This window comes from Vigna unguiculata, chromosome 5, assembly GCF_004118075.2.
Source record: "Vigna unguiculata cultivar IT97K-499-35 chromosome 5, ASM411807v1, whole genome shotgun sequence".
NCBI classification, from domain to species: domain Eukaryota; kingdom Viridiplantae; phylum Streptophyta; class Magnoliopsida; order Fabales; family Fabaceae; genus Vigna; species Vigna unguiculata.
In genome coordinates, this window is record NC_040283.1 from 6,347,630 (window position 1) to 6,484,713 (window position 137,084).

Here is a 137,084-nt window from a genome sequence, read left to right on the forward strand (position 1 = left end):
ATCCGAAACTCGATACCCGAAACCTGAAATTCCAAACCCAAAATACGAAACTCAGAACTCGAAACCAAAAAGCCGTAACCCGAAACTCGAAACCCGTAACCCGAAATGCCCAACCCGAAACACAAAACCTCAAACCCGAAACCCAAAACTCGAAACCCGAAACCCGAATCCCAAAACCCGAAACCGGAAACATGTGACTCGACACCCTAATCCGGAAACCCATAAACCGTAACCCGAAATCCGTAACCCGAAACCCAAAACCGAAAACATGTAACTCGAAACCCTAAATCGAAAACCCGTTACCCGAAATCCCCAACCCGAAACACCAAACCTGAAACCCCAAACCCTACACCCGAAACCCAAAACTCGTAACCCAAAATCTGAAACACGAATCTCGAAACCCGAAACCTGAAACACGAAACCCCAAACCACAAACCTGTAAAAAGAAACCCGTATCCGGAACCCGAAACTCAAAACGCGATACCCCAAAATTGAAAACCTGAAACCCGAAACCCCAAATCTGAAACTCCAAACGCCAAACCTGAAACTCGTAATCTGAAATCCGAAACCCGAAACACAAATCTCGAAACTCGAAACCCGTAAGCTGAAAACCCCAACCCGAAACCCGAAACCCGAAACACAAAATCCCAAACCCCAAACCCGTTACCCTAAACCGTCACCCGAAACTCGAAACGCCAAACCCTAAATTCCAAACCCCAAAATCGGAAACCCGAAACCCAAAATCCGAAACTCGAAACCTGAAACTGAAAACCTGAAACATGAATCGCGAAACTCAAAACCGTAAACCGGAAACCCGTAACCCAAAACCCGCAACCCGAAACACCAAACCTCAAACCCCAAACCGCAAACCTCAAACTCGAAACCTGAAACTCGAATCCCGAAACCCGAAATTCAAAACATGAAACCCGAAACCTGAATCTCGAAACTTGAACCTCGAAACCCGTAACCCGAATTCCCCAACCCGAAACTTCAAACCTCAAACCCAAAACCCGAAACAAGAAATCCGCTACCTGTAACCCGAAATTCCGAAATTCTGAACCCAGAACCCGAAACTCAAAACTCAAAATCGGAAACCCGTATCCCGAAACTCGAAACCCGTAACCTGAAATCCCAAACCCGAAACCCCAAACCTCAAACCCGAAACCCGAAATTCCAAACCTCAAACCTGAAACCCGAAGCCCAAAACTTGAAACCCGAATCCCAAAACCCGAAACCGGAAACATGTAACTCGAAACCCTAATCCGGAAACCCGTAAACCGTAACCCAAAATCCATAACCTGAAACATGAATCCCGAAACCGAAACCCGAAACTTGAAACCGGAAATCCAAAACTCGAAACCCGAAACCAGAAACTCGAAACCCGAATCCCAAAACCCAAAACTGGAAACATGTAACTTGAAACCCTAATCCGGAAACCCATAAATCGTAACCCAAAATCCATAACCTAAAACATGAATCCTGAAGCCCGAAACATGTAACTCGAAACCCTAAACCGAAAACCCGTAACCCGTAATCCCCAACCCGGAACACCAAACCTGAAACCCCAAACCCTACACCCGAAACACAAAACTCGTGACACGAAATCCGAAACACGAATCTCGAAACCCGAAACCTGAAACACGAAACCCCAAACCACAAACCCGTAACCAGAAACCCGTAACCGTAACCCAAAACTCGAAACGCGAAACCCTCAAATTGAAAACCCGAAACCCGAAACCAGAAACCCCAAATCCGAAACTCCAAACTCCAAACCTGAAACTCATAATCCGAAATCTGAAACCCAAAACCCGAATCCTGGAACACGAATCCCGAAAACCGAAACCGGAAACATGTAACTCGAAACCCTAAATCGGAAACCCGTAACCTGAAATCCGTAACCTGAAATCTGAAACTCGAAACCCAAAATAGGAAACTTGAAACATGAATCTCGAAACCCAAAACCAAAAACATATAACTCAAAACCTTAAACTGTAAACTCGTAACCCGAAACCCGTACCCCGAAATCACCAACTCGAAACACCAAACCTGAAACCCCAAACCCTAAACCTGAAACCCAAAACCCGTAACCCAAAATCCGAAACTCCAAACCTCAAACCCGAAAACCGAAATGCGTAACTCGAAACCCGTAACACGAAAACCTGAAACTCGAAACCTTTAACCCGTAACCCAAAACTCGAAACGCGTAACGCGACACTCGAAACCCGTAACCTGTAACACGAAGCCCCAAACTCGAAACCCGAAACCCGAAACCCGAAACCCGTAACCCGAAACCTGAAAGACGAAACCTGAAACCCCAAACCCTAAACACAAAACCCAAAACGCGTAACCCGAAATCCGAAACTCCAACCTCAAACTTGAAACCCGAAATGCGTAACTCTAAACCTGTAACTCGAAACTCCAAACCCCAAACCTCAAACCCGAAATCCGAAACTCGAAACCCGAAACACGAATCCCGAAACCCGAAACTGGAAACATGTAACTCGAAAACCAAAACTGGAAACCCGTAACCCGAAATCCGAAACTCGAAACCCAAAACCGGAAACCTGAAACATAACTCTCGAAACCCGAAATCAGAAACATGTAACTTGAAACCCTAAACTGTAAACCCGTAACCTGAAACCCGTACCCCAAAATCCCTAACCCGAAACACCAAACCTGAAACCCCAAACCCTAAACCTGAAACCCCAAACCCGTAACCCAAAATCCGAAACTCCAAACCTAAAACCCGAAACCCGAAACGCGAAACTCGAAACCCGTAACCCGAAAACCTGAAAACCGAAACCTCAAACCCGAAACCCGAAATCTGAAACTCGATACCCGAAACCCGTAATTCCAAACCCACAATCCGAAACTCAAAACTCGAAATGAAAAAGCCGTAACACGAAACTCGAAACCCGTAACCCGAAATGCCCAACCCGAAACACAAAACCTCAAACCCGAAATCCCAAACCTCAAACCCGAAACTCGAAACCCGAAACTCGACACCCGAAACCCGAATCCCAAAACCCGAAACTGGAAACATGTAACTCAAAACCCTAATCCGGAAACACATAAACCGTAACCCAAAATCCATTACCTGAAACATGAATCCCGAAACCCGAAACCCGAAACATGTAACTCGAAACCCTAAACCGAAATCCCTAACCCGAAACACCAAATCTGAAACCCCAAACCCTACACCCGAAACCCAAAACTCGTGACCCGAAATCCGAAACACGAATCTCGCAACCCGAAACCCGAAACACTAAACCCCAAACCCCAAACCCGTAACCAGAAACTCGTAACCGTAACCCAAAACTCGAAACGCGAAACCCCCAAATTGAAAACCCGAAACTCGAAACCCTAAATCCGAAACTCCAAACGCCAAACCTGAAACTCGTAATCCGAAATCTGAAACCCGAATCTCGAAACTCAAAACCCGTAAGCTGAAATCCCCAACCCAAAACTCGAAACCTAAAACCCGAAACCCGAAACACGAAACCCCAAACCCCAAACCCGTAACCCTAAACCGTAACCTGAAACTCGAAACACCAAACCCTAAATTCCAAACCCCAAAATCAGAAACCCGAAACCCAAAATCCGAAACCCAAAACCCAAAACTCGTAACCCGAAACCTGAAACCTGAAACCCCAAACCCTAAACCCAAAACCCAAAACGCGTAACCCGAAATCCGAAACTCCAATCTCAAACTTGAAACCTGTAACGCGTTACTCGAAACCCGTAACTCAAAACTTGAAACCCCAAACCTCAAACCCGAAAATCGATCGAAACTCGAAACCCGGAACACAAATCCCGAAACCTGAAACCAGAAACATGTAACTCGAAACCAAAAACCGGAAATCCGTAACCTAAAACTCGAAACTTGAAACTCGAAACCGGAAACCTGAAACATGAATCTCGAAATCGAAACCAGAAACATGTAACTCGAAACCCTAAACTGTAAACCCGTAACCCGAAACCCGTACCTCAAAATCCCCAACTCGAAACACTAAACCTGAAACCCCAAACCCTTAACCTGAAACCCAAAACTCGTAACCCGAAATCCGAAACTCCCAACCTCAAACCCGAAACGCGTAACTTGAAACCCGTAACCCGAAACCTGAAAACTGAAACCTCAAACCCGAAACCTGAAATCCGAAACTCGATACCCAAAACCTGAAATTCCAAACCCAAAATACGAAACTCAGAACTCGAAACTAAAAAGCCGTAACCCGAAACTCGAAACCCGTAATCCGAAATGCCAACCCGCAACACAAAACCTCAAACCCGAAACCCAAAACTCGAAACCCGAATCCCAAAACCCGAAACCGGAAACATGTGACTCGACACCCTAATCCGGAAACCCATAAACCGTAACCCGAAACCCAAAACCGGAAACATGTAACTCGAAACACTAAATCGAAAACCCGTTACCCGAAATCCCCAACCCGAAACACCAAACCTGAAACCCCAAACCCTACACCCGAAACCCTAAACTCGTAACCCAAAATCTGAAACACGAATCTCGAAACTCGAAACCTGAAACACGAAACCCCAAACCACAAACCTGTAACCAGAAACCCGTATCCGGAACCCGAAACTCAAAACGCGATACCCCAAAATTAAAAACCTGAAACCCGAAACCCCAAATCTGAAACTCCAAACGCCAAACCTGAAACTCGTAATTTGAAATCCGAAACCCGAAACACAAATCTCGAAACTCGAAACCCGTAAGCTGAAAACCCCAACCCGAAACCCGAAACCCGAAACACAAAATCCCAAACCCCAAACCCGTTACCCTAAACCGTCACCCGAAACTCGAAACGCCAAACCCTAAATTCCAAACCCCAAAATCGGAAACCCGAAACCCAAAATCCGAAACTCGAAACCTGAAACTGAAAACCTGAAACATGAATCGCGAAACTCAAAACCGTAAACCGGAAACCCGTAACCCAAAACCCGCAACCCGAAATCCCCAACCCGAAACACCAAACCTCAAACCCCAAACCGCAAACCTCAAACTCGAAACCTGAAACTCGAATCCCGAAACCCGAAATTCAAAACATGAAACCCGAAACCTGAATCTCGAAACTTGAACCTTGAAACCCGTAACCCAAATTCCCCAACCCGAAACTTCAAACCTCAAACCCAAAACCTGAAACAAGAAACCCGCTACCTGTAACCCGAAATTCCGAAATTCCGAACCCAGAACCCGAAACTCAAAACTCAAAATCGGAAACCCGTAACCCGAAACTCAAAACTCGTAACCCGAAATCCCAAACCCGAAACCCCAAACCTCAAACCTGAAACCCGAAATTCCAAACCTCAAACCTCAAACCTGAAGCCCGAAACTCGAAACCCGAAACTCGAAGCAAAAACCGGAATCCCAAAACCCGAAACCGGAAACATGTAACTCGAAACCCTAATCCGGAAACCCGTAAACCGTAACCCAAAATCCATAACCTGAAACATGAATCCCGAAACCCGAAACTCGAAACCCAAAACCCCAAACCCCAAAATCAGAAACCCGAAACCCAAAACCTGAAACCCCAAACCCGAAACTCGAAACCCAAAGTTGGAAAACCGTAACCCAAACCCCGTAACACGAAGCCCCAAACTCAAAACTCGAAGCCTCAAACCTGAAACCTGAAACTCGAAATCTGAAACCCGAAACCCGAAACACGAAACACCAAACCACAAACCCGAAACCCGTAACCCGTAACCTGAAACCCGTAATCCGAAACCCGAAACCCCAAACCCTAAACCCGAAACCCAAAACGCGTAACCCAAAATTCGAAACTCCAACCTCAAACTAGAAACCCGGAACACGTAACTCGAAACCCGGAACCCGAAACCCCAAACCTCAAACCCGAAATCCAAAACCTGAAACCCGAAACCCAGAACACGAATCCCGAAACCCGAAACCGGAAACATGTAACTCGAAACACTAAACCGGAAACTCGTAACCTGAAATCCGTAACCCGAAACTCGAAACCCGAAACTCGAAACCCGAAACCCGAATCCCAAAACCCGAAACCGGAAACATGTAACTCGAAACCCTAATCCAAAAACCCGTAACCCGAAATCTTTATCCCGAAACCCGAAATCTGAAACTCAAAACACGAAACCCGAAACCCGAAACCCAGAACACGAATCCCGAAACTGAAAACATGTAACTCGAAACCTTAAACCAGAAACCCGTAACCTGAAATCTGTAACCCGAAACTCAAAATCTAAAACTTGAAACCCGAAACCCGAATCCCAAAACTCGTAACCCAAAATCCAAAACTCGAAACTCGAAACTGGAAACCTGAAACATGAATCCCGAAACCCAAAACCGGAAACATGTAACTCGAAACCCTAAACCGGAAACCCGTAACCCGAAATCCCCAACCCGAAACACCAAACCTAAAACCCCAAACCCTAAACCCGAAACCGAAAACCCGTAACCCGAAATCCGAAACTCCAAACCTCAAACCCGAAACCCGAAACGCGCAACTCGATACCCGTAACCTCAAACCCGAAACCCGAAATTCCAAACCCACAACTCGAAACTCAAAACTCGAAACCAGAACCCGTAACCCAAAACTCGAAACCCGTAACCCGAAATCCCCAACCCGAAACACCAAACCTCAAACCCAAAACCAACTCCAACCTCAAACTTGAAACCCGAAATGCGTAACTCGAAACCCGTAACCCTAAACCCCAAACCCGAAGTCCGAAATCCGAAACTCGAAACCTGAAACCCAAAACCCAAAACCCATAACACGAATCCCGAAACCCGAAACCGGAAACATGTAACTCGAAACACTAAATCGGAAACTCGTAACCTGAAATCCGTAACCCGAAACTCGAAACCCGAAACCTGAATCCCAAAACTCGAAATCGGAAACATGTAACTCGAAACCCTAATCCGGAAACCCGTAACCCGAAATCCGTAACCCGAAACCCGAAACTCGAAACCAGAAACTGGAAACCTGAAACATGAATCCTGAAATCGAAACCAGAAACATGTAACTCGAAACCCTAAACCAGAAACCCGTAACACGAAACACCAAACCTGAAACCCAAAATTCTAAACCAAAACCCAAAACTCGTAACCCAAAATCCGAAACTCCAAACTTCAAACTCAAAACCCAAAACGCTTAACTTGAAAAGGTGAAAAAATACGGTGATGGGTTTGAAAGGTTAGAAACTGAAAAAGAAAATACGGCTATGAACATTCATGGTCGACTTCTAATTTGAAATGTTTTCTAAATGTAACTCAAGTTGCATAATGTAAGTGAGAACAAGAATTTAGTGAAGGGGCATGTAAGTAATTATCAACTATCGAATGCACTTGGGAATCTTCTCCTTATGTTCTTTTCTTTACAACGACGCATATTCAACTGATAGCTCGCTAGTTTGGGATACGTGTTAGTATGTTGGTATATACTAACATAACATTTCAGTTTTTTTTTTTCTCTAATTTTGAATTGTACTACTTTAACTACTATAAGCGTTAGTTAAGTTATTATTTTTTCTTTAATAAAACATTATCAAAAATACAAAAAATGGGCGTAATTTGATTTTTCAAATTTTTTCGCTCAAAAATTCAAAACTTATAATTTTAGTTTATATAAAATAACTAGGAGAGTGCATTTATGGTTTCACTTATTTATTGTCAAATCAGTAATCTGTAAATAGGAGAGTGCTTTATCACTTTTGGATAACTTTTTTTCAAATAGTTATCAGACATTAATTAATTTGTCATTTGTATATAATCTTAAAAATGATATAACATTTATGCTTATTGAAAATCTATTATTTGTAGATTAAAGTTAGAACAAACCCTACACTACTGGTTATTAGGTTGTAGTTCGGCAGTAAACATGGAACAGTGGAAAGATTAACATGGCATAGTTATTTGATATTAGATTATCATGAATGTAAGTGAGTTAGGACCATTCTCCGTACCCAAATTCAATTAAGTCATTTCTTTTTCCATACATATTAGGCTTAACAGTTTATTTGTATTGATAATCAACTCAAAGATGACAAACATGAAAACAATGTGAGAAGTGCAAGTGATCCTCCACAATTCCACTCAACACATCATGCAAGAGTAAAACATGATAAAGAAAAAGAGTAGAACATATGAGCAAGAGGCACTTTGTGCCATTGCATTTCATTATTGCAGCTGCATGAATGCAAAGCTTTTGAAATCATTTAAAAGTTGGACAATTCTTGCCTAACATAGAAAAGGCCAGAAGGGGAACCATCAGGCAAAAGTGCCAATCTCACAACACTAGCAGCACCTTCATCAACTGATAAGATGCCAGAGTTTTTGTTGATGTCTGTTTTCACAAAACCAGGGCACAGACTGTTAATAATCATGTTTTGATGCTCCTTTGCTAGAATCCTTGTGTATGAATTCATGGCTGCTTTTGAGACCATATAGGCAGACAAGAAGGTTGGCCAGCCTTTAGTTTTTAAGGAATCTTCTTTGAAGTCTTTTATAAACTCTTTGAGCACCTCATCTATTTTCTCTTCTGTAAGATTTTCAGCATCATTAAGCACTCCTTTAGCCCATTCATTTGCTATGAGCTGAAACATCACCATAACAAAATTTTGCCAACGTTTAGAAGGGAAAGTAAACATCTTTCAAATGAATTGTTTTGGCATTCTTATACCTTTAACAATCCTCCTTGGGAGGAAACATTCACAATCCTAGGAGAGTTGGATAATTGCAGAAGGGGAAGAAATGCCTCAGTTACTTTCTTTGCACCATAGTAGTTTGTTGTTAGGCACTCTTCAACCATAGCATAAGTTTGAGTGAGTTCCTCCCAGCTAAATTTTGATCCCTCCTCCTGAATTCATGTTGAAGAAACTCAAAAAAACATTAACAGAGGCTCCACAGAGACAATAATCATATATATATACACACACACACATTCTCACCACTTCATCCAGATTGACTCCACTTATTCCTGCATTGTTCACCTGCACAAGAATTTGTTATTCTTAAATGGTTAAAAATTGATTTGTTCATAGTAAGCTAAAGAATAAAAAGTTCTTAAGTACATTCTACAAATGCAACATTCCATCATATTTCCAAATTGCAATTCATTAATTTGCTGCTTTTACTGATAACAGCAACAAGAAATGAGAAATTGGATCTTCTTACCAAAATATCAAGTTTTCCAAACTGTGTCTTAACATACTCTGCTAGAGAATCAATACTAGCAGAGTGAGTGACATCAAGCTGGTGAAAAGTCACCAAATCAGAGAGACCATAGTCTTTCAATTTCCCAATGGCTTCTTGGCCTCTGTTCTCATCTCTGGCTGTGAGCACCACCTTGACTCCATTTGAGGCCAACTGTTTAACTGTCTCAAACCCTATTCCTTTATTTGCTCCAGTAACAACAGCGTATCTTTCAGAAAAAACCACACACATATATAAGTACAATACTTTTTCTCTCCTGGTTTTGTAGATTGGTCTTTAATTCAAATTATAAAGTAAACAATCATGATAATTCTAGAAATTGAAAGAAGCTATTGCATTAGTTTCTGAAATGAAAAGAGTTTCAAACAAGTTCGTACACTTAGGTTTCCAAGTCACATTTTTAAACTTTTGAACTAATACCTCTGTAAATTTGTATTTTCAGGAAACCCTTTGACAGATGTTAGTTTCTATCAGTAAAAGATTCAAACTTCTTACCTATCCCTCCTTTTCATCAACTTTTACTGTCAAGTGAAGCTATTTTCAGGAACTTAGAGACTAATTTAACACTAACTTCAAATAAATTGGTGTTTATTCCAAGTTATAAGTGTGGTAAGTTGGAATAGTGTGGCCATGTCTAATGAAGAAAGCATGGCCTAAAGTGGTGCAATACTAACCTTAGTTTTGGCTCTGCCATAGAAATGCTGAAACTCAACGGATGTGTTAATAATGTTTGTGGTTTTCTCCAAAACCAAGTGCCAAATATAATGAAGTGTATGAGCTTGTTTTATAGCTGATGTTTTTTTTTTTTTTGCATAGCTTCATTGATTTGGACACGAACAATTTTTGTAGTGGTGGTGGAACATTGGCGCAAGTGGCGACGTGGGTGCATCAACAACGTACAATTTTTTTCATCATTATTCAGATATTTTTCAGATATATTATGATTTGTGTTGGAAACAAAATAAGATATATGAAAGTGAGTGGTTAATACACATGCATATATATGGATTGAAAATAACTAAAGCTTATATATTTAAGAATATTTCATCATTAAACATTATATTATAAATAATTAATATATCAACATTCAATTCATAGAATCGCTTTTCATATATCTCTTACAATTTTAAATTGTAACTGTAAAATTCTCTCACAATTTAATCATTGACAACAAAATAAAAATTCTCTTCAAAATTCCATTTCAAAATTAAAAAAATTGAACACATAAATATAAGAACTAAGAAAAAATGTTAAACCATCAATATAAAGATAAAAGATGACATTAATTTATTATTCATAATCAATAGAAGATAATAGACTTAATTTAAAAATTGTGACAACATGATAATTTTTATACCAATAAAAATTATTAAATTAAAATATCCATCACTAAATTATGTTTAGGCTTAAATACCTTTTTTGTCATCATTTTCGTAGTGTTTATTGCGGATGGTCCTTATTTTCACAGAATGTTTAGAATGGTCCTCATTTTCGCAATTCGTGTTTTATTTGATCTTTTTCTATAACGTCGTTTAAATCATTAACGGAACATTATACAGGTGGCACGATTTGTATTAGGGTGTGTTACATGTACTGTACAAGTGGCTAATTAACGTTAATTTTTCAATTTAGGGGAAATTTTGCAAATAGGGAAATTTCTTCATTTTCGTCTTTCTTGAGCTCAGATTTGCAGAGGAAGCAACTAATGCTTTTCATTTCATCATTGGATTGCAGTTGCACTCTTCATTTCAATTTTCCAATTAATCATCATCAACGAGGTAAATGAGTTTAGGGTTTTCTGGGTTGTGTTTGCTCGTGGGTTAGGGTTTTCGTAATTCTATTTTTGGGTTTGTTTGTCTTTCGATTGTTGTGATGTTCTGCATGGTTTCTAAATTACTTCCATGATTTTGTGTAGTTTGTGTCTGTAGGTGGGGTTCAGTGGGGTATTATTTTAGTTGGTTTGGTTGTTGGTTGTCGATGTTGGTGTAATGGTCCCCATTATTTTATTTGTAATTGATTGTAGCAGTGGTCCCCCATTGCGTTAAAGTAGGCTTAATAATACATCTTTTTTATCTGTTTAATTTACTTTAGGGCAATGAGTGATGATAGGTTCGATGTTATTGTCCACCACGGTGGTGAAGTAGAAGCCCATGAAGAGGCTGCTGAAGTAGAGATTGGGGATGCCAGTGGTCTGAATAGTGATGTTGAAGTGGGAGGTGAAATTGAAGTGGAAACTATGCCTGAAAGTGATGATTTTAGCAGAGGTAAATTTGAAAATAGAGCACGTCATTATCTGATGATGAATGGCATTCAGAAGAATCACTTAGTGGGCCAGATAGCGAGAGTGAAACAGCTAGGGATGAAGAAAACAATGATGAAAGGACAGGATGTGGTCCATTCCAGACATTTGTAATGCCAAAAAGTATGGCGGATTACAAATGGGAAGTAGGAACTGTTTTTCTAGACAACAACCACTTCAAGGATGCCATTAGGGCTTCTATTCATGCAGGGAGAAATCTGAAATTCTTGAAAAATGATAATAAGCGAGTTAGGGTTGGTTGTTTGGGTGCACAAAATAAATGTCAATGGTCCGCATATTGTTCCTATGTTCGTAGCCGTAAGATTTGGCAATTAAGGAAACTATTTGATGTTCATTCTTGTAGCAGAGAGTTCAAGATTAATATCATTAAAGCAAAGTGGCTTAGTGAAACCTTGGACCAAACTCTAATAGAGAATCCAAATCTAAAGATAAATGATGTAAGACAAAGGACTTTAAGAAAATGGAATACACATGTGTCAATATCAACAGCTCGTAAAGCAAGGGCAATAGCTGCAGATATAGTAGATGGGTCATTTAAAGAGCAATATAAAAGAATCTACGACTATGCACATGAATTACTAAAATGTAATCCTGGATCAACTATAAAAATCAAAGTGGAAAATGATAATGATGAAGCAATTTTTCAGAGGTTTTACTCCTGTTTAAAAGCATGTAAAGATTCCTTTGTCTTCTGTAGACCCATCATAGGTTTGGATGGTTGTTTTTTAAAAGGAAAATACGGAGGTGAGTTGTTGAGTGTTGTGGGTAGAGATGCTAATGATCAGTTACTGCCCTTAGCGTATGCTGTTGTGGAAGTTGAAAATAAAGAAACTTGGACATGGTTCTTGGAATTGCTTATTGGTGATCTTGGAGGTATTGACGTGTGTGGGACAATGACCTTTATGTCTGACCAACAAAAAGTATGTTTAATATATGTTAAATTTATTAATTTTTGTTTAATGTTGTAAGTACTAATAATCTTATCATTGCACAGGGATTAGTGTCTGCCATTCAGGACCTATTACCGACTGTTGAGCATAGGTTTTGCATGAGACATTTGTATGCAAATTTCAGAAAAAGATTCTCTGGCCAAAAATTAAAGATACTCATGTGGAAGGCTGCTAGGAGCACACACCCAGCAGTTTGGGAAAGAGTGATGTTAACAATTAAAGAGTTAAATATTGATGCTTACAGATATCTTATTGTCATACCTCCAAGGTATCTCTACTGTACAAATACCTGATTTCTATACAAATACCTGATTTCTGTACAAATACCTGGATTTTGTACAAATACCTTATTTCTGTACAAATACCTGATATCAATACTGACATTATTATTTATGCAGGTTCTGGTCCAAGTCTAGATTTAGTGGTCGAGCCATATGCAACACAATTGTCAACAATATGAGTGAAGCTTTTAATAGTGTCATAGTGGATGCAAGAGGCAAACCCATAATCACCATGCTTGAGGAAATCAGAGTTTATTTAATGGAAAGGTGGGTCACCAAGAGAAAAAAAGTTACAACTTTTGAAGGAAACATTTGCCCCAAGGTCCTTGACAGACTACATAAAGAAAAGGAGTTAACCAAATATTGGATCCCAAGGTTAGATTTTTGTCTTTTTTTTAACACAATCAACTTATTTGTGTACTGATATGTGTAATGATATTTGCAGCTGGTCGGGAGAAAAGCTATTTGAAGTGAGGCACATATCCATGATTGGAGATAAGTACACGGTGGATGTGGATGCTCAACATTGCAGCTGTAGGAAATGGCTTCTGACTGCTATCCCTTGCTGCCATGCTATTGCAGCAATGAATTTCATCAATGTCAATGCTGAGGACTCCATACCAATCTGTTTCAGGAGATCCACCAATGAAGAAATATATCAATCCATCATCTTTCCAGTCAATGGTGAAGTCTTATGGGAAAGAACTCCCTACCCTGACGTCCATCCACCACATAAGAGGATCTTACCAGGAAGACCCAAGAAAAAAGAAGGTTGGAAGAGTGGGAGTTGAGAAAGGATAACACACAAATCAGCAAAGGAGGTCATAGAAAAAAAATGTAGCATATGCCGTCAGATTGGACATAACAGGAACAATTGCCCAGATAAGCCTATGGATGAGCAGACTACAACACCTGCTGAGATTGCACCAGATGCCCAACCTGTTGAGAATGCACCAACTGCTGAGAATGTACCAACTGCTGAAATTGTTGAGAATGCACCAACTGTTGAAACTCAAATAACTCAACCACCAAGGAATGAAGTGGAGAGTCAAGCAACCCCACTACCAACACCAGAAGAACCATCTCAGCAGTTTATGATGAAATTACAGATTAGGAGGAGGCCATGATAGCAACTACAAACGTCTTAGTTATTTTTTAGAATTTCTGATGTAGAATTCATTATTGATGTACTGTATTTTGACTTTCCTTAAACTTCGTTCAGTTTCACTTTTGCCAAACATTGATGTAGTGCATTTTGATGAGGATGAATTAATGTTATGAATTTAACTTCTTCCACACTTATATCAATTTAATTTTTCCCAAACTTAAATCAATATCACTTACTTCAATCTCAAATTAAGATGTCATTTTGAACATGTTGAGACTAATATCAACATAATCAAACTAATTCATTTCTTCATTTAACAATAGTACAAAACAGATTGGACTTTAAAAGATTACACACAATAACAGTACGAATAATACAATAACAACACAAGTGAACCATATTATTAATTGCAGCCTCTTCTCGGCAACCTTCAATGACTTCTCCAAATCATTAATCTGTCTCATTTGTGTCATGATGATGACATCCTTTTCATCAATACCACCATTTGAAAAAGTTGCAGCCCACATTATTGGAATCACCACTCTGTAAATCAATAAACCAAAAATTAAAACCAATTTATTATTAACACAAAAATAAAAACAGATTGTACCCAAAATTTTCTACCAATATTCTTTGGAGTTCTTCCATCCTCAAAGCTGCCATCTCTCTGCAACTACAAATCAGGATTAATTTGTTTCTCGTTGAACCACCAATAGTGCACGAAGTGATACAACACGGTTGCCTCCAACGATTACAACCAGAGGTAAAGGAAGAAGATTGAAATCGTAACATACCTATATAATGGGATTGCAGGAAGAAGAAGATTGCAGCAGCACCAATGAGGACCATTCTAAACATTCGGTAAAAATGAGGACCATTTTAAACATTCTGTGAAAATGAGGATCATCCGCAACAAACACTACGAAAATGAGGACCAAAAAGGTATTTAAGCCATTATGTTTAATATGTTGATTCTTAATATGTATATAGGCTCCAATGTAAGTTTTACAAATTGTCATGGGCTTAAGCTATCATCTCTATTTGTCTTTTCATCCTCTTGCCCACTACTTAAATATTTTTGTTTTCTTTTTTCTTCTTCTGTGTAAAGGATGTAAAAATTAAAATTTATTATCATTATAAAAAAATTATTAAATAATAATCAAATTTAAAAAAAATAGTCATTATATTAAATAAGTTAAACATCATTTTATAAATTAAAAATTATTGACATATAAATAATTTCTATTATTAATAAAAAAAATTATACTTAATTAATTTATAAATTAGAATCTAAACTAGTTTCTAACATTATTATCAAGGTTTTAATTGATTTTAGTTTCTTTTAAGTGATTTTCTATAACACAAATCAAAAGTTATGAACAACAAATAGTTAATCTATAGGTTCCTAAAAACATCAAGTGTTTCGAACATGTCAAACAAGAAATATTAGATGGAAACAAAATAGAAAAGAAAACATGAAGGAAACTAAATTGTAAAGTATTATACACAGAAAATATGTATTACTCAGCATTTTAAAAAGATTAACATAACTGTGTATATAGAACTAAGTCAATTCATAAAATAATTAAGAAAACATCTTCTAGGAATTCTTCATCTTAACACAGCTAAATATAAACTGGTTGACGATTTTCTGCTATCTTATTAAGTCAATTATAATTCAGAATCAAAACATCATAAGGACTTTTGATCATGCTAAGTGATCAATGTGAGAATCAAAGTCTAGAACTGGCATGTATTCTTCAGCAATTATGAATCTATCATGGAAAAGAAAGAAATTAATTATTGAACATAAAATATCCTCTTCTGGATTTCTCCTCTAGCTCTTACTAATAATCTCTTCCTTCTTTTATTCCTAATTCCTAACAGTGACACAGATATAAGGGTAAGAACAATATCATCAACAGGAACATTCTCTAGTGTTTGTTCTTGAATCTGCACCATCTATAAGCTTTTTTAATGATTCAAAAATTTGACATTTCTTGCCTACTATAGAAGAAGCCAGAAGGGGAACCATTGGGAAGCAATGCTAATCTCACAACACTAGCAGCACCTTGATCAACAGATAAGAAACCAGTGTTTCTGTTTATGTCTGTTTTTACAAAACCAGGACACACACAATTGATGCAGAAGTTTGGATACTTCTTTGCTAGAATCCTTGTGTATGAATTCATGGCTGCTTTTGAGACCATATAGGCAGATAAGAAGGTTGGCCAACCTTTGTTTCTGAATGAACCTTCTTCAAAGTCTTTCATAAACTCTTTCAGTACCTCATCTATTCTATCTTCTGTAAGATTTTCAGCATCATCAAACACCCCTTTTGCCATTTTGTTTGCAATCCCCTGAAACATCACCACATCACAGTTTTTCCAATGTTAAGAGTTTTGAGAACTGATAAAATCATGTTATGGCACTCTTGTACCTTTAACAACCCTGCTTGGGAAGAAACATTAACAATCCTAGGTGAGTTGGATAGTTTCAAAAGGGGAAGAAATGCCTCAGTTGTTTCCTTTGCACCATAGTAGTTTGTTCTTACACACTTTTCTGCCATTTCATAAGTTTGAGTAAGTTCCCTCCAGTTAATTGTTGATCCTTGCTGCATACATGTAGAAGAAACTCAGCTTCAATAAAGTTTTTACATATACCATAAATCTCTTACATTAACAAAAAAATGCACACTGACCATTTCATATGGATTGACACCACTGATTCCTGCATTGTTCACCTGTACAAGAATTTGGGATTTTTCAAGGGTTAAAATGATGCATTCATATAAAGTTAGAGGGATACAAAGAAGATGACTTATAATTTAGACATTCTTATAAGCATGAAGAAAAACTTTTTTAAGTACTTTTTTTGTGGTTTTGTGTGTAGTCATAAGAAGTTATGAATGTTGATAAACCATATTGAAATTACTAGGAACAGATATAGAATTGAGTACTTAGAATACACTTTTTATAGCTATAGGAAAAAAACCTTAGCTATCTTTACTAATGGATCGATAGTCCAAATTTTATTTCTTTTTATATGATTTAAAGGATCGAGGATAGAACAACCCTAGCACAATAAAAAAAATGCTCTTATTAGACATGCAAGGGTGTACTACTAGACAACAAACTATAGTAAAAAAAAAAAAACTTATAATATTTCAAGGTTTTAAAAGAGTATATTGCTTAGGAATTAGGATTAAAAATAATTTAAATACATATTTTTCTTTCTATCTTCCAAGACATCTTTTTCGAAAACAAAATTCTGATGAGAGTTTCAGATTTTAAGAGGATAATATCTTAAATGTAACCCTATCAATACTATCTCAAGGTACTTGAAGTGAGGTAAAAGGAAGAATCAACCTATATTGATCACTATAATTTTTCACATAATGCACAAAACTAAGTGGGTGCACTTGCACAATTTATGCATAAGGTTTTAGTTTCAATTTTCTCTTGTTTCTCTTTTCTGGAATGGATTTGCTAGTTCTAGCAATTTTTTCATACCCTTTGTGTTAACCTTGCATTATTTTGTGTTAATGGTAATATTTTACTTACTTTTTGATGGTTCAGACTATCAACTTTTTCATTTGATTTTCTATATATAGTTTTCTATTTGATCCTCGATTTACTAGAGCCAGGTATAAGAAAATGTTTTAGATAGACTGGACTGCAACTATTTTAAAAATGGGAGAAAAAAACTCAGACCAAAAGTCATGCTTAAGTCAAGTCACAAATTAAAAAATTTAACTTTGTATATGAAGAAGGAAAGAATAAGAAAAAAGTTATAAAACAGTTTAAGATTTTCATGTGTCTACATTAAGGACATAGAATGGTTCCTAATCATATAATAATTTCTAAAACATAAGAGATTGAAAATGAAGCATCCACTGTTATATGAATATTCAGCATGTCTTCTTCTTACCAAGATATCAAGTCTCCCAAACTGTGTCTTGACAAAGTCCACTAGTGAATAAATACTAGCAGAGTGAGTGACATCAAGCTGATGAAAAAGCACCAACTCAGAGAGACCACATTCTTTCAAAATCTCAATGGCTTCATAGCCTCTTCTCTCATCTCTGGCAGTGAGCACCACCTTCACTCCATTTGAGGCCAACTGGTTAACACTCTCTAACCCTATCCCTTTGTTTGCCCCAGTAACAACAGCATACCTGAAATCACAAACAACAACCACATCATAACATACAAAAACAACATGCAAAATGAATCGTTGAATGTCAACAATGTTGTTTCACTTGAGTAACCAGCCAACAAACCTAGGTTTTGGCTCTGTCATAGATGCTGAAACTTGATGAACTGCTTAAGGAGAGAGATGAATATGTATAAGAAAAAGGTAGAGGTGTAGCTTTCTCAAAACAAAAAGAAAGAAATGGCGGCTAGTCAAATGGGTTAGTTGTGTTGTTACTTGTTACTGCACTTGTTGTTGTTGTAGTTTATTCCACAGCATCATTGTTCTAGATATGAAAAAATTTGTTAGTGTTTGTTGCACAGTGTGGTGCATGATGAAATGAGAGTGGTCACAACATGTGAAGAAAGAGACAATGCAAAAATCCAAAGAATGCTTCACCTAATCAGGTATGGACATTCTCATGTGGTCCATATAAAGTAAAATATAAGTTTTCATGGTATAACTCTTAAGTTGATTTGTAAATTTAAATTGAATAGCCAAATTTGGGATTTAGGGTTAGGTATCCTAATCCAAACTAAAGTTTTTAAATTTTTTCTACCCATTTAGAACTTGAGTTTTTTTTTTACAACCTGGATTCCAACCATCTTTTTTAAGAAAAGTTGTCTTTTAAAAAATTATATAAACTATAATATTTTAAAATATTCTAAACAAATCAATGAATTAATTCATAGCTTAAATCAATTAAGAAAATAATGAATTGGTAAACTAATAACCAATAATTTAGTAAAATTATTTATTTATTAAGTAATAAAATAATAATTAAATGAATTGATGAAGTAACAATTTATAATTAACGAGTTAATGAATTTAAATTAGTAAGTTGTTGAAATGATAAGGAATTAATAGTGAAGCAATATAAAAATATGTACAATGTCCAAAGACAGAAAGGAAAACAATAATTTAAAGAGACAACAATTAAAATAGCTTAGAAATAGAAATTTTGTACTTTGGTCTCTGAAGTCAATACTTAAGATGTTGCTTTCAATTATTCTGTAAAAACAATTGTGTGAGAGAGTAAGAGAAAATTCAGTATACAATGTATTTATTTAATTAGAAAAATTAATGTAAACAGAAAAAAAAAAAACACAAACCTCGGCAATATTATTCATGATGACGTTCAAAATTAACATAATTAAAAACAATAAATATGAATTTTAAACATGTTTTGACATTTTTGTTTACGTAACAAGTATTCATCAACTTTGTTGTTGATTTTTTGTTCGTCAAATTTACTGAAATCTCTCTTCTCTGCCAAATATGTTTCATCCAAAACTTGATCTCCAACTATATTATCTTGTTAGTGCCTAGTGTAATGACGTGAAAATGAAATAAATATAAATAATAAATTTAAAGTGTTCAATACAGTAAAACCTTTAACTATAAAAAGAGAAACCAACGTAATGTTAGAAAAACATAAACTTTTTATATAATTCTACGAAATTTTATGGTGATATATTTTTAACAGTCTAGTTTGACCGGTTTATTTATTATTATTAAAGCGTAAATAAGGTTGAATAAAATATCTCCATCAAGTTTAATTTTAATCTTCCAACCTTCTTTCATTATTACAATCTTCTAGAACGACTACCACACACACGTCCTACATTAATTGTCTCAATTCACCAAAAAATTCTCTTCTGAAATTTTTTTATGCTCAAACTGCAACTTGGAGCTGTTGTTTGTTGATCAATGGTAAGTGGAATCACTTAACTATTGTTGGTCAAAATGAGGCAACTTCATACACATCAAAGATTGAGATCATTCTCAATATAGTATATTATGTGTCACTTGTTCTTTAGAGTTTAATTTTTCTCTTCTTCTTTTTTTTAACAAGAGACGTGCAGTCTAGGAAACAAACTACTCTCATATCAATCTTATTTGTTCGCAACTCAATGTCTCATCAATGATTATGCAAATCTAAAACTCAAACTTAGGCTTATTTGACTCAATCACCAAAAACATTCCACATAGTGTATTTGACTTGGATTATCTTAATTGGGTTATCTAATGAACTCCTATTATAAAATAGTATATGGTTGAATACAAGAAGAGCATTAGGTTGTGACACTAGAACAAGTGAAACAATAAAAAATGGGTAAATAAAAGGAGAGTTACGTGAGATGAATAAACCATTTTTCTCTTGCCTTGGTCATTATAGTGTGTTCTTTCCTTGGTTAATTGAGATTGAACTCATAGGAAAAGTCCTAGTTGTTCCGTGTAACTCTTTCTGATTTAAAAATTAATCACTTGTTAATTTTAATTAGATAGATTATCTTTAAATTACTTTTCACCAAAAGTTAAAATCAATATATCTTAATGGAGAAATTAGAGTCATCCAATAGTTCAAAAATTTTAACATTTAGAAATTAAAATTGTTGTGTTAGAATAAATATAATTATATAGTTATTTTATTTTCAGATATTATAAATATTATATATAATTAGCTATTTAATTTCAAGATATTATAAATATTATATATGATTAGTTATTATACTTATAGAGTCATACAATAAAAAAATACAAATTTTCTTTACAAATGCTTCAGAAGTCGAGAAGCCAACATTTAGATACATGTGAGAGCTCCCTCAAAGTCTTCAACATATATGACATGTTAAGAACTCTCTCAAAGTTCCTTTACATTTAAAGACATGAATTTTTTGAAAGTTTTAAGAAGACTTTGCAGAGTATACTTCAATCTTGCAAGAACAATTATTTCTTTTATTTCAATTATAGATATTATTTTAGCATATTAGATAGTAAAATATTAAAGATTATCGTAACCTTATACAATTTACATATTTTATTACATGAGAAAACTTTTTTTCAAAATCATATATTTCCTAATAGAATATTATCAATCACTAACAACACAAGCGAAATGGTTGAAGTTAAAATTTAGAAAATTTTATTTAAGATTTACAATGTACAGCAGATATTAAATATATTGACTTTATTTTTAACTGAAACAAATGTTAAGAGACATAGTTTTCAATCATTTAAAATATAAGTTGTGTATACCAAAACAACTTCAAAAAAGAAGTAAACTTAGAACAAAGTATAATCATTTAATAAAATAGTTATTATTACTATTTTATACAAAAGATATAATTTAGTAAAAGTCTCTCAACTCACATCTCATTAACCTAAAATCAGGGCGGAGCTGCTTTATACTTTAGGGGAGCTATGACCCTCTCAAAATAATTTTAATACAAAAAAATATATATAAATAAAAAATTCTTTTAAATTTTATTAAATGTTATATACTTGACTTCTTCAAATTCATTAATATTAATAAAAGAAAATTTTGACACCCCAAATATTTGTTCTCCGTACCTAAAATATACATGAGATAATTCAAATCTTAATATTCTTCCGTCTATCATTATAAATTTAAAAGAATGCATTAGGTCTTACATTTAGCGTGAAAAAAGAAAGAAAAGTCGAACTGCACTGCGTTTTTGTTGGTCTAACCTTCATAAAAATATATAATGTTTAAGTGTCAATTGGTCTATCATAGCACTTTTTAAAATTAGGGTCGATCAACATGAAATTAATTGGGTTTAACCTAGATGTATGTTTAATAGTTTATTTTGTTATAAAATCTTTAAAAGACTGATTAACTTATTATATTCTTAACCTAAAGTCTATTAATAATTATAACTTTTATATTATGATATATATATATATATATATATATATATATATATATATATATATATATATATATATATATATAACATATAATATAATATAAGATATAAAAAATTACGTAAAAAAAAACAGTTTTTCACAAGACCTTAATCAAAAATATAAATTTAACTTTTATAATTTTAAATTTGTGTAAATCAACATGGTTAATAGATAATGAATTATATTACAACAAATATAGTAAAAAAAATAAAAAATATTAACATTTTATAAATAAGTTATAATCTATTACACATAAAAGGTTTTTTTTTACCTTTTTAAACAAGCAAGTTACTATGAAAGTTTAGATTTGATTTAATTCTTAAAGAGCGAAGTCTAGCTAGGCCTAATAATGTAAGTTAAATGATAGGTTCACTTTTCTGATCCAAAACATTACAAGTAAACTCTATTCTTAAAAACAAATTATGAAATCATTGTCCATGAACTCTAGGTATCTTTCAAACGAATTTTTAAAACTATTTATTAACGTGAATCAGATTGTAAGAATGCATGATTTTCACAGTTGTAAATGTGAATAAGCAAATGAAGCAGTGTAAGGCAGTTGTCTATAATACTAGTGAAGCTTCACAATGAAAGGGACTAAAACAGAATTCACTGCCTACGCAGCCTTTTCCCCTTCTCACCCACCACTTCAACAATCAAAACCTTGCTAGTCATCAATAGCTAAGATCAAAAATGAAAAATAGTAAACGGCTTAGTTGAGGAACTGAACTGAGCTACGATTACCAAAAGGACTTCCTTCAAACAATTTCATTTTTCATGAACAAGGGGGCAATACTCAGGTAACCACATATTGCTTCTCACATACTCCACAGTATCCTCCTGCAACCAAACCAACAAGCATGAGTTAGCAGCAGCAGAATTATACATCAGACCAAGGTAGCATCCACATGCTCAGAACTAAGGCACAAAATATGGGGACTAGTCAATTTGCAATATTTAGACGCAAACTGCAACTGTATTAAACTTCAGAACTTCACCCTCTCCTCAGAACATGCAAATTTAACAGTACAGTCAACCAGATTATGAATATATAATGTATTATTAGTGAGAAATTTGAAATTCCCATACTTTTGACATGTTTGCTAGTTCTCTCAACCCTACTTCACCATGTCCTTCAGCCTGATTTTCTGCAACCGCAGCACCAATAACAGCAGCTCCAACCTCAGCTGTAACATTCCGAATACTGCCCAACAAAGTACCGTTTGATTACAGAAGGCCACAATGAACATCTTTGTTAAGGGATGAGTAAACCAAAACTATATTGTTAGATTTAGTACCGTACATGGCATCCATATCCAATATACGTTCCAAGAATCAGTTTTAGTGTTTATACAGATTAAGTTTTAATTATCATAGTGGTTCAAAAAGGATCCATGGAAAAGGAGAGGAGAGCCCTGACAAAATGAAAAACAAGTCGTAACAAGGAAAAAAGGGAACGTTACCAGTCAATAGATGGAAACAAGATTCCTTTTTGGACCTCCTCATCTGTCATATATGAAGCAAGGCTGAGAGGATAAAACAGCAAGTTAGTAATGTATTTAAAACGGCCCAAAGAGGCATCTCATCAGAGCGGAAGTTATTTATTAATGAGCGGCAATGTACACCCAGAAAACTTATTAAGCTTTTCAACGAAAGTAGGTAAAGAACAGATAAAATGACTTACACAACACAACAAAGAATACAAGGTCAGACTGCTCAATTGAGAGCAGCCCTACATACATCAAGAAAATAATTCATACATTTCCATTGAAATCGAGTCTAATAGCTTTTGGTTGAACAAAAGAACTGTACAAATTAAATATACCATTCAGCTGCTGCTCGCAACATTTCGTCTGTTATATGACGAGCACCCGATAGAAGTGTACCCAAACCAACCCTGAATGAAATGTTGCAATATAATTACGTCAATGTTTCCACTGAGTGGCATGATTTGTGAAAAAAAAAAATACAGGGCCACAAAGGCACGCCTACCCTGGGAACAGATACATATTGTTGGCTTGATTGACATGGCCAACTTCATTTCCTGTACAAAAATTCATTTGGAGGCTATGGTAAAACATAATATTGAAATGAACGTCGAAAATGTAAAGAAACAAGAATCTTCCTACAACAAAGCCTCCGCGGCTGAAGAATTTTGAACTTGACAGCATACTTCAAAAACCAATGAATCATATTACAGAGTGATAATTACCGAGATCTACATTGTCAAAAGGGCTTCCACTCGCAAAAACTATATTCTTTCCAGCATGACTGAAAGCTTCAATAGCAGTGCACTCAGCTGTCCCAGTGATAACGAAACAGGTGTCAAAATGAAAACGTTGGACATAATTAAGCAATTGCCCGTACTGAATAAGCCTTGTAGAAACAAACCATTCACGGTGGGATTAGACATTGCAAAGATAGCAGGCTTTGTTGAAGCAGATTCTCTCATTGCCTTAAGCACCTGAGTTGAATCTCAACCATTAAATTGAAGAAACCCAATTGCAATAAAATGAAGGAAGCAGAACTCAAAGATATAAAAACAAGACATTTTTTCAATGCAAATGTATTTCACTTAATCAAATATACTTCACTGAGGAATAAACATAAGGTAATTACCTCCGTGTCGAAAACACCACCAACTCCAGACAATCCAAGTAGCACGTGTGGCTTAACCTTCTTAACCTAAGGACCATTAAACAATTAAAGTATGGCTTAGAATGCATAATTTTTATTCTTCATAAGCATTATTTAATTTACTCTTACACAAAAATAATTGTTCATTATGATATAAATGTAAAATAAATAACATATGAAAGTGAATAAAGTTTTTCTCCAACAAATTCCGTAGCATTTACCACTTCAATTATACTAGCACCCTCTGTAAGTCCTTCAAGATCTCTTGGATTTTTGGCAAATGGAACAGCAGCTGGATCTAGATTGCTCCTTTCCGTGGTGACAAGACCCTACATTCAACAATCACATCATTATTAAAAACGTGATGTATCATAATAAAAATAGAAAAAAAGAAGCATGCACAGAAATAACAGAATCCAAAAGAGGATACAAAAAAATATGTATGACGATGTTACTCATAAATGAAGAGAATTTAAGACAGAATTTGAAAATAAAAAATGAAGATATTTGAATAACAAAGTTGAGCCAAAATCACGAGGGATCCAGATAATATATTATTACGAATACAATTTTTATTTTTGAGAGTTGTAACTTAATGCACACTGAAAGCAAAGAACATGAAAGCATACATCTTTATCAATTAAAAAAAACGGGCTGTTAGCAGTGGTAGCCGTTCCACTGCCCCCTGACATTCTTGAAACAGCCTGGGCAGCCATCTTAAGAACACCAAGCCCTGCACTGCCCACCAGGCAAAAAAGTATCACGTAAAACAGAATTTTGGCAGCAAGATTAAAGCAGAAAATACCAATATAAGGAGCATGATAGAACAACAAAACAAACAGATACATCAAAATTAGTTTTGCAAGTACCTCCCAGCTCCAACAACAACTATCTTTTGTTTCAAAAAATCAGACAATGGTCGACCTTGGGATCTTATAGCTCCCAATAGCCCAGCAAGTGCAACCCCGGCGGTGCCCTATTAAACAATGGAAATGATGAAAAAATTGACGTTTTTAGAAGTCACTTAAGAAAATAACGCATTGCTTAGCACCTTGAACATTTTAAATGTAACAAAATATAATATCACTTTCTTACCTGTATATCATCATTAAACATGCAAAACCTTTGTCTATATCGATTCAGGGTTTCAAAAGCCCACTTCATTTGGAAATCCTCAAACTGAAAAAATAAGTTAATCATCCGGTTACTAGATGATTAAATTCTAAACTGAACACTGAGAGAACCATGTTTTAAAAGAAAAGCAAACCTGAACAATAGCCTTAGGCCATCGAGCGTGTACAGCTTCCATGAATTCATCAACAATCGATAGGTACTCTTCACCTTCCAACCTAGGCTGTCGAACTCCTAAATCTGACAAACGAGAATCATGTCAGAATATAGTAACTTTTATGATGTCAAATACGTGGAATTACCATATTATCTTTTTGCATGCTCAAGAGATCAACAATGCCAAAGTGATTCAAAAATCCCATTCGAACTCATCATTGGAGCACAATATAATCAGATAAACTTTGCTAAATAAAGCAGAAAAGCCATTGCTTAATAGGTTATATTACTCAACCACAAAATCTAGGATACTGGAAAACATGAAATCTTCCTCATCTTACAAAGCAAACATGTCCATGGTAAATGAAAAAGTGAGACAAACAACAACCATAGAAATTAGGAGCAGAATTGAGTTCTACTCACAAAGGGGATCTTTGAGTAGCTTTTCATTGTTTGTACCAACATCTAACATAACTGGAAGTATCTGAAACAATTGGAAAAACAGCACACTATACAAGTTAAATCAGAGTTACTAAAATTACCAAGTAGCAGTTAAAAAGTAAAGAAAATCAAAATTAAAACATTATTCAAAATCAACAATTATAAGTTTATAACAAAAGATCAATTGGACAAACTTCTCCATAAACACTCTTAAGAGAGAAAAATAGGTCGAAAAATTGAAATTAGTTTCCCCCCATAATTTAATTTGTAGAAGTTTTTCATAGAACTTCTCTAAAAATTTCACTTGTAGATAAATTAATTTTAGTTTATAGAGAAGTCCGTTTCATTTTTTTTTTCTCCTAAAAGTACTTATGAAGAAACTCATCTAAACAGACCCAAAGTCAAGATTTATGAACTCGTTTCCATTTCATTTGTTGATTACGTGTAATTGTACACAAGATAAACGTACAAATATAAAACATAAACAAAATTAGATTTATTCAGCATCATAAAACAGTTAACAACCCAACCCACCCTACAAAAATTCATCTATCCATTTCACTAAAGAAAATAACCTCTCAGCTGGCCTGGGCCACCAGTAACACATGATGTGCCCAAGTTATGATGAAATTCAAGATATAAAGAGAAAGGAAGGGGAAAGACATACTTTTCGTGGGTTGATACCAGCAGCAGCAACATACATATCAAGTTTTCCGATAGGTATTCCTATGCCCTGAACGCCAAGGTCACCCAAGCCAAGAATACGACTGCCGTCTGTCAGGACAATCATGTCTACCTGAACCGAGGAAACAAGATGATTACAATATATAACCAATAACATATCAAGCCAGGGAGCAATTTTGCTATCCACGGAACAGAAAATTTCAAAAATTTTCGCAAAGCATGTAAATAGTTGAACCGTACCCAGTTACCAGAACATTTATCATTGAAGTCAGGTAAAGTGAGAAAACACGAAGTAACCACAATCACAACTAAATAGCAAAATCACGAGAAAAATTCAGTATAAAACTAAAACAATTATCAATTTCATGCAAGGCAGATAATATGACAGCATAGAATAATGTCACTTAACAACAACGAAACAAATATAATATACTCACCCTCATGAGCTACCTATTTAGGAGGGAGAATCGACTCAAGATCTCATACTTACTTCATATGAGAGTTAGGCACCCCATGGTACCAAAGTTCTTATAAACCTTCTACATTATTCTATTTTTTTGAACTACCTCCCCTCTGTTTTATAAACCTAATACCTACATAGTCCTCCCTCTAACGGAGAGTAAATTTAAAAAAAAAAATAACGAGAAAATACACTAATATTCATGTCCAAGAAAAGTCATCTTTGATACCAAAAAATGGATCCTCATAAGATGAAACTTCTTCGGGTCCCTGACAAATCTGTCAATTTCTTAGAATTTTTTTTCTACAAAAGAAACAGCAATATCCCAGATTATCCCTCAGGGAGTACAGATAAATATAATAAACTCTGCCAAAGAATTCACCAAGTTTCAATAGTTTTAACCCTTGCAAGTCAAAATCTTAAGAAAGCTGTATGGATTACAGGGGAAGAATGAAAAGTAAAATTCCCTTCCATTTTCTATCATGAATGAAAAGAAAGGAAGGCATAATTTTACCAAGACGAGTTCAATACCTCGTCAGATGGCCAGTTATAGATCATTGACATCATCTCTCCTTTATCTTTGGCACTAAAATACATTCCACGCGGGCGTCTAAATAACCCTGAATAATTTTCACACACTAATCCAACGGTAGGAGTATAGATTATTGGAGCAAACTCTTTGATGTTACGGATAAGAACCTGAGATAGAAAAAGGTAAGCAAGATAAAAATCCCATAATAATACGAATAACCGTTGTAATATATTCTCATATCCGCAAGCCAACTTCATCATCAAACTCACTCGGTAATACAGAGTCTCATTCCTGTCATGCAATCTATTTAAGATCCTCCATTTGGATAAGGAAACAAATTTATCTGATTGGCACCGTGTATTCTTCTCCAAAGATCTATATGAATCCACTGAAAAATAATAATATTACGGCTGTCAAATATAATCGAAGAAGGAGCAAACACGAAGCCAAACACACAAGTGGGGTCTAAAGATGAGCAAGCAATAATTCCTGAGACTGACGAACAGATACATATAGCATGAAACGGATAGGTTTAAAACTTACTAAACCGATCATATTGATTCTCAAATGAAATGACACGAGGAGGAAGAAGGCCCCGAAGCCCCAATCGATCCCTTTCAGTTATGGGAAAACCAGTATCCTACATATAAAAAATTAATTAAGTAAATAAAGTACTAGAATCCCAAACAGTGATCAAGCACAGCCATGAGTAGCTTGAATTTTTTATGTCAGAGATAGTAAACATAATATATTTATCTCAATGAAAAACATCTTTTAATGAATCCATATTAGTCATTTACCCAAACTAACTCAAAACAGATACCGCGTAAATATAATAACAAATTTTGTCCACTTTAGATTGTACATTTCATGCATGTCTGTGGGTTCAACTCCCCACTACCGGGAGTTATAAGTTGATTTGATGGATTTAAATATGTTGTGAGTTCAATTTTTCCCACTAACAAACTACCAACTAACATTTATCCACCAAAACAGAAAAAACCTTTCATGCATGCACTGAGGGTCCCGATTACACACTTTCTACATAAATAAAACAAATCACAGAGCTACAAATTTATACAAAAAATTCATTTGGAATGTTACTAAAATTACGTTTGATACAATCTATCTGAATTAATTTAGCGTCAACTAGAACGGTAACAGTAAAATAATTAAATATTCACTTTCAACCTTTCTAAGAAAAGGCATGTATGGGGAAAAAATTACCAGATGCTCTGGTTCATTATGTTTATGGTCTGGTCCATTCTTAACGTGACACTTTTCAAATTATAGGAAAAAATTAACGACACCAAATTATAAGTGATGATCCTGAACCGCTTAACAATAACTTCCTCTTGTAACGTATAATGCTATTAGCAAAAAATACTCTCCTTTGCACCTATAAACTCAAGGTTTTAACTCAAAATCACTCGTTAAATTGAACAACTCCACACAAGTTGATGCAGAGGTCTTCTTAAAATAATTATATTGTATGAAAAGATAATAATCAATCGCTTCCATCTCTTTTCAGGTTATAGCTAGTTTCCTTTCAACCGAATAAACTAAACTAGCAAACAAACAAACAAACAAATTCACCAACATAAAAAACACGATTAAATAAATAAATAAAAAACAAAGTTAGCAAAGTGAAAAACAGTGTCGATCGAAAACAGGGCGAACCTTGTTGAACCAAGGATCATGGAGGATATCAGTGCCGCGCTTGTGGACCTTGCACGGCCCGGGAATCGCCGTGGAGAATCGCCGTGATCTGGACGCCGCGAATCGCACAACCTTCCACATTCTTGGAAATCGAAATTAAAATCAAATGCAGCACCAACAACACCACCTACAACACTACGATAAACCGAAGCTAAAAGAAATTTAGATTTGGTTCGGTCTTTGTGAGCTGCGAGGCATCTTCAACGAAGGAGAGAACTATGTAGTTTGTGAGGTAATGATTGAGGGAGGTGGTAACGAACGCCAGGGTATTTATAGCGTCAGGAACTTTCTCTCTCTAGCTTTCTCTCTCCTCAGTTTGTTTCCGAGAGTTGAAACAGTTTGAAGCAGTTAGTGTTGCAGGTGCTACCCGATGAATTCGGGCAGTCTGAGATAGACAATTACAGAAGTAAAATCTGCCCGGGAGAGATTCGGGTAGGGATGCCCAAAGATAGCGACTATCATAACTCGCGTGAATAAAACACATGCACTATTTTCTTTATTACCAAAAAAAAGTGTTTTATTTATTTATATATAAGAAAAAGAAAAAAAAAAGAGGTTGGTGGCGATGGGGATGGCAAACGCTAGTTAGTTTTGTCTATGTCGTACTTTGTCTTCTTTTTTTCATAAAATTATTTAGATTTTTTTAAACTATGTTTTAGATTCTAATTTTTTTTGGTTAATGAAATAATTACGCATTAACCAATAATTAGTGGTTAAAGGATTACAAGTTAAGTATTACAAATAATAAAAATTCAATTTTTATTTGAATAAATATGACAATTTTTCACAAAATATTTGCAGATGTATTTAATTTTTAACGAAGGTCTTTATGATAATCTTTAACCCAGAACATGATGAAATATTAATCTAATGAAAAAAAAAAAACAGTAAAATTTTTAATTCGGTCCTTCACATATCATTATAGTATTTTTTTTTTTAAATTGAGACTAAATTAATTTCCCAAAGATTTGTATGGTCGTTTTATTAGTCTACCAAATTTTATATCAACCAATGATTTGTTGATATTTGTTCCTTAAAAGTATAAATGTTTCAATATTGATCCATACGAAAGACTAAAATGGCAAAACAGAGAGAATATTTGAGAAATTAAATATTTAAGGTAAAAGATTCAAATTTTCAGAAAATTGATCCTTGTGGATAACTAAATTGATAATAAAAAAGAATATAATTTAATTCACTAATTTAGTAAGAAATTAAATATTTAAAAAAAAAAATATTTTTCGAGCAAAATTTGTAGTGATAATATTGTTTAAGAGATTAATACGATGACACATAACTTTGAAAATTCAAAATGAGAATTAAAGTAAATAATATCATGTCACCGACCAATAAGTTAGCTTCTTAAAAGTAATGTCAAATACATGAAAAAACATTAATTTTTATAATTGTTTCCATCAATCTCTCTGTCGAAAACAATTGGAAGAAAAAATATATATGACACGCCACCATACAACACAAATTGATTTAATAAAACAAATTAAAAACGAATAACGAATAATGTAAATGATTAATTAATTTTTATAAAAGAAGATTATTGGATAAAAAGAATGACACATCGCCACGAGAAAAGTTGACTAAATAAAACAATTAACAAATACATAAGAAAATATTAACTTTTATAATTGTCCAAATGTCTCTTCCACAATATCATTATTTAGGGTTATGCGAACCCAACATTTATTTTAAAGTTGAATACAATTGATATTTAAATAGTTAATCTATACAACAACTTGTACAGTATAAAGTGAGAAAAGAGAGGAAAAAGAAAAGTATGCGGTGCAATTAATATATGATCAAAAGATATAGAAAAATATATATATAGATGAAGTAAGGTTTATTTGTTTAAAAATAGTGTTCGTCAAAAACTAATTTACTTTTAAGTGATTCTTATATAAGTTTAAAATGATGTGTGAATGTTTAAGGTAAAATAAAATTTATCTATTTTTTTATCCCATCCGTTTTTTATATACGCACGGGCCTTTTCATTTTTCGGTTTTTTTTCAATTTCTTTTAAAATAATAATACAATTGTTATGATATTTATCTCAATAAATTTTAATAAAATTATTTAACCATTAAAAATATTAATAAATAATATTAATATAAATATAAAGTATAATATTTTAATAATATTAAAAATATATTTATTAAAAGTATTTAGTTTTATAATTAAAAAAAACACTTACAATAATAATACCACTATCAATAATAATAATAAAAATAATAACAATAAGAAACTAATAATAATAATAATAATGTTTATCCTATAAATATTAATGCAATGTTAATACTAATGTTAATCTTAACAAAAATAATTTATAATTATATATAAAGATATACATTTACTATAAAATAAATTTAAAAAAATCAAGTAATTGAAATATTATTATATAATAATAAAAATAAAATATGTGTCTAATTATAATAATAATACAACTATATAATATCTTGTATGGATAAAAATAAAAATAATAAAAATTATAGTTAATAATTATTATTATTATTATAATTATAATTAATAATAGTAATAATAGTTGTATTATTTATAATAATAATAATTATTATTATTATTATTATTATTATAGTTGTTAATAATTTAATATTTTGAGAATGACAATTTTTGTAAATTAGGTACTATAGTACATTTATAATAATATAATCAAAATTATAGTTCTTAATAATAATAGTCAAAAAATAATATAACAATAAAAAATAGCTATATCTGATAAAAATAATTATAATTTATAATTACAATAATAATAAATATAATTCTTACTAATAACAATACTTATAATAATAATATTTAATAATAATAATAATAATAATAATTTTTATAATAATTATAATTGGTAATAATTTAATTACAATTATAATTGCAGTTGAAAATAAAATAATAATTATTATAATAATTATAGTTTTTATTAATAATAATTATTGTTATGATTACTTATAATAATAATATAATAATCAGAACATCTATAGTTGATATAGTAATGAATAATACTTATACTCAAATAATAATAATAATTATAATTATAATTGATAATAATAATAATAATAATAATTATTATTATTATTATTATTATTATTATGATTTATAATAATAATTATTATTATCATTATAATAGTTGATAATAATATAATAATTATAATTATAGTTGATAATAATATAATAATAATTATAATTAATAATAACAAAATAAAAATTATTGATAATAAAAATAATAGTAATTATAGTTATTAATTTAATATTTTGATAATCATAATTTTGTAAATTAAGTATGATAGTAGTTATAATAATAATATAATAATTAAAATTATTGTTATAAGTTTTAATAATAATAATTATTATTATTACTAGTAAACATACATGTTTTGTCGTGCTTGTGTGTTTTTATTTTTTAATTTTTAAAAAATTTAGGTTAAGATCAATAATAAATATATAAATAATTTTTAAAATAGTTTTTTAATGTAAAATTAAAAAAAATAAGATATGTATAAAAAAATTATTAAAATAATGATTTGAGACAAAAGAGATTTTTAAAATAATAGTTAAAAATAAATTATTTATAAAATAATTAATTTTTTAAATAATTAAAAGTAAACTGGTATTATGAAATATGGATACAAAAGAAAAAATCTCTTTATATATTATTATAGATTGTTAATATTATTATTACAGTTATAATAATAATAATGTAATATAAAAATAATTATAATTAATAATAAAAATTACAGTTGGTAACAATTATTATTAGTAAAATAGTCATAGAATAATAATGTACTAATAATAGTAGTCTATAACAATAATTATTATTGTTAATAATATAATTATAATATTATTTACAGTTGATAAGAAAGTAATTATTATAATAATAATTATAGTTCTTTATAGTTAATAATAATAATTATAAATGAAAATAATAATAATAATAATAATAATAACTATTATAATAATTATAACTCTTAATAATAATAAGTATTATTATTATTATTATTATAGTTTTAATAATAAAATTTAATAATAAAATAGTTATAATAGATAATAATATATCAATAATTATAATTAATAATAATAATTATTGTTACAATTACAATTATTAATAATAGAATTATAGTTCTAATTACAATTAGAATTGATAACAACAATAATTATTATTATAATGGTGATAGTTCCTAATATTAATAATAATTATTATTATTATTACAATAATTATAATTCTTAATATTAATAACAATAATAATAATAATATAATAGTAAAAATAATTATAATTAATATGAAAGAATGATAATAATTAATAATAACAATAATAATTGATAACATTAATAATAATATAAATAATATTTATAGTTATAGTTGATTATAAATAATAATACTATTATAGTTATAGTCAATAATAGTAATAATAATAATAATAATAATTATTATTATTATTATTATTATTATTATTATTATTATAGTTACAATAATGATAATATATTATTAAAAATAATTATAGTTGATAATATTAAAGATAACAATAACAATAATAGTTGTAGTTAATAATAATAATTGTTAATAATAATAATTATTATTATTATAATCGTTAAAAATTTAATAGTTTGGAATAATAATTTTTTAAATTAGGTATAATAGTAGAGGTATTTCATAAGTGACAATTTTGTAGATTAATAAAGTTGGTAAGGATACTTTTGTCCATTGAATAGTAGTCGGAGACAAAATGACAGCAAATCTAATGAAATTGACACGTGTCGAAGTGTATAAGATGGATATTTTGAAAATTTTACTGGGATATTGTTTTCTTATATTATAGTTGATAAGTGGCAGCTTTGTAGATTAATAAAGTTGATAAGGATATTTTTGTCCATTGAATAGTAGTTGGAGGTAAAATGACAGAAAAATTAATGGAAATGATACGTGTCAAATGAATAAGATGGACATTTTGAAAATTCTAATGAGATATGGTTTTCTTATATTGTAGTTGAATAAACTTCTAGTTACTTCTTAAAAAATAGATTTTTCTTTTATTTTATTAAATAAGTTTGCTCAAACTTATTTAAAGTTATAATAAATAGTTATTTTATTAAAAAAAACCATTTTTTAAAAAATTAAGTAGTGAAATTAATTATTTTTATTAACATTGAATTCAGATTCTATAATTAATCCCACCACAAGGAAGTGAAGCAAGCGTCTTAAGTTTAAGTTTAAGTTTTTATTTCTAGCAAATGTAACTATTTTTAACTTTTGAAGGGAAGTTTTTGCCACACTTTATGATACTAACAAATTCAGTACGAAATAGTTAAATGTTGTAATACAAAAACATCATTTTATTTTTTAATGTCAACTTCTTCATTTGATTGAATGATGATAGAGCATTTAAATGTTGTAACATATATTTTAAATTTTATTTTATTTTTCATTTGTGTGGAACAGAGCATCATTGATTTACAATTACATAGCAGTGTCCTGTTTCAATGTATGTCTTTTTGACAGGCTAAAACTGGACATGTGAGTCTAAGTTTTAGGAAGTGGTGTTAAGAATATGCCATGTCCACATTAGATGGCCAACAATAGCAACACTACCTTCTACTCAGACTGGTCCCCCATAGACACATGCTCACCAAACTAAACCACTGCTCTCTCAAAACAACACAGACAACAGTAAGATTTGTTGTCAGAATACATTCCTCATGTTCCTTTTCAAGTGGTTAAAATTTCACTCAATAGAATAAAACCCATTTTTCTCTTTCCATATTACCAAGAGAATATGGTTCAACCTGGTGAGAGTCTGTGAATGGGAAAAATTAATGCTAAAGAGGATCTTATCTACTTAGACTAAGTTTAATAAGAGCAGGTAAAAAATACTAAGAAAATGAAAAAAAAGAAAAAAGAATTTGATTCCATTTAACTAGCTTCAATGGATGGATATAGCTTGACCCTTCTAAACCTTGGAACCAAATCTTTTCATTCTATTATTTTGCGACTTTCAGCTCATTCGTTCAGTTGGCAACTGGGCATTCATTATTTGGCCATAGCATCGTAGAAGAATCAAAATTGTTCACGACTTCACTTGCCACATTACACGTAGTTATGCAAATACCTTTCCCACATATAATGTAAGGAAAATAACAATAGCATCAGATTGTTCTTCATAATACATACTTGGGTATTTCTAAATTTGAAAAACCTATAACATCACAAAAGTTATGCTTAGCAAGGCTATTTCTGTGCAAGCTTACCTCCTAAACATCAAAATCATAAGGTCATGCACCTAAACATAAAATTGTGAATTTAGAGAAATCGATATATTTTTAAATATTCGATCGTGCAGGTTGGAATAACTTCAACTTTTTCATTCATTAAAAACACTAAAATTCTACTTTCTTTTTTTCTACATGGCATTTAAAAGGGGAAAGAACTAATGCGAGAAGGTATAGGCAAAGTTATAAAAGCACAGTTACAATTATTACAGTAACGAGTAATATCGGTTCCAACAGGCTCTCGAATCAAAACTTCAGAAAATAGCACTTATTTAATTTCATCATTTCTAAAATGGATGTCCATCAAATATAGCCAAAAAATAAAGTATGTCACTACTTGATCCTAGATCAAAGTCTTGGATAACATCAACAACAGCAACTCTTTAAGGCTGTTCATATTCTTAGAGCATTTAACAAATAATGTTTGCTTGACATGATATGGACCCCCACACCAGTGATGCAATTGATATTCCGATTATTCATAGTCTTTAGTTCCAAAGTTCTTGCACCAGAGTTGGGAAGGGATGGGGCGAACAGGATGATGTGGTCGTTGCTGAAAGATAAAAAAATAATTCTTAGCCAATCCATACAGTCATAGTTACGAGCAAACATAAAACAACAAATTACCAAAAATGAATAAAGTAGAAAAAAAAAATGAGTACACCATATAGCATCATCCCAGCAAGGTCACAAGGCAGCAACTTGAGAAAATAATTAATCTGAGCCAAGACTCACCCTACCCTCACATTTACAGAAATAAAGAACAGCAACTAAAAAAGGTTGAACCAGATTCTTCCACTACTTATATAATAGAAATTCAAATCAATCATCTATTCAGGCATATCAAACTAAACCATAGGAAATTAATCAGGTTGCTGCTAACCCAAAATATGAATTTTATATGCACATAAATCTAGAACCAGAGAGCATAAGATCTAAATAATGGACAAAATATGCTCCATAGTATGTAACTATCAAACAGGTTTATATGCTCAATAATTTCAAAGTATTTGATGCCCAAAAAGCATCGAAATGAAAGAGGTCAAGACAAAAAGTACACATCCAATTGTCTGTCAATCTTAACCCCACGTTTTAGTATGGGTATACACAGATCAGTTTGATTCAATCTTAATTTCAGTGCCGTCTTTGAAGAAACTAAAGACAGTTTTAGTTCATAACTATTTGTACCTAGTAATGAACTTAAAGCTTCAGCCTAAGGGTAAGTGTAAGAATTATAGTAGTAAAATTGTCATTCAGATATTAGCCCAACACCAAGGAAGTTTACGGAATCCTACAGGCTGTTGTTCTCTGATCAGGAACACAGAATACCTGCTCAGGACACTACTTTATAGTTAGTTTCTTATAGGCTTTGTCTCTGACCAGGTAAAGTTTGAGTGTTGCTTCTGATTGGTAGCTTATGCTGTTTGCTGTTGGAAAATGTCATCGAGAATGCTAGTGCTCCTTCAGATTGGTTCTAGTGCACCTGCAGTACTAGTACCCCTACTTTTGCTGGTGCTCCTACTGTTTTGAAAGTTTAAAGTTTTAACAAAAAAGGATATTTTATAGTTCCATTATTCGAGCACATGAAATAATTGACACCGTATGTGACACCATGTATGATTATCTCCATCCCTCACTTTTATACTTATCTTGTGCACACATCTCAAATATTCCCCAAAATAAAAGGAGACCAAAACAGTTTCCCAAGAAAGTTGTGCGAAAGCATTTGGATATTACTCATGATTGTCATCGTCTAACTATTTTCTTATTTGCCTTATTTTATGTGTATATATTCTTAAATATAATTTTACATCTTGTCTTAAATTATGATCTCAAATTCTAAATTTCTACCCCTGTTGTCTAATCCAAGGAAGGGTCTACAATTTTGACAACCATGGTTGGAATGTTTACAAAATGTTACACAATGTCTTGATAGTATCTAGAGAAAAAAAAATTAGACCATCTTAAATTATCTCCCTTGATGGTTCTCATATTTCTTTTTATTTCTTATTTTGTTTCACTATCTGATTTATGAGTCTGAATTCCTATAGAAACTAGTTTTTCATATTTTGTATCATATCATTATCATAATGCATTTACCATACAATATCTTGTATTCAGAGTCTATATCCATTACATAAAACCAGCAATTTCTACAACTAATAACAAGTTTAGCAACATATATTAAATAGTTATCGCTAACAAGTTTAACATTATACTTTAAGTGATGTTACCAGTCTCAGGCTAATAACCCTAGCACAGCCTTGTAGAAAAGAATATAGTAACATTGTCTTTTAGAAAATTAAAATAACATAATTAAAGCTAGCAGTAGAATCACCAAAAGAAACAAGAAATGTGCTCCATCTTGAAAATAAAAATGTGAGGGAGATGATTGTTGTCATTTTCACATCAAAGTGAAACTCAACTGCCCATCTTCTCCAAATTTGTTTTTTCTGGGAACTCCTCCAGAGTAAAGCAAAATATTACAGCACAACACTGTTATACACAATCCCCACCAAAACAACAGGGCCTTACTCCACCCCAGTCTATCAACCTACACCTTTTGGAATTGACTTAAACAACACATTCTTGCATACCACACAGAAAAAGTAGTCTAACTCGTCTTCTTTAAAAAAAAAGAAGAAAAAGCTAAGGTAATAAGGATACTTGACATTTGGTTGCATACCATGAAATAATGTCCGACTTAGACCAACCATTTGAAAAGGAATATAGCTATGTATATCTCAAAAAATTAAAATAAAGATAGTAGAATCACCAACTAAGGATACAAAAAAAAAACTCGCTGACAAAACAAAAATTATTTGACAATTGTTTCCCCTTATGGAAAATAAAATGTAAAGGAGATGATTGTTGTTATTTTCAACAGCAAACTGAAACACAACTGCCCATCTTCCCCAAATTCATTTTGCAGGGAACACTTTCGGAATAATGCAATGATTGTAGCATAACACCGATACACACAACCCCTGCCCAAAACAAAGTCCTACTTCACCATTTGGAATTGATTTAAACTCTGCATCCTTGTATACCACACAGGAAAATGAGTCTAAATAATTTCCGTTTTAATTAAAGAAAAGGTTAAGAGGAATACTGGATAGATGACATTTGCTGACATAAACTATAAACGAAAAATCCAACTAAGGACAAAATTGTGAAATGTGAAAAAACATTGTATTTCTAAAAAATAAAATATAAGCTAGAAAAATCAGCAACAGAAAAAGTTTGTAATTTGTTCCCTCTTTCAGAAAAAAAAAATGTAGTGGAGATGATTGTTGTTATTTTCAACAGCAAACTGAAACACAACTGCCCATCTTCCCCAAATTTGTTTTGCAGGGAACTCTTTCGGAATAATGCAATGATTGTAGCACAACACCGATAAACACAATCCCTGCCCAATACAAAGTCCTACTTCATTATTTGGAATTGCTTTAAACTCTGTATCTTTGTATACCACACGAAAATGAATCTAAATGATCTCCTTTTCATTAAATAAAGGTTTTAGAGGAATACTGGATAGATGACACTTGCTGACATAAACTATAACATCCAACTAAGCACAACCTTGTGAAAAGGGAAAAAACATTGTATTTTAAAAAAAAATAAAATATAAGCTAGAAAAATCACCAACAGAAAAAGAAAAAGTTTGTAATTTGTTTCCTCTTCAGAAAAAAAAAATGTAGTGGCAATGATTGTTGTTATTTTCAACAGCAAACTGAGACACAACTGCCCATCTTCCCCAAATTTGTTTTGCAGGGAACTCTTTCGGAATAATGCAATGATTGTAGCACAACACCGATACACACAATCCCTGCCCAAAACAAAGTCCTACTTCATTATTTGGAATTGCTTTAAACTCTGTATCTTTGTATACTACACACGAAAATGAATCTAAATGATCTCCTTTTAATTAAATAAAGGTTTTAGAGGAATACTGGATAGATGACACTTGCTGACATAAACTATAAAATCCAACTAAGCACAACCTTGTGAAAAGGGAAAAAACATTGTATTTTAAAAAATAAAATAAAATATAAGCTAGAAAAATCACCAACAGAAAAAGAAAAGGTTTGTAATTTGTTTCCTCTTCAGAAAAAAAAAAAATGTAGTGGCGATGATTGTTGTTATTTTCAACAGCAAACTGAAACACAACTGCCCATCTTCCCCAAATTTGTTTTGCAGGGAACTCTTTCGGAATAATGCAATGATTGTAGCACAACACCGATACACACAATCCCTGCCCAAAACAAAGTCCTACTTCATTATTTGGAATTGCTTTAAACTCTGTATCTTTGTATACCACACACGAAAATGAGTCTAAATGATCTCCTTTTAATTAAATAAAGGTTTTAGAGGAATACTGGATAGATGACACTTGTTGACATAAACTATAAAATCCAACTAAGTACAACCTTGTGAAATGGGAAAAAGCATTGTATTTCTTTTAAAAAAAAAAAAACTAGTAAAATTACCAACAGAAAAAGAAAATGTTTGTAATTTGTTTCCTCTTTTGGAAAAAAAAAATGTAGTGGCGATGATTGTTGTTATTCTCAACAGCAAACTGAAATACAACTGTCCATTTTCCCCAAATTTGTTTTGCAGGGAACTCTTTTGGAACAATGCAACAATTGTAGCACAACACAGATACACACAATCCCTGCCATAACAAGGCCTTTCACTAGCGTTTTTCAGTCCACACTGATCGGAATTGATTTAAACTCTGCATCTTTTTGTAACCCAGAGAAATAATAGTATACCTTATTTACTTTTAGGAAAAAAGAAGTTAAGGAGATTACAGGATAGATGAAATTTACAGACATATATGAAATGATATCCTTTTAAGTTTGAGATATCCATTTTGGTGAAAGAAAAAAATATATGGCCAATCTAGGCAACTATATTAGGCTAAAAACGGGCACTTTATTCAAGGATGCGGTCTTCCCGAAACTAAAAAAAGGTGGACTCCTTAAACCCCATTATGAATAAAAAGGTGGGTAATTAACCGATAAGTATTAAGTGTCTAGCAAGAAAATAAATGAGCTTGGCCAGCTAAGTGATTGGTGAGGCAAAATTGGGGTGAATTTGAGCAGAGGAATTGCAAGCTATCAGAACCTAGACAGAAAATGAAGTAGTCAAAGTGCTGATAGGAAATATTTGCATACGGTGGATACTCAGCCGCAATTTCACCACCATTCCCACACCACTAAACACAACCTCGGCACGATGGTAGCATTATTTGCCGCCATTGATAACTAAAATCGAGACACTGCGGGCTTGCGGCAACATAATCAAGAATCAATAAAAGCAAAAAAAAAAAACATCGGAGAAAAAGTCCACAACACCATTTGAAAAAATCAATTGAAATAAAGCCACCATTGTGACAACATAATATTGCCTCATTGAACCTTATAGTTTGCAAATATATACATTTTCATCCATACAATCAAACAATCAATCATCAACCTATAACAGAAAAATAAAATAAAAATTCGTTTACTAAATCGAATCGAGGAAACGGATCGGTGTGCGTGTGTGTGTTTGTGTGAGAGAGAGAGAGAGAGGGACCTCAAGTTCAGCGGATTTCATGGCGATGGGGATGCAGACGAGGACAACGCCGAACATGGCAATGGCAGTGTTTCGCTTCCAGTGCTTGGGACGACAGTAAGGGCCACCGGTCATACTCCACACCTTGGTCCTGAAATCGCCGTTTCCATGGCCGTGATCGCCGCCGCCACCGCCCATTTCTTCCGATTCCGATTTGGTATGATTGAAAATTTGAAACCCTACTCACTCGCTCACTCTCTCTTTGGGATAGACGCACGAACGAAGGAATGAGGACAGAGAGAGAGGAACTAAGGTTTCGTTTCGTTCAGGCTGGGATCCCCTAAGGGAGTGTCTAACTGCCTTATGCTGCTCTCGCTCTCTCTTCACCAATCAGGACTCGGTCAGTATAATCGTCGATCGATAACAACGCATCTAACTCTTCCCAATCTACAATACGGAAAATGTTTCAAAATTCAATATTAATTAAGATTATAATCCTTTAAAAGAGTATGAGACCTAAAATTACAAAAAAAAAAAGTACATAAAGACCAAAATTGAGATTCTGAAATTAAAATGGAAAAAATGCAATTTAAATTTTTATTTTTTTAATTGATTTTGATATTTATATAAATCACAATCTTTTATTTGTATAATAGCAGAACTACTCTAACAATAGAAAATAATGTGGGTGGGCTTTTGTTAGCCCGGTTATATTTAATGCAATGAAAAACAAATGAAGGAAAATAAATGGATGCGTGTTTTTTCCTTCAATCCTTAAAAAAAAATTATAACCTCAAATGCATTTATCGCATCATTATCATATATATCATTGTACACGTGTTTCACCAATTTAACATAGCTTTGTTATTTTCATATTTGATTGACCAGCCTTATCCCCTTGAATAAAAAAAAAACTTTCAGCATCTACAACTTCGTACATACATACATATATATATATATATATATATATATATATATATATATATATATATATATATATATATATATATATATATATATATTAATAATTTCACCGTAAAAGTATATGCATAGCATAATTATCATAGTATTTGTGTTGAAAAAAAAAAAAAACCTTCCTCACTTGCATTCTTTACATCGCATAAGTTATGTTAATTGTAGATGAGAGAAATTTAAGATGGTTTATCTCTTACTTGAACTCTATCTCTCTTGTTAGGTAACTAATTATTTTTCCCTTGACGATCATCATCCTTTCTTATTGTTCAAACACCATATCAACACTTTAGTGAAAAACTTATTGTATAATTCAACAAGTTTTAATGGCTTTGTGCACTATCATTATATTTCAACATTTGAACTAACCATTTCTTCACTTAAACAAGTCTCAAGTTCTAGCTTTAGCATCCATAATAATGCTTAAGGGACATTGAGCTATGTATGCATTGCTTAAGTAACATTTTAACACTTAAGTGACATATATCTAGATTATAAGCTCACATGTAGTAGTACATTGAAATTACCATTTTACCAATTATAATATGTTTTTACTTATCCAAAATACCAACATTTACATTTCACTGTCATTATAAATGACCTAAAGTCAAAAGTTATATTCAACTTAGTATGAGTTAAGTCTATAAATATGATGTTTTCCAAACAAGTATCACATAAATAAAACTCCACTTGAACCCAAACAACAATACATTTCACACATCTAATTCAACATTACATTGAATAAATATAACTTAATTAACTCATTTTATCTAAAGGTAACATGTCTCATGTTGGAGTCAATTATGAGTTAGAAGTCCTATATTGGACAAAGATAAGCAACATCTAAGAAGTAAGACTTGTAAATTTATTGTTTAAATGTCTTTAAAATTAAAATTGGCGTCATGATATCTTATATGAACGTTCTAACAATCAGTTAGGTCAAAATTTTTAATGTGTTTGTTTAAAATGAAAGTAATGCTTCACTGGTTTAATTTAGTTGAGAATGTTAACTTATTCAAATTAATATTATGATTGACCTATTTTACATATTATTTATCATCTCTTTAGTGGTATTTTTTATTAATAAAATATTATAACCTATTTATAAACTTATTATTGTTTATTATTATTTTTTTCACTATATCTATTAGGTAAATAACTGTTATTAAATTAAACGAGTGTTATCATATCCCATTACTTATAAGCAAGGGTTGATTTTTTTATTATTTATATTGTTATTAAGTTGTAGTAAAAATAAATATAATTATTTTTTAATTTATTGATTGAAGTCCATTTTAACTTTTTGAATTGTTTTAAAATTTGTTTTACAGGACTTTTTTTATTTTGAAGAAGGATTTTTTATTGAATAGAGAAATTCATTACTTATGGGGAGGAACTTCTTCTCTAATCCTAAAGACAAATGTACTAAACATCAAGTTTGAAGAGTCATTGATTTATTATCAGAAATTTCGTGGTTTTCATCAAATATTGAACTTTTATAATTTGAAGAAAATATATTATGCATGTACCGTGTTCTGTGGTAGGAATTTTAACCTATAAATTTTTAGTATGGATTGGCGTGAAATTGAGTATCCCGTTCCAACGATTTCTATTTTGCCCATGGAGCCTTTTTGTTCATCAAGTTTTTTTACATCTTTCGTAGTCTATTTATGCTCATTGAAGGTATGCTTATTTATTATTGTTGGTTTACAATTTATACGTATCAGTTGTTTAATTTATTTGACTTTGATCTTTTTGAATAGTGGTACATAATGTTGAACACGTCTTTAACTAGTTTTGGGAGCACAATCTTGTGTTTGCTCATTGATTCATTTTCAAAGAATTTTGAGCTAACTATGGACATAACAATTGATGATAGAATTTTAGCTATAGTTCTTATAAGAACCCGCTTTTTTCTATTTGCATATATGAATTGTTTGCTTATAAGGTCGATATCTCAAATTCCATTTAACATCAAATTGTTTAATGATATTTTTAAGTATTATTACTAAATTTAAGTCTTCTTTTAAAAATGCACTCTAAAATAAGTTCAACCTAACTAAAGTTTTATTTGATGTTATAAAGCATCAACTTTGATGGCTAAACTTTGATGACTAATCTTGTACTAATTATTTTTTTTTTCCATATATTGGACAAAAATTGGATGTAAAATATAATAATCGATAAACATACACAAAAGGTAAAAATACATAAAAAGTAATATAAGACAATAGAGAATCTAAATAAAATTATTATCACTCAAAAATCTAACTGTAAAAAGACTAAAAGACCAACACTATTATTTTATTGTTTCTACCACTAACCAAGCAACATTTAAAATTGAAGTTTTTATAAGAAAACTAATTAATGGCTCATTAACAATCAAAGGAAAATATATATTAATAATTAAATTTGAATGAACTTTTCTTACGATCTAAATAATATCTTTTCAATAATTTTCTATTTTTCTAATTTTTTATTCTCTATATTTTAAAATTATTTAAAATATATTAATTAAAATTGTAAAATAAATTGTTAAAATATCATTACCTACACTCGAAATGCTATATAAAATATGCAGTCATACATGTATAGTTATTGTATTTTAAGTAAGGCTAGACATAATTTACCAAATTGTACTGAATTGCAGATTATTCATATTATTTTATACTAAAAAAATTAAATTACTTTTAACAAAAACTAAACTGGACTATTATGTAATTCAATTAAAAAAAAAAAACTAAACTTGTTGTGTTTGGAGTTCCTACTTGAACTGCCTTTTTCATGTTTTCCTTTCGGACTTATTGCCGTAACATACGTTTTGTAGTCTAATAAAATAGTGGCTAGGAAGCAAGATGAGTAAGTAAATTTTTTCAATGTTATTTATCCATTATATTTGACAATCATGTGTTTACAGTTTTTACTTTAATACGATATGTTACCAATTTAAATTTTTTTATATTATCAAATAATTAAAAATTATATTATAATATAATTTAAAAATAATTATTATAAAATCAAATAAGTTTATTATTTAAGTTCACAAAATAATGATGTTTAAATATATTATAATAGCTTATATATATATATATATATATATATATATATATATATGAGCAAGGATTTAGAAAATAAGTAAGAATAAATTTTTTATAACTAAAGTTTAAATATTTTATTATTAAAGTATTAAACATATAAATAAAGAAAAATATTCCCATTATCTTATTATATATTTGCTTTTCCTAATCAAACCACGTTCATTTTAATTTTTTTTTCTTCTTCCAACTATTGTATCTCCTAAAAGAAGAAAATTAGAACCGAGAATGAAAAAAAAAAAAAACTCTGCATTAATCCCAATTCTAATTAAAATTATATATGCCTCAAACCATCAAAATTTTATAAATTAAAACAAAAAACGTGAAAATTCATTAAGTCATGATTGTATCAATGGAGTTGTTAAGTATATTTCAGTTTAGTTTAAAAATAATACAGTTCAGTTTAAAATTAGTGTAATTTGGTTTAAAAATAGTATAATTTAGTTTTAAAATAGTGCAATGAGTTCAAAATCAGTACAATTCGATTCAAAAAATAGTTCAAAAAAAGTACAAACTTCAAAAGTAGTGTAGTTAAATTCAAAAATAGTACAATTTAGTTAAAAAATAATGCATTTTAGTTCAGAAGTAATGCAGTTTGTAAAATATTTCAGTTTATAACAAATTAGTTAAGTGCATATAATAGTGCAGTACAATTCAGTGCAGTTCAATTTTTTAGAAAAAAAAAATAGTTTAGTTCAGTTTGTCTGAACTGTTTTTCAGTTTAGTGCAGTTCAGACAAACTATTATTCTGTTCAGTGCAGTTTTTAATAGTGCAGTACAGTTCAGTATGATTTGCCCGTCCCTAATTTTAAGCAACTAACTAGAGATGTAGCCAGTTTTAGATTATTAAAAGTTGATCAAGTTATAATTTGGATTCAAGCAGGTTCAACACAAACTTGTTTTATTCCAGAGACACACACAGGATAAAGTGGATAACCCTTATCTTGAGCTATCCTATAAAACAGAGAAAAGAAACATGGGACCTTTTTTCACATTTGTGGTGAACAGAATAAGGACAATTTTAACTTTGGACTATGTCATTACACTTAGATTCTACACCAGAACAGCATATGTCATGAAGAAGGTACATTCTTTTTCTGTGGCTATGAACCAGAGATATTTTGTTATAGTTTCGAGATAGAAAATTTAAATATTTCCATTCACATTAGCTATTATCAATAAATTATGATTGAAACAGAACATCATGGTTGATACTGTCACCAAAGTAATGATTAATAATTCTAGAATAAATTCTATCCTCTTCTTGGAAAGATTCTGAAGTAATAATTCATTAAGAGAGAAACAATCACATTTTTTCTTCTTGAATGACACTTCTTGAACATCAGAATTGGTATCCAAAAGCTAACGAGTAAAAAGAAGAACAATTTGATTATATGTTTTGCTGATATATTGACCAAAATGAATGTTCTTCTGAGGAAAAAAATAGAGAATCTACTTAAAACTTCACTCTATGGTAAGGAAGAAGAAAAAGCTCCTATGATGAACAACCATAACATCACTGAAAAACAAAACAACCACAATAAAGAGAAAAATTTGAACTTGGATGCACTAAATTTTCAACTCTGCTGAATTGAAAAGTGAACAGTTTAAACTGAGTACAAAAATCCGAGTTTCTTAACTCATCTTAAGAAGATTATAGAAGAAGAAAAGATGGCAAACCTATGAAATGTCAAAAGAATTCATCAAATGTAAGTGGACATTTCTTTTGATTCGTCTCAGAATGAGATGGTGAAAACATTATCTGGTTTTGGAGGAGAGTTCTTTCTCAATGAATTTTTTCAACCCTTTCTCACCTCCAGGGAACCCCCCAGTAAGTCCCATCATTTCTTTCTCAAAACCATCTTCTGGAACCTCACCACCTTCATCACCATTTTCATCATCATCTTCTTCTTCTTCTTTTCCACTTGATGCTGATGGTGGAGGCTGGTCAACAACAATAGGTTGTCTTTTGAGCTCTTGCTGAATACCCTTTTCTCCATTGCACAGTCCTCTCCCTCCCATCATTTCAAATATGTTGAACTTGGCTTGTGGCTTTAGCATCTCATGAGTTGGTGGAGCTTTTGGTGGTGGTCTGAGAGGGTGTTCTTGGCCTAGGAATTGAGATCGAGGAAAAGGGTTGTGCAAGCCGTGGAGAGTAGCAAAAGTAGCCATTCTTAGATGTTTGATAAACAAGACACAAACATCAAGATTATGAACACAGTTTATGTATTGGATATATAATAGTTAGTCTCTATCTTTTCTTGTAAGAAAATTTAATGAACAGTTTCCTTGTATGATTGTAACCACATGTTAATGTCGTACGATTTTGACATATACAATTGGTGCCACTGCAATATTTCTGACTCATTGTTATCCTAATAAAAATTAAAACAAAAATCATAAATTCAACATTAGATCTTTGTGATAATAGTTAAAACTACTTAATTTTTTTTCCAGTTATTTAATTTTTGTATGTATCATAATTTTCCATTTTTCTTTTAATAATGATGTAAAAAAATTATTTACTTAATTATTTTCACTTAATATTTGAATTTTAATATTGTGTACCAAACTTTACTAGTTACTATTATGTTTCATCTAATTTTATTTTATTATAATTATTTAACATTTTTTTAATTAATTTAGTTCTATTATGTTATCTGATATCATTTTCCTCAAAAATGAAATATATAAAAGAGTACACGATGTACAAAATTGTGATGTGAAGATCATATTCGACTTATATTATTATGTTTAAAATATTTTCTTACCATAGTTTTCTTTTTATTTTTTATAATATAATACATAAATATGAACTCTCTTTCTCTGTATATAATAAAATATAATAAATATTGTATCTAAATTAATCCATAGATACAGTATCTTTTTATTATAACTTACTGTACAATTAAAATTAAGTTTATTTATAACATTATATATGAAATCAAAATGTGAACACATAAGTATCAAAATTGCTTTTATGAAATAAAGTAATATCTTTCAAATCCACATTTTCCTAAATGTTTTACCGAATAATTTTAAAAAAATTAAAATACTTTGTTTGTAATTAATATATTTTCATGTGTATTAATTATCTATAAAAATATTTAAATTTAATTTAATTTTTTAAAATTACTGTCCGAAATTAATTTCAAACAGATAATTATATATTTTTTATTGTTTAGTAACAATTATTCAAGATTCTATTTTACAAAATTAAATTTTAGACAACATATATTAAAATTAATATACATATATTAAAATTAAATCTATATAACAAAGATATCACAATTTATTTATAAAAACAGAAAAATTATTGTACTGTACTATTTTAATTAATATAACAAAATTAAATAAATAATCTTATTCAAAGCATTATTATTCAAAGCGCTTAATAGGGAGATACAAGATTTAGCAACACAGACAAATCATATTTATTGTTTCCTTATTTTTCAACTTTTGGTCACTCTAGATATACAACATAGTGTAAATAACATAATATTATACAGAGAACGAATTAAACAATATGCACAACATTTTAAGGCTTGAAGGCTAGTTCATATGGCCATGGCCATTGATGTTGAAGGTATGAAATGTTTGAGACTTGTTTAACTTCTACATATCTCAGCTCAGGAAACAATGCTTTCAAATAGTCTATGTCCACCTTCAATTGCTTAAGGTACTTCAGACGTACTATTTCCACAGTCCCCCGTTCAACATTTACTTCCATACTTTCTAGTTTTCCTCCAGTTATCTTTAGCTCCGTCGATATGAACCTGAACCTATGAATGATTGGCAGAACCCATCCTTCCAAAGACTTTCCAGGAAAACATTCAAGATGTAACTTTCTCAAACTTGATGGCAAAATAACACCAATATAAGCGTACTTTGGATCAGACACACTCCAAGATATCTTCAGCTTCTCAAGTGCTAAAAAATCTTCCAAACCTTTAAACTCCCCATCCCTGATCTCGGCCTCACTTCCAATACGTATGCTGAGTTGCCTTAGTTTTCCCAAATTTACCAGATCTGATATTTTGCAAGGAGTCTTTTCAGGAGTGCTTATTAATAATCCCTTGAGTACTTCCAGATTAGTGAGCTTCTCAATCCCCTTTGGCATGCCCTCCAGTAAGCAACAATCAGACATAATAAGGTGTGTCAGACTTTTCATTGATGAAATATCATCAGGTAGTCTTTCCAAATTATGGCATGCTTTCACATCAAGAATCAGTAGCTTCTCAAGTTCTGCAATGGAGGATGGAACCTCGAATATTCTCGACATCCCACGCAGACTCAGATACTTCAACTCTTTCAGATATCTCAGATCTTTCAAGAATTCTTGACTCCCAACTTCAATGTGATGCAAAGCTGAATCTTGCCAACGCCCAAGTTGAAGCACCTCTAAATTCCTCAATTCAGTGGTCCATTGCGGTCTGAAATTCAGATAACTTGCACCAATATTAAAAATATTACGTAAAGTCACATTTTTTGTATGAACCCCACCTACCGTAACCTTTTTACTATCAAGCTGTAACGGCGATGATCTGATATAATCGAAATCTCTAATTAAATTCGACACACCATGAAGGTCTCCTGGAAGAATTCGAAATCTATTGGCAAAGGGATCATTTCCATTGCCACAGCGTACAATCACACCACATTTCAAAAGATCATCAATCACATCCTCGCCCTCTTCCTCTGCTGTTTCCTTCTTATTATTTGTAATCAAACCCTCTCCAATCCACAAATTAATTGCATTTCTTTTCTTTATCACAGCGTTCTCAGGAAAAATGAAGAGAGATAACAAGCAATTTCTTGATGGAAGGCTTAGTTGGTCATAATCTTCCATAGTCCAACTATCTTGATGGGGCTGCACCAAGTCTTTTGATGAGTGAAATATTTTGTCATCCTCCTCCTTAGATGAGTCATCAAAAACAAGCGTTGGGAGCAAGTTGTGAGCAGAATCTCTGATTCTCTGGCAAATGCCATTCATGTCTTCATCCAGTTTCACGCGTTCTAACTTGCGAAGATGGTCATACACCTGTGCTAATGTGTCAAGCAATTCTTCTTCCTTCTTCTTCACTTCCACAAACACATCTTTTATCTTGTTCAGATCCAACCTCAACTTCTCCAACTTCCCATCAAATGATTCATCTCTTCCCCTCTCATGGAATTTCCTCCTTGTTGTCGTCAACTGCTTCAGCAACACAGCTACTGCTTTCATCTTGTTTGTTCGAATCGACATTTTACTGCAAACAAACAAATACTCACAAAGCTAAATAGGTTTTTATATCAAATTCATGATACAATCATATATACAGATTCATTAATCTTTCAATTTTTCTTTTAAATCTCTAAAATAAAAACATTATTGATAGGAGTTGTAACCAATACCTTTCGTATGTTATCCAAGTATTCTATCTAGATAAGCTATATAATTTGTCTAGATATTTTATTCATTCTAAAATTATAATTTAAACTTAACAAATTATTTTCATTATTCTCCTAAGTCAACATAGATTGTACACTCAAGATTATTTAATTCGAAGATATGAAATACAGTAGAAAGTTTGAACTCTAAAAGGATTTGGCTATAGATGATATACAGAGTTTCATTATCAATGATGATATAACAATATTTAGAAGCATTATATAAATATTATTTTTAATTAAGTTAAATGACAAAAATAGAGTTGAAGCTTTGAAATAATTGGAAGCAAAGAAAAGGTTGGTGTAGGAATGTATTCACTCTGTTTGTTACAACCTGCTACTGAAAAACAAAAATCTGGCTATAAATAATCAATCATACAAACACACCTCTCTCTGTCTATATTTATATATATATATTATGAAAACGAAAGAGAACTTGAGTTACATCTCACCAAACACCTGCAGGAATTTGAAGAGAAGGATCCAATTTTGTCACAGAAATTTGGGAAAAACATTCAAATATTGCAGTAAAGGTAATGCTTAGGAAGAAGCTCAAATAGTTAATATATATGCTTTGAAATATTGAAATATAACCTTAAATAATTAGAAATGGTTTTGAAGGAAAGTATACTTGATACATAGGGAAGAAGCTATAATCATTGCATCAATTTTCAGTTTGAGTATGATTCGAAGGAAGGAATTGCACCACAAAAGTTTGACGTCATTCTTTGAGTACCTACGACTTCAGTGATCCCAAAATCAAAGTTTGATTCCTCATGCTTCCTTTGTTTCCTTGAAAGAGAGAATCTATATCTATATACAAATGTGAACTAACAAATGGCAAAATTTTTAATATTTTAATATTTCTAAAACAGTTGAATTCAAATTTTTCTTCTTATAATAGGAAAATATGTTTACGTGTCATCTTCTCAGAATTTTAAAGATTAAAAAATAAATCAAAAACAATCATTTTCATCTCTCCGTATCCCACACACTATTATCTCTTTCAAACTTCTCTCTCTTTCTCAAACCCCTTCATCTTTTTCTCTCTTTTCCTCAAACCTTTTCATCGTCTTCTCTCTCTTTCTCACGCCTCCCAGCTTCTTTATCTGTCTCTAGATCACCCACACACCACATCATGACGAACACCAAATCTTTAGCTTCATCTCTCTCTTTCTCACTCACACAGAACACCACACCATGGCGAGACTTCATCTCTGTCTTTTCTGACTCAAACATTCAGATCTACTCAAAAAATAATCTTTTTGGTTCTTTTCTGTTGGATCTCGAGTTTTGATCTCGATTTTGCTCTTAGATCTACTTTGTATTTGTTTTACGAGACTTCATCTCTTTCTAACCCAAACAATCAGATCTACTCAAAAAATAATCTTTTTTGTTCTTTTCTGCTGGATCTTGAGTTTTGATCTAGATTTTGCTCTTAGATCTACTTTGTATTTGTTTTATTTTTGTGTTGCATTGATGTTTTGCTCTCAGAATCATGAACAACGTGAAGAACACAAAAAAGGTAACAACTTTTCTGCGATTTTTCGTTCTTCTACCATATTTAACTAATCTTCTTTGTTGTATCAAGGTTTTTGTCTCATATATACTGGTGGATGAATTTGTTCTTCTCAGATCTACTTTTCTTTTGGTTCATTTTTTCCTCTTATATTCCTGAGCACCTTCACGAGACTTAGAAAAAAGGTAACCACTTCTCATTTTTGTTGTTCTTCTACCTTCTTGTGTTTCTTTCTATTTTTGTTTTGTTTGATGCATATTTTTCTCTAATATCTACTTATTTTTGTTTTATTTTTTTGGTGGATCAATGTTTTTTTTTCTTTCAGATCTACTTTTCTTTTGTTACGAGATTTGTTGGATTTAGTTTTTTCTTTGAGATCTATTTCTCTTTTGAATGGTTTATTTGCTTTCCGATTTCTTTTTCCATGTATATTGTTCGATGAATTTTTTTTCTTCTCAGATCTACCTTTCTTTTGGTTGATGTTTTGCTCTGAGAGCATTGAGCAACTTGACGAATACAAAAAAGGTAACAAGAATTTTTTTTCGTTCTTCTACCATCTTCTCATATCTACTTTATTTTCTATTATTTTTGTTTTTCGTGGATATTTTTCTGTAAGATTTACTTATTTTTGTTCGGTGAATTTTTTCAGATTTTCTTTTCTTTGTTGACAAAATGTGTTAGGTCGAGATTTTTTTCTCAAATCTACTGTTTGATGGATTTTTCTTCTCATATATGTTTTGTTGATGTTTTCTTCTGAGATTTTTGAGAACCTTCACCGTACTGAAAATAAGGTAACAACTTCTAATTTTTGTTTTCTCAGATCTACTACCATCTTTTTAGATCTACTTTGTTTTCTATTATTTTTGTTTTTCATGAATATTTTTCGGTAAGATCTACTTATTTTTTGTTCGGTGGATTTTTTCAGATTTTTACTTTTCTTTGTTGACAAAATGTGTCGAGTTTTTTTTCTCAGATCTACTGTTGGAAGAATTTGTTCTTCTCAGATATACTTTTTTTTGTTAATGTTTTCCTCTGAGATTTTTGAGGACCTTCACCGTACTAAAAACAAGGTAACAACTTCTAATTTTTGTTATTCTACTACCATCTTCTCAGATCTTATTTTTTTCTATTATTTTTCTTTTTTATGGATATTTTTGTCTGAGATCTACTTATTTTGTTCTATTTTTTTGTTGGATAAATGTTTTGTTTTCATATCTACTTTACTTTGTTGCATTTATCTGTTTGATTGGTGTTTTTTTCTCATATTTACTTTGTTGTTCGTATTTTTGTTCTTCTACATATGTAACTACTTGTTTTGGTTATATTTCTCTTTAGGAAGGTTAATCTTGCTCTCAGATTTTCTTTTTGTTGTATATTGTTCGATTGATTTCTTTAGGTCAATTGATTGTATATTGTTTGATCAATTGATTGTATACTGTTTTGTTTTTTTACTTTCTTCTACCATCTTCTTATATCTTTTTTTGTATTATTTTTGTGTTTGATTGTTTTCTTTCTCTCAGATTTTCTTTATTGAAATTCTCTGTTGTGTCGATGTCAGAAAGGTAACTACTCTTCTTTTGTTATATTTATATGTTGGATGATATTTTGCTCTCATATTAATCAGAAGAAGTACTCATATAATATTAAATGAAAATATTGATTTTCCAATGACATGCATTAACTTTGAACCATCATGAGAAATAGTTTTGACGTTTGGAATACCTATCTTTATCGTTTTGTCTTGATATTATATATACTCCTAATGTTTATCAATTTCTTACATCCTCATTATCAAATTTCTTCTGTCTGCTTACTCTTCTACTCTGTTAACAATCTTCTTTTATTACAAATCTTCTTCTCTAACCAATATTCTATTACCAAACATTTTGCAACCATGGAATCAATGCAAACTCCTGTTGACAAAAAGAAGAAGATGAACATCTTCCTCCAATAAGGAGTTTTGATGATGATGATGACTTATGAAGAAGTATGGAAGACTTGATGATGATGCATGGAAAAATGTTGAAGACTTAAAAAAATGCTTCGATTCAAGAGATACATTGAAGACTTATGGGTTTAGTTATTTAGGTTTTTTAATATGTGTATGTTATTTGAAATAGTTAAATTAGTATGTCAAGAGTCAAAAGGCAAAACCCATGTAGTAGAGCACTAAGAGAATTTTATTTATTTGCAAAACTCACTGGAATAATCGATTATTCTTAGTGATAATCGATTATCTCAACTAAAATTGATTTTTGAGAAAAGCCTCTAGAATAATCGGTTATCACTGTTGATAATCGATTATCACCTGCTGATAATAGATTATCCTGACTGATAATAGATTATCACAGCGAGAAAAATATTTTCATAAAAGTTTCTGTGATAATCGATTATCACTTATGATAATCGATTATCTATGGCAGTTGTGACTTAACTTTTCATATTCTTAACCTAATTCCTAAATAGGCTTCTATAAATAGAGTGGTAGGCTTTCATTATAAAATAGAAAAGTTAGAGAAGTCTGAGTACTTGAGAACTCTCTGTGGGAAGGCTTTGAAAAACCTAGTGTGGGTAGAGCGATAACTTTCATCAAGTGGGATCTTGAGGGATTGAGTGCTGCTGCTGTTGCTAGGAGAAGCCGATCATCCTTTGTGTGATTCAAAGGAGGTGTTCATTCCTTGTGTGATTCAAGGAAGGTGTTTTCATCCCTTGTGGATTTCAAGGGAGGTGTCTTCATCTCTTGTGTGATTCAAGAGAGGTGTTTTCTAAACCCTAATCTTTCTTATCATTGATTGTAAGTTTGGTTTATTTTAGTGATTTAGTTAATCTCGTTTTTTGAAAGATTAACAACTAGACGTAGGGTCTTTTGATCCGAACCAGTATAAATACTTTGTGCAATTTTCTCTTCTCTACTCTCTTTATTTTATTGTGTTTATTAGAAAATAAAGGAAAGAAATTTAATTGATCTTTGATATTAAAAGGGAAAATATTAAAAGCACAATTTTTATTAAGAACCCAATTCACCCTCCTCTTGGTTTTTGTCCACACGCCCAAACATTCCGCTGCGCGATACCAACAACTCCACAATCCATACGTTCTGCTGAAGTTATTGCAGGATTCATTACGATGTTCATCGATAGCCAGGTTCATATCTTTTTTTATTTACATTATCATGTGGTTTTTATCTTCTTAATGTTGTTTGGTATTTGATTTCAATCTTTTTCTTTTACAAGGCATTTGGACACATTGATCGAATGTTCCTAATACGAATTCAGAATGAGATCGGTTCATAGTGGACTATTGTTGATGATGACCTTAATATTTACCAGGTTACATACAACATCTATTCTCATAATCCAATGATTACCCAAGGCTGGGAATATTTAAAATCTTTCCATGGTAGTAAGTCAGAAAAGATCTTTGTTTTATACTATGTTGGAAATTGTTGTTTTAAAATTCTCTTATCTAGATGTTCTGTTGACCCCCAAATCCAATCCAACTTCCTGAATAATATTGCCCTCCATCGTCCTTTGACTACGTCAAACATTATTCACTTTAAAGTTAATCTGACCCAATCTTATTATCAAGCCAACCACTTGGTAATATCTTTTGTTGTTTAATATTTTTATCCATTTTTTGTAGTTCACTTTAATTAATAATAATAATATGTTTGTTTTTGTTTATGCAGTATTTGAAGAAAGACTTTGCCAATTATTATCGCAATAGTGGACTCTCAAGTCTTGTGCTCCATGGACCGTTAGGAGAAATCGAATGTAGGTTAATCATAACAACAACATCTGTCAAGATAGGAGTTGGCTGGAAGACTTTTTGTTCGCTTCATCGTCTATCAGTGGAGTTCTTATTTGATTTATTCTTCGAAGTTCAAAGTGAACGACCTAGCAGTCATGTGAAAGTCCTATATAATTTAAATTTGTTTTGATATTTGTACTTTTGAAAGCCATCTTCTAATGTATGTAGTATATTAGAATTTTTATTAAAAGTGTTTTTATTTTGTTTGTAATGTCCCATTTAATAAATAACTTAATTAAATGAAACATCACGATGAATAATATAAAGAGAAAAGTCTTGGAGTATAAATGTCACTCCTTACAGTTATCCAGAATAAACTAGGAAAGAAACCAAGGTACATCATGATGCCATTAACAATCTGAAAAAGAAGTTTAATAGGAGCCAAAATATATGCTCCAAGAGCAAGGCAATACAGGGGCTACAACCTTAAGAGAGAACTCAGAAATAAGAGGATCCGACCCTAGGCAGGTTACGCAACAGAATCTCCATCACCCTGATGACCACGAAGAGTCCTCACATCTGCTCACATCAATAAATTGATGATCATCGCAAAAGGAGAAAACCACACATCAAACAGACAATCAAACAGAAAGGGTAAGCTAAAGTAAAAAAGGTTTTCATCATGCAATTGAACATACAATATAAAAGTCATGAGTACATAAATCAACCAAGCATCTAATGACCGACAAGCAAAACACTGAGACTCAAAGACACGATTATCCGGATACATATAATCAGTCAGATTCATTGGATGCTTGCACTTATGGTGGCCTCAACTGCTCTACAGAGCCATTCCCAATGGGTTTCACCCTACCACGCACAAGGTTAGCCTTCAAACATCTAAGACAATTATCCTGCCAAAGACTAAGGTCTCCTACTACTCTCACCACTTGAGTCAGTACGTTTTACGTGGGACTAACTGACTCTTAAGAGTGTTAGGATGTAATCCTTACTTGAATCCTTACTAAATTATATAATGAAGCACCACCATGAAACCTCCGTGGAATTACGTCCTGACCATGAGGCACCACCATGAGCTCCCACTAACAGGGGTCATGGAATTACGTCTTGACCATGAGGCACCACCATGAAACCATCATGGAATTACGTCATGACCATGAGGCACCACCATGAGATCTCACCTAGAGATTCATGGAATTATGTCCTAACTCATACCAAAAATCATGTCTTACCAACCAGAATAAAGTTATCATGCATATCAATCTCATGCCAATATATATAACCAACCATCCAACAAATATCATACTTTCCCTTCCAACATAGCAACATCTCATCCCCATTTAATCTCATACAATATTCATGGCATCATAAATCATACATTTCATGCATATTCACATACTTCATACTTTAAATAGGGTACTCCAACCAACCATACAACCAACAACCAAAAACATGAAAAAGAACACAATTTCAAGTACCAGCCTCGTTCAAGCTATGAATCCTCGTTTTCAGGCGAAAGAGGTCTTTCGCTCAAGCTACAAGCCCTCACTTAGGCGAAACTGCCAACAGAACACACAACAGGGTTCGCGAGTTCTCGCTTGGGCGAGACCTCTTCGCCTGAGCGAGACTGCCCTTCGCCCAAAGGTGAGGTCTCTTGCCTGAGCTACAACTGCAGCGAAACACATCAGGCTCCCGTTAGTTCTCGCTTAGGCGAGCCCCTCTCGCCTGAGCGAGATGACACCTCGCTCAAAATGAAAGCTCTCCGCCTGATCGAGAGCTCGAGCAGGAACTTGGGCTAGCCTCTACTATTCTCGCCTAGGCGAGACGAGCTCGCTTGTGCGAGAATATCAGTTCTTGCCACTGTTCGTACCTGCATCAACCATACTTACAAACCCAAGCCACAAAACAAAGCATTCCATATAACCACGGTAGCATACAAGTCATACAAACTCAAAGCAAGCCAAAAATAGACAAACATTCAGAAAATACGAGGAACCCTAGCTTCCCATACCTTTTCAAGAGCTATTGCGAGGGGGTTTAAGCAAGCAGAATGGTACCACAGCTCCAAGAACTGATTCGTAAGCTGGAAGCACGAACATAGGAGCAGGAATGAGTCTATAAGGATGAGTCAAGACAAAACAGTGCAATTGGCAAGGGAAAAGAGAAGAGGAGAGTGAAGTCTAACTTACATGAGCGAAATGCACAACAACCTTGGAGAAAAAAAAGGACTCACTCAAATCCTAACAGAGTACTGTTGAGAGAAAATGAACGTGAGCAAAGTATTGTTTTGCAAAGTGAGCTGAAAATGAGAAGTTAAATTGACTTAGGGGTTTTGGTCACCCTATGGACCAGCCTTAGGTCCAATTAATTAGAATAAGTCCTTAAGATTAAGACAGAAATTAAAGTGGACCTTATTCATGTTATATAATCTGTAGATTGCATTTATTAAATTTATAGGTTATTTAATGAGTTTAATTAAAATGAGACGTAATTGATATGTATAACAAAAATCAAGATAACTTTCAAATATTTTATAATAATAATTTAACAATCTGGTTTAAGATGTTATCGTATTTATATAAAAAAAATGACGGTTTTCGCTTCCCAACACTGACTGCCTAATTTATCTACAATGATACTTTCCATACTGAAATATGTTTTAGTCGTTAAATTTTGGAATCAAGTCGGAATTCATTTCTCTTTCAATTTTTCTTTTTTATAGAGTGGTCTCTAAATTTAAAAAAAAAATAGATATAACTTTTTAAATTCAATTATATTACATTACTTTTACATGTCGATCAATATTTCAAACTAACAATCAAATTATTTATACCGATGATATGTTCTAATTCAAATTCTAATTTAAAATATCTTAAAATTAATATCATTAAATTAAGAATACTATATTATTTGATTTTTAAAATATAGAAATAAAAATATATTAAAATTTGAAACACATAAAAATTTCAATTTTAACTTCGGTAAACATATTTAACCCTACCTCATTCTACCTTCCTTACAATGGAGGAAAAGACTATTTTAGCTTAGACTAAGACTAAATATACTTCACATCTATAGAAAGTTATAGTAGTTTCAATCATGTGTTAAAGGAGATAAGCATAGGTTCACATTCCAACTCTACCGTAGAAAAATTGTAGTAGGTAAGAGAGATTTTACTTAACAGTTAATAAGGTTTTCTGATAGATATTTATTACTAATAAAATTAGTGAGTATTTTGTATTGATAAAACACTGTTTTAATTTTAAAAACGAGTATACATTTTGAAATTGCAAAGACTGGAGCTAAGCATGTTTGGGTTACAAATTCAGGGGAATTTCATGTAATTTTATTCAATTTAACTTAAAAAATAAACAGTGAATATAACATGTTTCGGGCAAGAGTTTTTTTTTTTTTTTTTTGGCCTTCAATATATTACTTCGGTCCATATTTTTTCCTACCAAAATCCCTTAAACTATCATTTTATGTTCATATATATTGGGTTTAAATGATGGGATTTGAATATAAATTAGTTTTAAAAGAATAAATCGGAAATCATGTAAAAAAATTAATAAAATTTGATAGATTTCACAAAATGACATATTAAGGTTTGAAGAAGAAAAATTTCGATATTTGTTTGGATGAAGTTTGATGTTTGGCCCATAAGTGAAGTAAAAGACATTTTAATTTATTCAATTTTATAAATGTTTCAAGGAACAAGAGAATGTAAATATTTTACACAGAAGAAAAATTACAAGAGACCAAGTATTGAGGGAATTTAGTTATTATATGAAGGGAAAAACCAAAAGAGGCTTTTGGTATATATCAATAGGGCTATATACAATTAAAAATCTAGAGTGGAAGAAAATAGTAAAGATAATAATGCAATCAAAATTTGAGGTTCTAAAATCTACAATCCTCAGCCGGAATTTTCTATAGTCAATCATTGATAACAGTGACTGAGTTGCACTAACATAATGAAATCATTATTTACTATTTCCATAGTTAAATAAGGATCTAGTCATTTGGAAACTCCTTTCAATTCAATTTAATTCTTGCAGTGCTAAACTATGGTGCCTTCATCTGATGGAGGGAGAAGCATGCGACTTCTCAATAAGCAGCTCAAGTCTCTGCTCAAAACAAATACAGAGAATAAAAACAAGTCAGTAAAAGATGAATGCAAATAATCTAAAACAGAATTGAACAATGCAGTTTCTAGACCTGATCAAACAATCACTCATGCCAGTGGGGTGATTTTTGAGGGAGGGGAAGAACAGAAATTCATTAAATAAGACCATGCTAATGAAGTTGAATTGAAATCAGTAAATGGTCAACAAATACATAATTTTTTCTAAGAAACAGTAATGTTTTGGTTCCCTAATGCAAGACGAAACTTAGAAATGGTGCTTTTATCTAGTTAGAGTGAGAAAAATCGGAAGTTCTTCAAGAGAATAATGGTATCTTAGAAGAAGACACAAACCTTTACTGATTTATTGACTTCTTCAAGTTTAGTAAGCAGCAACCCTCCAGCTAGTCTGCGCTCCAATGAAGCATGTGATGAGCCTGCCATCTGCAGATGAGAATACAATTCAATGTTAATCAATTCAACTGTTACAAAGATCACTTATGGCTACAAATCATTCTATGTTAATCAAAGGTCATATTCCTACAAGCTCAAAGATCATAAAACTAACAACCAAAGTTACTAAAGGTACACAAATCAGCATTCATCCAACCCCATAAGGGTGAATTTGTCATGGTGCATGAGCAGAGGTCTAGGATTACCTTCAGACTTTTTGATGGTGATCTCAAATCAACTGATCCCTCAGTAGCTGCTGGCATAAGAGAGATGTTTTCCACATCTGTGATTGGAGCAGCATGCATCGCACTTGTACTTACATCTTGTGTGATCTTTGAAGCCTCGGTTACGATCATCTGCAAACCAATTGTAGCATTTTAAGACGATGGCATCCCTTTGTTAGTAGTTGGTAGTATAATGATATAAGAATCCCTACAGGGTAAATGTAAAGAATGGTATTGAAGATTAAAATCTGACTCTAAAAATGAAAAGAATCATATATCAGGAAACATTTTGTTTCACCTTTCTCAAAAGAGAAGGGTCATAAACTCCCTGAACTTGTAGCTCATCTACAGGAGCAGCTTTTCCATGTGCTATACTTTCAAGTCGAAAAGTATGAATGCCATATATAGACTGCAGGCAACCTGGACAATGAAATGAGAAATTCTAGTCAAAGAAAAGAGAATAAGACATAACAAACATCATGTAGGTAGTGTTTTATTAAGCACAAGCTAAAATGTGCTTCGTTACGAGTATTTAGGCAATAAGTTTTAGCCATTCAAAACCCCAAAGTCCCTCTCAGTCTTTTGAAAGATATAAAACTCACAAATTGTGAGTAAAAGTTGACGTGCTAGTGTTAGTCAACATAAACAAAAAAGTATTATCCCAATCTTATTACACATTAATTTCAAAATTTAAAATTTATAAGAGTCCAGAAAGGCATTCATATCAGTCCTTTCAATCTCACAACAGAATCAACAGACTATAACCATTTTCTAAGAACACTTCATTGTTCTTTGCAATGATGGAAGTTGAATACGAGTCCAGATTCTTCCTTGGGTTTTTTGGTGCTGTCTTTTACTAGACAATAAAAATACACTGATGTTGGTACTTTAAATTTTTTTAATATATTTTAAAACATCAAAATCAATGTCTAACAATGTATTCTAAAGACACAGAAGGGTAACAGTATAGAAAAATCCAGCAGAGAATCCAAATTCGGATGAATACAAACACATTCAATTCGCATGAAACATATCAAGAAGGTAAGATCAATTATTTTAAGGAAAGCATACTAAAATAGGGTGCAAGAAAAATTTCTGGTATGCCTGCATCAGTACCTTGTTCAATAATAATATCAATCACCAGAGAAAGAGGTACACGCCTCTCAATTGTCACGGTCCCCCAAAATGGTATAAATGAAGGCCTTGATACCTTGACCAAAGGAAAAAGGGAATAAAAATCACTTCCCGTATCAAAACTCATATTTCATATCACAACATCACAATTATGCAGAACAATTCTTATATACCTTATAAACCACTTCAGTATGTGTAACATATAATCTGCGAGAAGAAAAATCCTTTTGGAGTACATATCTCCTGATGGGCAGGTAAAGCAACATAAAAAGGCCAATTCCCCAAGCCAAAACCAGTAGCAATGATATAGCAAGCCATATGACTGTGTCGTATTTAACGCTGTTGCTTGCAAGCTCTTCAAACGATGCTGAGTAGAGTATCTGTTCCAAATAATCTTCCTCTTCATCATCAACTAAATCAGACCCAGACTCAGCTATCTGATCCTTAACTGACCTAGACTCCGATATGTGATCTGCGTGACCAATCAACATCTCTTCAACCACAAACTAGTCAAGAAGAAAGGTACACAAATAGAATAACATTAGCTCGAAAAGAACTACAAAACATCATTATTCTAGTGCAACTACTTCAGACATCCATAATGCTCATCTTTCAGAGTGAAATTAGAAACCTCAGATCTCAGAAGGCTAGCAAATTGAGATAAAAAAAAAAATGAGATTTTCCACATTAAATATTCATGTTAATTCAACCGGATTAAACAATGCAGGAAACTCTAAAATGCCAAAAAAACTGGGCAGCTTTTTCAAATGTCTTTATACTCACATCTCTCAAAAAATACAAACAACTATCGTAGCTTTCCCTCACAACTCATTATTCAACTCGAAATATAACTCCAAACAACGACCTAATTGGCAACCTTAAAATCAGGACAGAAGGAATATAACAAAACATCAACATCACAAACCATTCATCACATCCTAGAGACACACAAATAACAAAAAAGAAATATGGGTACCCATTTGCTTTAGACCCTACAGATAGAGAAGTTGCCTCAGAATTTGAAGGAAACAGACGAGATTGATGAAATCTAAGACAAAGGTGAAACCTTTACCTCTGCTTTGAGAAAAAAACGATGAAATTATTTAACGGGTACGTGCGTGGAATCTGCAGGATGGTGATTTCAGTACTCTCTCATGTGCAGGGTTTGTCGTATGAGATGCAAGTGAAGTGAAGTGAAACTGAAAGAATGAACACCAAACGTTCAATTGACTGAAAATGTGATTGTCACTGGTTTCACGGGAAAGATGCAAAATGAATTGCACTGCTATGTTTTTTTTTTTTTTTAAAGTAACACATATTAGAAAAATCAACTAGTAATCTCAAATGATAAGGTTTAATATATCTTAAAGAAGAATATTAAATTAAAGATGCGTGTCTTAAAAGAACTTTTCATTACAACAAACTGATTTCTATTAAGGTTTTAAAATTTATAATTCACGACTGATAAGATCTTTAATTTTAACAATAAAATTAATATTTAGTAATTAAATTAATTTTTAAATTATAAAATTGTTAATGTAAATAAAATATTATAACAATGAGTTCTTATAATAAAAGTAGGGGATGAATGAAGAGTTCATTTTCTTTTTCTATATAGACATTTGTTCCTAATAGATATGTAATGAAAAATATTAACACTTAAATATATACAAGTCCACCCATAACTTTTTTTGGGATCATGTGTAATTCTCTTTTAAAAACTTTTAAGAGATTCAATAATTAAATGTCAAATTACAACAATTATGTTAATTACTCCTCACTTTTTTTTTATTTACTTGTGAAATAATTCAATGAATAAAGAATATAAAATTATCACACTTTCCTTGTTAATAAAATAATATAAAGTATTGCAAGTATTATATATATATATATATATTTTTTTTTTCTTTTTTTAAATTTTATTATAATTTAGTTCTTTTCTTTCATGGTGTGATGATGTGATTAGCTAATTTAGTTAAAATGTGTATTATAATCACTTTAAATAACTATAAAGCTCCCATATGAAATCTGCCTTTATGATAATATTTTTGATAATATATGATATATAATTTTTATAATAATAAAATAAATAACTGAGGATTGATTTCTTGTTTTTGTTATGCTTGGATTGTGCACGGATTGGTCCCAAAGGGAACCAGAATTTTGGAAACATGCATTGGATTCCTCATAATAGAGAGAGTATATTCCCTCTTCCCAATTCCCATCGTTTCCCTCTCTTTGCCATTCATTTTTTCACCAACTTGTTTCTCTCTCTAAGATCCTTTCCTTACCATTCTTTCCTTCTACCCTTATACCTGACTCCTTCAAGGTACACTCTATATCGACGATTTCACCCTTTTAATCATTTTTTCTTTTGATATTATTTTTAGCAAAATGTATACGCAAAGTTTGAATTTTGGGGTGATCTGGATTGGAAACACAGAAAGGAACCACAAGGGTATGAGATTCGATTGGGTGGATTTTGGTTTTGGAAACTGAGGTGGTTTTACTGATTTCTGAAGTATGCTTTTGTTGGGTGCTTCCTAATCAATCAGTGAATACTAATAAGTCTTCAGAAACGAGTAAACTTGATGTTGGCTTCTGATGAATGGTATGGATTGTGATTTTTCTTGTTTCCTCTAATTTGTTCCGTAATGGGTAAAATAGATTTCTTTTTAAAAAAAAATGGGATTTGTGACACTTTCCTTTATATATATATATATATATATATATATATATATATATATATATATATATATATATATATCAGACGATGAGAACCTTTTTATGTCAAATGCACCATGGCTAATTGTTATTATGGATCATGGAATGTGTGAACAATGCAGACTACTATTAAAAGCTTCATAGTCCGGGCAGCACCAACCTTTTTTAAATCCTATTCATGTTTGTTTGCAGTATACCTAAATACCTATTAATCTCTGTAAGGTGGTGGGGATATATTTTGTGTGAAATTATAACTCTATTTTTTAAGAAGTTTTGTCTTTAATGGGTGGTGCTAATCTGCCTAACATGTACTTTTGGAGGCTTCCCGATATTTTAAAACTTGTAATCTTATAATATGCACCAATGTGTATTGTTATTATATGTCTCAGCTGATGTTGATGTTCGATTTATTTTTTCTTTCTTATTCGTGGTTTTTGTGTATAATAAATGTCGGATAATATTTCTATTTTACCATTTTGCAGTTGAACTGATCATTTAGTTATCCTCTAAAGCTGTATTTTGCTGGTGATTTTTCTCTGCATTTGAGTTCTGAAACATGATGATCAGATCTCTGAGTTGAACCTAACCAAGAAACAGATGGATAAGAAAGAGCATATTGCAATTTTTACTACTGCTAGCCTTCCGTGGTTGACAGGAACAGCTGTGAACCCACTGTTTCGTGCTGCATATCTCTGTAAAGGTGGGGAAAGAGATGTTACCTTGGTGATCCCTTGGTTAACTTTGAAAGATCAAGGACTAGTATATCCCAAAAATGTCACATTTGCTTCACCCAAAGAACATGAGGAGTATATCTGCCAATGGCTGGAGGAAAGAGTTGGATTTAGTCCTGGTTTCAGCATACGGTTTTATCCAGCAAAGGTGATAATTTCTTTTTATGTAAAACTATTTGTTAATAGACTTGAACATCTATCAGCTTTTACTTTTAAGAAGTAGTGATAATTTGTTTTATATTTGTAATGTAGTTTTCAATAGATAAAAGGAGCATTCTTGCTGTTGGAGATATTTCAGAAATTATCCCTGATGAAGTGGCAGATATTGCTGTGCTAGAGGAGCCTGAGCACTTAACATGGTATCACCATGGGAAAAGATGGAAGACTAAATTCAGGCTAGTTATAGGGATAATTCACACAAATTATTTGGAATACGTGAAGAGAGAGAATAATGGAATGTTGCAAGCCTTTCTGCTGAAACATTTAAACAATTGGGTTGTTGGTATATATTGTCACAAGGCAAGTTATTATACCCTTATAAAATAATAGTATATGTGTATTCAATGTTTCCTTGTCATTCTGGTTTTTTCAGTAAGTAAAGGTAGAAATTTGAAATTGTGTTAGTTTTCAATTTTTAGCTGCAAAGATAAATTGAGTGTTCCTCTTGTCAGCAGCATTGGTAGCGAAGTTGATAGTGTTCAGTGAATGTTTTCTGGTGGATATGATATTCAAACTAATATATATTGTCCACTTAATATATAAGTGTGTTGGTATGTGTATGTATTGAAAGATTGTAATTATACGTAATTATCCATATTTGGATGAATTTGAGGTACTGAACAAAATTTAAACATTTGGTTGGAGTCAAACACTATTTTTAATTTGGTTTGTTTTATTCATAAATTGATTTTAGTTGAGATTGACTTTAGGTGATTGACTTCTATTTGGTGCAAATAGTGTGACCATATAGCAGAGGGATTGACACTTCCTTTTGTTGTTTTTCTTTTTCTTTGCTGTTTTATACATCCTTTTTATCTTAAAATTTCATTTTTTGACTCGGGAAATAAATGAAGAAAATATTGACTGAGTTAAATATTTATGGTATCCATCCTACTTTATGTGATACACTGTTGAGTACATTTTGATTTCTCAACTGGTGATTGTTTTAACTCTGAATGAATAGATCAGTTCTGTTTGATAGTCTGCACATCTGCGTGCTGTGCTTAGGTAAATAAAATGTTTGATGATTTTTCATAGTGTATTATTCTTTTTGTGTGGATAAAAATCTAACAAAACCTGTACTCAAAGCAGCAGTTTATGCTTAACTTAAGTAAGTGAATATCATCCTTTGAGAATGAGAATGAGACTTTATTTATTTATTTCTTTTTGTGAATTGTCATGAAAATAATATTAATTGTTCTCTTAGATCTGATTAGCTGAATAATTGCAGGTTATTAGATTATCTGCTGCCACCCAGGAATACACGGAGTCCATCATCTGTAATGTTCATGGTGTTAATCCGAAATTTCTTGAGATTGGTGAAAAAAAGAAGGAGCAACAACAGGAGGGAGTCAAGGCCTTTACCAAAGGTGCTTACTTTATTGGAAAGATGATATGGAGCAAAGGATATAAGGAATTACTCCAACTTCTTCAAAATCATCAGCAAGCGTTATCTGAACTTGAGATTGATTTATTTGGCAATGGCGAGGACTCAGACGAAGTTCAGAAAGCTGCAGAAAAGTTGCAAATGACAGTTAGAGTTAACCCAGGTCGTGATCACGCGGATGCTCTATTTCATGAGTAAGTTCCCTGCTTATCTTCAAACATCATCATGTTTGACTTTCATTTTATTTATATATGTTCAATGTTTTAATTATTTGTAATAAAACAGTGGTGCTTAATTTGGAAAGGAAAGAAGTAAATGGGAATCTGCATTTTAGTATTCAGTTGGAGTTAATTGATCAAATATAGAAACCATAACATTAAGTAAGTCACTTTAGGTTAAACGATAAGAATATCTGATTCTGATTTTCATACAGAGTAGTTTTCTGATCCTTGTGAGCTCCTCCAAACCCTTTAGTCTTTTGTACAGGATTTGATGATAATCTCCTTCCAAAAGTGGGAAATATGTTGAACTATTACAAGAAATATTGCACATTGTGAACATTAGTTTGCAAGTATGAAAATCATTCTGTTATTTGTTAGAAACAACCAATTTTGCCTCTGTCTTATCATACTTCATATTTGTTTCTCTTGGTTATCAGTTTGTCACCTCGTCAGCCTTATTAAGATTTATATAGTTGAGCATTGCATAGATGTAACTATAAGCTGATAATATCTTAGCCTATGATATTTTGCCACCATATAATCAATTATGAGTATAAAAGTCAGTTTTCTTCATTTTCTCCATTCTTTTTTTAAACATTTTGCATAGTCTTTCTAATTATCCTATCTGTAATGAAATTCCTATTAAGTACCAAGGAAAACATATGTATGCTAACACTCCACTTCATTTCGTCAGTTACAAATTGTTTCTTAATCCAAGCACAACAGATGTGGTTTGCACAACAACAGCAGAAGCTTTAGCAATGGGTAAAATTGTTGTGTGTGCCAATCATCCCTCCAACGAGTTTTTCAAGCGGTTTTCAAATTGTTGGACATTCAATAACAGCGATGAATTTGTTAAACTTATACTCAAGGCATTGGATGAAGAGCCTGCACAGCCTACTAATGCTGAGAGACGTGAACTCTCTTGGGAGGCTGCGACAAATCGGTTTCTTAAGGCTGCCGGCATGAACAACCCATTAGATAAAACGTTGTCAAGAAATTCTTCAATCTTTATGGCTGCCTCATTAAATTTGCAGCAGACAGTAGATGGAGCATCAGCATATGTGCATCATGTAGCTTCTGGGTTTGAGGTATCAAGAAGATTCTTTGGTGCTATTCCACATACTTTGCAGCCAGATGAAGAGCTACGCAAGGAACTTGGGTTGACTAATGCTGTCACAAAAGAAAAAAATTGATGTTGTAATGCTGTGATATTAGTGTAGAGATTGTTTGTTTTGTGCCTAAAATGTTTGTTGCAAATAGTCTCTTCCTAGCCTTGGTGGAAAATGTTTGGTGTTTGGAACATATATATCTGAAGAAAGGCATTCCTGTAAGTGTAGCATTAGAATGTGTCCATCTATTACACAGCTTCTATTGATCCAAGTGATATCAATTTATAAATTATTATGAATAATTTATTGCAAAGGAATATTTTTAAGAGGATATTTATAACTTTTTCTTAGGAAGTTAAAAATAAAAGTTTTAAATAAATTATATAAGAGAATTTCTAAAAAGTAGTTCATACATAGATTTTTTTAATTTTATCTTTTTAATATTTTTATATAAAAATATTATATATATATATATATATATATATATGTGTGTGTGAAAAAATATATATTAATTTGTGCATACATACATGCACATATTTGTGTCTAATATTTTTATTATGACAATAAATAAATAATTTTAATAAGTATTACTAAAATTATAAGAAAAATGTATATTTAGAAAATAATCATAAACAATATTTTATATATTAATTATTGTTTGAAATCTTTTTATCTAATAGAAACTAAAATTTATCTATCATAAAAATACTAATAATAAGTGAAGAAAAAATATAAAATATAAAATTAAAAAAAATCCAATCTATTATATATATATATATATATATATATATATATATATATATATATATATATATATTTTGTTGTTATCTCACCGAATGAAGACGACTTAACATTATTCACCCCACCGAATGAAATGGAAAAAATAATATACTAAGAAGATTGTGTCATAATTATTTTTAAAACAATTTTAATATTCTTTCATCTCAAATGAAAAATAAATTCCAATAACATTTATGTTTAGTTTTTAAATAAAAATTTGTAATATACTTTGACACATTGTTAAATTTTATGTTAATATAAATATTATTTTCTATTTCTCATAAACAAAGTTTTTTAAACAATAATAAAATAATAATTATTAATATTTACACATGAACGGAGAGAGATTCTTCAAAAACAGATAATAATATTATTAACAATTTAAAGTGATATTTTTTAGTTTTGTAAGTTTTTATAATGCATATACAAACATTTAGTGAATTATTTTGAATATGGTATAATTATCTGTTTCTTGCTTGTGGAACACAAAGAGTAAAAAATTAATTGCTACATCCAAATTACATAAAATATAAAATTGAGATTGAAATACTTAAACTTCTGACATGCGTGAGAGGTACATAAATTATTAATAATAATTATTATTGTATTCAAATATAGAATTGATTTCTCACTTATCATCAAAATCAGCTTAAAAGGGAAATCAATTAAGTTAAGATGAAAGAGAAATATAGTAGTAAATATAGTAACTCAAATAAACAATGACATGTCATAAGATAATTTAATCCACATTACATACATAAATAAATGCATTTAATTTAAAAGCTGTCATATTAAGTGTCTGATAGGTTTATCAAATTGTATAATATCTACTTTAGAAATTATTTATTTAAGAACTTATGATTGCTTAGTTGTGTGAAGATCTCACATGAAAATTAGATTAGAAATATGCTCAAATTAATCTTGATTTTGGACACTTCAACAACTGTAAGAACGACGTCGTATTATTGGACCAGCAACCTCAGATCGGACCTAACATTATTTAAACAAGCAACTGTTGTTTCCATAATCTGGTCTGGCGCCTCAGAATCCCAGAAACTATCAGCAAAACGACGAAACTACTTCCAACCCAGTTTTTCAAATTCATGTGCAAAATCCCACCACGAAGTGCCGTTTGCAATTTGTGCAGTGTTTCATGCACTGAACACGTTATGGTCATTCCTCAGCATGGAATGTATGACACGTACTCAAAACAAGCTTTACTCATTACCCCACTGTTGTTTTTACTTAGTTTGGACCATTTGCAGGTATAAATTTGCCATCTTTGATACTACTTTGCTGTGGATTCTGCTGCTTGAGGCTCTGCAACAAAAAGGGGGTTTCAAGCTTATGTTTAATTCCTCAATCAATAGCTTCATTGATCCTCTGAGGTAAGCTCGCTGATTAAATTATTTTACAACACGTTTTCTTATTCTATCAACACATTCTTCTTGAATTTCAAGACTTGCAACAGGATTGTGTAATGGTGGATTTAATTTCTTTTATTTCATTTTCACTAGTTTTCTTTCTGCCCTTTCATATTCATTTCCAGTATCATCTATCATCTACTGATTTTATTTTATTTTTTTCTATTTAAATGGATTTTGTGTATTCAGTTTGATGTATCAGAATTCACAACAGAAATCAGTTCGGTTGCCTTTGCTTGTGTTGGAAGGAAATATTTATAGTGAATTCAGTGCTCAAATCCATCTATCAATTCTTCTTTCATATGTGGACTAGCCTCTTTTTCTCATAAGTTTGATTTGGTTGTTTGCTCTATATTAGATAATTTAGGGTTATTACTTGGTTGTTTTCCCTATTTTAGAGCTTCTTTTTGAGAAATGAAATTGATATGTTGCATGCACCGTATTCTAACCACTAGTCTTAATTCTATGTTTGATGAACTAAGTTTCTTCTTTCTCAGTCCTAGGTGTTACCCAGAAGATTGGTCATTCATCTAAGATCCCACCTTGTCTGGTTAGAGTAACTAAAACCATTCTTAAAACTTTGCTAATAACCTTAGGTATGCAGGTTAAGCAGTTTTTTCTTCTTACAAGAACAAATAATATAATCTAGCAGGTGGTAGACCCGAACACCAATTCTTTTTTACTGTTTGCTAGATTGATATTAATATCCATGAGTATTACATGCCAAAAATTACAATGTGCTATTTTTTCTATTAATCCCAGGAAAAATCTGAGGTAAAGCTTCTGATGGAACAAGTGCTTAAAACCTTTGTTCCACAGGAATAATATACATAATAGCATGCATTTATATCGTACAGTACTAAGAACCACTAACAGAAGCTACAAGTTTAAATTATAATCAACAAGTCACAAAAAGAAAAAGATGTTTTAAAACCAAATACACTGAACTAGAATTGTCGCTAGTTTCACCGGATCTCTCTGGCTGATATTGTATACATTATGAGAATACACACTTTTGTCTAGTTGTTTCAGCTTTTATAATCTATTTTTTAATGGTTCATTTGGTTATTAGTGGTCAAAGAGGAGGCCTTCCTATGGATAAGTAAACATGGGTGAATGCTATTTTTGTGCCAATTTGTTGAAATGCAATGAGTTCCTTCATTTCTTTTCAATGAAAGACATTACTGAACCATCTTTGGAGGCCTTGGCTTTTCTTCTTTAGGATAGGGCTTGCATGTAGGAAATTATTATAGTTTAGAATAGCAACTTTGAATTTGTGATTATTTTGTTACAGAAATTTGGACACAAGGGATGCATTTTGTTAAAGTGAGGAGCTGTTTTGCTTTACCAATCTGCCTCATCATCTTAGAATATGAGAGCTTTTACTTCTTTTTGTTTATTGTTGAGTAGTTTTCTATGTGCATTACTAAGAGCTAGCTTAACAATTAGCATGGTTGGTGCATGCCCTTGTATTTACTCTCTTTCTTTGTAGTTTCTGACTTCGCAGTCTTGGCTAGAAATTATGAAGTGTTAAATTTGTCATGGTTTGAGACTTTTTCACCCTTTTTCCTGAATTTATGCTTCCAGGGGAAAATGAGAAAATTAGAAACTGGAATTTTGTATATGTTCTTTATGGGCAAAATAGGGTTTATAAATTTTTAGTTATACGAATATATTATTAACCCATCAATCACTTCTTAATAGTTAACCACTTTGTCTAACTGATTATTCCTAATATAAACTTATTTCCAGATCCAGTGAATCTAATTTAATAGCAATATAATAAAAGTTCAAAATATACCATTCACTTATATTTTTTCCTTATTTTTTTTGTCAACTTCTTCGTATTCGGTGTCAAAATAGGTTGTAAGTCATGAGCGAACCTCGCTTATCATATGTTTGAATCAGGTAGGGTAGGAAAAAATTTAGTTTTTTTAAACGTGGGTTAAGCTCAATCCGACTTATTTAACCTATGAATTAAATGGGTGCGAGTTATGTTGGAGGTGGTTTAACCTGTAATCCCCTAATACAACTCTTTATTATTTTTTTATCATTTTTTCATAACCTTTTTATTATAATTATTTGTTATTTCTAATTATGTTGGTTGAAAATTTGATATTTTTAAAGACTACAATATTGTTAAATAATGTTTGAATAGTCTGGATGTTTAATTATTTGTTTATCCAATTACAATGAGATAGATGGACACTTTTATTACATTACTACAAATAGATGAAGCTAGTTAATCTTTTTTTTTTTTGTACTACAATAAATATAGAAAATAAATTAAAAGAACAAACATTCTTAAGTGAGTAAATCCGTGTAATCCACTTAAGAGAAGACATATATTGTATAGGCCTTTAAGAACGACTCTTAGGATTATTTGTAAATACAGTTTGTTTTTGTTGTGATTGTAAAAGCATTATTTTGTGATAATATACAAAATCTATTCTTCTGTTTTTTCTCATCTTAATTTAACCAAAATATATTTCTCATTTACTCTAATTATCTACACCATTCTTAACACTTTAACATAGTCCCTTACTGTGTAAAATATGTGAATGCATTTATATTTTTTATCTCATTAGGAATCAACTCAGTAAGTGACCTGGTAGATATAGGGTGTTGATTAGTTACTATTTGGCATTAGCAATTCATTTTTTTCATCTTCTTGGAAAATGATCAACAGAATCAGCAATTGTGTCACATGCCAAATAAAGCATGCGGCCTTGTTATTTTTTGTTTTAATCACTTGACAAACTGTCTTGTCATGAGATGACTTATCAAAGGTATCCTTTTTCATGGATGAAGTGCTCCCAAATTCAGTACAAAGTATGGTGGCATGCTTTTCTTTCAAAATTTGTCATAATTTCTTACAGAAATGAAATGCTTGTTTAATAGAATCATCCATAGCATATAGTACGTAACCGTATAAGGTAGAAAATGAAGGCTTTGAGACAAAGAAGCAGTTGCTGGGAATAAGCTAATTGCATCTTTATATGGTTGTATAGTTGCTTGTTAAAGGTCTTAAGTGAATCTCCATCATATATAAGTGAAAACAGGCTACTAATTTTGTTACCAATTTGTATGCGTTTCTATTTATCAAGTTCTTTGACTTCTTTGTGGAAGAATAAGACTTTGATGATTTTATCTGTGAGGATATAGTACATGCACTAAGGTTTTATATTGCTACAAGATTGAAAGAATGCAATTTGTGCTTGTAGTGTTACGCGATTATGGATTTGGAGGATAGATTAAGTTCAACAGACCCACAAGGTTTGGCTAACAAAGCAACTGCAGAACCTGATGAAGTTGTTTCACAAAAGGTAAGATTTTACTTTTAGTTGCGTTTTATTTTCTGTTCTTTTCTTTATCACTAACATAAAAAAAAGAATAGTTTATCACGAGCGAACCTCTCTTTTATAGTAATTGCTTTTCAAGTTGTCTGGCTTTGAATGCTTTAGACAAATTAAGCGTTGTCTAGTCTGGTTTCGCCTTTGTTTCATTTTATTTTCAGCACTGATCATTTTAGGTGAAAGGTAATTAAGGTATACATCTGTCATGTGTTATTTGTCTCTGTCTTCAAATGGAAAGTCTCAAGGAGTTAGATTTTACTTCAAAGAAGAGAGTATGAGAATTTATATTTTATTTTCTGAGTAAATGATATACTTGATATTGTAATTTGGGATGGGATTTTGTTTCTGGCTACCTTGTAATTCCCATTTGACGTGTTTCATAAGTTTTCTTATATTGATATTATTTTCTCAAATTTAGTAAATCATACAAGAACAGCAAAACCTTTCGGCACTAGATGGGTCGACTGTAGGATCATATAATACCGTAAGTTTCTGTCATGTATGAAGTGTACTATTAAACTATTTACCTCAAAGGTTCTTCTAAATCACTTCTAATGATTTGACTATAGTTTTTCTATGACTCCCTCTACCTCCAATTTATTGACTTTCATCCCTTCAACCACCCTCTTTGTGTTTCCATGGCTATTCTCCATACATGCTCAAAACCAATTATCCCCCACAACTTTCAACAGTTTGGTTTCTTTAGTTTAAGGGCTATTTTGGAGGGAGGGTAAACTTCAGGAACTAAATTAATGATTTATTCTTTTCTCTACAACGGGACTACCCCAACATTTCTTTAACACTGCAAAATTAAACTTTCTTTCTTGCTGGCACCCTATTATCTATCAGACACTCATTCCCATAAGCATTGTATTGTATCACACTAACAATACATTTAGTCTTAATGGGTGTGATAAATTTTGTCTTGGAGGTAAGGCATTTCTATAAATTTTCTCCTTAAATTGAAGAAAAAAATCATCTGGGAAACAGATATTCAAGAACCACTATGAATATCCACTTATGACTTTAGTACTCTTATCTTATAAACTGATCATACTTGATATCCGTTCTAGTTTGTATCATTCTTGTTCACACATATTTATGTGCAGAAAGAACTACCATTACGTTTGTTTTTTGGGAATGGTCCAAGAGTCCACAAGAAACTATGCATGGCATGGGGTTTGGCTAACAGACGCTGTGAGCAATGTGGTAAAGTTGGACAGCTAGTTTGCTTTTCCTCAAACTTCCGAAAATGGGTATGTAAAACTTGCATGTGTTCTATAATCCAACTAAATTACTGTGAATACAATTATTCAGAAAACTATATTTTTGACAATTTGTTGAGCTCGTTTTCTTTTTCCAGAATGATTACATTTTCATATATGCATTTATGATTTTAGGCCTTAAGGAGAGTAACCGTTGAAGAGCTCAATCAAACTTGCAATATATGTAATGAACGTGGACACCTCGATATGGAATGCGATCTCTCTTTCACAACTCAAAAACCGGTACTTGAAGAATGAATTACATAGATTTTGTTTATGATTAAATAAAATGACTCAAAGAAAAGTATACATGAATAGTAAACAAGAGTAGTTGTAATGAATGCAGAAGATGAAAACTAAGAAACTAAATAAAGCATGATGCTCAATGGAGCACATGGAAATATGATAAAATGATAAGAATTGAAATGCATTTTTTGTAGACAAAATTTTACTTTGTGAATAAACTGAATTACTTTTATTGTGTTATAAAGGTTGATTATAACATACTAATGACCATTAACAACACAATAAACTCCTGAAACAGACAAAAACGGCATTATCCATAAAACTGTCCATTTAAGTTTATTCCAACCCACATTTTAGTGTGAAACTTCCCATATAAAGGAGATTGGAATCTTTGGAGTACAATGAACTTAGAAGGAAATTTGCATGTGACATTGGTTTGATAATTATAGATAGTTACTCCAACTTCTTATTCTGAATTTTGCAGGCTGAAGTTCCTGTTCCCAAAAGGAGGTTAGTGCACTGTGGATTGTGTGGTAAAGTTGGGCATAACCGAAGGACATGTATGCAAGCAGGACGTGATTGAATGTTTATGGCTACAATATGTTATGAAGAATATCAGTACCTTTTCCTATCATTTCCCAACATTCTCTTTTAAACTTTTTCATCATAAACAAACTGATTATGAAGAGAGATTTGGTTATTCCTAATTTTTCTGCATTCGGGCATGGCTTATTTGTATGGATAAGCTCTGTCGCAATATTAGACAATGTTTAGCTCTCTTAACTCTATCACAAATATTGATCATGAATTCATGTTGAAAAAAGTTATTTTAAGCATCATGAACTAAATCACGGCGTGGTGGCGAATGACTTTTTGAGAAGCTAAATATCCAAATGTTTGTATGCAGAATTTTATTTCGTTGGTGCTATTACATAGAGCTTCCTGCCATATCTACTAAGAATTTACTATAAAGAGAAAACTTGAATACATTAGAATATAATATAAGATAATTAGTGCAAAATTATTTTTAGTGATGATAGAAAATCTCCTAAAATACATATTTTGTGCTAATATAAGATGCAACTTGAAACGAAACAAGCTGCTGAGTGATGATAATACGTCGAAAGACAAAATTTCATAATCTTAACCAATATCTCACATGTTAATCCATGAACACAAGAGAAAACCCCTAACTTTTTTACTTCCTGCACCCCAAAATCTGTTTGCGCAGCCCCACAAAATTTTAAAATGACCCTTATACCTTCTGAAAAAGTGACTTCGGAAATATATATTTCGGAAACTTTCCGGAATTTCCATAATAAAGTTTCCGGAACAAATTTCTATGTAGAATTTTTGGAATTAGAATTTCGGAATAGAATTTTTAAAATTAAATTTTCAAAACACATAAAATACATTTAGAAAAAAGTTTTCCAAAATAGAATTTCTAAAATAAACTTTTTAAAATATATATGTCTTTTGAAATGAGTTTTTAAGAATATTCTTACATGAAATATATTCCAGAAAGAATATTTTGAAATACATAAAATATGTTTCAAAAAGAATTTTTTAAAATGCATAAAATATGTTTCAAAAAGAGCTTTTCAGAATTTTTTTTAGTATTTTCTCTTTTTCCTCTACAATGTTCTTCCTCTTTTTTATTTTATCTTAAACAAATGGTAATGATAGAAGCAATGATGTGGTAGAGGATATTTGAGTCTTTTTCTATTATTATCCCTAAACTGGTCCATTCTCCAACAATTCGTACAATAAACTACATTTTGGACATACAGTTATATGAAAAAGATAAAATCATTCCTCAAATTCTTGAAGACACAGGTCTCATGTGAGTAATTGAAACCCTAAGTTTAACAAAGCAGTAATGAAAAGAAAATTGTAGTCGCAAAATATGTATTAAACCTATTCGATCAATGTAACAATCGCATTAGCAGTACATTCAGCAATCATATTAATTATAAAAATTAAAATTTTTTCAGAATCATTGATTGAAACTTGAAATTGAAAGATCAAAATTTCAAATTAATTCGTGGATTTTAAAATGTGTATCCATTCCATCAAAAGAAATATGTAATAATTAGCACTTAGGTCCTAAATCACAAAGTTGGCTCTTCTACTATATGCAAGAAAAATTATACCAAACATGGAACACTTTTTTATGAATTTAGAGCATTGATTTAAACATTTATAGAAGACATGCGCAAATGCATGAAAGGTTAATAAATATCACGAACAACTTGATTGGTTATAGAAAATGTTCTATGTTTAAGATTCATAAATCTATTATTGTAAGATTTAAATATCATATAGAAATAAGATCTATAAATACGTTGTTTTAAGATTTTTAGATGAAATTGGCTAGAATATCTTATATTTTGACTCTTTTTTCATTCCCTTATATTCGTAAGATATGAAAAAAAAAAGCTTTGAAGACCAGTTGATGTTGACACCTAATATTCTCAATATTATTTCTTATCTTATACAAACTGCACCTTTGTTCTTATTATGGTTATCAATCATGTTTCTTTTAAGGTTCTATCATTTTTATATGGATCCGTGAATGTTATTATTTATTCATTATTATTTAGGCTATATTCTTGCTGCTAATCAAAATCAAGAAACCATTTTTTTTACATGCAACGATAATGTTTATCATCCAAATAATAACATACATGCATTAATCATCGTTACGCCAAGCATATACATAGTTTCCAAACATATATATTATGATCAAATCGTAATAATTATTTCAACTATTCTTTTTGCATGTACCTGGTTATATAGTATTGAAAATTTTCAGTAGGAGAGAATATACAAAGAAAAGTCGAAAAGCTAAAACTGTTTAACATAAGTTTTAACCACTTGTATGTATCTATCTCTCTTACTAAAATTTCCGATGAGATTACGGTCTGAATATTTATTGTAACTAGGACAAATATATGTTCCAAATCCAAATCAAACGTTATTTGAATTTCTGCTTGTCATTTTGACAACACAAGACAATTTATAAATCATTGCTTGACCCTAAAAGAAACCTATATTTCGAAGCAAAATCGTGTACCTGATCAAGAAGCCTCTATATATACAAGCTAAAATCTTCATATTCAAACATCAAACACTCAAAAGAAAAACAAAGTGTAGTAGAAACAGAGAAGTTGATGGATAGAATGAAGAGGTTTTGTTCAAACGCATCCTTGATTTTATTAGTCAGTCTCATCTTAACAAGTAGTTTTGAGTCTGAGGCTCAAAAGTGTCGACCAAGTGGGAGAATCAGAGGAAAGAAAGCACCAGCAGGAGAATGCAACCAAGAGAATGATTCAGATTGCTGCATAGAAGGAAAACTTTACACAACATATGAATGTTCACCACCTATGTCCACCCACACAAAGGCTTACCTGACTCTGAACAGTTTTGAGAAGGGTGGAGATGGTGGTGGCCCTTCAGAATGTGACAACCAATACCATTCTGATGACACTGTTGGGTTTTTATTTTAATAAACTTAAATGTATTAGCCGTTGGGTGGTTAATGTACTAGCCGTTGGGTGGTTAATGCACTAGCCGTTGAATAGTTAATGCACTGGCCGTTGGGTAGTTAATGTACTAGTCGTTTATAGCCGTTGGGAGTACAACAGACGAAAATTGTAAGCCTATAAATTGTATTGCTTATGGCATGAATAATCACAATGCAAAGTGAATAAGTTTTCCATTTTAGAACCTCTTTCTCCTAACAGACACACCTGTGGTGGCACTGTCTACAGGGTGGTTCAACCACAGAAGCAGGTGCCTCCAAAACATCACCATTAGTGGAAATGGAAGAAGTGTGGTGGCCATGGTGGTTGATGAGTGTGACTCAACTAAGGGATGTGATGCAGACCATGACTACCAACCTCCATGTCCCAACAACATTGTTGATGCTTCTAGGGCTGTCTGGAAAGCATTGGGAGTGCCCCCAAATGAATGGGGTGGCTTTGACATCACATGGTCTGATGCTTGATGTTATAATATGTTTCTGTATTGGATAAGATCTTTAGTTTTTATTCTGTGTGTATCATCTATCATGTACATGTTGTGAGGGTGTGTGAGTGTGAGGTTATCATCCTATTGTATTATATTAACTTTTATGCACCAGTTCCTTTTGCTTAACCGGTTCAATAGGATCTATATTCAAATGTCGTTATGTTTATCAGATGAAAATCAACGGTAAAATTCATATTGAAGGTCCATCGAAATTGCAGTAATGTAAATGTGACCAAAAAAGGCAAATCCAAACCATCAAACTTTCTTTTGTACAAAGCTTCTTTTGAAGTAACTGAATTTTTTTATAAATACCTCTTAAGCAAAACAATAGATTCAATACTTCTTTCGAGGATATCAGAATTAGGAAGATAAAACCTTAAAAGAGTAAATTACTAAATCTGTATTAACCAAGGTGTCTAAGACACTTAAAATAACATTGGTCTTGCTACCACTGTATTTTGATACTGGTAAAGGAGAAACCATGATGAACAATCATCCTCTGGAGAGATATGTTCCAGCTTTATCTTTAAAACCATATCAGTAGATGTCAAAAACGTTATTCTGTCAACTTGATTCAGTAATCTGCTGACACTAACTATTACAGTATTTTACTGATCACAGATAAGTGATCAGTTTGCACAATCACTATATACACTTCAGATTTCAATGCTATTGTTCTAATAAAGAGAGTTGTAGCTGTAGCAGGTAGCAATAATGGATGAGACGCAGATGAGAAGTGCAGGGAGTAAGGTGGTGTTGAGAAGATTGCTTTCACTGAAATATCCAGAGATTGTTATTGTTCCATCTGCAATTACTCGAGCTAGAGTTCCAGCTTCTGTCGACAGCAATCCCCCATTGAAGGTTCCACGTGAAAGCCTTGATGACATCATTTTTGATAGAAGTGAAAGGTTCACTCCTGAATTCACCAAACAAAAATAAGAGGGCATATTCAAAGAAGCAAATTTCAGTCTCAGATTGTACCACAAGATGTGAACCAATTTAATAGATTTAAAATTTCAGTATGATGCTTGTCTTCTCGCTCTGTATGATGTCCGAAATTCATCTGATGCAGCATATCAGATAAATTTTGGACATTATATAGAGTGAGAACAAATTACCTTCAAGAACTTCAGCAGACACAAATGTGAGAAGGGCTGATCCAACATATTGAGTCACTGAATAAGGAATCATTATATGGAAGCTTAGAAGTAGTCCAATGCAAACCATGATTTCTGATGTGAGTAGAACTTGCCTACAAGCAGAAGCCAACCAAAATGGAATCATCAAATGTGTGAGAAAGCAATAGAAAGAGGTAAGATTAGTTGTTTTGAGATAGCATATGACAAACGTGGTACAAACTCCATTTAAAATGTACATTAAACCATGAACAATTTGCTGATAATACTTGAATCTGTACCTTTCTTCAAATATGTTGCTGATGTAGTTTCCAACAACAATATTTACTGGAAGCACTGTAAGACCAAGACATGCAAGAAAAATGGATACGTTGCTGGTTGACCAAATAAAATAGTATTCCGTGACGAGGCTTGATTCGGCAAGTACGATCTCCATTGCATACTTGAGCATAAAATACACAAATAACTGAACCTGATAAATATGTTTATAGTTGGTGCAAAAGATTGAATATTAGTTTCATACCATCACATCACAACTCAAACTCATTAATTTTTCCAGCACAAAAGCCATGATAAAGATTCTACTACAATGCTACAAAAAAAAAAGAAGCAATCTATCCAGCTCAAAATATTTCCTTTATTAAATCCATAAAGTTTCAACAATAAAAATATAAAATTATGTACATGAAACAAAAGTCATAATGATGGATTTCTGACCTTTACTGCTGGTGTAAGTAACTTGTATGCCACCACAATAGAAGTCACCGGTTTCTTGGTTTCTTCAGCATTATCATTTTCCTCTTCTCCTTCTTCATCCTGCTCTTTTTCCTCTGAGTTCATTAGTAATGGTTGAGTAGGCTCGTTCTCTACTGCAACATGCACTGCTGGTCCTACGCATTTTAATAAAATGAAAAAATAAACCTAATGGAACAGTGTGATAGATTCTACAAACTAGCTCAGGGAGAAGCTTATTCAATTTTTCTTATTTTTCTCTCTTAGAAGTGCTTATGGACCATGTAACAAAAAGTGATCATGCTAACATACCTGTATCTGCTTCATATAGCACAAGATTTGCTTGATTCTCATGAGCGGGTTCCTTGAAACAAATCCACAACCACAGTAGATAGATAAGCCATGCAAGAGACATTACCCAGCCAGGTAAAGTGTCTTGGTTCATGGTGAACCTGTAAATCCTAAAATCTGTCTGTAACAAACAAGCAAGAGCTGGACCACAAGCCATTCCCAGAGCACTTGCACTAACAAAACCTGCTGAAGCCTGCATCCGAAGTTTCGAAGGTACACAATCACTGATATAACGCCTGTTAATAGCCCTTGCAGATCCTAATCTGAAATATAATTATATTCATCACATCAATTATGTCAACTTAATAAAACATGACAAGCACATTTCAAACAATCATGGTAAAGTGTAGATGTCCACATTTTTTCCTTTGAGATCGTTGGAGATCCCACATTGAGTTATATATATAAGTGGGTCCAAACCTCACCTTACAAGCCGGTTATGTAAGATTGAGTTAGATTTAAAATTCAATTTTTGACATGGTATCAGATATGTGAGTTGGAGCATATTTTAGCGAAATGTGTTGTTTGTTGGGTTTATTTTGTTCCATCTGTTATCGGGCTCTTATCATATGATGGGTGTGTTTGAGATCCACAACAACTAGAGATAATGCAGATTCATCACCTTACAAGTTAGTTTTGTAAGGTTGAATCAGGCTTAAAGTGTCTGCAGGCTTAAAGTGTTTGCTTCTTCACAGAGGTAGTATTTAGTATACTAGTTGATCCATTGTATGCATGTTAGAAAGAGAACAGGACAGGACAAGATATTGAAAAGTCATACACTTTGGTTGTTCTAAAATGGGTAGAACCAAAGAGAATGGGAATAACTTACCCGCAGAAAAGGCGACCTATGAGTAGAACTACTATTGAATTCATATCAAAAGCCAATGCATACAAGGTGTTTCCGATTAGAAGAACGATGCTACTGAATACGAGTGGTCTTAGATATGATCGGTTTGACCATGCACTGAAATAAACCGAAGAAAACATCTGTGCAACAGCCATTGTACCAATGACCACACCGCAAACACTTGCTGCAGCTCCAAGGTTCAAAGTGTAGTTGTCTGCCGTAGGTACGATAATGTAAGTGTTCACCATATACAAAAATGTGTTTGCCAAGTTCAAAAGAAGTGACATAAAATGATATCTTTCATCAACAATATGATCTTCAGGAGGAGATGGTAGCTCCTCTTGCATGATAAAAGCATGTCTTCCCAAAAACTGAAGAAAGTTTGTTGAGTTTGATAATCTGCCTACAGCTTCTTTGATAGATTTCAGAACAGGATCCTTCAAGAGAAATCAGAAGGAGACAATAATCAAGTACTATTGCAAGAATACCTTAGCAAATAGAAATTGAAAACAGAAAACAGTAAAACAGAACATAAAACAGGAACTACTAACTTGATGAGTATAAGAAGGTTGGTCATATATAGAAATGTAGCTTCCTTGACTTTGTTGTAAATCTTGAAGGTCTGCAAGACCATGAGATAAAACACCAACAACTGCCCCAATTCCCTGCAAAACAACTATTACTGATAAAGAAGCTTCAAATAATTTGAAGCAAAATTTGAAAAAAGTGGTATTCAGAGATAGAAACATTACCACATGCCTGAAAACCTGCCTTAGTTGGGAATAAGGATGATTTGCACGTGTCTTCACATAATAGTCTGTGAATTTATAGCCAAACCGTTTGTCAATCTTCTTCAAGATCTTTCTCAGACCAATAGCATTCATTTCCAAAAAATTAAGAAGCCTTAAAAGATCTCGTCCCACATCTCTATATGCTTCTTGGAGTTCAGAGATCTTTACACTATTTGGGTGCTCGAAAAGAGTGTGATGCTCTTTTCCAATATCTAAGAGCCTATGTGCAAGTACTCCTTGTTGTTCAAGCAGAAACAAAACAATTTTTTCAATCTGAAATTCAAGATCAAGGAAAGATTACTCAGTCTTTTTCATATTATATTTCAATGTTATTTTCCACACAAAGTGGAAGGTGTATTTCAATGTTATTATATATGCTAACCATGTTCAGTGAAGACATTAAGGTACCTGATTGTCTAGCAGCATTGAAAAGTCTCTGAGAACATTATGGCGATTTTGAGCTCCAACCTCCAATTGTTCTACATATCTCTTCACTTTCTTCTTCATTAACTTATAGTTGATATAATATCTGAAAAAAGTTTAAACAGTTTTACCAGAATTTAAACAACCATTTCTCGTTTTTGTGCTAGTATCACTACCACCATTAAAACAAAAAGAGTTAAAATTTGATATAAATAAATAAAAATCTTCAAAATTTTGACAGAGATGATCAAATGAACGTACCCTTTCCATTCTTGAATCTGCAATTCTCTCAACTTTTTACCGTAGCCAACCATGCTCAAGAAAGAAAGTCAGTGAACTGTAGCACACCAGAAACAAGAGTTATGACCCCTGATAATAATTTCAAGCTTTGTAAGAGTATGGAAATGGAATCATGAACCTGATAATAATAGCTGAAACTCTCTTTCCTCTCAGAGATCAATACTTCAATCGGAAGACCACAGAGAAAATGAATACTAGTAAGGGTACAGCATCATGGACTCTGCAACCTCAAACACTGAAACCACAGTTGTTAAGCCAAATCAGAAAGAGTCGTCATTCAATGAAAACTTATGATCTTCTTCATGGACTACTGATATCATGAACACAAAAATTCATTTTGAAAATCAGCACTAAATTTAAAATCCAAAATTGCAATAGTGGTATTATGCAGAAGTAAAAACTAAATGATCACCAGGAAGTGAGGAAAGAGAGTGCAGAAAGTAAAGAAACCAATTCCAAGTTCAAAATATTAAAACATAAGCACCTTTGTCTATGTCATTGTCAGGGACATAGATATAGTGTCTTGTGTGTTCTAGTTTCATCAGAAACAACAAAAACATGCATAAACAATTCAGAAACTCAAGTTCCCATGACAGAGACAAACCAAGGAAATGCTGTTAAACGGTAATTGCATGTGACAGAGTATCACATATATTTGGTATTCTAGAAATAGAAGTATGCATGTTGCCGATAGAAAATTATTGTATTTAAAATTTAAATTTCTTCTCATTCAGTATAAAAAGTTCAATGACTATTTCTTAACAAATAACAAACTTCTGTTAGATCACTTTTAAGCAAACAAATTTATCGTAATTGATATTTTATGATTAAAGGAAAGTATACAACTAAATAACTTATTTTCAAAATTAAAAATAAGTAATGGGCAGTCCAATTTTTTTGGGAGTATATTTCATAAATACATAATAAGTAAAAGTGTGAAAATAAGTCTCAAAATATACAATTGATTGTGTAAATTTATATATATATATATATATATATATATATATATATATATATAACTTTTATTTGAATTGGATTAAATTATTTTTTAAATTTATATTTAAAATTCATTGCATTATAATAAAGAAAATGTTTTTTAGTTTATAAAACACCAATTTGAATTTATTTAAATTTGCTTTTTAAAATTAAATTCAAAATCCAATCTAATCTAAAAAAAATAGTATATATATTTAATTTGTTAAATTGTTAACTTACTCGGGTTTTTCGTCTTTAATTATTTTTTCAGAGTTTTATTAAGTTGAATTAGTTTGTTGAAGCTTAAATAAATTTTAAATATCTATTTTTTAAATTAAATATTTAACAAAAAAATACTATTAGGTCTTCAAAATAAAAATGAATCACATACAATTTCCTCAAACTTATTTAAGCCTTTTATTTATTTATAAACAGCAATTGGAAGTAACAAATGTAACGTTGATAGACGAAGCACGTGACATGAAGGAAAACACTCTTTGCCACCACACACGTATGCACTAACCTATGTATGTGGAGACAACTTTTCTCAATTTTTCACCATCAACTAATTAAAAATGTACTTTAATTTTTTATGAAAAAGTTTATATACATTATTTTTGTAAGACTTCAACTAATTAAATTTTTCTTTTACTGTAAAAATCAATCAATTTATATAAGCTTTTAACGTAAAAATTATATGAATCTAATTTACTTATAAAAGAATTTAACTACAGTGTAATGTAATGATAGACTAAAAAAACTTATTTATTGTAAGAGAATATAAAGAAAAACTGAGCTTCTCAATAAATAGTAAGACCAAACACACTCTGTTTTTGTATCATTGATCTATTATACATACATATATATATATATATATATATATATATATATATGTATATATATATATATGTATGTATATATATATATATATATATATATATATATATATATATATATAAATTAAAGACTTAGAAAATATTTTGACACAAGAGTCATGCGTGTGATCCTGATGATGAGAAATCTCTTTTAGAAAGAATATGGACCAAGTAAAAATATATTTATACAGAAAGAAATATTAGAGCAAAAAGTTGTGATTATAATAGAAAGCATGAGCAAGAGCATGAAGGTGATAGAGAGAATCTTAAGAACACATACAAACAAAATGATTCTTCCAAAAGAATATACAACACAGAATAAAACTGGTATATCACATACTGACTTATCAGTTTAGCTTTCTGGGATATGCATAGGTAAATCTTGAAAAATCATGCATCTATCAGCAAAGTTGCTTATAATTTTTTTACAGAACTAACTACATAAGAAAAATAACTTTTCAATCTGAAACAGAGTTCCTATTGTGTGAGTGGAAAATAAAATAAATTAAGAACTAAAGTTGAGTGTTTTTTATTAGTACGTGGATATGAAAAACTTTATATAACTAGAAAGGACCACCAAAGACAGAGTTAAGAACTCATATTGAGTTTTTATGATAGAGATAGAGATACTCTTGCACTAACTAAAATATTACTTAATTTATGATGAGTATGGGACCCAATTACCCTTCTGATTAGTAAAGAGGTAATAATATGAAATCTAACACAAAGCTCTAACCAATAATTATTTTTTCCGTACGATGGATATATGGTCTACTTTTTCAGATTTGGCTCAGTAAAGTAAGTCATATCAATAATTAGTGAAAAAATAATGGCCAATATTTTAACAGACATGCATACATGATATTTACCATGGATTTTCTCAATGATAATATATATTATTTATAGAGTTAAGAATCTAATCCTACTTTTCCTTGTCTCATTCTTTCCTACTTCTGTGTTAAAGCCATATTCACTTGCTGATACAGAAACCATGAGGAGAGAAACATGAGTTTCATACACTGTCAAAAAATTCGATTATGACACAGTACTCAAGAACAAGACTTATATATATACATCATAAGAGGCACATCCTATATATTTTAACAAATTGTATATTTCAAAATATGAAGTATGTGTACTTTTAACTTGTCCATGAAAGTGAAAATGAAAACGGAAAAACATATGCACGTATTCAAATTAGAGATATGCATTGGAGTTACCATAGCTGAGATGAGATTGAAGATATGGTTCCATTTCAATCATGAGTGCAATGTTTCTGGTTTTGTAGTACTCTAGCCACTTCAGTTTGACAGAAGCTGAACTCAATGGAGAAAAAAGTTACCTGAAAGCAAGTATGGAAATTAAGTTTACTAGCAAAATGCATGTTGTAATTGAAAAGTGAATGACTTGAACAAGTCCATTTTTACAGGCCAAACTCACCAGTAAGCACTATGCAGCACTGAGACACTCCTGGCTTTTAGAAAAACAAAAGGCCACATTCACATATTATACAGAACCTCTCTATTCAATTTATAGCCTGGTAAGAATCACCATGATGATCTTAGTAAATGATGGATTACCAAACTTTTTTATCAGTAGTGGACAGGTGTTTTGTCCTCAGTGCAAAAGTGACTTTATGCAGTTTAGTTAATTATTTTTGTCCATATATACTTGTTGATAATTACTGTTATATATATATACATATATATATATATATATATATATATATATATATATATACATATATATATATATATATATATATATATATATATATATATATATATATCCCTTTTTCTGTCATTAACAGTGTTATGAACAAACTAGAGTACCTTTTTTATTAAGCACTAACCCTACCAAAAACATGAAGGACTTCTAGAGTTCATCAGAAACTATAGGGATTGTTTCCATCAATGAGTCTTAACACATACTTTTCAAGAACTTTATGTCATATAAACTATTCAAAATTCAACTATTAAATCATAACTACATATATACTATCATAATTGTGGAGTCAAATCTTATAAAAAGAGTCATAATATGATCAAAATTCTTATTTTCAATTTGTTTAAATGAGTAAATACTTAGATAAAATAAAATGAGATCTTTCTAGAGTTAAAGTTAGTTTATGTTATGAAAAAAAAAATATTAATTGTTTTTCTATCAGTATATCAGTATTTATGAAAACATATTCTTGCGTTAATCATATCAAGCAAATATGAATTAATCTAAAATTTTTATAATATTTAAGAATTTCTTTTATTAAACTTGTTTAAAAATTATAAATCACTTACCGTACAAACTTAAAATTTGAAGAGACATGCATATGAAATCGTAGATATAGAAAAGAGTAATTTGGCACGAAAAATTATTGTTTAGATATTAATTTATAAATTAAATATTATTGGTTTCTAAAATAATATAATCAGTAATAATTTGACTATCATTAATATTAGTTATTAATGATTTGGTTACTAAATGAATTAGTGTCTGAATTGATTTTTAATTAATAAATTGTTCATAAAGTTTTAATATTATTTATGTAATTTGTGGATTATTATTATTATATATATAATAAAATAATGTATAAATTATATAAAACAATTTTATATAGGTTAAAAAAAATGTGGAAGAAAAATTCCAAATAATCCTAACTGTGTTTCAGATGCATATTCCTAAACTAAAAATTGAGTATAGGACATTACAAAATCTAGTTAGGGTCGATTTTTGTAGCATTGCCTAGTGTCCCTGTCTGGTTAATACCATTGCACATGTCTTTCATTTTTTAAAATAATAATAGACTATTTTGTATGGTCCACAAAGAATATTCTTTTCTATCCATATCACATTGATGAAGAATAATATACATGGTCTCACTTTTTCCCACAATTTCTTTGTTTAAGTATTCTTTACCCACTCAGACATGTAGATAAGAACATCTAAGATTATGTGCTGTCTAGATCTTATTCGTGAATCAAAATTTGCGACAAAGTAAGTCACAAAACCCAAATGTGGTAGTAAACAAACTATTAATGTAAACCATGTAAAAGGTCTCAGTTCACATTATGATATTTGGTTCTTCTTTTTTGTTTTATTTTTTATTTTCTTAGAATCAGTCAGAAAGTGAAAGGATTTTGGTTTTCAGAAGTTGTATCTTTCACCAAGTTATATAGAAATTTAGGTTAGTAAGAGTGCACAGATTAAAAAATAGGAAAAATGATGTTTGATACCGTTTGATAACTATTTGATAATTTGTATAATGATAAAATAGTCTTTACAAAAAATAATTTTTATATTTTTAGAAGAAAAGGAAAGTAAATAATTACAAGAAATAATATTAAATGGTAGTAAAATGAAAAATAGTGTCAAAATACCGGTATGTTTGCCGTTAAATATAAGTGTATGTTTGACGCTAAATAAATATAAGTGTATGAAATAATATAAGTGTTTGTTTGACGTTAAATAAATATGAAATTGTTGAACAAAATATATATGGATAAGGAGTAAAATAAATTTATTGTTTTAATATTTTCAGTTAAAAATGATATGACATTTCAATCTTAAATTTCATTAGTTAAATCTCTTTCACAAATCTCACTTAAAAGATTTATTAAAAGGTTTAGAATTTAAAATAATAAATTGAATAGTGTATTTACAAGGATGATTTGATGTGAAATGAGAATACCATGAAATATTTGAAAAGTGATTTAGACGCTAAACAATAAATAGTTAAAATAATAATAATTAATGAATTATTTTTTAACTTTGTAAACAATGTTTATTTCTACTATTTTAGTGGATTTTAGCTAAATGTGACTATTAATTTAGATTTGATGCTTTATGTATCTTTCAGCTAAATGTGGATTTTGGTTAAGAAAAATAATTTCTTTTGACATTAATAAAAACCAATTTAAACCTATGGGTTAATGTTTTATACAACTCTTTTAATACTTCTTTCTTTCCTTTATTATTTATTATCTCTTGTAAAACCACAATCACTAATATTTTTTCTTTGATATTTCTTGATTTGATATTATAAAAATAGATCATCTCCGATTCACACTAATAATTCATCTCTAGGTTTAACTAGACTAAATATTTTTGCATTACTGTCTAAAAAACCTTATTTAATTTTTTTACTTAAATTAAAAGGCACATATAAGCGTGTACTTACTTAAAATAATGAAGAGGAGTGATGTAATGTTGTAGAAGAGAAAGATATTAACTTCACAGTTCACATATACTAAACTAAAATATGATTACAATCCCAATCAATTTTTTACTTTTGGTGTAAAAGTTTAGAGCACTCTTAATCTTTTTCATTAAAAAAAATAATTAATGAGCATTGGCTAATAGTCCTTGGAGTTTACCTTAGTGGGAGTCTTTTCTTTTTATTTGCAAGTGTTAGGTTAAGATTTTGAGTAGGCATGATTCTATTTTAAGATCTTAGCTTCATATTTTAATAGTCTTGAGCACTAAAAATATCTTAGCTAAGTTTTGCACTTTTGGCTATTAATTTAACTTCAACATGCTAATAGTGAGTTTGTTAATGATAAGGATCATATAGTGTGAAGAATTTGAGATTGGATATTTTTACTTTATCATATAGTATTACTTTTTTTTCAATGGATTGGCATATATATATATATATAATAAATAGACACTTGGTATATTAAATGCATTATGGACTAACATGTTATAACAGTCCATTAAAAAATCTGTGTTTTATTTCCAATATACGTTAAAGAATTATTGGAGCAGTTAATATTATGTGAAGTTAGTCTTTGACCAATCAAATTTGAAAAATAAGAGATAGAAAGAAAATGACATTAAATTTATACACATTTTTTCTTATATATTATTCTACTTATCTAGTTTCCGTCAATATAAAATACATCATACTTAAATTATACTTAAAGTCCCTAATAATGAAACACATCATATTTGTTTTTGCATGACTGAAATATCATAGCAGTTTATGTCTATTTGTCTTTTTCACACTTTGAGTTGAGATCCTCTTAGTATAATCTTATCAATATGTCTTCTTTCGATAGAATAGAAAATTTATAAAGACATTCTAATATTCAAGTTATCATTTTGTTGTATATGATAAATACTTTAATAAATGCATCATTGACATACCTCATAAACTGTGACTATATATAATACCTGAATAGACCTAGACTATTATGGGCCTAGAATCTGTTGATCTATTTTATTTATGATTTTTCCGAATGATTAACTATCATTAATCTTTTTTATCTAATATAAACCTACTAATACAATATTTAAATTATACTTAAATTCTTGATAATAAAACACATCATTACGCTTAAATTCTTAATAAAATATACCGAAGTTAATTCAATTTATTTATTGTGAACCCTGAATTTGAAAATGGAATGGCCTAACTGCCTCTTCCCTTCACAATCAATATTCTAGAATGGAAAATCCAAACTTCCTGGCATTGATTATGAATAAGTACAATTTCTTTTTCACCATTTGGGATGTTTTTTGTCACTCTTGCACTTTCTTTTTCTTTTGAACCTTTGTAAATATGAATAATTTTATCATGCTCTTTTGGTTTAAAGATTTTTCTAAATTTTGCAATTAAGAAATTTACTAAATTTTACAATTTGAAAGTATCTGATATTGAATAATTTAGAAGTTGTATTTTATATAAAATTTTTCAAATTGTATAATTTAAAAGGTACTTATTTCTACGAAAATTAAATATATCCCAAGGACAAATCTTCTACTGAGATTAAGATGTTTTAGGTTAACATTTTGGTCTACTCTTCAGTCTTTTTTTACAAGTTGTGAATCTTTTTCACCTCTTCTTGCACTAGTGCAGAATTCTCATTTTACCTCGCCTTATATGCCTCGGTTGGCTAGGAACCGAAGCATATAATGGCACGGTGGCATTTTTGCAATTACAGCCAAGTTTTAGGCATCGGTTCTCCAAATACCCGAAGCCAAAGAAGGGTATAGGCCGCGGTTCGCTCAAAACCGGTGCCAAAGAGGTGTTTAGGCCTCGGTCCATCAGGACCCGAAGTCAAAAAGTGGCTGGAAGTCAGGGTATAGGCCTCGGTCCAAGGAGAACCGGTGCCAAAAAGGGTCAATGGCTTCGGTTCTTCTAACAACCGAAGCTATAGGGTTTATTTAGAGTTCGAAAATCGTGAACCCTCTTCTTCCTCCCCGCGCCAGCCTCTGCAACTCTCTCTCTCTCTCTCTCTCTCTGCTGCCTCTCTCCGCTGCACCACACCTTCCGGCTAGTGCAACCACCACGCGACCTCCTCCTCCGGCCACCATTTTGTGTCTCTCTCTCGCGCGCTCTCTCTCTCGCGCGCTCTCTCTCTCGCGTGCTCTCTCTCTCTATTGTGGTTTCTATCGTTGGGACTTCTGGCAAGGGTGTTCCATTTTGATTTGATGCAGGAACGTTATGCAGGTTCGAATCTGGTGCTGTAATGGATTTGGTGCTGCAATGAATCTGGTTCACACGCGTTCATGGCGGTCCAGTGACAATGGCTGACGACATCAGGTTTCCTGGAGCTTTCATGGCTTTTTTTGTAGTGAGCGACTTCAAGAGCGGTGTTGTTTCGTTTCTAGTGCAGGGATGGCGTTGCGGCAACGAAGATGCTGGTGCGTGGTGCTGATTTGTGGAGGTTCGTTCATGGTGTTGCTCGTCGCTGTTGTGCGTTGCAGGTGCGGTGGCTATGGTGGCGGAGCTTCTCTTCTCCTCTGGTGGCTGCTGGTGCGCGAGTATAGAGGCGCTGTTGCAGTGTAGTGGTGCGTGGAGAGAAGATGGAGGTGCTGCTCACGAACGGTGGTTGCTTGCGACGTTGACGCTGCAGTGCGAGGCTGATGGTGGTCCGACGATGTGGCTTGTGCAGGTGCGTGGTGGTCGTGACTAGTGGTGGCTGCCGGCGAGAAGGATGGAGGAGATGATGATGTGGCAATGTATGATTGGCCAGATTTAAAAAAAAGAAGCCCATATGGCCTCGGGTGTACCCAAAACCGAGGCCAAAGGGGTATCAAATTAAAAAAAAAAAAAAAGAAGCCCATATGGCCTCGGGTGGAACGTAAAACCGAGGCAAAAGGGGACTCTATGGCTTCGGTTCTTAACCGAGGCAAAAAGCTATGACCTTTTGGCCTCGCCCCAATATGCTTCGGTTCCCGAACCGGTGCAGAATATTGAAAACAACCGCTGCCAAAGGCCCTTTCTGCACTGGTGTTGTCATGGTGTCCTCTTCCAATGATAGCTTAGAGTTCTCGATGTGGGGTGCCTATAAAGACACTTTGTCGCTCAAGTTAGTTACTGCAATAAATAGTATGGTTGTAACAAAGTGAGATACGTTCTTACCTTGTGAATAGTATTATTATACTACCTAGATAGATGCAAATTGTTGAGCCTGGATATGTATGACTAGGTCATTTTAGGGTTTTGCTTAATATGTTACTTACCCTTAATTGTTATGTTGCTTGTCTTTTATCTAAGTGGATCCATATTTCAACAATGACATAAGTATGTGTCCTTAATCTATGTCAAGATATGATCTACCTTTAAATTATAGCAACATACTCGACTTCATAGTTATAGTACTCTTAATTTCAAATTACCTAATTGGAAGTTAAATTTTGCATAAAAAATTATTTTTTTTCATAAGAAAAACGTTTTGAAAAAGTTATTTCTTCGAAAAAGAAAAAAAAAATTGGATTATGGATTGTGGAATTTGCTTCTGGATTAAGCATTACAGAAGTCATTCTTGAGAGAAAAAATATCTTCCATTATAATATGGTGTGATATGTTGTCTTTTTCTAAGTAGAGAAAATGTGAGAAATAGAAAATGTATGATCAGAAGAACACACCAGGCTGCATGCTGCAGAAGAAAATGGCAATGAGGTGCAGGAAGAAACCATGGGGGTGCATGAAGAAATACCCCACTATATACTATGTAAGATTTTGATTGGTCCAAGTTACTTTTAATGACCCAACCCGTTAAAGAAGAATAAAGAATGCCGCCTTCTTTTTGCACTCAAGCATACCTCGATCGGTGTTTTATCAACGTTTTATTTCAATAATATCTTTATACATGCTTTTGTATCCTTTATACGGAAAATAAATTTCGGAACACGATGAAATTAAATTGTGATAATACTTCTAAAAACTAAAGAATTGTGAATGAAGGTTACACTAACATTTTCCATATTCTTTAATAATACATATTATTATCATATTAGCAAGTTATGATTAATTATTTAGTTTTTTTTACCTGTTTCACTCATATATATATATATATATATATATATATATATATATATATATATATATTTTGTAAACTCCTTTTTTATTTCTAATAAAAAATTATATTCTTAGTATAGACTCATGTTTTAACATGCTTATATTTTAGACTTATTTACTTGTGACTTTTATAATTAGTTTTGTGTATTATATAATATACTTCCTCAACAATTTTTATACAAAGAATAATATATAATCTCATTTTTCATATTTTTTTTCTACATGGTATCAACGATTCATGATTGAGAATGAGATTTTGTAGTAGTTTCTTTTTATTAAACCTTAAGTCCTAAGCCTTTTTCACAAGTAAATTTTTCGACGCTTCATCAGGTTTCGTTAGTTTTCTACAGATTTCATTTCATCCGATCATTTTATGCTTTTAGGCGTTTTGGGAGGTTTCACACCATGTTTTTTATGTCATTTTAAGGTATTTGTAATCCTCTAATATTAGGTTCGTATTATGTTTTGTTTGTGCTTCCACGTTATGATTTACATTTTCATTTTATATTCAATTTGTTATGACAACTTGTAAAAGTGATTCTATTCCGTCTATTAGTGTGCAATTAGAGGGTAAAAATTATTCCTAATAGAATTATGTTATGAAAAACTTTCTTTGTGGAAAGTTCATATGGGGTTATATTTAAGGTGTTAAGGCAAAACTGATTGATACAAAAAATGATGATTATGATATTGCTTTAGAGGTATGGAAAGCTGATAACTATAAAATTATCATTTGGGTTAATAATTCTGTCACACACTCGATTGACGCTCAATTGGCAAAATATGATATTGCAAAGGAGGTATGAGATCAGGACTTTTATTCTGTCATGACAACCATATATTGGCCTGCGATTGGGAAACAAGTCTAATTTCCTCTACTAATAATTCATTAACAACATCATCAACAAAAGGCAAAGGGCTATGATGCACAATTGAATCACGTAAACTTTCAAAATCATTACGCAAGGCCATAAGAAATTGAGCCAAACATTTTGATTCCCTACGAGTAATATACAATGCAAATGCACTCAATTCTACATGTTCACTCAAGGCAAGTTGATCTCATATGCTCAGTTAATACAAAACAAAAATGTGAACTGCACCATGGCACCGTGGAAGCAACGAACAAAACATAATACGAACATATTAATATTAGAGGGTTGCAAATACCTTAAAATGGCATAAAGAACATGGTGCGAAACCTCCAAAAACGTCTCAAAGCAAAAAATGAAATTGCGATAAGGTAAAATGAAATCTGCGAAAAACTAACGAAACCTAATGAAATGCCTAAAAATTTGTAAAAGAGACTTAGGGTTTGTAATTTAGGATTTAGGATTTAGAATTTGCGAAAGAGGATTAGGCTTTAGGCTTTAGGAAAGAAAAATTAGTGCAAAAATCTCTTCTCAATCATGGATCGTTTGACACTCTTAATACCCTGTAGAGAACAAAAAAAATATATGAAAAAGGAAATTGTGTATTGATTTTGTAGAAAATGTTATAAAAGATGTGTTACACATAAAACAAATCATAAAATTTATAAGTAAGTGAGAGCCTAAAACACGGACATATACTAACAAAAGATAGAAAAAAAAATTATACTCATTGAATATGAATAAAGATGAATTTTCTTTTAAAATGTTATGAGATAATAAAATTCATCCCATCACCTCAGTTCTCATCCCTAGTAAATACAACCACAGAACCTATCAAATTAAAAATAAATGTATAATTATAGTAATATATTTTAAATATTTTGTACCCGTAAAATTCTGGATAAAAATTATCTACACTTTTAGAATATATAAGACTTAAATTATAAATAAAAAACCTTTATAAGTGGTTTTTATAAATACCTAATAGATTAATTCGATTCCAGCTGCATGGATCCATACAACCTTAATTTTTAACAAGGGATGTTGAACTACTTTGACAACAAAATTTATATTTGTAAAGTTGAAAAAAATCACTGTTTTAAAGAAAAAACATACGTCTCCATAGTTTGGATCCAAACAGATAATCTTAATAATTTTAGAGAAAAAAAAATGATATTATCATATTATCCTTCGCTAGGGGAAAAGTCTCAAGAGAGGAGTGTTCAAAACTTCAGTGGCGGCCATACCTATTAGAATTATTCCATCACAATAACACTTTTTGGAGGTTCCTTTTGAGAAGTTTTCTGGTCTGTGACTCTGATTTTTCAAGTTATTTTTTATTTTTGGTCAAATAAATTATAAGTTACCTAAAATATTAATGTGTGGTTACTGAATTTGATCAATCTAATATTGACACTAATATATGAAATTTCTAATCTAAAAAATATGTTTTGTGTAAGCACTATAGAAAGATTGATAGATTATTCTTGTGGTTAAGTACCCTTTTCTTTCATTTTTTTTCTCGTCTAAAGTGAAAAAAATAAAAAGAAGAACATTTAAGAATAAAATAAGAAATTAGTGGTTAAAATTATAATAAAATACACGTATAAGTAAATTTAATAATTATTATTAATTAAAAATTATTATTCTTCCTTCTATTCTCTAAAATACATATTAGACTATATATATTTTCCTTTCTGGTGGGAATAATTTTAACTTCTCACCTTTGACTTCAGAAAAATAACCCAACCCTGCTATATTATCACCCAAAAACAAAACCTTCTGCTAAGTATATACGTGTTTTCACAAAGTACGGAAGACTAAATTCACACTGACATATACAGAAGATGAATACAATCCAAACCTAGTACTATATATAAGACATTTTCTTCCTGTTAATCACAGTGCAGTATACAACAAGCTAACGAAAACTACAACAAAAACATTATAAAGGTGTCAAAATAAGGAATTTGTTTTCTTTTCTTTGTTGTATATATGGAAGTAAATAGATAGATACATGCATATATATAGATAGATGTGTAGGAATTGAAAATTTCAATTGTTGTGTGAGGGTGTGATCTTGATAACAAGGCCTGGGAAAACATCATCAGGGTCATGGATGTGAGGGTTTTTTTCCACTATGAAGGGATCACCACATTTATCACTGATTGTGTGAAGTGTTTCTCCTTCTCCAACCACATAGATTTCATCACAAGCCTTCGACAACACTCGTTTACCCCTCAGCTTCCCTTCATCATCCTCCCCAACAACAGAACTGTCACTGAATATGCACAGCAATATGAGGGTCACAAGAAAACATGCACACAACCATGATGCTGCATCAGCCATGGCTTTTGAACTTGATGCTTTTCTTGGATTCAAAGCCATCACTTAGCGAAAGAGAGAGAGAAAGAGAAAGAAATATGAAGTTTTGGAGTGAGGAAGAGAGTGAGTTTTGGTGATCTATTAGAGATGATAGGTTGTACAAAAGAGACAAAGTGTTGAACACCTTTTATAACCCAAATTTTCTCAATTTAATTAACTTCTATTTATTTTTTAGATATAAAAATGTGATAAAATCATTCTTTATGGAACTTTTTTCTTCTTTCTATGTATTTTTATGGCCAAAATTTTAAAACACTGATCTGTAAAAAATTATTATATATTAGTATGACTTTTACATGTTAATTTTTCAATTATTAATGCTTTGAATCTAATATTATTTAATGCAAAGTTAAGACAGTCAAATAATACAATAATTGATCATCGACTTATATGTCAAGTTTTCTTCTTATCATATTTTAACTTTTAATTTCTATGTATTTTTAAAGTTAAAAAGTTAACACAGTCGATAAGTCCAAATTATTATTGTTATAATTTTTATATGAATTTCAGCCACTAAATAAATACAGAAGAAAAACAGTATTATTCGTACTTTAATTTGGGTTACTTATATATTCGACATGTATATATCTAATATATAAAGCACTCTTTTATGATAACAATAATTTATAATTATTTTTATGTTAGACAATTTGATTTTGGACTTAAATAGTAATAATTATATATTCATATTTTTTAAAAATTATTGTACACTTTTAAATATACACAATATATTATTTTTAAAATAATTGTATTGACTTATCAAATACACGTCGTATCTGTTCTAGTACACCCGATAAATCTCACATCGTTGAAGAGTCGAGATCAAGCGCAATTTAAATATTATTTCATCTCTTCACCCTTTGAGGTGTCTCTTAAGAACAAACTGTGATAGAATTTCATGCTTCAAAGCAGATAATACCTTGGGATATAAGAAAAAAATAGTTAGATTCTTTCTTGTAATAAAATAATATTAGCTCAAGTTAGAGAAATCCCAATATTAAGTATTTGTAAAGAGTATTCCCATATGAGTTTTACCTTTGGTATCAACCCTCTTTTATATTACTTGACTCTAGTGTTTTTATTACTCTTAAAGACCATTTTTATTCTTTCATCAATACCTATAAATCCCATGAATATCCTATCAAACTCACATTCATTGCAGCCTCTCATTTCCCCATGGAGGCTCTTGAAATCCATTTGGAATGTACAATTATTACCCTAAGTCCATATGTGATGTATGTTTGTACCCATAAGTCCAAATGTGATGTACGTTTGTACCTCTGAGCTCACATGTGATATACGTCTGTACATCTAAGTTCACATGTGGATTGAGCCGAGATGTATCTTATCCTTGTTGAGGTCGGAATGTACTCATCTCTAGGTGAGATGGAGATGTACCCAGCTCTCCTATACAATATTATATATGAGATGGTGAAATTTTATATATAACTATTTAATAAATAAATATTTTAGAAAACAACACAATGTTAATGGGTTGTAATTAAACGTCTTACACAAAATAAGCGAATTTTTTGAAAAGAATTTGTTTTAATAAGCGAATTTTCTAAAATTAATTTGTTTTAAACTTTTGGGTTATTTCTGCCTCTTTCTTTAAATTTGTAGTTTAATTGGTTCTAAAATTGTTCTACCACAAAAATGTAAATCAAAACATTATATTTAGATTTCTTAAGTACTATCAATCATTATATATATATATATATATATATATATATATATATATATATATATATATACATATATATATATATATATATTAATATGTGGTCCAAAAATGATTAAACAATAGATGATATGATAAATTCAATAGATAATAAATTTTATTAAAGTAAATTTTGGACGAATCTAATATCATATTAAAAAGTGAATTTTAAATTTAACTAATTTTACAAAATTGATTTGTAAAGTGAGATTTATACTTATTTATATATTATAAATTTATTTTATCTCTAATCAGTATAAATTTTAAACCAATGTTGATGAAGCAACAATGACCACATTTGTAATGGAAAAAACAAGGGGAATTTCATGGGGTCATCTTCGTATGAATGCAGAGATAGCCATAAATAGAAAAGATTGGTTCTAGACTCCAAATTATATATTGCTTGTGTGAATAAACTGAAAGAAGAATGCAATTTCCAACTAATTAGAAGTGCTACGATTGTGGTTTAGTGGATAAAAAGATAACGAAATTTGAGGTAAATAAAACAAGAGTTTAGTATTTGAATTATTATAGGAATCACCTTAGACTCCACAACATTGATTTAAAAAAGTTTGTGTTAATTAATAAGGTGGATGAAGTAGAACCACAAGTATCACTAATGGAGAATCATTATAAGATAGAGAGGGACAAAACTATGGTATTGTCGATTATCTTTAAAACATAATGGAAGGTGACTAGGAGAGTAGTAGTATGTTGATACAAGAAAATGTATTTATATAGTATTTTAGTATAGTTTGTGTGTTAATGTTAACAAAGATAGAAATAGAATAAGAAGGGGGAAAATAGAGAAACAATGTTATGGTTAAATATATTTTTGGTCCCTCAAGTTTAAGTGAAATTTGGAATTAGTCCACATCATCGAAACTTTTGACCAATTTAGTCCTTCATCCTCAGAAATACGTGGATTTAGTCCTTTTAATCAAAATTTGTTAAGTTTATTTGAAGTTTCAAACGCATTTTATGATAATATTTGAGTTAACATTTAAGCGAAAATGGATCAAACGGTGTAAATAATTCAAATGCTATCATGAAATGCACTTGAAATGTTAAATAAAGTTAACAAAATCTGATTAAAATGACTAAATTCATACATTTCTAAAGATGAATGACTAAATTTGTCAAAAGTTTCAAAGAAGATCAATTCTAAATTTCACTAAAACTTGAGAGATCAAAGGCATATTTAACCCAAAAATATTATGATAAGTGTTTGGTACAAAAATTAATGATTACTGAAATCTATAACATGCTTGATGGAAGATATTATATTAGACCTTGGACTGTGAATGGTGGAATGTTGACTTGCAAATGTGGTGGTCACCATTTTGTTTGAGTGCTTTCGGTTTTCATCAAGAAATTTGAGAATGCATACATCATTAATTGACACAAAATCACTCTACTTTAAATAAATTTTATGAGTCTAGATTCAGTGCTGAATTTTTCATATTATCTTTGGTTTGAATTTTGATGTCCTAAAATATATTAAAAAACTTTTTAATCTATTCAATTCACATAAATAATACCAAAAATTCAATAAAAATACAAATTTAAATATTATTATCCCAAACTATAAGAATTAAATTAAGAGAAAAAAAAAAGTGATTCCATTAACATCATTACACTAATAAGAATTTTGTGGCCAAGTTGCATGTGTTAATTTTGCACATATGTAAAGAGGATATTTGAAGTGCTTATGATTGTGACATGATCCCATTATACTTATAAGTCTGTGTTTAAACGTTTTATATATAGTTGCCCCCACCAACTAAGGTTTGTCTATATATATATATATATATATATATATATATATATATATATATATATATATATATAATATATATATATATATATATATATATATATATATATATATATATATATATATATATATATATTATATATATATATATATATATATATATATATATATATATATATATATATATATATATATGATTTTTGTGTGAAAAGGAAGATGAAGTGGAGTAGTGTCTCTTCCACAATGAGTAGACTAGAATAAGAGAACTAATTGGCTACGACAGTGGTAATGGTAAAAGACAAAGTTTTGATTTTAGGGTTCATAGATAACACAAGATAATTGCTATTTACTATTAAGAATGTCTTTAGTTGAGAAAATTTGGTGGGAAATTGAGAGGATTCAATAGAAACAGAGTGGTAGGTATTAAAAATTTGAATTGTTTGGTGAAGATGAAATTTTGAGAAGATAAATGAAAAATGGGTCTTTAAAAAAAAAATCTATCTTGATTTGGTGTAAAAGAATGGACTAAACTGTGAATTCAGTTTTCGAAATGGTTTCATTTGGTTAAATAGGTGGTCTTTAAAGCTAATAAAATGATAAAATAATTCCTGAAATTATATATCATTAGTCAATTTAGTGTTCGAAAAAAAAAACAATCAAATTGATTTTAAAATAAATAAATAAAACGGAAAAAAATATCAATTAGTTTAGTTTTTCAAATTGTAATAGTAAAACAAATAGAAATTATGGGGAGAAGAGAGGTACAAGTAGGTGGGGCCAATGGTAATGTAAATTGTAAAAACTTTTTTAATTTCTCATTATCCGATATGTTAATTTACTTTATTTAAACGATTAAAGAAACTAAAATATCTTATTTTTGTAATGAGTTCCGATACTCCACACTATAAATCACAATTTAACAAAATTATCAATCCAATTATTTGTAATTAAAGCTGTCAAAATGGGTTAAAACTTGTGAGCTATTCCGGCTCACTACGGGTTCAGACTGGGTTGGGTTGAAATTATTTTACAAATTTCAATACGGGTTGATTTTTGACTCGACTCACTTAGAACTCAGCTCAACCGGATTGAACCCGTCATGAGCCGAATTGGCTCACCAACCCACAAATAAAAGGTCACACAAGTGTTTTTTGTTAAGTTGAATTTTTCATTTGGATCATGTTAGGTTATTTTTTTAACCAACATATAGATAATTTGTATTTTTGTGATTTTGGTTTGTAGTTGGATTGTATTAAAGTTTATTTAGATTTTAATTAGAATTATAATTTAGTTTTGACTAAAAAAAATAAAAAAAATGTATTTTTTTAATTAAGTGAATCCATGAGCCAACCCGTTTAATCCACCAACCCGTGGTGGGCCAAGTGGGGTTAGAATTTTTTTTAGCTCGCTAATAAAGGAGTCGGATTGGGTTGACTCACTAAATGATCAACCTGTGGTGGATCGAGCCATGTCGGACCAGGTTACCTATGTTGATAACTCTATTTGTAATGTATTCAACGTAATAAATCACAATTTAATAAAATTAGTAATCCAAGTATTTGTCTTTACTAATTAACTCATACATTAGATATCTCAAATCAAGTCCATTTTCTGAAACATAAACACATCACTCCAAATCATTTCATGTCTAATTTAATTCATTCATATCATTTTCAATGTCGAAACATAATAATTTTCATAATCTGAATAACCAATAAAGTTCATAGAATTCATAACACTTCATTCTGGTTCTAAATATCATATGCACATGTGTAACAATGAAGCGAAACACTCTCGAACGGTTTTATCAAGACATAAACGACTTTAACAAAGACGAAGGTCATCAAAAGTCATCACTTGTATTTGTTTATTTCTTATTTTGTCATGGATTTCTTGGTTAGTGACATGTTCTTTCGGTTAGCAATTGGGAAATACATTTAACAATTTTGCATATTTTAATGTGGCTAGATTGTTAAATGTGTTGGAGGAGCATAATCTTGATATTGGAATATTCTTTATGATAAGTGTTTAAGAGGTAACAGGGTGTTGTCTTTTTCTTTGACAAACACATGAATCTAGAATAAGAACAAATATAGAATCATAATCATAATCAAATGAATTATTGGTTGTAATTATTTTCATAAATGCTTAATTTCATGCTTGATTATCTAAAAGAAAAAAGAAAAAGAAAGAGTGCAGACTCTTACCAAACAAACAAGTGTCACACAATTAAAGAAAAAGAAAGGAAAACTAAGAATTGTCGGCACCTAATACGACAAAAAAAATACAAGTATTTCATCTGCTTGTTCAAACGAACTTCTACTTTAAGAGAAAAACAAAATAGTTTTCATAAGTTAAAATTAAATAATCTAAATTTCAAAAACTCTCGTATAGTTTCTATATATAAAAAAAATTAACTTGTACATGAATTAATTTTAATTTATAAAATAAAATAAATTTATTTTTGTCTTCTAGAAATCTTTTTGTAAAACTCATTCAAACTTTCTTCTAGAGAGTTTCTTCCTGCATCTCTATAAAATTTTCCTTCCACTCACATATTAAAATTTTCACTTTTGTCTTTATAATTTGAAAGCCTTGAGTAATTTTGAAGTCATTTTTTTTCCATAGAAAGATATTTTCAGATTGAACCATCGAAAAGTAGAAAATGAGACTCATTTTTTTCTTAATTTTCTCCGACTTTTGAAATTCACTTTTTACTTTCATATTGTGAAACTTAAAAGTCATTTTTAACTTCATAAATGTGTTATCTTAAAATAAAAATACGACTTTCAAATTACACAATTTAAGAATGACAAAATGAATTCTTTCTGAGATGCAAAGGAAAATTTATGGAGGTGCAAAAAGAAGTTGTGTAGCTTTAAAGTGGCTAAAGCTAGGAATTTACTTCTTACAGTTCCCAATTTTTTCTTGCACACCCACAAAATTTTCAAAATAATCATTTTACTCTTCATAAAAGTGATTTTCAGATTACATATTACAGAAACTTTTTAGAACAAGATTTCTAGAAGAGATTTTCGAAACAAAATTTTTGAAATAAAATTTTCAGAACAATATTTACAAAATAAAATTTCCAACATATGAAATACATTTCAAAATACAATGGAATACATTTCGAAATAAGATTTCTAAAATAAATTTTTGAATCATATATAATACCTTCTTGGAACGAGTTTTCCATAACACTTCTACATAAAATGTGTTCCGAAAAAGCTTTTTGAAACACATGAAATACATTTAAAAAAAATCGATTTTTTCTGCATTTTCTCTCTTCCTCTGTAACGTCCTCACTCTTAATGGTGTGGTATGATGAAATAGTGGCAATAATAATAACAGTGACAATTTCTCCATCATTTTATGTGATTCATCCCAAATATTTAAACCACATGATATTGTATCCACCTACATCAAAAACTAGAAGATCTATAACAAAAGGGGGAGGAAAAATACATCACAATTTTCTTAGAGTTGGAACATTAATAGATATAACATCATTAACAGTGTGAATTTGCAGAAATTCCTACCCCCAACACAGGTTTTCCAGTACCAACAAAAACCAAATACTGAGTCACACAATTTAGTTCTGTCCCAACTCATTCATCCTCTGCCTATTGTTTTATAGGTGGCTATAAAAATAATATAATATTTTCTAGATTTCTGATTCGCTATGTTAATAAGAAGGAACACAGTCTATTAGTTATTTTCTGGGTTTTAGATAAGCATAATATATACTAAGTTTTATACACATATACAGAATATATTAACCAGATAATTCTTAGTTGATAGTTCATGAATGGTTCTCAAAGAATATAACTAATTCTTAGTAACACTACTCCTTTTGCAACTTTTGTACTAAACACCAAATAAACCATTTTAATATCAACTAAAAGTTTATTTGGAACATGCATGTATATGTTTTTCAGACATATAAGCTACAGTGTATCAGTTGTTGTAATAGTCTATCCAAGCCGAACCAAGAGATACAACTAATGAAAATTTTAAATTTATTTCCATAAATAGAATGTGGAGTTATTGAATAATGTTTATGGTTACCCAAGCCTAGCTACTCGACAGCCATGGTAGAACGATCCAAGAACTAATTCAACAAACACTAAGAGAAGAATGGCCCAAGTAGAAAAATTTACAGATCTTGATCTATTGAACTATGGACTTGACAGATAAATAAAAGATATGCATCACAACAAATTATTGATATATTGAGTGGTAATATATACCCGATTAAACCGGCCAAGGAATGCATGGAGACCCACCCTTGGATCTTGGAATGACATCAAACACACCATTTATACCTGATTATAATAGAAGAAACGGTGAACAAGTTATTCCAATAGATAAATATATAAATTCCCTAAGAAGGAGAAATACTCACTAGCAATTGGTATTGCCACAAGAGCCTGGTAGCAATGTCGTGAAGATTTTACATCAACCAGCTCAACCAAATCATCTGTTGTGCCCAAACTTTGTTTACTTCTTTTGGTAGAATTTTCAAAAGGGATTTAAAATTCTGTACAATATCATTTCAAATTTGAAACGGGGTTTCAGGAAGAACCATTGCCGATTTTATCAGCAATGGATTGAGCAAAGATCTCATGGTGATATTAGGCAGATAAGACATATTACAACCAATGGCAATCTCAACCTTTTCTGGTAGTAAAATGCTGTACAACAAAAGTTAATGCAGAAACACGGAATGGAGAGGTGGGGCTAGGAGTCACTTTGTTTGGATAAATTTCTCAATAAACATTTAGGGAGAAGACAATATGATGTCAGAATAAATACGCATCTCCAAAAGCCAAGAGTTGTTCATATATAAACTAATTTGTAGAACAACATAACTTCGCGTTCAATTTATTCACGTTAATGAAGTCCATGTTTAATTCATATGAATTAAATGGTAAATTCATGTCTTCTATACTGGTTCACCAAAAAGGCTCAATATCTCTCTTTAATGTGACTAGGATGGTATAATCAGTAAGTACAATAAAATATAATAAAGCAGATGGACATTAAGATGAACTTATAAGAGAGACTGAATATACTTTGCAAACCCTTCGTAAAATCTAAAGATTAGTTTCCAGAATGCAGAGTTCATCTAAAAGGTCTTGGCAGCAGGGTTTTCCATTCAAATGATTGGCACAAAGAAATACGGATGCATCATCTTGTGGGGGTTTCTGATATGTTAGGCATGGTTGACTGTGTATTCTATCTGACATGTTTACAATGTTGGATTGCTGGGAAAATGTTATTGATTTGGAATGGAGATATGAACTTGCAATTTAGTATGAATGCAATTGTATGCCTAGAGCAAAGTGTGTTTCTACCAACATCCTCTTTCTCTCCCCTTTCCACCTTCGACTCCTTCTACTGTCCCTCTACAAATTCTGTTTTATATTTTACTGTTGACACCCCATACAAAGGTTAATTTGGCTTTTAAGTCCATAAGCACTTATTACTTTGATTACCAGTAGGTTTCAAAGAACCAGATAAAGACAAACCTATGGTTGAAATGCTGATTTTAAAAATCATGAATCAAGAAAAACACCAAACAACTTTCCAGCATTGAATAATGCTTCTCTAAAATGAGGGCTGAGCAAAGAACCTGACCATCTTCCATATCTCTTTGTGAGTAAGGTGGTTTTGATCAAGATCAAAGACCTTGGCATAGCTTACAGTGGATAGTAGAAATACCCACATATTTACATCCCAAAGCCAAACCATCATAGTCTGTATTCAGTGAAGTAACAACAAAAACCATCAAGCAAAGTTCCATAAAAATTGTGAACAATGTAAAACATACAGGAGAATTAAACCTCCAACTCACCACAAGGAGAAGATATTAACACAAAAATGCTTCATATATAAACAGATCACGCAAATTTGCATCCATTCTCATTACAGAATCCCAAGTAATCTGATGTACGACCAGGAAAAGGCAAATATTAGGTATGGAATAGGTAAGGAAATTATAAGAGGTCTTCTCGATAGATGCTCATTGGACAACTATAGATATTATAAAGTGAAAAGACAGGTTCTGACCTTGTAGGAGGTAAAGCCCCATATAAAAGAGAATGTCACCTGAAAAAATGTACACATACGTGGACAGAAGTTCATAGACAGTTCAAGTAAAACAAAAAACAGAGAAATTAAAGAAAGACTTTCAATTATGATAGGAATACAGTTAAACTGACATACACTTCCATAAACATAAAATTACAATCTGCCAAAATAATTTCATATATTTTCAAAACTTAATTCTTCAAACATTACCAAGGAGGAGCATTAGAATAAAGCAAAAGTTACAATAACATACAGCAGTAGATTTTCCACAATCAGGAATTAAAATGAAAGCTGTGCGTATATCAATAAGCACCAGCATGATATATATAAATTGCATAGTGAGGAGGAGAAAGCATTATATATATGGCAGCTGAAGTTGGAGAGATCCAAGATAACATAACATATAGTTAAGTCTACAATGAACAAAGACCAAATATATATAAAGAAACTTGCTAGCAATGCCATTACTACAGTTATCATAAAATGGATGCTTGTTTCTTTCTTTTACTTTGTTCTAATAGACGTGTTCAGCTGTGAACAGTATATAAATAACATTAGTTAGCACTGAAGTATCTAACCTTGTCATGTCATTTTTCTAGAGACAAGGCTCCCAGAAGCTGTTTGTATCGTAAAAAATCTTGATGGTCCTAACAAATCCTATTATTTTGCTAGTAGAGCACGAACTAAGGGATCGAAAGTTACAGCATTAGGAGGGCAACCATTATCTATCATTTCCAAAAGTAAGGCCTCTGCTTCATCAAACAATCCCTCTCTACAAAGCCCATTGATCATAATATTATAAGTCCGGATATTTGGACCACAGCCTTTCACAGAACAAAGTTGAAAAATCTCTTTAGCTGCGTCTAATCTTCCACGTTTGCAAAGACCATCTATAAGTATGTTATACGTACGAATATTTGGAGAAATTCCCATGTCAACAATGTGCTGAAGCGCATTCCCCTTATCAAGACACTGGCGTTTGAGATAATCATCTAACAACACATTGTAAGTGATCAAATCTGGTGCTTGACCACTCACACGCATCACCTCTACCGGATCACACTCAAACAAGACTCTCCTAGATTTCGACAAACCATCAAAAAGGCAATTATATGTCGCGGTATCTGGAACCAAATTCCTCTTCTGCATCTCTGTTAACAGCATCATGGCCTCATCGATCATCTTAACCTTAAAGTACCCATTAATCAAGGTACAATAGCTAACAACATTCGGTGATATACCTCTTTCAACCATTCTATCAAACACCTCTTTGGCCTTACTCACACAACCCTTCAAACAAAAACCATTCATCAAAGCATTGTAACTAACAACATCAGGCTCCAACCCTCTTTTAATCATCACACCAAACACAATCCTCGCCCCCGCGACCATCCCCAACTTACACAACCCATCAACCAATATATTGAAGGTATAAACATCCGGCCAAATGTCTCTGTTCTCTTGCATTACCATCTCATTCAACAACCTAACCGCTCCCTGAAACCGACCAGCCCCACACATACCATGAATAAGAGAATTGTAAGTGAAAATATCAAGACAAATTCCTTTGCCAACCATCTCAGAACACAACCCACAAGCTTCAGTAACAAGTCCCTCTTTGCACAAACCATCAACAACCATATTATACATTATCAAATTAGGCTTATATCCAAACCTCTCCATTTTCCTCAATAACTCAATGGCACCCTTTGTTTTGCCCACTTTGCACAACCCATTGATCAAAGTGCCATAACAAACCTCATCAAAGGAGAACCCTTTGGACACAGCATGGTCATGCAAGTCCAGTGCCTCAAAGATTCTACCTTTGAGGCACAATCCTTTCATAAGGGTAGTGAGGGTTAATGGGTCGACCTCATAACCCCTTTTGATGATTTTCCCCATGACAGAGAAGGCGAGGCCCATTTGGCCCAAGTGTGAAAGGGAGTTTATGAAGATGCTGAGAGTGACAAGAGAGGGTTTAGGGATGCCCGTTGAGTCTAACTGGGAACAGAGTGAAACGACGGAGGAGTAGCGTTTGGTCTTCATGATTGATGAGAGAATCCTGTTGAAAGAGCTGATTCGGGGTGTGGGATGGAGATGGAGCATGCGGTGGAAGAAGGAAACGGCGTCGTCGAAGGTAGAAGGGATGGGGAGGGATTTGCGAGTACGAGAGAAGAAGCGAGTGGAGAGGGTGAGGAAAGGAAAGGAAGTGAAAAGGATGGTGGACTTCAACATGGTGGAGAAGGAGACATTGGAGGTTTTGTGGAACAAAGTAGAAAAAAACAGAGTATATGCAGAACATAACAGAGTATTTACAGAACATAGTATTTGATTTATATCAGTCATAATTCGAATGTAGAAAATCTTCTGCATTTATGTGGTTGAAGACTTGGTTGTTGCAACAGGTTTTAGTTTTAACATACAAATTTGTATCAGGTTTTAGTTTTAACAGTCTCTTTATCTTAATAGAAATTAAACTCTTGTTAATAATATGTTCAAGAAAATGGATGATGTAATTTCTTCTCAAATTTTGATATGAATTTATCTTGAAAAAAAAAAACGCATCATTAACCATCATTAGTTCACTTTAATTTGATAAAAACAATATGCTATTGCACAATCCTCAATTCACCACAAATTTTAAAGGATGGGATTGTTGAGTAACTACCTTGTTATATGTCTATTTATTTTGACACTGTTACAATTAATTGCTCCAGTTATTTCTGTGAGATTCATTTACCTATTCGTATTTCATTCCTGAGCCTGCTACAGTCAACACCTCAAACTTAGATGCAACCTTTATTCAGATTTAGTATACTTTTAATCTCCTGTTTTATTTCATTTATAATTTTGGTCTTTCCATTTCAAAATAGAAATTTTTGGTTCACCCATTTAAAAAAAATCAATTTTGGCTCAAATTGGAAGGAAAATTTCACCAAAATTTCAAGTTCCATATAGAAAAGGACATAGGAAAAACAAGAGACTTAAGAGAGATAATGTATTTGTAAAAGACTAAATGTTCTAAATTTTTCTGTTTGGTATGTTTCAATCTGGAAATTCTGTGCTCATCTTCTCTCTATGCCTCCTGTATTTTCTCTTTCTAAATCTCTTTTGTTAATCAAATCAGGTTCTGTGATCCTAACACCTGTCACCTTGGTCCTGGTTGATAGTTCTGTGAAATTTACTTCTTGTACTGGATTGAGATCTTAGTCTCTGTAAATCCTTTATGAACATACCATACTTGTAAGCAGATTCATTATACTCTTCATACCAATTTTATCCAATACATACTATTACTATTATTTTGTTGTCAGTGGCTTCTGTTACACCATAATTCCAGATTTTCTACAATAAAGATCAAATATCTCTAATTTTAAATAAAAGCACCGAAATTTGTTATGGAACAAAAGAAAAATGAAAACTGTGTTAAGTCTTTGTATTAGAAGTGTATCCTGATTTGATTGAGTGTAGCAAATAAACATATCTTTTGTGTCCATTCTCGTTACAAATGCTGATCTATTTAAAGAACCACGACAAAAAAGAAAGGGAAAATGAATGCAACATCCATTGTGGCCACCATTGTTCTTAAGTACAACTTCTTGCAGCTCTTCATGTATAAGTGAATATATTCATTTAAGAATCTCTTCAATTATGCATGCAACTGTAGCCTTGCTCCTTCATATACATTGAACTGCTGAGTGAGTGACAGAATCTATTCCCATTTCAGAAGAAAGCTACTGATACAACTTACAGAAGGAACGACCGGGGCTGCTTCAGCAATGGAATTAACTATTCTCAGACAACCATGCATATGCATGTTGAAAGCTCCCTCATGTTGGTGGACCAGGAACACATGAAGAAAAATGCTTTTGGGATTAGAACTAATATTAGCTTAAAAATTGAATTAGACCTGTTGCTGATATGAAGATATTGGCAAAAATTGGTTGACTGAGATTTTCTATACATCATGAATGTTGGAACCTAGCAATTTCTCCTCCTCCCTCGGAATTTCAGTGAGTTGAACACCAGATCGTGTGATCTTGTTCCATTCGTTTTCAACTCTAAAAAATATCCACTGGAAGCGACGTAACATCTCCAGAAGAGTGATAGCAAACACTGTCAGGTAGTTATGGCGGAGATGAGCAGATAATTTGTATGTCCATGAGCAGCGCAGAACGAAGTTGCTTCCAATCACCCAGAAGTATATCTGCAGCTCAGAAACTAGATTTGTCAGATCAAATGAAAAATGTCTTGCATCTTTGTTCTAAAATGGTAAGATGCTTCAGCTTCTTACCCATTGTCGACCATAGAACATGTTGGAGACTACACTTGATTTGTTGAACTTGAATATGCGAGAAAATCCACTGTCAGACAAAGGAAAAAAGATAAAAAAAAAAGTCAATATAAAGTGAAATCAGTGTGGTTACTTAACATAAAAAGTAGAATGATGCGTAAAACTAGCCCATAGACCCTATTGAAGGTACAATTGAACACTAAAGTTAAGCACCTGTCCTAGTGAGGAATAAAAAAAATGGCTGCATTATGGATACCTTGAGTCGAACCTTTAGTATATTTTGTATTCATTAGGTTTAAAATTAAATTTGGTAAAAGAAACATTTCCATCTGAGAAAATTGTGAGGCCTGGTATTATCAATATGAAAGGGAAAGATGATAGATTCGGTACCTTAAATCCCAATCTCTGGTTATATCCCAGTAAAACGAATAAAGGGAATTAATGACACTAGAGAGAAGCCAGAGTGGCCGATAAAGAGTTTCCCATTTCTCATGGAGAACATGGTATTTAAGGGCTGAAAGAAAAATGACTGGGACTGATGTTGAATATTTCAAAGCTGGAAAACAAAATGTAAAATGGTGTTAGAATACTAGGATATCAAACAATGCAATCATCACAGACATTATTTTAAATAAGCAAGACAAAGATTGATTTTTGTGCCTTAAGATGACGAGCGTTTGCACCATCAGGACAACCACTCAACTGGGGCATCTTACACTTTCAGGAGGCAAGGATAAAGTTACCAAAAGCAATTACCATTGAAGAGACAATTTTTTTCTTTGGTATCTCTGTACTGGCGCAGACATTGCAATAAACGCCATAAATAAGGAAGAACAAGGCACATTGGTATCGCAACTGAATGGCTACCACAAACTGAATCAGCTTCAAGCCAAGCAATTGTGGCGACCTGCATATTATGAAAAATACAATGCTACTCAGCTTGGCACCAATTGTATCAAAAGGATCTAAATGCAAATGAGAAGATTATAAACATAATAGAAGATCAATGACCAAAATGAAGTGTGTATGCAAAGTAAGGGTATGAAGTTTTTAGTTGAATACTTCAAAACGGTCTAACAAAGTCATTGAGTTTAATGCTTCAAAACGATCTAATAGTCATCACGTTTAATGCTTCAAAATGGTCTAACAAAGTCATCAAGTTTAGTGCTTCAAAATGATCTATAATCATCAAGTTTAATGCTTCAAAACGGTCTAATAAAATCATTAAGATTAATGCTTCAAAACGATCTAATGATAAGCATTCTGCGTGTAATTTCCTTGCCACAATATTAAAATACTGTTATTATTTCAATTTCAACTAGGACTCTGAAAAACAGAAGAACTATAGAGATCGACTAGTTACAAGCAATATAAAGAAAAAGAGGATTTGGTAAAGCATACCTGTCTGTTTACCATTCTGCAAACTGAACGTTCCAAATCTGAAAACACCTGCATGCAATGCACAATTAGGAGCAACAACTAGAAAAACAATAATTATAAGCATTAACATAATAAAAAACATTGGTAAATATAACAGCACCAAACCCTTTTTTCCAAATAAATGATTAAATAGGTAAGGCGATCATCAAGATAGAAGAATGCACCAGGAAATACGTTATTAAGCTATGTACTGTACCTTTGCCATGGAGGTCAAAATATCGGCCACGAAAAAGTCTGGAAACGTAATTGGCTGTAAGAAGAAAAGAACCATTATTCATAAGCCATAAATTTTATAAAGGTCAGACATGAGAAAACCAACCAACGAACTTATAGAAACTAGTAAAATTAACAACAAAAATTATTAAAACCATTGAATCAAACCACTAGCTCTCAGATTTGTAAATTCACAACAACAAACTAAAAACACAAAAATTATTGGATGTTTCAGGTGCTTTGTAAAAGGAACCAAATGCTGACCAACACTCAAAACTTCCTTGACAAGCATGACAGTCAAAAATCTTACCTGCAAAGGGAGAGCTATTCGAAATAATGTCCTCAAAAAGAAGTATCGAGAGGACAAATAGAAAATATCAAAGGGAAAGATCAAGATTACTGCAACAAGAATGTAGAGAAGCACCTGCAATATAATATAAGTATGTGATCAGAATAAGTGTTAGCCAAAATGCTTCTCATAGAAAGGATCACAGGAAGCAATTCATTTCCTGGCAGAAAGAGTTAGTCCTGGCCTTAGGAAAAAAAATTAAGGCATCAGCTTCCATAACTACACAAACATGAAAAATTACAACTACATATATGTTTAACATAATGAAAAAATGTATATGAAAACAAGCAAATAATATCAAATTCAAAGCAGTCACATTCAACTATTGGTGAGAGAGGAGAGAGAAACAGATACTAAACTGGTTGAGATGCAGCCAGCGATACTTCCCCATGAGAATAGAGATAAAGGTAAGCAGTCATGCTAGTAGGAACAATGATTGTCATCCAAGTGCTACACTGAAAATAATATTAACAGTTGAAGTTAATACATAAAACATGGATAATGGATCTACATAGTAGCAGCAGCAATCCATGTTACTGACACAACATCCAAAAGCTACACTCCCAACAAAAAAATTAAAGTTCATGCAGATACATGGGTTAGAGACTGGGCTACAAAATCAGTTTGTTTGCACAAATTTCTCTATAAACATTTAGGGAGAAGAAAATATGCAGTATAAACTAATTACATCTCTCCAAAAGCAAAAAGTGTCTATGTATAAGCTAATTTGTAGAACAATTTGTCTCCGCATCCAATTTATTCATGTTAGTAAAGTCCACATTTAATTCATTTCTTATTGCAGATATGTTAGACATAGTTGACTGTTTATTTTTTCTGAGGTGCTAACAATGCTGAGGAATATTTTTGTTTTGTAATGGAGACATTCACTTGCCCTTTAGTATTAATTCAATTGTATGCCTAGAGCAAAGTTTGTTTCTACCAACATCCTCTTTCTCTCTCCTCTCTACCTTTGACTTTTTCTACTGTCCCTCTACAAATCCTGTCTTATCTTTTACTGCTGACAACCCATACAAAGGCTAATTTGGCTTTTAAGTGCATAAGCATTTATTACTTTGATTACCAGTATGTGTTTCAAAGAATGACATACGAATATGGTTGAAATATTGATTTTAAAAATCATGAATCATTGTTTTCTCTAGAATGAAGGCTAAGCAAAGAACTTGACTACCTTCCACGTCTCTTTGTGAGTAAGGTGGTTTTGATCAAGATCAAAGACCTTGGTATAGCTTACAGTGGATTGTAGAAATACCCACAAATTTACTCCCCAAAGCCAAACCATCATAGTCTGTATAACAGTGAAAAAACAACAAAAGCATCAAGTAAAGTTCCATAAAAACTGTGAAGAATGTAAAACATATACAGGAGAATTAAACCCCCAACTGACCACAAGAAGGAGAGGATTGTAATATAAAAATGCTTCATATAAGAATAGATCTCTCAAATTTGCATCCATTCTCATGACAGAATCCCAACTAATCTGATGTAAGACCAGGAAAAGGCAAATATTAGGCATGGAATAGGTAAGGAAATTATAAGAGGTCTACTCAATACATGCTCATTGGCATCCATGGACAATTTTATATATTATAAAAGTGGGAAGACAGGTTCCGACCTTGCAGCAAGTAAGGCCCCATATAAGAAAGAGTGTCACCTGAAAAAATATATACATAGATGAACAGAAGTTCATATACAGTACAAGTAAAAAAAAAAAAAAAAACTGAGAAATTAAAGAAAGATATCTAACAATGATAGGAATACAGTTAAACTGACAGACACTTCCACAAACCTCAAATTACAATCTACACAAAAGAATTTCTTCATATATTTTCAAAATTTAATTCTTCTAACATAACGAAGGAACACCAGAATGACACAAATTATAGTAAGGTACAAGTTTGCAAACAAAAACATACATCAGCAAATTTTCCACAATCAGAAATTGTAATCAAAGCTGTGCATATATTAATTATCACCAGCATGATAAATAAATTGCAAAGTGAGGAGGAGAAAACATTATATATATCCCTGCTGAACTTGGAGAGATCCAAGAAGGTCCAATATGAACAAATACCAGATAAATATAAAGAAACTTGTTAGCAATCCCATTACTACAGTTATCATAAAAGTGATGCATGTTTCCTTTTTCCACTTTGTTCTTAATTATTATGTATCAGTATTACATTTTGTCAGCTTTCTTTCAAACCTATGAACCATTAAAACAATACTCCAGCTTAAAGGACCTTCCCAGTCCCTCTTCAGATAGAAAAAACAAATCCCCCTGAACAGAGTGATCTCGACCACTGAACTTATGCAAATTTTGTAAGATAGACAGACCTTGAACCTCCAAAGAAAAGTTGGAGATGGCATAGCATTTTGCACAGGTGAAATTATACCCTTCATTGAATTTGTGCTATTGTATTATAGGATCGATATGTATGATTCTGCAGAACAAAATTAAAATAGTTAGAAAAAAATGTCAAACTGTAAGAAAAGCAAACCAACATCTTGGGGGACAATGGAAAGGGTACCCAAACAGAAATAATTTCTACTTTTCTTAATAAATTGTAAAGGACTATTAAGGCACAGCTTTGTGCAATGAAGCTCCGACTATTAACTGTGTTTTTAGGAGGGATCACATCCTCTGAATGGGTCCTTTTCTTTCATCAGCAATAAAGGTCTTGCCACAAGTCAAACTTGTGACCTTTACGCCACATGATGACAACTCCAACCATAGCACCAAGGTAGAGGACATTATTGAGCAAATAAAAAAGGGAGAAACATGGGCTAGAACTTATCATCTTCAACAATACTAGTGGATTTCCACCAGAAGCATTAAGCACTCAAAGCTCAAATGAAGTTGCTAATGAATATCATTGCTAAAGTTCTACATCTATATTGTTTTCAGAGAGTGCAGTCTAGAATGTTTTATAATTTCTTCAAAAGGTAACCAGCACCATGCTTATATATTATTACCACGTATGCATGACATTGTCAAAATGTAACCCGCTCCACTCCTGACACACATTAACACAGAGCAGGCATGAAAACTCCATTTATTTCTTACAGAATTCATTGTGTTTAAGCTCATACTTCTAAATTATGTTCGGAAACATAGCAATGGGATTTATCTGCTGCAACTTGCAAAGGAGGTCTCCTTAACTTTTGTGCACACAGCATGGGCTCCAGGGTCACATCTCCAACATTCTAATTATTAATTTCAGTCATAAAAATTATACAAGTACTATAACACCCAACCAGAAGCTCTTAATTTTCATCACTTTTGGGCAGCTAAACTGGGGTTTTCATACACTGAAACACATAAACGAGGATAGTCAACTGCCAAAAAGAAGGCTTATAAATGCTAAATCCAACGGCTCACATACAAAGCTCATAAATTCGGCGTGTACTACAGTACAAACATATCCAATACTTCAATAAATCTTAACCTTCCTGTCACCAAAATCGACAAAAATCAAAATTACAACAATAAAAGCTCACACTATTGTCATGCATGGCAACAGGAGTAGATTCATTTCCAATTCCCAATCCTCTACAGATTTGAAATCCAACAACTAAAAAGTTCAAACCCAAATAACCACCGCTTTAACAAACAACAGCACATCATTAAGTACAACAACGACAACAGAATCAAGCAAAAAACCCCACGTAACAAAAGTCATCAAAATCAAAACTTGAGAATCTCCCATCATTAAAAGAGCCCTACATCCTGGGAAAATCCAACAATCAGCTTCCGGGAAGAAGCAAAAAAGCCGAAATGAATCAGATCAATTAATCACCTCTGTTGCAGTCAGAAAGCGAGTCAGATCTGATTGCACAATTACGAGAAACTTTTGCGCGCGAAGGACGCTACATAACCGAGGAGAATGATGACGATGATGGTGAAGGTGTTGCGTCAATCTCAAAGCACGTTGCTTGCTTGCATTGCTGGCAAAGAGATTTGGTGAAAACAAAAACCGTGGCAGTGTTGTTATTTTGCCCGCCACTCTGAATTACACTTTCCACAGCAGATAAAGGAGAAAAGAGTGGACGCTGGATTCACTTCGGAGAAAAAGAAAAATGGTTACTGTGATCTAATCATGTTCTTACAACATTCGTTTCTTTTCTTTGTCCGGTGAAAATGGAAAACAATGAAAACATTGAAACTTCCTTTGAAAATTAAAATTAAGACTTTTATGATTTTTTATGACTTTGAAAATTTTTTCAAAGTACTCGATGCTACTAAATGTCTTTATTATTCAAAACCGTGTTTTGCGTATTCACAATGTTACATTGTTCTGTTTATTTGTCATAAAAAATTGAGTTTATTGTAATAATTAAATGTATAAGAAAAACTAAATAATCTCATAAAATGTTTAAGCACGTATAAGAAGAAAATTGGTGAAAATCAACCACAAAATCACATTCACAACACACACATAAGAGAATAAAAGTCAACAATGAATCAATTAACAACTAAAGTTCAAAGAGAAAATAAAAAAATAAAAATTTATCCATTTTTAATAGATTATGCTTTCCTTTTGTGTATAGACTTTGTTGAGAATTTAAGTTCTACCAATATCATTGTGAGGTGATGATATTGGGAAGTGGAATGAAACAAGTGATTCTTCTACATAATACGTTCAAAGAAGAAGAAATAAGAGAGGTAAAATGTTTTCTTTTTATTTTCTATTATCAATATTGTTAGTAGTTGACAACTTGGTGACATAGTTAAATATTTATTATCTTGTTTTAGAATTCTGAATTATACATAAAGATATTATCTGTTTTAAAACTATTTTGAAATTCGGAATTTCATCGTAATTTATTTTTAAAAAATATGGTTAAATATGTTTTTGTCCCTTAACTTTCAGTGAATTCTTAAATTAGCCCATCTTGAAACTTTAGACCAATTTAGTCATTCATCTTTTGAAATACATGTATTTAGTCATTTTATTTAAATTTTGTTAGGTTTATTTGATATTTCGTACGCATCTTAGGACTGGATTTGAGTTGTTTATACTATTTAACACATTTTTGTTTTAATGTTAAGTCAAATACTATTATGAAACACGCTTGAAATGTCAAATAAACTTAACAAAATTTGATTAAAATGATTAAATTCACGTAATTTGAAAGATAAAAGACTAAATTGGTCAAAAGTTTCTAAATGAATTAATTCCAAAATTCACTTAAGAGACCAAAATCATATTTAACCCTAAAAAATATTTTGAAATTTTCATAAAAAAATAACATATTTAAATTGTTTTTTATTTTAGCTTTTAACCAAAATGAGATTATTTATATCTAAACAACATGAACCAAATTGATTATATTTTTACAATGTTTTAATAAATTATATTTATAGAAAGTAAAACGTATATTTATGTTTAACTTTTATTTGAAAAAGGTTCTGTGCTTATTATAATTTGTTTTCTAGTACTCTAAAATAAATTGAAAATCAACCTCGACCAAGTTTCAAAACATGGAAGGAAACACCAATTAGAAAAAATAGTAGGTAAAATAGTATATTGTGAAAAAATAAATAAATAAACACGGAGTATAGAAGAATAAACTTTTAAATACAAAATACGAAGCTAAACTAAATAGTAATTATAACAAAATTCTCTGATTGAAATATTTTAAAATTGAGTAAAACGCAAACGAGTATTTATTTAAGAAAACGGAGGATAAAAATTATTATCATTAAAGAAGGTAGTTGAGTTTAACAAAATACTAATTTTGATTAAAAAGTCAATGCAAGCCAACTCAAAATTATATTGTACCACTTACCATTCGAGTCAACCATAAAAAAAATTAGAGATGTGCTCCATAAGTTTAGTACCAAACTATCTCATAGTCGTGAAATTGCTTCTATTAAGCTATTCAATTACATTTAATGTTATCATTAATGTGATTTGGTCCAATATTTATAGTCTTATATGTTTATGTGCATGTCGTGTCTAAGACGATTTCCTACATTTTAATTAAAATGAAAACAAATTCAATTAGTTGTGAATTATCAAAATAACCTTAATTAGACTTGATTTCTAAGTAGATGTTATCATTGCTCACAAAAATATTTTTTTTAGTTGTGTTTACAACAATTTGACTTTATGTTAATATTGACATATATCTTATTGATGTAAAAGATTTTATGTGTAACTCTTATGCATACAGTTCAATTTAACTTAAGAAATGATGGTCAAAATTATTTGGTGTGCAACTAATCGTAAAAAATAGGGTTAATTATGTTTTTCGTCCCTCAAGTATTATGCGATTTTGTTTTTAGTCTTCTAACTACCGTTTGCTCCAATTTAGTCCCTTATATTTTGAAACGATTGGAAATAGTCCTCATTTTTGGACGTCATTAGTTTTGTTTGACACCTGGTAAACAGACTGCCGCGTATGGATCCCGTTTTAAGCTGTGTAAATCATCTATGTTTCTTCACTTGCTAATTAAAGAGGAGCTTCAATTAAGTAAAACGAAAAGCATTAAACGTGTCCAAATTAAAAAGAAGGTGGTTGTTCAAATTAAAAAGAAAGGGAAAGGTCATTTGTTCGGTGGGAGAGTAATTTTGTTTGAACGAAAGCATTGCAAAGACCAATCGAGAGCTTGAGGGAAGGGATTAAACTACTACACAGCAATCGGGAGCTTGAGGATAGGGATTAAAGCATTGAAGAGTAGAATCGGGTGCTTGATGTAAGGGATTAAAGTATTGAAGAGTAGAATCGCGACCTAAGGTTAGTTCGTTCCTTCATGTTTTTTTTTTATTCTTGGTTTGGTTTGGTTGCATTTTTTGGTTCGTGTATGGTTCTATTTGTTTAGTTTGTCTATTGATTGAAAATGTAAGGCTAAAAATGGGGTTTGCAGTTGCTTTTCATCATATGGGTAGGTTCGAAAGGAATAAGGGACTTAAATACGTTGGGGGTGAGATTCATGTAGTTAAAGGGATTGACCCAGATTTTTGGTCTTATTTTGAAGCATTGGGCATTGTCAAAGAGTTTAAATTCGGGGGTGATGTTAAACTGTGGTGGAAGGGTTCAAAAGAAAAGCTATTAAACAATCTACGAATACTGAATGATGACAAGGAAGCAATGGCATTAGCTAACTTTGTAGAGGAGACTAAGGAAGAGGTTGATATATACGTTCAACATGTACCTAGTCAGCCTGAAGTCGTTCACTTTATTTGTGATGGTGTAGTAGAGGAGGTAGTGGCTGAAGAGAATTTGGTAGGAGAAGAGGAATTTATGGGTGAAAAGAATGTTGTACGCCAAGAGGAAGTACTGGGTGAAGAGAGTGTGGTATGAGAAGAGGATGTATTGGCTAAAGACAATGTGGTTGTAGAAGAGGAAGAAGTGGCTGCAGATAATGTGGTTGTTGAAGGGGAAGAAGTGGCTGTAGATAATGTGGTTGTAGAAGAGGAAGTTGTGCCTTAACAGAATGTGGTTGTAGAAGATGAAGTTGTGGCTCAACAGAATGTGGTAGCAGAAGAGGAAGTAGTGGTTGAAGATGTTAATTGTGAAGATGAAGAAGGTTTAGCTGGAGAGAAATTAGATGACAGTGAAGAAAAGAGGGTGGCAGATGATGATGATGGATTTGGGATGGATATTGATCCACCTGTTAGGAAGATTGGGCCTGTTTTGGATAGGTGGAAATCATTCAAATGGAATTCAAGCATAGTGAAGAGGAAAAGAGATATTGGTGAAGGGGCATTTGTGACAAATCATTTAATAGTACTATTTTATTGGCTAGGGATAAACCTATCATTAGTATGATGGAATGGATTAGATCATATATAATGAGTAGGTTTGCAACCCTTAGAGAGAAACTTAATGCATATTCAAGAACTGTGATGCCTAAACCACAGAAAAGGTTGGACAGAGAAGTAGAAAGAAATGGGAATTGGCTTCCTGTATGGGCAGGGGATTATAAGTTTGAAGTGGCGCAGGGGTTCATAATGGAAAAAATTATTGTTGATTTAAGTAATCATAACTGTAGTTGTTATTTTTGGGATTTAGTAGGTATACCTTGTAGACATGTTGTGGCAGCCATTAATTACAAGGTAGAAAACCCAGAGGATTATGTTCATGCGTATTACAAAAGGGATGCCTACCTGGCTTCTTATGGCCCTCAAATTACCCCAATCAATGGACAACAACTTTGGCCAAAAATTAATCAACCATAACTACTGCCATCCATTTACAAAACTCCAGCTGGGAGACCCATAAAGCTAAAAAGAAGGGAAGTTGATGAACATGTCAGCCATTCCAAACTTTCAAAGAAGAATACTATCATCAAGTGTAGCAGGTATAAACAATTAGGCCATAACATAAGAAGCTATAGAAGGGGAATCAGAAATAGAAAGGTAAACGCACATTTGTAATATTTACAATTTCTTTTCTTCCTAAATACAACTTCTGAATCTTTAATTCATACCCAATTGGTAGGGACAGATGCATACAACTGGTAGTGTAGCTAGCAACACTGCAGGAACATCAAACCAAAGCTCCACAGTAGAACCAGATCCACACCACGGGTTGCAGCAGTCACCAACCAAGGAGAAATAGCACCAACCACCATAAGGAGAAGAAGAATGGGAACACAGGTTTTAGGGTCTCAAGCAAGTACTGCAACTTCCGCACAACCCACGTGAATGTGAAAGAATCAAGTTTTTTTGTTGCCTTTTTTGTATGGTGGACCACTTTTCTGGAATATAGTGCATTGTGATAGTGGAGCACTGTTTTAGAATATTGGGCATAGTGATAGTGAACCACTTTTTTGATTGAAGAACTGTTGGATTATTGTATTGACAATTATGGACCACTTGTCTGCTACACTTTATTGACAGCTCATGTTGAATAACTTTTTATTGTTTATGAATGAAAACAATTCAGACCACTTTGTTATGTCAGTAAATTATGTTGTAATTATTTCATTGTCGTGAGTTCTATTTCAATATGCTCAATCTGGTAATAAGCAAAATTTGCACATTCTGAGATTCATGGGAAATAATAAGTGGATATGTTGCAGTAATGAAAAACTAATTCGGATAACAGTAATAAAAAATTAATCACTGCTACAAGTTCCATTTCCATTCCAAAAACTAACACATAACAGTAACCAAATGTTTCAAATTCCATTACCATTCCAAAAATACCATTATCACAAATACAAAACACTTCCCACTAAAGTAATCTCAAACATTACAATTAACTTTGAACAACAACATGAACACCATTACAATTGTTGAGGCCCACGATATCACAAATAAAAAAAGCAGGAATGTCCCAATTTTTTTTCTCTTGTTGCAATTTCATCTTCAACTTCTCATTTTTCTTCATCAAATCGAGTATAATTTTCTCCCTTTTCAAAGAAACTTTATCTTTTTCACCTTTTTTCCCACCATTGGCTTCACTTTCAGTTTCTTTCCCTTGAAAATCGGATTCCTCATCATCAACCCATTCAAAGTAATTACAATGTGAATTGGTCTGCGAAATAAAAAGATGAAACCATTACCACAAATACAAAAGCAACATCCAGTAAAAGTCATGAAATTTTCAACTTACAGCCCAATTTCGACATCTCCAAAATAATCCGCCTTTGTTTTTCACAGTAGATGCCTTTAGGAGCAACAATCTTTCCCCACACCCACAGACTTTGGATGACATTTCTGAAGATGACACATAACTTTGCGACATTTTAGAACCAGTATTCCGCGGCGTACATGGAAACCCTTTGCTACCACTCTTCATCAGTGAAGAATGCAGTAACTTTGCCAAACTTTGCTTGCACAGTCACGATATGCACCACTTCCTCACTACCTCAAAGCCCCAATTCTCAAATTTAAATTTTAGGGTTTCAAACTTCTCCCAACCCCTCTTTTATTTAGTTGTCTTCCTCTTTAATTAGCACGTGCAGAAACATAGATGACTTACACAGCTTAAAACGGAATCCATATGTGGCAGTCTGTTTGCCAGGTGTCAAACAAAACTAACAGCGTCCAAAAATGAGGACTATTTCCAATCATTTCAAAACATAAGGGACCAAATTGGAACAAACAGTAGTTAGGGGACTAAAAGCAAAATCGCATAATACTTGAGAGACAAAAAATATAATTAACCCTAAAAAATAACATATAAAGTTAATTTTTTTAAGTATATCAATTGTGATGCCTATAATGATACCAATAATCAGGTTATAAAATGTGATGTTTATATATTTTACATTATATTGCAATGTTAATATTAGATTTCAATTCATTGTTGTAGATACAAGCTTGAAATTCAAGTTTCTCATTACAAAAATGTTGTCAACTTTTTGCTTTAGGCCAAGAATGCATCAATTTAATTAATCTATCTGTTGTTGATTTAAGAACAAAAATAATTAATTCCATGAGACTAATTATATGTAGAACACTTTTTAGTCATGGTTAATTATTTGTTGAACACTTTTTAATTATAATCAATTATATATTACAGTTTCTAAAGTTAAACCCAAGTATGGATTAAAGATTTTAATTCATGATATAATAATGTCATATACATCTTCATACGTAATATTGTACCTATGTTGATATGCTAACGAAGTTGGTTGTGAAGATATTTGATGAAGTCATTCACTCTTAATAGGTTTAAAGATAACGAAGACACAATAACTAATTCTCGACATATATATATATATATATATATATATATATATATATATATATATATATATATAATAAGTATATAAAATAATAAGTCTTATTATAGTTTAATTATGGTAAAATTAAAAAAAAAACTCTTTATAAATAATTTAAACATACTTTATCATGAAAATAACCTACTTCATCGATATACGTCAAACTATACTAAGAAAATAATTTGAGGTTTATTATTATTGTTTAGAATTGAATGGTAAGAGGAGTTGAAAAAACATGAAAACAACATATATTGAAACGTCTGATCCGTAAGTATTTACGAGATCGTATTGTACAATATATCTAGGTTTCACAGTGACATAAATATACACATTTTATTCTAATATAATATATAATTACAAAATTTAATTATAAATTTTAATGATATAATAATATAATTTTACTAAGCATCACTCATCAACATCACTCATCAATTATGTCAATATCATATGTAAATATTAATTCTTTAATTTTACTATTGTTAGTATTTGTATTAATTAATTTAACTAAAAAAACATAATTAATTATTCAGTTTTTTTAATGTTATTTATTCTTTATTTAAATATTATATTTATAATTATACATAATCAAATCATTTAATTATAATTATTTAAATATAATAAAATAATATTCAGTTTATAAATAAAATAAAAAAGAAAGCAACGACGGGTCTCATTCTAGTTTCATTATATAATTGTATTTCCTAAAACAACTTTCATTTTCTCATTCCATAAGCTACTAGAAAAATTGCAGGAAATGAGAAAAAACAAATTATAAATAGTACACATTTTTTTAGATAGTGAATCTGTTCTCTAAAAATACTTACATTTTATGGAAATTGATATTCGTTGTCTTAAACCAGGGAAATGGAAGAATGGATTGAATATTTTCTCTAATTTTGTAATGTTTATTCTTAACACTTAAATGAATATTGACTATTTTTTGTTCTCTAAAAAAGAAAGTTCAGTATTTAGTATTATTATATTTTGTACTTAATTTTTATTATTTTTTTGAAAGGTTTTACTCAATTGATTAAACCCTTTAAGCCCTTGGCCCCTCTTTTATCCAAGTAGGCGCAAACCAAAAATTGACTAGGTACTGGTAGCTATGGCGAGCCCAGAAGAAGCAAAGCTCGAAACTTTCATGCAGTGGCTACAGGTTCGGTAACATGCTTACGAATTTGTGGTCAAAGGGCAACTTATATTAAGATTTGATTTTGTGTTGAATACTAATGATGACTTTTGATAAGTTTTGAATTTTGATTTGGGATTGAATTCAGGCAAATGGGGTGGAGCTACGAGGTTGCAAGATCAAGTGGTGTGATTCAAAACGAGGGTTTGGCATCTTTTTTGAAAAGGATGTTTCTGATGGTAATATCAATATGAATTGAGTAGAGAGAAGGAGTTAGTGTCATTGGTTGTTAGAATATACCTGACATTGTTGTTGTTTGGAATGTGGAAGTGTGTGAAGTTTTGTTAATTCTCTTTTGTTATAATCTTAAAATATTGAAATTCGAAAGCGCTGGTCCTGCCTTTGAAGCTAAAGAAATGGCCATCTGCAGAAAAGGAAAATATTTTAGGTGCTTAGTGTTGTCATCTGAATATTTATAGCTCTGTGCCTTGACCACCAAAAAGAGAAAATGTAATATTGTTTTCTTTGAAAATCAGGGGTTATGTTGGTTGTTCCACTAGATTTAGCCATTACTCCAATGAGGGTGTTGCAAGATCCTCTCCTAGGACCAGCATGTAGAGCAATGTTTGAAGAAGGAGATGTAGATGACAGGTTACTAATGATACTGTTATTGACTGTGGAGCGGTTGCGTAAGAATTCTCTATGGAAGCCGTATGTATGGTTGACTGTGTTTCACTTTGGGAATCAGATTGTGTTGTGAGTTTCACTTGTTGGGTGGTTGAAACTAAATCAGGTACCTCGATATGCTTCCAACCACTTTTGGGAATCCACTTTGGTTTAGTGATGATGAACTTCAAGAACTAAGAGGAACAACATTATATCGTGCGACTGAATTGCAGGTAATTTTTCTTGTGACTCATCCTTTTTGTACCATTTACCAGTTGAATTACAGTTGGGCTTTTCTTGCCAATTAGAAGACATATCATGATAAAAACACAAGACTGGTTATTCCTGTGTTGGCTTGTCTTTGTTTCACTGCACTTCAAAAGCTAGTTTGTGTGACCTTATATGTATTTGCTTCCCATAATTTCAGAAAGTAGTTTGTGTGACCACTCTGTTCTGAAGCTTTTACACGTGTTCTTCTAGGAGTAATGATCAATGTGATAAAATGGCGTTGAAGGAGCATGCAGTAGATACACTTTAAAAACCACTTAAAATAAACTGAAGCTAGTTTTTTGTTTTGTCTGATTCACCTTCCATGTAAACATGTTTAGTTTTGTTTTATGGTGTTTGTCTGTTTGAAACACAACCAGAGCCAGAGTTCAACTCTGGTATTACCTTCTGGTCACTTATTCAACACTATGTTTGATAACTGTATTATCTTGCAGAAGAAGAGCCTGCTTTCTCTGTATGAAACTAAAGTGAAGGATATAGTGAAGAAACTTTTGACTCTTGATGGAAATTCCGAGATGTATGTGCTGGGTAAAATTGTACTTTTATTGATTAGTTTATGTTTTTTAAGTGGTTAATTCATAATTAAAACAGTTTACTCTTCTTGAATTTTTTATGTCTTATATTTAGAGCTAATTAATGTAGGATATACTTTGATGATGTATTTTGGTTTTGGGATTGAGTCTTACACTTGTGAATGTATAATTTACTTGTTACTAGTTCACTACTTCACCTGGCATTAAGATTTAAATGCGAATGTTCTATATTATGCTGCTTTTCCTATTAAGTTCTATTCAACAAAATTCATTCAGATGTAAGTAATCTATTTGTTGATGTTGTAGAATATGGTCCTTTGTTGAAAAAAGCAAGATATCGTCTTCTCTTTTGTTTATAGTCTGCCACTGAAGTACAGGAACATAGGATTTGATTGATCAATATGACATTCTATGCAATGCTATTTACATTTCTTCATTGTCTTTTTGATATACCCCATATCAATCTGCAGTTAATATTTCTTCATCCTACATTAAAAAATGCCTTCACTATATACCTTTCAACTATCTTCAGAATGATGAATTTAAATATTTTAGATTTTGTTTTCAAACAGCTATTTAACTTGTTAGCTAAATTTAAACGTCCATTTACTTTGCTTATCTTCTGCCTGACCTTTTTGCAGTGAGGTATCCTTTGAAGATTTCCTTTGGTATGTGGTGTACTTTAGTGAATTTTAATGGCTGCAACTAAATCATTGGAGGTTGATAGTAGACTTGCCTTCTTTCTAGGGCGAATTCAGTATTTTGGACCCGTGCTTTGAACATTCCAATGCCTCGATCTTATGTATTTCCAGAAATGCAAGATGATCATGAGAGTTGCATTCCTGAAGCTGATGAAAAAAGTGAGTCTGTCTTCTTTTTTTTCTCACTGATTTCCTATTTCTCTTCTGTTTTTGTATCCAATAATAAAAGGTCAGAATTTAGTATTTCTATGAATGAGAGTTCAAAATGGTATTAAAATAGGGAAGTTTAATGCAGGAAGCCAGGTTAAAAAATCTAACAATCTGACAACGAAAGAGACATGTAACAGTTGCACAGTGACAGGAGAAACTGTTTGGGTAGAGGGTCTTGTCCCTGGCATTGACTTTTGTAACCATGGTAATTGTTTTGCTTGAACCGTTGATATTTGTTTCACTTTTACTCTACTTTCCTGTTCATTTATTCAATGTTTTTTGTTGTTCCCCTTTAGATATTGTCTGATACAAAACCCATTCTTAGATGTGCAAAAGCGTATAGATTTTGGTCAATTAATTTCTTGATATCATATCAAAGCCTTTATGAACAAACAGCTTAGATGTCAGTCCTTGTTGCTCCAATTCTGATAAACTTTGGTGCAAATTATGAAGTGATGATGTTCATGTCTTCAGGGTGCCATAGCGCATTGATAAATGGGAGAGATAAATGAACTATTTGTTTCCATAAACATGTATTCCGGGCTTTATGCCTGGGTGTGTCATCTTCATGTAATATATGTTAGATATAACAAATGCCTTATTTACCTTGATCATATGGCCAATCAGATCTGAAGCCGATAGCAACGTGGGAAGTTGATGGAACTGGTTTAGCAACAGGAGTACCTTTCTCCATGTATCTTATTTTGGGTAACAAATTTTCTTTTTTCATTCATTCTCCTTGTTAACATCCAAATAACTGTTTTCCACTTCTGTGCCTCTGAATTTGTAGTTTCTTTCAAATTTCCATTTAATTTATATTTTTCTTTCTCTCCATTTTTCATTTGTTGATTGCGAAGCTGCTCAAAGTCACTTGCAAAATGACCAAGAAATTTCTATTAGTTATGGAAACAAGGGAAATGAGGTACTTTATATTGTTCTGTGGTTTTCAAAACTGAAACAATTTTCCTATATTATTTTTTATATTCTCGTTTACTTTTCTGTTCTATTTTTACCATTCATTTTAAGCTCCAATTTTGTGGGCTTCAAGCCGAGGAGTCTGCAAGGGGAAATAAGGTTTTCCATGTGGCAACCTCTGGTGTAATGTCTTGTTGGCAATATATTTAACTTCACTGCAAAAGATTTCATTGACCCAGATACATAATTGCCTTGTCAATCAACTGCAAGACTGGGTTGCCCTGTAGATTTGCCCCTTTAACTTCTTTGAGTTCACATGTACCATTATATGCATGTCTTAGTTGCATTTTACTACACAACTATCATCATTTTTCAAATTTTACCGTCAAGTTTTTTCTCGCACATTTTACTATCACATTTTTCAATTTTCAACAAAATTGTGACATCCTAAAACATGATGCTGTTTTGTTACCATTTTTTTTTTCTTTTCAAACCAACATCATTTTGTTACCAACATCATGATAAAATGCTTACAAATTGGAAAACATTATAGTAAAATGTGCGAAAACATCTTTTTTTAAAGTTCACATGATAATAATTAAGTGGGTAAAATGTGGGTTTTTGGATGAAGTTAGTGATTTGGGGAATCTGGGAGAGAAATAATACTTTGCAGTGGTAGTTACAGGAGTAAAAATAGAATATACAAAATGTGTACACTAAAGCGGTATATCCCATTTTTATATAGTTACACACACACACATATAGATATAGATATAGATATAGATATATACATATATATAAATAAAAATTGAAGTATAAGTTACTTTGAAGCTTATTTCAAGTGCTAATGGTTTTCGTATTTTTCCACCTGGCACAGGAACTTCTATATCTGTATGGTTTTGTCATTGATGAGAACACAGATGACTATGTCATGGTAATGACTTATACTTAGACATTGCGCACCCAGATTGTTCTTGTTAGCATAATTCAGTTTAAACTCTCGAGAAGCTTTGTTGTGTTCATTTTTTAATTATGGCTACCACCCCCTTTATTTGTTGCTTAATTGCAATTTGAATTTGTGGCAAGTTTTAGTAAAAGTATTTAGTGATATCCACCTCTTTTCTTAATCAATTCCTTGCAATAATTACCCAATCAGTGTTGCAACTATAATAGCATTTCAATCCTTGACTGAATTGTTTGGTCCTCCAGGTCCACTATCCAACAGAAGCAATGAGTACTATTTCCTTTTCAGAGTCCAAAGGACAGCTTCTCGAAGTGCAGGTATGCTAATAGTTTACCTTCATCTTTCTGTTCTAAAATTTCCAACTTCTGTAATTACACTTTCTGTTTCTCTAAATGTTTACAGAATGCTGAAATGAGATGTCTTTTACACAAAACGTTTCTGGATAATGGGTTTTTTCCGTTAGGGACCCAAATCAGTGGAGAAGATAAAAAGGGAAAAGCTGAACAAGTTTGCAACTATAGTTGGAGTGGTCAGCGCAAGATGCCATCTTACGCAAACAAGCTAGTGTTTCCTGAGAAATTTATGACTACTTTGAGGACCATAGCCATGCAAGAAGAAGAGCTTTACAAGGTTTCATCAATGCTGGAAGAGGTTCAGTTTCTATACAAAAATTTTCTTTTCATATTTCCCTTGAAATGTTAGACTATTGGTTCCTACCTTTGTCACTGAAATTGTATTTTCTCTTTCTTTCGTTAGTCTGCTATCTAGTTTTACCACATTTCCTACCCATTCCATTAGTTAACTGCTACAGGTTAAGTGACAATGACAACCTCTTTGTCTTTGAAAGAGAAACAAAAACCCTTGCCTTACCTACGGTTAAATTGCTTACAACTTAGTAATATTCAGACTGATAATACTAAATGAAAACAATTTACTGTATAGTCACTGCCGAGCATATGGCAAAACAGTGCTATTGATGACTATTCAAATACTGAACCAATCCATTTTAGTACAATTCACTTTCAACCTCAATACAATTTTACATGTTTCATTAATTGTTTATTTTCATGCTTTCTATGAAAAGCTTGCTGGACCTGAAAGGGAGAGAGAACTATCAGATACAGATGTCCAATCAGCAGTATGGGAGGTGTGTGGTGATTCTGGAGCTTTACAATTGCTTGTTGATCTTCTTCGTGTGAAGTAAGTTCCAGGAATTACATAGCCATGATTTCTGATATGAATATGTTAATTATAAACTGAAACGATTTTTACCTACTTCTAATCTGCATGCTAGTGATTGCCATTTGGTTTCTGCAAATGATGCTTTAATCTCTTTTAATTCATCATTTCATTTTTTGAGTGAATAAGGACACACCAGAACATCAAATGTTATGTGCAATGCCTAACTGATTTCACTGCATTCAAGGATGATGAATCTTGAAGAGAGTTCTGGACCAGATGAAGATGACCTTGATTTACTCAGGAAAGCCCTTATTATTGATGAACATGAAGATAGCAAACAATGCACGAGCAATTTAAGGTAGAAATTAGTATACATGATTTTAGTACTCATATATGCCTTAATTATTAGGGATGATGACTCTGATGCCTATCTTTCTTCAAGGGTACAGGTAGTTACACTGAGTCGTCCATCATTTCAATTGCTTTTCAAATATTAAAACAATATTAAGCTGCCAACCAGGAAATATTTGACTAGTCATATTGATTAATGGAGCCCATTTGGGAGTGAATTTAATCCTAAATTAATCTTATAAAATTGACTTACATGTTAATGTTTACCTTCACTTATATATTATAATTTAGTTATGCTTGTAATAGATGTGAGATTTCTACCAGAGCCCACTGATGAGCACACATAAGTTGTGGAAGTGTTTAGGAGTTAGGAGAACTTACACATATACTTTATAGACTTAAATATGTTTTTATTTTTGATAAATTACTAAATTTTGCTTTTTGGTTTTGGTTTTGGTTTTTGATAGTTTTTGTTAAACTTTTTCCAACTTTAATAAATATTTTACTTTGTTTTTGTCCCCAAAACATTATCTAAATATTTTTATTTCACCATGTAAAAAAAATTATTAATGACAAAAGTTTAAAAAACCTGTTAGGGACCAAAATGTTATCCTTAGCCAAAAACACATTTAAGCCTAATTTATAATGCTTTTTTATTGCAACTTATTTGAATAAGCTATTGATATCCTATGAAAACAACTTATATGAAAATATTTTTACTATGTTCCTTGTTTATTACAGAGACAACATATACAGAAACATCTATTTACACACCATTTCATTGTATAATTTGCTTTTCTCAAAATTTCAGCACAAAGACAAATGACTCAGAGGAACCAAAGTTGATGACCAGAAACAAGTGGTCTGCTATAGTATATAGGCGTGGACAGAAAGAGCTAACAAGGTTATTCCTGAAAGAAGCAGAACATGCTTTGCAGTTATCACTCAATGAAGAAGAAGTGACTTCTTGCTAACTATGTACATTGTTTAGTGCTATTTTCTCACTCTCATCTTAGCCAATGGTTACTCCTTTTCTCTGAGTAATTCTTAAATAGGCCAAGTGCCTATAGGCACAATCAAACCTCAAAAGATAAATTGAAATAATTGTAAACACTGTATTCATTCAAGAATTGCTCCATCTATATGTTCTACAATTTAGTCATTTTTATTGGTTGACATTGTTCATTCTTTACTTCTTTCAACTTCATTAAAAGTAATAAATTTAGACCTGTCTAACTGCGGGCCTTTAAAAGTGTAATAGTATAAAAACAAATTACGAACTTATATGCTTAATTTGATAGAAAATCATTAATTTTTTAAACATACTCTTGGAGTTTGATAACTGTTGACACACCAAGAACAGAAAAATGACGCTCGATAAAGAGGGAAGAAAAAACCTTAATCTTGAATCTGTTTGCGTGAACTGCATAATAGCAAGAATGAAACAGTTTTGGTCAAAAGTTATCAGTAACATGATCTCCCTATCTCAGTAGCTAACTCAAGAGGATTGGTTTGCAAGTTGGATAACCATTGCTCATTAAAACTTATGTTTAACGATCATAAAATAAATTAATTACGCATTTAACATTTAATCTTTGTGTTTGTAACATTTTACTGTTTTCTGCATATAAAAGTTATCCGTTTCAGTCTTTAAACTATGCAGTTTTAATATTTTAGTCTTCATATCTATTGTATATTTAACAACAAATTTCTGCTAGAAATTTTTTTGTATGTTATGTTACTTAAGAGAGTCAAGGCACATTGATCACTACAAAAATAAATTTATAAATACATGAAAGTATAATGTGTAATTTAAAGTAAGTATAAGATTAAAACATAAAATGAGAAAGTATAAGAATTAAATGAATAATTTAATGTGCAAAAGTTTAAGAAGAAATATAGAAGTTTGTAGGTTTGACGTTTTGTGATCCAGGACTCTGGTTTTCTCTGTAACATGTGTCTGAAGGGTAAGTTGTTTGCCATTAAATTAATGATGGAAGATGCTTTTTGGTTCATTAATAATGGAAGCTATCTTGTGATAAAATAAAATAGGATTGTTTCTTTGCTGAATATATAAAATAAGCATTGTGCCTTGCAATCATGCATATTTCTGAATTCGAGTTTAGTATTACAAGTAAGATAATACAAAAATGTTTCAGAAAACTATCCATAATCAAGTCTTGTAATTTTTTAATATTTAAAACTATGATGTTTATAATTAATTAAAAACAAATTTAAATGCCGAAAATAAGACTAAGTTGATTTTAAGAAGGATGTAACTTCATAAAATAATTAATCAGAGTGTAACCTTTTTAAAATATTTTAAAATATTTAAAAGTAAACCTGTTTTGAAATGTTAGGAGTTGAAAATGGAAAAAAGAAAAGACATTATCATACACAGTTTTGAACATAATTATCAGGTAAGAAAATACAGTGATAATAAAATTATATCTTAAAAGTCAATCGAATAAAGCATTACTCTATTCTCATTCTCATGAATGAATGAAGGTTTCTTATTATTATATAAATTTTGGTAAAGATTAATATTGGGTGGAAAAAGAATTAAAGGCACATATGCAGAAATTCAACTAAAAACATTGCCTTAGCATAAGTAGCATTTTCAGAAAAGTTAGCCAACAGCTTGGATAAATAGCAAGTTCATAAACTATCCAAAATATAACTATTAAACCTATGTACCAGAACTTGAACTTTGTGTGCTAGCCATGGTATGAAAACTACATTTATCCAAAAAAAGTGTTGTCAGATCCATTAAATTCAACTATATAGTCATTCATCAACTCTCTAATCCTGCTATATGCTTAAGCATCCACCCTACTAAATAAGCAGAAGCTGCAGCTATGGAACCACTGAAAAGTGTGACAGCCACAGAGAACATGATGTTTTGGCCAGCAATCCTTGCCTTTGCCACCCCAAGAAGAGCAAGGGCAAGTGCAGAAGCTAGGCAAGCACTAACAAACTTGATAGATTCATTGTCAGTGAATGGTATGAGGATGATGAAGGATAGCAAAGGAACTGAGCCAAAGAGCATAAAGGATGCAAAGGTCACAAGGCCATTCTTCCATGGCTTCACTTCTTGATCTGCTGGCAGCACTCCCTTGTCTGCCATCATTCTCTGGTCTACCATGATGTCCTTGTACTTTGTGAATATGTTCACAACCTTGCACCAAGTAACAAACTTCAGCCAAAGTGTACAAGTTAGAAGCAATTTATTGATAACAGTGTCTTCAAAAGAGTGTTTCTGGCATTTATTTATAATGCATGATAACTTTGTTTTTCTATTAGTTGAGTTGAAAGTAGTATCTGTGATGGTTTCTAAAGGGTAGGTAGATAGTATAAAATTTTACACATTGTGAAACTCTAATTTTATTTCAAATGGTAGATTTTTTCATGCATACCATGGTTGCATCATTGCAGTCCATCCCAAGAGCTTGATAGTGATTGATTAACTCTGATTGCTCCTTTTTCCTTTGGTTGATAACATCCCATTCTGTCACTTTCCTTTCCTCAATGATCACTTCCTGCTCAGAGCTAGCAGACACAGAGTCCCCAAACCCCATTGATATTGCATCTGCCACAAGGTTTGAGAATCCAAGAACCAGCACATGCCCTGCAATTTAAGTGTAGCATATAAGTTAAAATAGCATTTATTCTATGTATTGGCATCAATGGCATCAATGGCATCACAATCTGTATCAGTGTTTCTGACAAATATACAAATGCATACACAGTGACAAGAATCTTAGCCACACAACATAATAATCTCCTTGTGATTGAAAGGCCTAAAGTCTTAAATTCAAATCCCATAATCTCCATTGTAAAAATTATTGTGATTTGTTGCGGAAAAGGACAAGCTGCTTCGAGTACCTATCATACAATCTTAGCACTAAAAATGTGTGAAAAGGACCAAAGCTGCAAATACATGCAATCATAGCACTGAAAATCTCTTTTACCTCCATCACATAATCACGAGGTCTTTTATGCTCAGCCATTCAACAAGGAAACACTGGACATTTGTTTAAAAGAAAATGAAATTTCAACACATAATCTAAATGTGTTTGTTTAAAAGCAAACACATTTAGATTTGCTGTGATTAAAAAGCAAACAGATTCACTGATATTAAGCATCAACTGTTAAACATTCTCAAAATTTCACCAAAATATCAAAGACCCTAATTACAGTTAAAAGAAAAAATTAACATATATAAATACCAGAGGATCTAGTGCTAGCATTGATGGAAGAAATGAGAGCAAAGCAAGTGATAATGGCATCAAGCCCTGCAAAAACTATGCTCTTTACATATTCTCCCTTCCAAGGCTCTCTTGGTCTCTCACTACTCTCTCTGTCTGAGTCACCACCGTCCTCCGCCGCTGTCGGGAGGAGCCTTGTGGTGGTGCCACCACTGCTGCCACCTCTCTCAACCATTAAAAATCAAGCCTTATACTTTTTTATTTGTTTTGGAACTTTGAGGTGTATACCAGAGTGGTAAAAAATTGAAACTGTTTTTCACTCTAGGTTTGATAGTGATTGATTCATGTGAGAAAGCTTGAATTGGTGTCACCATGCATGCGATTGCACAAACACGTTGGCAATGAGTGGATTTGTTTTTCATTGTCTGATTGACACGTTACCATGATGATTCATCACCACATTCCCACCGTTTCATCTTCAAAAACACTTGTCTTCTTCTGCAAACTACCATGGAAGAACACACTTTACTTATTTGGTTATAATAGCTCTTTTGGCTTTTCAGAATAATACTGAAACTTAAGCAATTGATTTTTTTTTAAAAGTAAACTACCAATTTAATTATTAAAAGTGTAAGTTGAAAATTAATTAAATAAGAAAGTAATTCTTAAAGTTCTCATCATCAATTTAGTTGCCTCAAATTGATCTATGCAATTCATAAAATACTCTTTAAAGTATAAATTTCAATAATTTAGTACTTATAATTGTAATGATAATGATAAGATAAACTGTTTCTAATTATAAAATTTTAACTCTTACAAATTATATATGAACATATATTTAGGCTTTTAAATGCATTAAATATCTATAATTATAGAATAAGTTGTTTCACAATTACCTTTAAAAATTAAATTAATTGATAATTTATATTTACATATGTATTTTTATCATTTTATTTGTTGTAAAAAATAATTTCATTTTTTTTAACAATTTCAAGGAGTAATATAATTTATGGTTTATAATTTTAGAGACTGTTTTACTATTGTATTATTTTTAAGAGTTATGATAGGTTAACAAAATGTTTTTGACAAAGTTTTGACAAACTTTCTTTTTCTGGTAAAATAATATTATTTTATTATTTTATTTTAATTAAAGATAAAATTTTAATCTACTTTAATTCTAATTTTAGAATCTTTGTTAAGTTTGTCAAAATTTTTGTTGTCAAAAGATAATTTTCCTATTTTTAAAGACTAGTTTGTGTAAATATTACAATCTTATGGTTTTATATTACATCTCGCGTTAACACATGAAATTTTGACTCAAAATAAATTTAATATTTTAAGAAAAATAAAAAAATAATAAATATAACACTAAATCTATGTAATTAAGTAAATAAAGACAATATTCTATGTGAAGGAATAATAAAATATTCGTTATTACTAATATTTCAAGTTGCTAGAGTAATACGATAATCAATGGTTATATTAACATTTTTGTGACTATGCTTTTAATGAACCACTCTATATAAATATAGATATAAGAATTAAAACTAGAACTAAACTCCATAAAAATGTTTTATTTTTTTCAATTAATTTATTTTATCATTAAAACGAACTATTTTTATTTATTTTGTCATTCATGCAATTACATATTAAGTTTTGAGGTTAAAGGATATCTCAAAGTTTTTCATTTAATTTCAAATAAAATTGTTCATGCTATTAGTTGTGTGTATTTTGGTTAAGGGAATATGAGAATTTTAAGTGAATTG

At 31.7% G+C, this 137,084-nt stretch overlaps 15 protein-coding genes, 2 long non-coding RNA genes and 6 other non-coding genes across 32 annotated transcripts; 6 read left to right on the forward strand and 17 right to left on the reverse strand.

Annotated features, from left to right (window-relative positions):
* Positions 1-7,978: 7,978 nt before the first annotated feature.
* Positions 7,979-18,282, reverse strand: LOC114183121. The gene is made up of 14 exons (XM_028070017.1): positions 18,147-18,282; positions 17,795-18,041; positions 16,566-16,607; positions 16,305-16,478; positions 15,852-16,224; positions 13,260-13,381; positions 12,737-12,802; positions 11,917-12,035; positions 11,292-11,445; positions 9,880-9,989; positions 9,167-9,413; positions 8,941-8,982; positions 8,673-8,849; positions 7,979-8,586 (listed from the first exon to the last, which is right to left on the reverse strand). Exons 1-14 carry the CDS (start codon positions 18,164-18,166, stop codon positions 8,209-8,211), a joined length of 2,271 nt encoding a protein of 756 aa, XP_027925818.1. The 5' UTR covers positions 18,167-18,282; the 3' UTR covers positions 7,979-8,208.
* A 3,951-nt stretch (positions 18,283-22,233) lies between these two features.
* LOC114183224 (NAD-dependent malic enzyme 59 kDa isoform, mitochondrial-like) lies at positions 22,234-29,856 on the reverse strand. 2 transcript variants are annotated; one of them, XM_028070157.1, is made up of 19 exons: positions 29,491-29,851; positions 28,354-28,450; positions 28,080-28,198; positions 27,810-27,977; positions 26,802-26,930; positions 26,117-26,177; positions 25,674-25,777; positions 25,502-25,585; positions 25,276-25,382; positions 25,036-25,144; positions 24,628-24,735; positions 24,389-24,454; positions 24,161-24,233; positions 23,982-24,068; positions 23,762-23,813; positions 23,595-23,666; positions 23,233-23,295; positions 22,859-22,973; positions 22,234-22,609 (listed from the first exon to the last, which is right to left on the reverse strand). In XM_028070157.1, exons 1-19 carry the CDS (start codon positions 29,608-29,610, stop codon positions 22,538-22,540), a joined length of 1,806 nt encoding a protein of 601 aa, XP_027925958.1. In that variant the 5' UTR covers positions 29,611-29,851; the 3' UTR covers positions 22,234-22,537. The 2 variants fall into 2 exon arrangements, 1 of the variants encoding a protein (XP_027925958.1); XR_003604313.1 differs by lacking the exon at positions 22,234-22,609 and having other exon boundaries at positions 22,874-22,973; positions 23,992-24,068; positions 29,491-29,856.
* Positions 29,857-35,991: 6,135 nt separating this feature from the next.
* Positions 35,992-41,756, reverse strand: LOC114183260. The gene is made up of 2 exons (XM_028070202.1): positions 41,395-41,756; positions 35,992-36,364 (listed from the first exon to the last, which is right to left on the reverse strand). The coding sequence occupies exons 1-2, from the start codon at positions 41,569-41,571 to the stop codon at positions 36,287-36,289; spliced, it is 255 nt and encodes an 84-aa protein (XP_027926003.1). The 5' UTR covers positions 41,572-41,756; the 3' UTR covers positions 35,992-36,286.
* Positions 38,187-38,330, reverse strand: LOC114186392. Its single transcript, XR_003605051.1, has one exon. It is a non-coding gene; the product is annotated as a small nucleolar RNA snoR135 (small nucleolar RNA).
* Positions 38,663-38,805, reverse strand: LOC114186387. Its single transcript, XR_003605046.1, has one exon. It is a non-coding gene; the product is annotated as a small nucleolar RNA snoR135 (small nucleolar RNA).
* LOC114186389 lies at positions 39,085-39,227 on the reverse strand. Its single transcript, XR_003605048.1, has one exon. It is a non-coding gene; the product is annotated as a small nucleolar RNA snoR135 (small nucleolar RNA).
* On the reverse strand, positions 39,505-39,647 carry LOC114186390. The gene has a single exon (XR_003605049.1). It is a non-coding gene; the product is annotated as a small nucleolar RNA snoR135 (small nucleolar RNA).
* LOC114186388 lies at positions 39,931-40,073 on the reverse strand. Its single transcript, XR_003605047.1, has one exon. It is a non-coding gene; the product is annotated as a small nucleolar RNA snoR135 (small nucleolar RNA).
* Positions 40,351-40,493, reverse strand: LOC114186391. The gene has a single exon (XR_003605050.1). It is a non-coding gene; the product is annotated as a small nucleolar RNA snoR135 (small nucleolar RNA).
* Positions 41,757-46,825: 5,069 nt separating the features above from the next.
* LOC114184276 (NAD(P)H-quinone oxidoreductase subunit S, chloroplastic-like) lies at positions 46,826-47,685 on the reverse strand. The gene has a single exon (XM_028071564.1). It carries the CDS (start codon positions 47,610-47,612, stop codon positions 47,199-47,201), a length of 414 nt encoding a protein of 137 aa, XP_027927365.1. The 5' UTR covers positions 47,613-47,685; the 3' UTR covers positions 46,826-47,198.
* Positions 47,686-48,868: 1,183 nt separating this feature from the next.
* LOC114184248 (disease resistance RPP13-like protein 4) lies at positions 48,869-51,398 on the reverse strand. Its single transcript, XM_028071534.1, has 2 exons — positions 51,323-51,398; positions 48,869-50,689 (listed from the first exon to the last, which is right to left on the reverse strand). The coding sequence occupies exon 2, from the start codon at positions 50,683-50,685 to the stop codon at positions 48,979-48,981; it is 1,707 nt and encodes a 568-aa protein (XP_027927335.1). The 5' UTR covers positions 50,686-50,689; positions 51,323-51,398; the 3' UTR covers positions 48,869-48,978.
* Positions 51,399-51,909: 511 nt separating this feature from the next.
* Positions 51,910-53,635, forward strand: LOC114182947. Its single transcript, XR_003604275.1, has 3 exons — positions 51,910-52,395; positions 52,506-52,574; positions 52,849-53,635. It is a non-coding gene; the product is annotated as an uncharacterized LOC114182947 (long non-coding RNA).
* A 1,613-nt stretch (positions 53,636-55,248) lies between these two features.
* On the forward strand, positions 55,249-56,348 carry LOC114183096. The gene is made up of 3 exons (XR_003604292.1): positions 55,249-55,533; positions 55,623-55,718; positions 56,078-56,348. It is a non-coding gene; the product is annotated as an uncharacterized LOC114183096 (long non-coding RNA).
* A 3,577-nt stretch (positions 56,349-59,925) lies between these two features.
* LOC114183742 lies at positions 59,926-63,420 on the reverse strand. Its single transcript, XM_028070871.1, has 7 exons — positions 63,167-63,420; positions 62,268-62,600; positions 62,077-62,170; positions 61,259-61,380; positions 60,943-61,092; positions 60,638-60,727; positions 59,926-60,287 (listed from the first exon to the last, which is right to left on the reverse strand). Exons 2-7 carry the CDS (start codon positions 62,583-62,585, stop codon positions 60,237-60,239), a joined length of 825 nt encoding a protein of 274 aa, XP_027926672.1. The 5' UTR covers positions 62,586-62,600; positions 63,167-63,420; the 3' UTR covers positions 59,926-60,236.
* Positions 63,421-64,204: 784 nt separating this feature from the next.
* Positions 64,205-68,756, forward strand: LOC114185538 (digalactosyldiacylglycerol synthase 2, chloroplastic). Of its 3 annotated transcripts, XM_028073326.1 has the most exons (6): positions 64,230-64,423; positions 64,538-64,705; positions 65,301-65,697; positions 65,802-66,068; positions 67,000-67,349; positions 68,071-68,756. In XM_028073326.1, the coding sequence occupies exons 3-6, from the start codon at positions 65,416-65,418 to the stop codon at positions 68,570-68,572; spliced, it is 1,401 nt and encodes a 466-aa protein (XP_027929127.1). In that variant the 5' UTR covers positions 64,230-64,423; positions 64,538-64,705; positions 65,301-65,415; the 3' UTR covers positions 68,573-68,756. The 3 variants fall into 3 exon arrangements, with proteins under 3 accessions (XP_027929125.1, XP_027929127.1, XP_027929126.1); XM_028073324.1 differs by lacking the exon at positions 64,538-64,705 and having other exon boundaries at positions 64,205-64,423; XM_028073325.1 differs by lacking the exon at positions 64,230-64,423 and having other exon boundaries at positions 64,435-64,705.
* A 1,530-nt stretch (positions 68,757-70,286) lies between these two features.
* LOC114183991 lies at positions 70,287-76,367 on the forward strand. Its single transcript, XM_028071215.1, has 6 exons — positions 70,287-70,460; positions 70,534-70,656; positions 73,917-74,018; positions 75,158-75,304; positions 75,449-75,556; positions 76,044-76,367. The coding sequence occupies exons 3-6, from the start codon at positions 73,929-73,931 to the stop codon at positions 76,140-76,142; spliced, it is 444 nt and encodes a 147-aa protein (XP_027927016.1). The 5' UTR covers positions 70,287-70,460; positions 70,534-70,656; positions 73,917-73,928; the 3' UTR covers positions 76,143-76,367.
* A 2,374-nt stretch (positions 76,368-78,741) lies between these two features.
* On the forward strand, positions 78,742-79,568 carry LOC114183125 (ripening-related protein 3-like). Its single transcript, XM_028070021.1, has 2 exons — positions 78,742-79,021; positions 79,306-79,568. The coding sequence occupies exons 1-2, from the start codon at positions 78,742-78,744 to the stop codon at positions 79,566-79,568; spliced, it is 543 nt and encodes a 180-aa protein (XP_027925822.1).
* A 304-nt stretch (positions 79,569-79,872) lies between these two features.
* Positions 79,873-87,551, reverse strand: LOC114183498 (SPX domain-containing membrane protein At4g22990-like). 3 transcript variants are annotated; one of them, XM_028070532.1, is made up of 13 exons: positions 87,462-87,551; positions 87,242-87,363; positions 84,290-84,406; positions 84,133-84,208; positions 83,857-83,977; positions 83,410-83,721; positions 83,209-83,322; positions 82,640-83,094; positions 81,772-82,073; positions 81,445-81,617; positions 81,009-81,199; positions 80,710-80,843; positions 79,873-80,507 (listed from the first exon to the last, which is right to left on the reverse strand). In XM_028070532.1, the coding sequence occupies exons 4-13, from the start codon at positions 84,183-84,185 to the stop codon at positions 80,269-80,271; spliced, it is 2,094 nt and encodes a 697-aa protein (XP_027926333.1). In that variant the 5' UTR covers positions 84,186-84,208; positions 84,290-84,406; positions 87,242-87,363; positions 87,462-87,551; the 3' UTR covers positions 79,873-80,268. The 3 variants fall into 3 exon arrangements, with proteins under 3 accessions (XP_027926333.1, XP_027926335.1, XP_027926334.1); XM_028070534.1 differs by lacking the exons at positions 87,242-87,363; positions 87,462-87,551 and adding an exon at positions 84,656-84,795 and having other exon boundaries at positions 80,269-80,507; XM_028070533.1 differs by lacking the exons at positions 87,242-87,363; positions 87,462-87,551 and adding an exon at positions 84,584-84,650 and having other exon boundaries at positions 80,269-80,507.
* A 9,699-nt stretch (positions 87,552-97,250) lies between these two features.
* On the reverse strand, positions 97,251-97,583 carry LOC114183128. Its single transcript, XM_028070023.1, has one exon. It carries the CDS (start codon positions 97,581-97,583, stop codon positions 97,251-97,253), a length of 333 nt encoding a protein of 110 aa, XP_027925824.1.
* A 7,493-nt stretch (positions 97,584-105,076) lies between these two features.
* Positions 105,077-109,534, reverse strand: LOC114186366 (pentatricopeptide repeat-containing protein At1g62910-like). Of its 3 annotated transcripts, none has more exons than XM_028074434.1 (6): positions 107,752-109,534; positions 107,153-107,191; positions 106,938-107,027; positions 106,721-106,840; positions 105,486-105,620; positions 105,077-105,405 (listed from the first exon to the last, which is right to left on the reverse strand). In XM_028074434.1, the coding sequence occupies exon 1, from the start codon at positions 109,517-109,519 to the stop codon at positions 107,834-107,836; it is 1,686 nt and encodes a 561-aa protein (XP_027930235.1). In that variant the 5' UTR covers positions 109,520-109,534; the 3' UTR covers positions 105,077-105,405; positions 105,486-105,620; positions 106,721-106,840; positions 106,938-107,027; positions 107,153-107,191; positions 107,752-107,833. The 3 variants fall into 3 exon arrangements, with proteins under 3 accessions (XP_027930235.1, XP_027930234.1, XP_027930233.1); XM_028074433.1 differs by having other exon boundaries at positions 106,716-106,840; XM_028074432.1 differs by having other exon boundaries at positions 105,486-106,840.
* A 1,049-nt stretch (positions 109,535-110,583) lies between these two features.
* Positions 110,584-117,644, reverse strand: LOC114185736 (SPX and EXS domain-containing protein 1-like). Its single transcript, XM_028073621.1, has 13 exons — positions 117,288-117,644; positions 115,825-115,931; positions 115,103-115,141; positions 114,875-114,967; positions 114,659-114,775; positions 113,829-113,924; positions 113,431-113,544; positions 113,104-113,157; positions 112,869-112,916; positions 112,224-112,374; positions 111,858-112,023; positions 111,468-111,537; positions 110,584-111,380 (listed from the first exon to the last, which is right to left on the reverse strand). The coding sequence occupies exons 2-13, from the start codon at positions 115,888-115,890 to the stop codon at positions 111,132-111,134; spliced, it is 1,263 nt and encodes a 420-aa protein (XP_027929422.1). The 5' UTR covers positions 115,891-115,931; positions 117,288-117,644; the 3' UTR covers positions 110,584-111,131.
* A 7,548-nt stretch (positions 117,645-125,192) lies between these two features.
* On the forward strand, positions 125,193-132,264 carry LOC114183365. Of its 2 annotated transcripts, XM_028070375.1 has the most exons (17): positions 125,203-125,327; positions 125,449-125,539; positions 125,689-125,748; positions 125,837-126,011; positions 126,094-126,199; positions 126,689-126,771; positions 127,429-127,455; positions 127,535-127,647; positions 127,784-127,903; positions 128,326-128,406; positions 128,556-128,620; positions 129,491-129,547; positions 129,823-129,894; positions 129,980-130,228; positions 130,662-130,777; positions 131,004-131,117; positions 131,922-132,264. In XM_028070375.1, the coding sequence occupies exons 1-17, from the start codon at positions 125,277-125,279 to the stop codon at positions 132,082-132,084; spliced, it is 1,743 nt and encodes a 580-aa protein (XP_027926176.1). In that variant the 5' UTR covers positions 125,203-125,276; the 3' UTR covers positions 132,085-132,264. The 2 variants fall into 2 exon arrangements, with proteins under 2 accessions (XP_027926177.1, XP_027926176.1); XM_028070376.1 differs by lacking the exon at positions 125,689-125,748 and having other exon boundaries at positions 125,193-125,327.
* Positions 132,265-133,685: 1,421 nt separating this feature from the next.
* LOC114184277 lies at positions 133,686-135,651 on the reverse strand. 2 transcript variants are annotated; one of them, XM_028071566.1, is made up of 3 exons: positions 135,340-135,651; positions 134,527-134,738; positions 133,686-134,306 (listed from the first exon to the last, which is right to left on the reverse strand). In XM_028071566.1, exons 1-3 carry the CDS (start codon positions 135,551-135,553, stop codon positions 133,905-133,907), a joined length of 828 nt encoding a protein of 275 aa, XP_027927367.1. In that variant the 5' UTR covers positions 135,554-135,651; the 3' UTR covers positions 133,686-133,904. The 2 variants fall into 2 exon arrangements, with proteins under 2 accessions (XP_027927367.1, XP_027927368.1); XM_028071567.1 differs by having other exon boundaries at positions 133,692-134,288; positions 135,340-135,646.
* Between the last annotated feature and the right edge of the window lie 1,433 nt (positions 135,652-137,084).

What these genes read in the sequence shown, in the direction of transcription:
- LOC114185736 (XM_028073621.1), bottom strand. Translation starts at nt 115,890, where the DNA reads ATGAAGGGTATAATTTCACCTGTGCAAAATGCTATGCCATCTCCAACT. An exon ending in GGGGCCTTACTTGCTGCAAG is followed by an intron (nt 114,968 to 115,102) that starts GTCGGAACCTGT and finishes GTCTTACATCAG; the next exon opens with ATTAGTTGGGATTCTGTCAT. An exon ending in GAATAGCTCTCCCTTTGCAG is followed by an intron (nt 113,158 to 113,430) that starts GTAAGATTTTTG and finishes TTCTTCTTACAG; the next exon opens with CCAATTACGTTTCCAGACTT.
- LOC114183260 (XM_028070202.1), bottom strand. Translation starts at nt 41,571, where the DNA reads ATGGGCGGTGGCGGCGGCGATCACGGCCATGGAAACGGCGATTTCAGG. An exon ending in TGAAATCCGCTGAACTTGAG is followed by an intron (nt 36,365 to 41,394) that starts GTCCCTCTCTCT and finishes TTTATCTTTCAG; the next exon opens with CAACGACCACATCATCCTGT.
- LOC114183125 (XM_028070021.1), top strand. Translation starts at nt 78,742, where the DNA reads ATGAAGAGGTTTTGTTCAAACGCATCCTTGATTTTATTAGTCAGTCTC. An exon ending in TGGTGGTGGCCCTTCAGAAT is followed by an intron (nt 79,022 to 79,305) that starts GTGACAACCAAT and finishes TTCTCCTAACAG; the next exon opens with ACACACCTGTGGTGGCACTG.
- LOC114183128 (XM_028070023.1), bottom strand. Translation starts at nt 97,583, where the DNA reads ATGGCTTTGAATCCAAGAAAAGCATCAAGTTCAAAAGCCATGGCTGAT.
- LOC114185538 (XM_028073324.1), top strand. Translation starts at nt 65,416, where the DNA reads ATGGATAAGAAAGAGCATATTGCAATTTTTACTACTGCTAGCCTTCCG. An exon ending in TACGGTTTTATCCAGCAAAG is followed by an intron (nt 65,698 to 65,801) that starts GTGATAATTTCT and finishes TTTGTAATGTAG; the next exon opens with TTTTCAATAGATAAAAGGAG. An exon ending in GCGGATGCTCTATTTCATGA is followed by an intron (nt 67,350 to 68,070) that starts GTAAGTTCCCTG and finishes TCATTTCGTCAG; the next exon opens with TTACAAATTGTTTCTTAATC.
- LOC114184248 (XM_028071534.1), bottom strand. Translation starts at nt 50,685, where the DNA reads ATGTCGATTCGAACAAACAAGATGAAAGCAGTAGCTGTGTTGCTGAAG.
- LOC114184277 (XM_028071566.1), bottom strand. Translation starts at nt 135,553, where the DNA reads ATGGTTGAGAGAGGTGGCAGCAGTGGTGGCACCACCACAAGGCTCCTC. An exon ending in TGCTAGCACTAGATCCTCTG is followed by an intron (nt 134,739 to 135,339) that starts GTATTTATATAT and finishes CTTAAATTGCAG; the next exon opens with GGCATGTGCTGGTTCTTGGA. An exon ending in ACTGCAATGATGCAACCATG is followed by an intron (nt 134,307 to 134,526) that starts GTATGCATGAAA and finishes CTTTGGCTGAAG; the next exon opens with TTTGTTACTTGGTGCAAGGT.
- LOC114183498 (XM_028070532.1), bottom strand. Translation starts at nt 84,185, where the DNA reads ATGGTTGGCTACGGTAAAAAGTTGAGAGAATTGCAGATTCAAGAATGG. An exon ending in ATAGGTCGCCTTTTCTGCGG is followed by an intron (nt 82,074 to 82,639) that starts GTAAGTTATTCC and finishes ATTATATTTCAG; the next exon opens with ATTAGGATCTGCAAGGGCTA. An exon ending in GTCTGCTGAAGTTCTTGAAG is followed by an intron (nt 80,508 to 80,709) that starts GTAATTTGTTCT and finishes TGGTGAATTCAG; the next exon opens with GAGTGAACCTTTCACTTCTA.
- LOC114183365 (XM_028070375.1), top strand. Translation starts at nt 125,277, where the DNA reads ATGGCGAGCCCAGAAGAAGCAAAGCTCGAAACTTTCATGCAGTGGCTA. An exon ending in CTTTCATGCAGTGGCTACAG is followed by an intron (nt 125,328 to 125,448) that starts GTTCGGTAACAT and finishes GATTGAATTCAG; the next exon opens with GCAAATGGGGTGGAGCTACG. An exon ending in GTTGATCTTCTTCGTGTGAA is followed by an intron (nt 130,778 to 131,003) that starts GTAAGTTCCAGG and finishes ACTGCATTCAAG; the next exon opens with GATGATGAATCTTGAAGAGA.
- LOC114184276 (XM_028071564.1), bottom strand. Translation starts at nt 47,612, where the DNA reads ATGGCTACTTTTGCTACTCTCCACGGCTTGCACAACCCTTTTCCTCGA.
- LOC114183742 (XM_028070871.1), bottom strand. Translation starts at nt 62,585, where the DNA reads ATGTTGATTGGTCACGCAGATCACATATCGGAGTCTAGGTCAGTTAAG. An exon ending in ATACTGAAGTGGTTTATAAG is followed by an intron (nt 62,171 to 62,267) that starts GTATATAAGAAT and finishes CCTTTGGTCAAG; the next exon opens with GTATCAAGGCCTTCATTTAT. An exon ending in ACCCTTCTCTTTTGAGAAAG is followed by an intron (nt 61,093 to 61,258) that starts GTGAAACAAAAT and finishes ATTGGTTTGCAG; the next exon opens with ATGATCGTAACCGAGGCTTC.
- LOC114183224 (XM_028070157.1), bottom strand. Translation starts at nt 29,610, where the DNA reads ATGTGGAAGGTTGTGCGATTCGCGGCGTCCAGATCACGGCGATTCTCC. An exon ending in GTTGTTGTTGGAGCTGGGAG is followed by an intron (nt 25,145 to 25,275) that starts GTACTTGCAAAA and finishes CCTGGTGGGCAG; the next exon opens with TGCAGGGCTTGGTGTTCTTA. An exon ending in TTGCGAGCAGCAGCTGAATG is followed by an intron (nt 23,296 to 23,594) that starts GTATATTTAATT and finishes TTATCCTCTCAG; the next exon opens with CCTTGCTTCATATATGACAG.
- LOC114183991 (XM_028071215.1), top strand. Translation starts at nt 73,929, where the DNA reads ATGGATTTGGAGGATAGATTAAGTTCAACAGACCCACAAGGTTTGGCT. An exon ending in ATGAAGTTGTTTCACAAAAG is followed by an intron (nt 74,019 to 75,157) that starts GTAAGATTTTAC and finishes ATTTATGTGCAG; the next exon opens with AAAGAACTACCATTACGTTT. An exon ending in CCTCAAACTTCCGAAAATGG is followed by an intron (nt 75,305 to 75,448) that starts GTATGTAAAACT and finishes TTATGATTTTAG; the next exon opens with GCCTTAAGGAGAGTAACCGT.
- LOC114186366 (XM_028074434.1), bottom strand. Translation starts at nt 109,519, where the DNA reads ATGACTGATATAAATCAAATACTATGTTCTGTAAATACTCTGTTATGT.
- LOC114183121 (XM_028070017.1), bottom strand. Translation starts at nt 18,166, where the DNA reads ATGACAGAGCCAAAACCTAG. An exon ending in TTGGGAGACTTGATATCTTG is followed by an intron (nt 16,608 to 17,794) that starts GTAAGAAGAAGA and finishes ATTCTTGTACAG; the next exon opens with GTGAACAATGCAGGAATCAG. An exon ending in CCCAAGGAGGATTGTTAAAG is followed by an intron (nt 8,587 to 8,672) that starts GTATAAGAATGC and finishes GTGATGTTTCAG; the next exon opens with CTCATAGCAAATGAATGGGC.